At 40.5% G+C, this 144,179-nt stretch overlaps 8 protein-coding genes across 10 annotated transcripts; 4 read left to right on the top strand and 4 right to left on the bottom strand.

Annotated features, from left to right (window-relative positions):
- Positions 1 to 2,631: 2,631 nt before the first annotated feature.
- On the bottom strand, positions 2,632 to 23,391 carry smad10a (SMAD family member 10a). Its single transcript, XM_034301766.2, has 12 exons — positions 23,228 to 23,391; positions 17,109 to 17,349; positions 13,103 to 13,277; positions 12,103 to 12,126; positions 11,702 to 11,920; positions 11,354 to 11,530; positions 10,165 to 10,260; positions 9,964 to 10,017; positions 9,672 to 9,855; positions 9,194 to 9,362; positions 8,134 to 8,272; positions 2,632 to 7,066 (listed from the first exon to the last, which is right to left on the bottom strand). The coding sequence occupies exons 2-12, from the start codon at positions 17,343 to 17,345 to the stop codon at positions 6,855 to 6,857; spliced, it is 1,686 nt and encodes a 561-aa protein (XP_034157657.1). The 5' UTR covers positions 17,346 to 17,349; positions 23,228 to 23,391; the 3' UTR covers positions 2,632 to 6,854.
- A 3,132-nt stretch (positions 23,392 to 26,523) lies between these two features.
- Positions 26,524 to 29,004, bottom strand: snapin (SNAP associated protein). Its single transcript, XM_026942109.3, has 4 exons — positions 28,837 to 29,004; positions 28,325 to 28,371; positions 28,102 to 28,220; positions 26,524 to 27,648 (listed from the first exon to the last, which is right to left on the bottom strand). The coding sequence occupies exons 1-4, from the start codon at positions 28,950 to 28,952 to the stop codon at positions 27,541 to 27,543; spliced, it is 390 nt and encodes a 129-aa protein (XP_026797910.1). The 5' UTR covers positions 28,953 to 29,004; the 3' UTR covers positions 26,524 to 27,540.
- Positions 29,005 to 29,357: 353 nt separating this feature from the next.
- Positions 29,358 to 36,878, top strand: chtopa (chromatin target of PRMT1a). The gene is made up of 6 exons (XM_026942234.3): positions 29,358 to 29,658; positions 30,551 to 30,642; positions 31,689 to 31,839; positions 34,023 to 34,203; positions 34,514 to 34,624; positions 35,644 to 36,878. Exons 2-6 carry the CDS (start codon positions 30,578 to 30,580, stop codon positions 35,841 to 35,843), a joined length of 708 nt encoding a protein of 235 aa, XP_026798035.1. The 5' UTR covers positions 29,358 to 29,658; positions 30,551 to 30,577; the 3' UTR covers positions 35,844 to 36,878.
- Positions 36,879 to 37,033: 155 nt separating this feature from the next.
- On the top strand, positions 37,034 to 43,628 carry matcap2 (microtubule associated tyrosine carboxypeptidase 2). Of its 2 annotated transcripts, none has more exons than XM_053231276.1 (7): positions 37,034 to 37,593; positions 40,085 to 40,716; positions 41,158 to 41,301; positions 41,447 to 41,579; positions 41,737 to 42,042; positions 42,144 to 42,241; positions 43,323 to 43,628. In XM_053231276.1, the coding sequence occupies exons 1-7, from the start codon at positions 37,569 to 37,571 to the stop codon at positions 43,479 to 43,481; spliced, it is 1,497 nt and encodes a 498-aa protein (XP_053087251.1). In that variant the 5' UTR covers positions 37,034 to 37,568; the 3' UTR covers positions 43,482 to 43,628. The 2 variants fall into 2 exon arrangements, with proteins under 2 accessions (XP_053087251.1, XP_053087250.1); XM_053231275.1 differs by lacking the exon at positions 37,034 to 37,593 and adding an exon at positions 37,649 to 38,569.
- Positions 43,629 to 48,163: 4,535 nt separating this feature from the next.
- On the bottom strand, positions 48,164 to 71,749 carry eepd1 (endonuclease/exonuclease/phosphatase family domain containing 1). Its single transcript, XM_026942235.3, has 7 exons — positions 70,942 to 71,749; positions 58,752 to 58,803; positions 51,971 to 52,081; positions 51,687 to 51,821; positions 49,881 to 50,019; positions 48,944 to 49,138; positions 48,164 to 48,609 (listed from the first exon to the last, which is right to left on the bottom strand). The coding sequence occupies exons 1-7, from the start codon at positions 71,553 to 71,555 to the stop codon at positions 48,401 to 48,403; spliced, it is 1,455 nt and encodes a 484-aa protein (XP_026798036.3). The 5' UTR covers positions 71,556 to 71,749; the 3' UTR covers positions 48,164 to 48,400.
- Positions 71,750 to 78,684: 6,935 nt separating this feature from the next.
- On the bottom strand, positions 78,685 to 117,178 carry septin7a (septin 7a). Of its 2 annotated transcripts, XM_034301534.2 has the most exons (13): positions 117,031 to 117,178; positions 107,253 to 107,359; positions 94,975 to 95,075; positions 94,666 to 94,800; positions 91,391 to 91,508; positions 90,204 to 90,296; positions 90,001 to 90,097; positions 86,322 to 86,373; positions 85,854 to 85,979; positions 85,306 to 85,326; positions 83,761 to 83,896; positions 82,940 to 83,085; positions 78,685 to 80,881 (listed from the first exon to the last, which is right to left on the bottom strand). In XM_034301534.2, exons 1-13 carry the CDS (start codon positions 117,161 to 117,163, stop codon positions 80,845 to 80,847), a joined length of 1,302 nt encoding a protein of 433 aa, XP_034157425.2. In that variant the 5' UTR covers positions 117,164 to 117,178; the 3' UTR covers positions 78,685 to 80,844. The 2 variants fall into 2 exon arrangements, with proteins under 2 accessions (XP_034157425.2, XP_034157426.2); XM_034301535.2 differs by lacking the exon at positions 85,306 to 85,326.
- A 12,937-nt stretch (positions 117,179 to 130,115) lies between these two features.
- xkr8.3 (XK related 8, tandem duplicate 3) lies at positions 130,116 to 135,622 on the top strand. The gene is made up of 3 exons (XM_026942298.3): positions 130,116 to 130,526; positions 131,555 to 131,742; positions 132,602 to 135,622. The coding sequence occupies exons 1-3, from the start codon at positions 130,195 to 130,197 to the stop codon at positions 133,327 to 133,329; spliced, it is 1,248 nt and encodes a 415-aa protein (XP_026798099.3). The 5' UTR covers positions 130,116 to 130,194; the 3' UTR covers positions 133,330 to 135,622.
- A 2,178-nt stretch (positions 135,623 to 137,800) lies between these two features.
- On the top strand, positions 137,801 to 141,436 carry LOC113543726 (XK-related protein 8-like). Its single transcript, XM_026942138.3, has 3 exons — positions 137,801 to 138,145; positions 138,767 to 138,954; positions 139,046 to 141,436. The coding sequence occupies exons 1-3, from the start codon at positions 137,847 to 137,849 to the stop codon at positions 140,092 to 140,094; spliced, it is 1,536 nt and encodes a 511-aa protein (XP_026797939.3). The 5' UTR covers positions 137,801 to 137,846; the 3' UTR covers positions 140,095 to 141,436.
- The last annotated feature ends 2,743 nt before the right edge of the window (positions 141,437 to 144,179 follow it).

Raw genomic sequence — 144,179 nt, forward strand, 5'->3', positions numbered from 1 at the left:
AAGGAAACTTTCTATTCTCAGATAAGCTACAACAGAACACCAAATATATCGTAGGATAAGTGGGCAAGGTGACACAAGGTGTTAGAAATAAACCTACTTTCACATGATGGCGACAGCTGCAGCAGATGCTGACCTTCACTTCACCTTGTTCTAAGGCAAAACGAAGACGTTGTCCAAAATGGTCGCCGCTTAACGGGTTTGGACCCAACGCTTATTTCTGCGCTACAGTAATTAGCAAGCTATGCAGTAGCAAAACTAAACTCTAGTTCTATTTCATAACAGATGCTTAAAATCACTATGTTAATTCACCAACAGCTCGTGGATTAAATGTTATGTACAAGTTCAAGCAGAGACGAATGGACTTGTGGTGCCAGGATCGGGGGGGGGGTCCAATTCTCTGTGATCTGATCTAAAGTCAAAGTTCAGGTTGAAGTTCAGGTGTGAATCCCACTAGCAGACATCTAAAGGCATGTATGAAATAACGCTGAATGATTTTTGTTTTTTTTTTTTAAAAAAAGGCAGAATAAATAGTGTAGCTGTATTTAAGTTCACAGAGGCTGGGAGTTCTCTGTGTGACCTGAGCCTGCATCATACACACCCCGGACTCTTGCATCCATCATGAAACCTGAAAGCTCTCAGTAACTGCTAAAGTGAAGTAGATACATTCCAGACATAGTGAGGGTTTCATCATCACTGTAAATAAAACCATACAAAACCCCAAAAATGACGTAAAATGCTTTTGAAAGGTCACACAACTGATATTAGACATGTGCCGATATTACATCATTATAACGTGAATAGATAAATGACTTTATATAACATCTCATCATGGTTTATAATGTTAAACAATGTTATAGACTAAATGAAAAACGTTAACGTGTAGCAGTTCTCACTGAGTGGCATTTTAACCGCAAACAAGCATCAGCTGCGTCTCATCGTACGTATTGTTTGTTTACTCACTAATAATCCCTTGCAAACTTTGTAGCTTGAACAAAAAAAAATGAACGGAGCAAGTTTTTGAGCTAGCTAGCTAATGCATTTTAACTGTGAACAAACATAAAAAGTGCCTCCTCATGCGTAATATGCAATTATTCACTAATAATTCCTAGCTAACTTTGTAAATGTAAGAAAGACTCAGGTTATCAGAGACCAAACTAACTCAGAAAGTTACTTTATAAACTAGCTTTAATAAAAACCCTGAAAAAATAACTTTTTGAGTAGCGTTAACCAAGTTAACACAGAGAAACCTAACTAACAAACCACTCTACCAGCTAGCTAAGATATTTTAACGAACCTCAGAAGCAGCCTCATCGTACGTAATATGGAGTATTGTCCATTGTAACTTTGTAGTTTTAATAAAAACTCAAAATTAAAGAAATAATTTTGAACGGGGTTATCCAAGTTACCGGCAAGCAAGCTCTAAAATAACAAAGGGTAGTTTATAAGCTAGCTAACGCATTTTAACCATGAACAAACATCAGAAGCATCTCATTGTACGTAGTATTCAATTATTCATTAATAATTCCCTGTTAACCTTGTAGCTTTACTAAAAACTAAAAAAAAACTTATTGAAGAGGGTTAGGTTTACAGAGAGCAACATAATTAACAAAGTTACTTTATACTTTAACCAACTTTAATGTATTCTGGCTATGTGTTCATCATTATGATAGCTGGTTAACTTAATCATAAAAACAACTTTGGTGAACTACAAACACAAATATGTCTGTTATAGTTAAGAAAACAGTAACAAAATTATTAACAATGAGCAAAAACAATCAGGTAAAGGTATAGTCAGTGATTTTAGTGAGTTAGCTAAAGCTAGGTATTTAAAAAAATAAAATAAAATAAAATAAAAAACAGGGTTAGGGTTAGGGTTAGGGTTAACCCTTCCTAAAGAGTTGGTTCTCAGTCAGCTTACCTCATTACCTCATTCAGCTAGCTTAGTTAGCAAGCTAGCTAGTGGCATGGCCAGGTAGTTAGAATGCTAGCTATTTAGAAAGCCATCTCACACTTAACATCAAACGCATTTGTAGCACAATTTTTATTTTTAATAATAATAATAATAATAATAATAATTATTATTATTATTATTATTATTATTATTATTATACAAAAAATAAACACACAAAACAGTAAGAAAAAGACTAGTAGTAGGATCGTAATCCTGGTGCAGTTTTGAAATTGTTTTTTTTTTCCACAGGTTTCCAGAATCTTCTGGATCTCTGTAGAGATTCTCTCTGTAGAGATTCTCCTCGAAATCATTTTATTAAAGCTATTAAAGGATGTTAGGTGAACTTTTTCAAATATTCCTAAAGGCTTTTGAAAATCACTGACTGCACCTTTAACTGCCTTGTGAATAGGACAGAGGGCCGAGTATAACATTCAAGTGTCCACAATAACAATGTTGTTTTGAACATTTTGGTACTTCAACAAATTATCGGCACATGCCTAACTCACAGAACTAACAAATTCTCCAACATAAAGGAAACACAAGAGAGAAAGGCACAAATATTACAAGGCCAAAAAAAGAAAATATAGTAGTAGTGGTTTGTGTATGCATATGATCTCACCTCATCCATCTACGTCTTAAGTGCATAAACGTCAACACTTCCGTTAATGAGTGCATATATGTAAGCACATACAATACTGTTTTACTGAATACTCACTGTGATGTATTTACAATAGTGTATTTTTGTTTAAAACATTCCTGGACATTCCTCCAGTTTATTCTCCTTCCTGCACAAATCCTACACTCATGGTCCGGCTGTTGAAAATCTTAGTTAGATGAATCATGTACAATAAAGTTAGAATGAATGATCTTCCCTAAAAAGGTAGCTTTTCAGATGGTAGATCTGGAGTTGGAAGCCATAATCTAGGCTTTAATCTAAAGGTAACTAAGCATTCTAGACAAAAAAAAGACATTTGGTACGATATACAGGTACAACAGTATACCATGAAATAGCTCTACCATTAATTGTTACACTTTACCGGGATTATAGCTGGGTGATATCGTAATATATGAACATAACGATACATAGCGATCGGTGCTTAAATAGCTCTGTTGCTGTTGATGGTAATAAGTAATTTATTTGACATGAATTTTACTTGTATTTTTTTATAAGCAAAAATCTCTGAACATACAAATTTTCAGATTATGGCTTCACATTTTTTGGTGGTGATTGATATCATGTATTATGATGTGACATTTGCCCCTTATTATTCTTGCTAGCGTTTAGGATACTCCTGTAATCCAGTGCAGGCTCATGGACTTCAGTCAGGAAACACTGACGCAAATAAGTGTAAATAAATGTCTCAAGCAAAATAAATGCTTTAAGTCAGTTACTGGGTTTGTTATGGTCCTATTTTCCCTTTTCGTTAAATGATACTGTGTGAGGTGAGGTGAAGACTGCAAATAATGTCCCATTTTTGGCTTATAACATAAATCCACCGGGTCCGTGCTTGATTACGATGAGGTATTCTGAGGCTTTGGTGTACACCACATGGCAGATGATTTGCTTACAAACACCATACTGCGGCACCACAAATACCAACACCACCATTTTAAAGCTGAACAATGTTTCGGCATCTTTTCTTTTTTTTTTTCGTATGAAAATAAATGAGCTCGAAGGCTGCGCTCGTATGGATCGTCGGACACACTCAGGACGAGCACAGGAAGTGGAGGTGGCTTCCACACACACAGAGGAACACAGAGCACGGATATAGCGAGAGTTCTGGTTTCGAGGTCTGTTCTGTTTTCCATCTGAAGAGAGTTCCTGAACAGTTTGGCCTCAAGGAGCCGGCTTCTGAGGTGTGGGCATTATCACACACTTAACAAACCTGCAGAAGTCATGTGTGTGTGTATGTGTGTGTGTGTGTGTGTGTGTGTGTTTGTGAGAGAGTAGAATTATTCTGTATTAGTGAATATTATTTTGTATTATTATTATTATTATTATTATTATTATTATTACTATAATTCAACCATGTGCAAATCTGGACCTGTGCGCACTCTCAAAAAAGAAGGTATGAAACCGTACCTTTCCTTCTTCCTGGGGTGGATGCTTATGGCTACATCGATTTTTACCTTTAGTGCAACGGTAAAAGTGCGTCCAGAGATCACGAGTCTGAATCCAGACGATGCCACAGCGATCCCTGGCCGGGAGTCTAAGAGATAAAAGTGGCCGTGCTATCTGGGTGGGAGGGGCAAACTCTGTCTTACTTGTCAATCACAGCGACACCAACCAATCATGGGCGTCTGTGAGCTCCTGTATGTGGAAGAGGGTAGATAGCGCTTTCCTCCGAGCGTGTTACACGGCTTTGTGATGCAGTAGGAGCAGCAGTTCAAAAAAACTTGCTGGAAGCTGTCGTATTTGGCCAAGCCCAAATTAGGGAGAAAATGGGGGAAAGAGTATTCACCTAAAATTTGTGAAGATCCATTTACATAAAATCTCTTTCAACATGAATTACGACAAGAAATGTGCAGCTCATTCATGGCTATAAATAAGACAATTGGATGTGGTTATGTTTTGCTCCATAGCAGCACTTCATGTTCATGTTCCACTTTCAACTAGAGCCACAGACTCCGAACAGAGGACATACATCAGTTTTGAACAGAGTGCAGGGAGACAATCGCATACTTTTCTGTCCATTTGTCTTTAAACATTCCGTTTTTGTTGTCAACCTTCTTTTTAAACAAGTTATGCTGTAAGTAAAATGAAAAATCTATCCTTTCTAAGCTAATTTCTCTAGCTAGTGTGTGGTCCGATGAGCTACCATCAGCTAAATAATTTCCATAAATGCACGTGATTGGATTAGCCGTAACAGAGAACATCACAGAGCTACACATTTTTCAGATTCTGCTACAGTATTTTTTCATTTACGTGGTTCAGTCTGCTGAAATACTCTGCTAGTATCCACCAGTCCATGAACCCTGGTTTAGAGCTTAAGGACCACTATTTTATCTTTAATTAATATAGTAAAGCTTTAAAGGTACACTATATGCACCTTCCCAGGGAAAAGATACTAAAGGTATACCAGTGACAAGGAAAGGTACGGTTTATTAGCTTTTGATTTCTGAGAGTGTACGGGCAGTAAAGCTATTTCCCTGAACTCAACCCTGTGAAAACTAGGCATGTGCCGATATCAAATTCTCGTATCACAATAACTGACTAATCATTTATTGCAGATTAGGACATTATCACATTTATCCATTAAAATGAAATGACTCTTTAAAAAAAAAAAAAAAAACTCGTTTGGTAAACAGAATGCTGCCTGGTAAATGGGACAGGTTTTACCTTACAAGGTGCCCATAATACGGCCTACCTAGGCAGCCTCCTCCTGAGTGGAGCACAGGGGTAGTCTTCTATAACAGTATACAATCCTGTGATATATAACTGATTATCGGCACGTGCCTAGAGAAAACTTGCATTAATCAGAAGATAGGCAGTGCTAAATTAAATACATACATCTATTCTGCAAAAAAGTACATTCCATCCCTATGGAACAACTCCATAGATTGCATTTGGATGAATCCGATGAAGGATAAACAGTAAAGCTGCGTTACAGTACTGTCCTTAACACTCCTTTAGCGCCTTGTCCTCCTACCACTTCCCTAGACTGAATCCCTGACTGCCATCTTAAGAGATTTTTATACGCAAAATAGGATTGAGTCAATAAAAAGCGTTCCTCATCTATTTCTAGCTTCCTAAAGAGTTGATTCGAGTTGGCCCTCTTTCTGAGAAAGAAACACGTCTCTCCATAGAACCATTACGGGTTCCCCTAAGAGAAACAAAACTGAAGAATCCTTTATGGTTTTGGATTTAACCTGAGCGTAGATGTCAGGTGACGGACTCACGCAGAAGGTCTTCCAACATGATGCGGTTTCTTTTTGCAGCTAAAATGGTCGATGAAGTTGTGTATAAAATTAGATAGGAACAATAAGATGTATAGTTGTTTGTTTTTTTTAATTATTCAAATATGTTGTTCAGATTGGGTTTCCTGTAGCCAGTTCACGAGGGTCTAAATTCATTACCTCATTCAGCTAGCTAAGTTAGCAAGCTAGCTAGTGGCATGCTAACTTGCAGGTACCAGGTAGTTAGAATGCTAGCTATTTAGAAAGCCATCTCACACTTAACATCAAACGCATTTGATAATTTTAGTTGTAAATTGTCTGTGTTTAGTAATTTATCATCACATCTGAGGTAAATGTTGGTATTCCTGATGGATTTGTCTTCTCATCTTGCGTAATGTATGCTAAGTATAAGTGGGTCGTGTTTTCTGTGCTTACAAGATGATTCACTCTAAACAGCCACGTCTGTGATATTCACTACTTTAAAAGTTTCTGATGGCTCTGAGTTTATGAAGTTGTGACACAATGTTGACATGTTTCAGTAAAAGTTCTATTTGTTGTTTATGCGAAGTGTGATTAAAGTGTAATTTTAGCCATACACAGTCTTTTTTTAGTAATTAACCAGCACATCTGAGGTAAATGTTGGTGTTCCCGATGAGATTGTCCCGTTTTCATTGTCATTTCACCTTTACATCATCTGTATTTAAGACTTAGTGATGCTAGCTAGCTATATTGTTAGCCTTACAGTCGCGATTTCCTTGTTGCCTAGCAACATCATCATGTGTTTGACTTTCTCAAATGTTAAAAGTACAAATTCACAAATACCCAATAGATTATTATCATTTTCGGGGTATGAGGGAAAGTCAACCAGGACGCCTTATACACAGTACTGTAACACAGACTTATACCGTGCCTGCTCAGTGCGTGTGATATATGATCACTGTGTGTGTCTGTGTGTATGTATGTGAGTGTGTGTCATGTTTGTGTGTGTAGTTATCTCTCCCTGCTCTCAGTTAGAAGGTCCAGGGTCTGCCAGAGGCATGGTGTGTAGCACCTCGTCCAGCAGCTGCAGGGCGCGGTGGAGATGCACCTCCACCCAGCAGGGAGTGTGTGTGATGCTGTGGCGCGGGTAGTCGGGTCCCCAGCCCTTCACGAAGCTCAGACGCAGGATACACAACCTGCGCAGGTCGTCCACGCCGATCCCTGCGGCTGCTGACAGACCTACAAATCAGAGCTTTGAATCAATATTTTGATTTTCACAAATAAGATCCCTTAATTCCGTACCAATAAAAGGCTAAAAACTCAACTGTCTCAAACTGCCTAATTCGCATACCATTTGTCCAAGTTCACTTTGACACTGTGAGACTCAATGTAGTGTATTATTAATGTCTGGATACTGTATGTGCTTGAACTCTGTTCTACGTAGCAGAAGGGGCGGGGCTATTAAATGCTTCTGAGGGTTAGCAATGATCAAAATGGCAGATGCTGTAAACAAGAACACCATGGATATAAATTCCAAGCAAAATGTATATTTTGACTGTTATTTTGTGTCATTCCTGTGCAGGCTCAGTGTACAGATAAGAGTTAGAACCAGTAGCAATATTATTTGTGAAGTGAGATTTCACTTTCACGGAATTTGATGTGGCAATTGCTCCATTAACACAGACTAAAAAAAAAAAAAGCAGGTAGACAGGCACCCTGTAGTATGTAAGCATATCTCCTGATTTTACTGAGTGCCTGTATATAAATGCGAAATGTACACTACCTGTCAAAAGTTTGGACCCGTGCTCATAGAAAGTCTCCATTTTCACTATTTTCTACTATTTCAGAATAATAATGAAGACACTATGAAATAACAATAACAACATATGGAATTATGCAGTGACCAAGAAAAAGGTGCAATCAAAACGGTATTCATGGAGCTTTGAACACTCTCGGCTTCTTCTCAACCAGCTTCACCCAGGAGGCTTTTCTTAAACTTTCCCAAACAAGCTGAACTAAAGCGCTTAACAAAAACTTGTCTGGGGAAACACTTTGATTTCAGGGACTTTTTTTAAGTAAAAACTACATATAAAAAATAGAGTTTGCTTCAGAAATAAATGTATACACAGGCATTAAGTTCGCTATTTACATTTGTCTTAGAACTAAATTTCAAAATGTCTTTGAAACAATATATATTTAATCCAGTGTGTCCAACCCTTTGACTGGTGGTGTATATAAAGCCCATGTGAAGTCCATGTAAAGTGTTTTGTGACTGTCCCCTGTCCATTCTGAGTGTTTGTACTCACTGATTGCAGGAGCGATGCCCCCGACGCTCCCTGGACCCGGAATGTTCCCTGCCACGGCGGCTGCCTGAGCCGCTGCCGCTGCCTGAGCCGTGGCCGCCTGCTGCTGCATCTGCCGATGGCACTGACGCAGATCAAACACCTACACGCACACAAACAACACACCATCACACAGCCTGCGAACATCTGCTTCTAGTCCTACACAGCGAAACCAACCATAATATTCTGTTCACTGTAGGCAGTTTTCTGTTCCACTGATTTTACTGTAATACCGTTCTAATGTCTATTTTAAAATCCCCAATGTAGCCTAGACTAACTTTACTACTGATTAAAAATATATCGAAAATAATGGAATGATGGAAAAAGCTCTTCCTGAGCTACGTGCCTTCCTGATGATTTTATTCCTTCCTGATCTTTTTTCCTTTTTTCCTTTTTATAAGCACAAAATCCTCTGAACTGAAACCTTTCCCCACAGTGGAAAACTTAAAGTTACAACTTTACCTTAAAACACTGACATTGACTGAAACCTTCTTTCATAAATGTTAAAGGTTCTACATTATTATGTTATTTTCATTGTTAAATGTTTAAATCCTCTTATAGTTAGGTTTAAATTATGTGGAGCGTCCACTATACAAGCCCCTGTGTACATTGCTACTACAGAATGAGCACATTAATATAAACCTGTTCTTTGCAGCTGCTGTTAAAGGAAATTAATCAACATCTTCTGACCAGATTAGAATCAAGAATTCAACAGCGCTGTGGTACAAAGTTATTTATAAATGGTTTGTTTAATATGTATTTTGTTTGGGCGATTTTTTTTTCAGTTTGAAAAATTGACATTCGTATCAGTAAAGATATTGTTTAACAAAATCTAATTGTGCAATTTTTACAAATATCAAATGACATTGTTAAATATCATCATTCAGCAGACTTTCTGGCTCCTTAACACTTAACACAGGCTCCAAGCAAAGTGGCTGAATCTGATATTTATCTACTGAATCGTATCTTGTCTAAGAATGAACAGGTATTTCCTACAGGTACGCACGTAATAAACACTCCTCACCTTGATGTAGGCTCCTGGGTAGATTTTGTGGACAGCGTCCCCTGGCGCTCGTCCTGCCTCTCTGTCCAGGTAGTAGCTCTGAACGAAGACGGCGTGATCACTCAGACATCGCATCCACACATCGCCCTCACCTCGACACTCCAGCTGCACGCCTTTACCTATGTGTAACCTGCCAGAGGACGGCCAAACAAACAAGTGTGAAAAACCAAACGTGATACAATATACACCTGCTCCAAGTGAAGGAGGCGTGGCCTCTGTGTCTGTCAGTCCCAATAAAGGAGGCGTGGCCTCTGTGTCTGTGAGTCCCAGTGAAGGAGGTGTGGCCTCTGTGTCTGTGAGTCCCAGTGAAGGAGGCGTGGCCTCTGTGTCTGCCATTCCCCTCTCAGACACATACATAAAGTAGGGTTGTGTGCGTGTGTGTGTGTGTGTGTGTGTGTGTGTGTGTGTGTGCGAGTGTGTGTGTGTGTGAGTTACAGACCTGGCCCTTTCACTGGCCTCAGTACGGTGAACGTTACTGAGCTGCCCGAGGCAGAAGCGATCTCCTCCGGATGGATCCACGTAGCCATCCACCGTCACCACGGGACAACTGGACAACACCTTAAACATTTCACCAACCTGAACATCCATCTCAAAATACGAAATGGAGCACCAGAACTCTGGCCCTGTGAAGACATATCATTTATAGAGAGAAATAGTAAAGGATGAATACTTATGTTTATTATTATGGATTAAATATATAGTTGTTATAAACAGAGGTGTATAAAAAGTACCTGGATGGTTAGAGACTGGCGGAGGGAATGATGACGAGCTGTGATGCTGAGACCCTGATGATCAACACAACACACAAGACTATACTGTTAGTTACCTCAACTACAGTTAAGATTGGGATCAGTCCAAGCTCTGATACCTGACCTCTGCACCATTAACATTAATATAGCACTGTTGCAATCTTTTTACTTTTTATTACTTACAGTAGTGGGGGTGGTGGAGAGGAGGCTGGTGGGCGCGGCTGCTCTGCTGGCGTCCTATAGGAGTGTAAGAGGCCGTGCTGCTGCCCGTCCAAGTAGCTGAAACATTTTAGACAGAACACTAGTAGTGAACACAACAGGATAGTTAACATTCGCACCCAAGTGTGGGCCAAGCAGCTGTTAACGACCCTGAACACTTTGTTAATCAACACGCACACTCAGAACGCATATGGGCCGCATCTGTAAAACAACGCACCAAACTGTGTTTGAATAAAAGACGTTTTGACGGCTGATATCTGATTACAAACTGAATTGCTTAGGATAATTTTCGTTTCTTTTACAGTAAGTAGCTATCCAACAAATCACAAAGTGTCACTGTGTGAGAAAATCACTCTTAACTAGTAAGGTTTTAGTAATCCTTAAGCAGACTGAGTGTGCAGTGTAACCCTCCATCAGACTGAGTGTGCAGTGTAACACTGCATTTCCTGAACTGCCTCCTTATGTACATATTTTTGGTCAACAAGCATTTTTTCATCTGGTTTACCAGAAATTCAGCCACAGTGACAGCCGATGGTTTTTCCCAGACCACCACACATATAAGCTTCCCAGAAACTGTCCATGCTACAAATGAAGACTCTAGTAAACATGCAATCAGATGATCTAACGAGGAATCGGATGGCGGAGGTGGCTGTAAATAGCGTTTACCGCCACCAAGGTCATGAACATTACAGTCCAGCTTGTGACTCTTCAGCTAACCACCACAGCAGTAGTTTGTTCCTAAATGCTGTACTGAAAGCATAATTCCACATTATACATTGTAATTAAAACATTTTAATTAAAAAATGTATACTTTTTGCAGAAAAATCTATATCAACAACAGTCATAATATTGTTTAATAAACCATCATTGTTAATATTTGACTTCACTGACTTGTGTTGGATCTGTGCCAGATTTGGGTCAGATATTAAAAACTAAAAAGCTTAGGCCCAGAAATAACACTATTCTTTGTTAACCTTAGCTATAAACCTGTTTTGGCACAGATCTATGAAACAGATCAGCTTCGGTACTGGGCTGTTTTGTGAACAGATACCAGGCCAGATCTGTTATGCGGATTCGGAGCTGATACACTGCTGTGTTTGGCTCTAATCTGGTGCAATGGACACCGTTATCTGGGTTGATAACTAATACTTACTGTGAAAGGATCCCTGTGCCTGTGTGTGTTTGGAGCCGTTGTAGCCGTTCTGAGTGGGCGGGGCCTGAGGGGGCGTGGAGGGAGGAGGGGTTGGGGCCATGACCTGAGCCTGAGGGGATGCGATCTGCAGGAGACCCTCACTGTGACCACCCTGCATGGACATCATCGAGCCAGATGCTAGAGAGAGACAGAGAGAGAGAGAGGGAGAGGATACAACTTTATCGACTGCATAAAGCACCAGAACTTTTAGAACCTATAGGATCTATAGTATGCTTTTATTCCATTAGCCACTGATCCAGTATTAAAGATTTCAGTTGTATACATTTTGTTACATGCTCAAGATCTTACCAGTTGGGGAGAGGGGCATGTTGGGGTAGAGGGTGGCAGGCGGAGGGCATCGGGCTGCTTCAGGGGGCATCTGTAAAGGTGGCAGCGGTGGGGGGTAATGCTCCGGTGCAGGGAGCTTCATCGCCCCCTGGTGGTCTGACTGTGGAGGCAAACCAGGAGGAACGTCCATCTGAACGCAGTCATGGGTGTATTCCTCTTTAATCAGCCTGCCGGAGGGAGCTGCGGTGCCGGGCAGCCATGATGGCGAGAAAAAGAGAAAAGTAATCATCTGTTAAATACAGTGTGAAAGTCCCTCTGACAAATAAATAAATATAAACATGAAATAATGCACTATGTGTGAAATATGTTAAATAAGCACTAGTATACTAATATTAGCACAAATATTAATGACACTGACTCACCTGTGTTCTGTAGGCTGAGGCCAACTAGTGATAGAGATAAAGAGAGAGGGAAAGAGAGAGGGAGAGGGAAAGAGAAGAAATAACATTAGAAATCTACATCCTAAATCATAAATCAGACCATCGGAGTGGAGCTTAACATAAAGTTGAAGCCCACAATTTTTGTTTTTGACAGTTCTAGAGAAAATCAGTCAGAATTGTTCACATTCAGTGTTTAAATCCTCTGAAAGCTACTTTATTTAATGTATATAACACTGGGTGTTTGATTTACATGTTATGTGCCAAGCTTTGAATTATATTGCACTGTTGCTTTCTCGCTTGCTGTGTCACGCACTTACCGAGAACATGAACGGTCACCTGTCACCATCACTCACTAGTGTGAACACGGAGTTACTGTTAATACCCCCAAGTTGAATCTTCTACTATAAGAGCACACCCCAAAGTGTTTTATTCCTCTAATACCACAGCAATTTGCCAATGATTACATTTTTTATTTATTAAAGAACACCACCATACTTTTGATCTGTTTATAGTTAAATTGAATGTTGTGCACAATCCATGAAACAAGTTCCTTCCTGTTATCAGTTACGGTATAAATCGGCGACAAGCAGCTGTTCCCTCACCAGAATCTTCAGTTCATTCTCATGTTACTGGAATACGCAAAGTCCTGAAGACTGACACTGGAGACGCTTTCCAAAAATGCTAAATAAATATCTCGTTAGAGAAAACTTCACCATGTCAGCAATTACACACCTGGAGCGTCCGTCACACAAGTGCCTGTGTAAGTTGTTTCTATAGAAACGTATTATGATTATGATGAGTGCATTGATATAAACCTGTGATTTGCGTTGAAGCCTGAACAACTGTCTGTTCTACAAGCTGCTGTTATAGAATACTTCTGACCAATCAGAATTAAGAATTCAACCAAACTGCGGTGTATAAAAAAGTTCGTCTTGGTATATGGGACAAAATGTTGGTAAGTAGTGAAAAGACAAAAACTCACCGATGCCAGGAGAAACGACTCTCTCGTAGTGATACGGATTCACACACACGTTGTCGTACTTTAGGTCGAAGGCATACTGGCAGAACTTGACGTGCTTCAGCTCATTTTTGTGAAGGTCCGGCCAGCGCCATAGACGAGCGTAGATCACATGGGGGAAACCTTTACGCCCGGCCACCTAGACACACACACACACACACACACACACTCTTCATCACTGATGCATCACTAATGTCTCAAATTCAAGATGCATGAAAAATGTATTATTAGGGTTCCCAGGATCAGCCACAACCCTGACCAGGATAAAGCAGTCACTGAACATGAAGAAAAATATATATTTTATAATATATTATATTTACACTGTACTTATTGCCTTCATACAGTGTATGTAACTGTATTACATAACTATAAAGTATATGTTCAATATTGTTATGATATACTGCCAGTCTTTTGTTTAATTATTTTATACTTTATATTATATTACTTTATATGTTCATGAAAATTCTCAACTGGGTGCCAATACTTCCGGAGTTTACTTTACATGTGAAGAAGTGAATGCCAGTGACTTCCTCCTTCTTATATAAGAACTTGCATTTTTGGCCTTGAGGATACTAATGGCCTTTAAGACACGCCCACATCCATATATGGACTCAGTGACATGCCTTATATGGATTATAAAGCATCCAGAATGTTCTCTCAATCCCTGTTCTCTTTCTGTTTGCTTTTATTTCTTGTCTCTCACTTCAAACCCTCTCTCCGTCTTTCTCTCTCTCCATTCATTTCCTTTCTCACACTTTGTGAAAAAAGGTCGCCCAAGGTGAGACACGACGTCTTCAGTCAGCAGTTCGGCTCTGCTCCATCAGGAAGGATTGAATTCTGGATGCAGAGCGAACGCGGACGCCCACACACCCATATGCACGCGCCACATTGCTTTTGTGTCGCCTGAATAGCATCACACCTTCTTCACATGGCAAAATAATAGACGGCATTAAGTTAACCCCACCTCCATCTGAGTTCCAGACAAAACATCTCTCATGGCCTCGGCATTTCTCTAGCTCTCTCCTTCTCCCTCTCTCTCCTTCTCTCTCCTTCTCTTTGTCTCTCAAGCATAAGATAATCTTCCACTCTATCTCTCTCTATCTCTCTGATATTATCCCTCATACCATAATCAAGCTGGACATCGAACTTCTTAATCAAATGTAATCACAAGACAGTTCTGCTCTTAATCACCTGGTTGCCATGGCTACTGTTGGCAAGGGATACCAGGGAGTTAATAAGCACCGGCTAGTTCTTTAAACGTATCTCTGAAATGGACGGGCTTTCAGCTTTACCCATGATTACTGGCTGCTACAAGACATGACAGTAAGCAGCACACACACACACTCTCTCTCTCTCTCTCTCTCTCTCTCTCTCACACACACACACAAACACACACACATATGAATATGATGACTGATCTGTGACAGCTGAACAAAAGCCTTTGGAACCAATGCTGTCATTCAGCAAGCCTCAAAGAACCCACATATCTATACATAGCTATACAGAACAGGACATAAAGTATCTTAAAGAGATAATCAGTCCATAGCAACTCATAGCAACACTGTGATTCTTACAGAGGGATGTGAAGATTAAAAAAGCACAATCCACACCAATATTAGGTTACACTGCTCCAGTCACATTATATCACTGCACCAAATCAAACCTCAAGATCAGGCTACGAGATCAAATCCAACAAAATACAGTGACTATTTGATCAAACTGCCAACTAACGTCCCTTAAAGAAGGATTGAGGTCGTAATCCAGTCCACCAAATGAATTTAGAATCTGAGCTCTAATTTCTTCATGACTGTATCCGAACTGAAAGATTGAAAAATGAGCTGGTCTTTGGTTTTCCACTAGAGAGCAATACAGAGTGATATTACGATATTAACATCATAACCTTAGCTACTGACATAATGTACTAATGATACAATTCTTCTTTAGCAAGCGAAAACATTTGATTATATAATCCCAATCATATGGTCCAGAAAGAGTTTTTTTTTTAATAACAAAACTTGTTTTCTTGAGATAACAACTTATTTTTCTCATGATGTCAAAATGCATGATTAGGTACACATGCTGTACATCATGGATGAGTTTATCCATTTTCATTTAATCAGGGACTGACACAAGAGGAAATAGCTAGCGCAGTGGTCACTTTGCAGGGTCCTGGGTTCGATCCTGCTCAGGTGGCTGCGGGGTGACTGCGTGGAGTTCGACTTTATTTGGGGATCAATAAACTACATCCATCCATCCATCCTTCCATCTAGCTAGCTATATGTCTATATGTACAGATGGATGGATGAATGGAAGATTGGATGGATGCTAGCTATATATCTATCTGTATATATGGATGAATGGCAGGACGGATGGATGCTAGCTATATATCTCTCTGTCTAGCTGGATGCTAGATAGATAGATAGAGCAAATCAAATTACCAGATCAAACCACAACAAATGAGCGAATCAAACAACTAAAAAGTCTCAATCAAATTTCCAGCTCAAATGATCACGAACACCACCAAACTACCAGATCAAACCAGCGTCAAACTACAGTAAAGCACACAATAAAAACAGGAAATTTGATCTGTTTAAAAAAAAACAAAAAACAGATAAAATCCCCAGGCAATAATCCCCAGTCATAATTCCAGCAGATTGAACAAATGTGTAAACCAAATATCATGTTCAGCAGGTTTGTGTCAAGGTTCAATACAGGTAACAATTTAAAGCAACAAAACAAAACGAGCTATCACACAGCAGTCTACTTTAGGAGTGCACAAGTGCAGGGTTGGAGGACCGGAGCCTGGTACAGTTTGGTGATTGTCCCACTTTAACACAATTACTAAACCTGGTAATGAACTGCTAAGTTGAATGAGGTGTCTGTTAGCAGAGAAACTGCTGAATAGCGCTGGACTCCGGCCCTCCAGGACTGCAGATGTGCACCTCTAACCTACGCAGTCTGAGTCATCCTAAAACAAATCACATCCTCTGCTGCTACACACACTTCATCATGTATTACACATTTTATTGCAAAGTCTGTCCTATGCAACATGATGTACTGGATTGGGTTATGCGTATATTTTTTTTCTTCTCAGGATCTGTACCCAGTGAGCCGACACACATACAAACAGGCATGCAACTCTACAAAGTGGCCAAAAAAAAGTCGCAGAATCCTGAATGAAATTTCAGTTTTAAGTTGTACTTATTTGCCAAAGACTATTATTTTTGCGTGAACTAGATTTAAGATTTGTAACAGCAATTTGGGAGATTCAAACTGATTTATTTGCAATTTAACTACAGCAATAGTTAAGGTACAAAGGAAACCAGTGGTTGCTGCTGTAATAGTAAATAAAAATCATTTCATGAAAAAAAAATACCTAAGTGTTTATTACAACCTCATAAAACCACAAGGCACCTCATAAAACAGCTTATATTCTTAGACATTGTTATGCTGCCTTCTGAACACGTTTTTTAAATCTTAGGAGCACAAGTACTGTCGAAAAATGTAAAAAAAATAAAATAAATAAATAAAATAAAAAATTCTACCCAGGCAGCCTTGTTAGACCATTCCTTCACCACCACTGTTTTTTCTCACTCTTGAAGTAAATAAGGAAAAAACCTGGTTTCTTGGTAACATGACAACCGGGATACTCCTCTATCCTGAAGACTTTCCCGTGTCGGAAAGCACTGACACTGGAGACTCATTCCAAAACAGCTAAACATCTCCTCACAAAACACGTCACCATATCAACAATTACACACGCTTTTTAATCCGTTTATGTGGAGCGTCTGTCATGCAAGTGCCTGTGTAAGTTCTTACTACAGAAACAAAAACATTATATATAAGAACGAGTGCATTAATATAAACCTTGCAGACGACACTACTGCCTGAGCTGCTGTTACAGTATTAATCTACACTTCCTGATCAATCCGAAGAGAGAACTCTGTCAGCCTACACATGTTCTCCTCACCTGCAGTCTTCCGTCTAGCGTCCTCTGGATGGTGACACACTTGCTGGGATGGACCCCGTTGGTGGTGATGGCCGTGATGAGCGAGTCCAGCTCATCCTTCTTCTCCTTCAGTTTCTTGACGAGGCTCTCGATGGCCCTCTTGGCGAAGCCCTCGTTCTCGCCGCCTTGTCTGTGGCACATGAGACTGTGCACGATGCTGAGGCAGGCATCGTTACTGCTGGGGGGGTTCACCGACATTCTGCTGCTCACACACACACACACACACAGATATACAAGAATATACAAGAACATAGGGGTTAAAACACACATACACGTGTACACCCGCACTAGATCTGTGGAGATATTTTTGTAATTATGATCTAAACATTGATTATCGTCTACATTATTTTGACCTATTTATATAATTTTAATCTTAAATTCCTTTATACTATAGTGCTCTTGAATTCTCAAATCTGATTGGTCAGAAGGTGTCGCTCCGTTTTCTATAACAGCAGCTGTGACAATGATATTAACGTGCTCATTCTAATACATTATTGTTTTGTAAGGGACGTGTATGCTGGACGCTCCACATAATCTAATGCTAATAATTAATGTAATTTTTTAAAAAAACATGTTGTTGCTACCAGATGAAATGATTTGTTTTGTGAAAGCCAATAAGGAGTAGAGTTTATTTTCTTTCTCTGGTTGTTAAACTGACATGTCTGCCAGGCAACTACTAATAAAGCCCTAATAGCCCAGATGTGAAATCTGCATTTCCAGGCTGTTTATCTGAACGATTTCTGACTGTAGTACATCTGTCTCTATGTATAGTTTATCAGTTTTCCTCTACCGTGTCCATTAACAGAAAGCGACCACTATAGGACCACCACTTAGCAGAAATGATTTGAGCTTTAGACCATTCTCAGGAAATAATAGTTTCCTTGTTTAATGCCTACAGCGTATACACTGAAATAACAAGACAACAAAACTACAATGGACAGATGCATACAATACTCAGGAGGTGTGGTCAGGCCAGAGATGGAGTGGAAAATAAAACAGGACGCAGAAACTGGGGAATCTGTGACATGCAGATTTTCTAAATACAGCACCTCTTTTTCCATGACATTTTATAAATGTCACATTTGGATGATAATAAAAAACTGTCTGAGTGCCACACTGAAGACATTACAGACCTCCAGCATGATTTTTACAAAACTAAAGAAATGGGCTGTTATACAGTATTAGCTGATATTTTAAACACTTTTGTCCCCTCGACTTAATAAGGAAGTGAGAAATCCACACTCTGCACATCAAACTTCAACATCTCATCCATCATGAGCAATCACTGTAAAAAAATTCACAGTAAAAAAAAACAAAAACACATGTAATAGTATATTACACTACAACTTTGTATTTATATGGTAGAAGACATGTTACTGAAAAATGTCGAGAAACAAATAAAGATGTAATCATACACAGTAACTGAACGCTGGCCTTGGGCGTGATCTGTGTATGCTGCAGAAGTGGTGTTTGTGCAGATTGCCTCTTTCATGGCTGAACAGAGATAAACACTCAGGTATTACTGTGTTATTGCATCATGTCCATTGCAGTGAACCAAGCAGCCGCCTGGAATAAGAGAAGAGTCTGTATCCAGGACTGTGGGTGTAAAGACTGACCAATAAAATCACTGCATCAATCTCAATCTTCACCAAACCCCATCAACTCAAAATAGTGTGTATCATGTAACAATTAGGACGCGGTCATGGCTGAGCAGATTTGTGCGTTTCGGTATCAGTAAAGTCTGATGTGCACTATTGTGCTTAATTTGTGTCGTGGCCTCAGTGTGTGTCCTGTAAAAGTGAAGAAGGCGTGGCCTCAGTGTCTGTCCTGTAAAAGTGAAGGAGGCGTGACCTCTGTGTGTGTCCTGTAAAAGTGAAGGAGGCGTGGCCTCTGTGTGTGTCCTGTAAAAGTGAAGGAGGCGTGGCCTCTGTGTGTGTCCCGTAAAAGTGAAGGAAGCGTGACCTCTGTGTCTGTCCTGTTAAAGTGAAGGAGGCGTGGCCTCTGTGTCTGTCCCGTAAAAGTTAAGGAGGCGTGGCCTCTGTGTCTGTCCTGTTAAAGTGAAGGAGGCGTGGCCTCTGTGTCTGTCCCGTAAAAGTTAAGGAGGCGTGGCCTCTGTGTCTGTCCTGTAAAAGTGAAGGAGGCGTGGCCTCTGTATCTGTCCCGTTAAAGTGAAGGAGGCGTGGCCTCTGTGTCTGTCCCGTTAAAGTTAAGGAGGCGTGGCCTCTGTGTCTGTCCTGTAAAAGTGAAGGAGGCGTGGCCTCTGTGTGTCCTGTATAAGTGAAGGAGGTTTGGCCTCTGTGGCTGTCAGTCACAGTGAATGAGGCGTGGCCTATGTAACTAAGAAAACTAAGGAGTTGAAAGAGGTGTGGGCTTCCACTTCTTACAGCTAGCGCACTATTTTCTATTGAAAATCAAACATATGTTTTATATTTAAATGTAAATGCTTTATACATTCGATTGTCAATCAGATAAGGAGATGCATATCGGATCGTCCTGGATGGAGAAAGACATCTATCCAGAGGCACATACTGTATATGCACATTTAACCTCTGGCCACACTGTCCCTCTTCATTAAGTCATCAGTTCATGAAGGGATGTGCTAAAGCAGCCACACACACACACACACACACACACACACACACACACACCTGATCAAACCAATCAGATATAGACATTGTTTCTCCAACAAGTGCTGCTTTTCACTTAATTTCTTCTTTTAAAACAAATCTATGAATATATTGCATTAAAAGTTGCATCGTGCTGAGTCTTTGAAAAGGACACAAGTTAAAGCCACTGGGGTGGAAAAAAGCTGTAAATAGCGACCATACGGAACAGCCTACGCAGTCTGGCACAGCATCCTGCATCACATCACATTCTTTGCTGCTACACACACCTTATCATGTCGACTGCCGTATGGAACTGAATAACATCCAGTGTCTCGGACCAGATGCAGTAAGGCTTCTCATCTCAGATGGTTTTGAACACACTGATCCTTCTGGAGTAGTACTGCCACGTTCCTTCAAACGACCGCAATATTCCTACATCATTTCACTCTAAACCACTGTTTATGATATATTTATTTGGTATTTTATTCCTCATAGAATTATCATCCATTTTAATCTTCAGATTGTCTTACCTTACACAGTTACAGTTACCCTCATCACCCTTTTTGCACATTCCTGTACATTTATTTCATAGTTCTCCTGTACACATATTTCATATATTTCTTATTTCTTATTCATTTCTGATTTTTTTATGCACAGTCTAAAGAGCAGTAGACCAGGTTCTCATTTCACTGCAGGTTATACACTGTATATAACTATGTATATATACAAAATAAAATAAAAAATCTTTAATCTAGAATCATCGGATAGAACTGTATTAAACTTAGTCATATCAGAAAACGTGAATTAAGCTCATAACACTCACACGCTATTAGCAGTGTTTGCCATACAGCAACATCAGTGAGGCTTCATCCATGAACAAAGTCTGATTTGGTATGTCTGGGGGTCTTAAAGGAAAACTCCACCTTGAAACACATTAAATATTGAAATATTTGTGATGTGTTTAGTGATTCTGGTGCTAATTTGTTAGCTGGTGCCGTTGTGTGGCGCGCTGACCTCACAGGGGGACACTGTTGTTGCGAGCGCAGGACCAATGGCATTTAATTTTCAACAGAAGAAAATTTTCTCTTAGCTCCTGAATACAGCAGAGACTCATCTCGGCTGGTTAGCGAGTCACAAGATGATGAGCGTGAAGGTGTTGATGATGGTATTAGCATGAAAGTCGAAGCTTTGGAAGTTGATCTGTTTGAGCAGAGTGTACAGATGAGGAGGTGAGAGAGCTGGACAAGACAGATTAATTACAATTTACAGCGCTTCTACACACTTCTTCTCTCCTCCGCTGACATCATAAGCCGTGACTCCTTCGTGATGAATCATTAAAGTGTACCAGGACATTAATGAGACTCCATGTTCCTGCCAATGCCACATAAAGCCATTCAGATTGAGGGCAGATGTTCTCAATCTTTGTTGGCCAGTGACTCCATTTTAAGGGCCCAAAATTCTCATGACCCTTCACCCCTACTCCTACCACCACCACCAGGGCCCCAATAATTCCTATAGTGGCATATAGTAGAAATTAGTATAGTAGAATAGAATAGTATAGTAGAAATTATCACTGTGTGTAAGAGCCCACAGCTGCAGACACACTGCACGGACTGTGTCTAATGAGAGGACTGGGCTTGTGCGTCGCACTGCAGCTTATCAAAGTTAGTATCTTTTATCTCAGCTGTTACATCTATCCTTGATCCCAACTGAACCCTGCGTCACGTAAATCCATTCTGGCAAATATCACCAACAGTTGCGTTCTGTGGTTTAGTCAGGTTCACGTATCGCATTTTGTAATATTTTCACAAGTTTAAAGCTCATTTCTCATTGAGAATTCAGCTCTGTACTTTCTTGCACTGGTTTAAATTATAATGTAAATATCGGTAATTATTATAAACATGTATTCGTTTGTTAATCCAGCAGGAGTTTCACTACTCTGCTTTGAGGCAGGTGGAAATTTCACAAAGTTTGGATTTTAACCAACACCAGAGCAGCAATGCTGCAGTAGGCTAGACTATGGGCTTACACTGCAAAATATAGCATTATTATTGTATTTTGTACTTTTTGTATCTGGAAATCATGACCATGCCATGCAAAAATACTGTTATTTTATTTTAAATAGTCCCTTTGCATGCTGCTAATGTTAGGTGTAAAAGTCATTTTGTTTATGGCAGACATTCTTATACAGAGGAACTTACATTTTCTCAGTTATACATCTGAGCAGTTGAGGCTTAAGAGCCTTGCTCAAGGGCCCAACAGTGGCAGCTTGTGGGATTTGTGCTGGGATTTGAGCTCACACACTTCCCATCAGTAGTCCAACATCTTAACCACTGAGCTACCCCTGCATGCCCCATGTGGCAGTGTGTTGGTTTAAGAGGACCTCTAGAGTGAATCAGGTCTAATGAAAATGTAATAATATTCTGACAGCTACATTATAAATGAACTGGGAGTTACATTATAAATAAAAATCTCTTGCAACCCCATTCACATTTCAGACGACCCCAAAGATGAGAATCTATGATCTACAGTCCAGGTGGCGATGAACCGATGGCTCGTAATGTCAGCTGTCACCAGATCCGCTGGTGTTTTAGATCATTTTATCATTGTGGGAGGGGCAGGCTGGGGCTGATCATTCTGTTAGAGGGGGCAGTTGTTCTCCAATGAATGCCGTATTTTGGATAACATTCAGGATTGTGATAGAACGTGTAAAACTAAAGTAGTACACTAACTTTAAAACATTTTGCTCATGATCTTTATTACTTCTTGCTTGTGTTAATCGCATCTTGTTGGACTTCCTTTTAACTTAACTAAGTGGGAAAGAAAACGCTTCTGATCCACATGGGAGACTTAACCACCGCCTTAAGGGGAGTGACTAGAGAATGAGTGCTGCAAAAAGTAATCATGCTACATACACTAGAATTATTTCAGAGCCTGCACTTAGGGGTGGCTAAGCTTGTTGTCACAGGGGCACTACTACTACTACTACTACTACTATTAAACCACCCCCCCCATCCCCAAACCCCACCCCCCCCTTCTGGCCCCTCCCTCTAATCAGAACCTTTCGGAATGTCTAAGGTTGTGACGTCACGTCCCACGCCTTCATAAGATGAGCTCCAAAGGGAAGCACCGATTAGGAGCGAGACAACCGCGCGCCGGCCGCGCCTTTTATGGTGTTATGACGTCATCGAGGCCGACCACCCGTCCAAACATTTGGAGGCGAGAGGAGGTGAAACTCACAGTTACAGCATGCAAAACAACAACAACAACAACAACAAACAACAAAAGAGTTAAACATCAGAAGGAATGAGAAATCAGGTGCATGGTGCATAAGGTGAGGATCGGGTAGCTGTGAACGTGCACGCGCCCCGATGTGATTTAATGGAGAGGAGACAGGTTGGAGATGTGGAGTGTAGAGATCTCCAGCACGTCCTTGCTGCTAAAGGAAATGTGAATGAAAGAGTCTGTACTCACACATCAGCCCGGGATCAACATGAACACAAGCAGGACAGTGAGGTAGAAATCCAAGTTTCGGCTTCCCCCCCTCCCTGCTGTCACATCAGCTCTCTGTCCACGCCGATATGAATCTCCCAGCCTCCTCCAGCATCTCCCTCCCTCCCTCTCTCTCTCTCTCTCTCTCTCGCTCTCCCTCTCTCTCTCCCTCCTCCGGTACGATAACAACAAAAAAAATAAATAAAGCGAGTCGACACGGTGCGCGTGAGCGTCTCGCCAGGCGCCAGCCAATGAGGAAGCTGCAGTCTCCGGAGGGACGGCGGCCGCTCAGCCAATCAGAGAGCCGCATTTCAGGGTCTTGTGCGGCGCGTCTTCATTTTTATTGACACTCCGGCGCGACTGCGTGTTTTATTAAGGTGGCGCCACTGAGATTACCTCCCCCCCACCCCCAACACACACACACACACACACACACACACACACACACACACACACACACAAAACCACATGGCCCCGCCCACTCATCATCATCATCATCATCATCCCTGTCTCACTAATCTCTCTTCACTATTTGAAAGGAATTTCAGCTCTTTTCTGCTCACCAAATAAGAACCGACTCTTTCGGATCCCAAACGGCTCCTTAAAAGATTCCAAAAACAACCCAAAAGTTGTTAAACAGTTCAAACGATCAACAGGCAAAAACCAACAATTCTGGCTGGTTTGAGAAGAAAAGTTCATGGTTCACAATTTAAACATAAATTATTCAGTGTTTGCAGTGAGTCGTTTGGAAATTAAAAGAGCTGACTCTTTTTATTGATCAATGATGATTGAGATTCTTTCAAAAATAACCAAATGTGTTGAACAATTTACATAATCGATAAACAAACACCAGCAACCTGGGCTCGATTTGGGGAAAAAATCTGGCAATGAGTCGTCTGAGAGCCGAAAGAGTCGGTTCCAGTGCACTGGACTCGGCTCAGAACCGACTCTTTTGACTCCCAAAGGACTCGTTGGCAAATTTTTTAAAATATTTTGCAAAACAAGCCGAAGATGCTGGTATTTGCCTAACGATTATGTAAATTGTTCAACACATTTACAATTGAAACTGAGTTTTGAAACAAACTCAATCATCACAGATCACTGAAAAGAGTCAACTCTTTTAATTCCCAAACAGCTCACTGCCAGTCTTTTCCCAAAAACAACACAGTCGTTGAACGATTTAAATGATCGATAGACAAAGGTCAACTAATTTGGCTGGTTTTTGGGAAAAAAAACAGAAAGATCTTGCAGTGAGCCTTTTGGGACTCAGAAGTGTCAGCTCTTTTCAGTGATTCAGTTTTTATTGGCGAGCTGAACCAAGTTTTCAAAAAAACAAACAAAAAAAAAAAAGCAGCCAGAATGTTTGGTATGTGCCGATTGATTGTTTAAATTGTTTGGCATCTTTGGCTGGTTTTGGGGAAGAAACAGGCCATAAGACATTTAGGACCCAAAGAGTCGACTCACAGCTTTCAGAGATCCAGAGCACTCTCTGAATGGAAAAACCTGAAAATGTTGCTCTGTCTTATACAGTTTTAGGAGGGAAAATATATGACACAATTAGACAAAAAATAGAATTTCTTGAAAATGAAATATGGGTGACAACAGAAAAAGAAATTTAGTCCAGATCCGATTTTACAAAAGCAGCCCATGACATTTAGCAGATACAACAGAGATGTCAGGAAAAGTGTGTGTGTGTGTGTGTGTGTGTTTCAGAAAAGGAAACACTGATATAGTTCAATCTGTCTCCTTCATTTTGTCCTGGGGGTATGAAAACTTTTCCACTTCACTGGATTATAGCTACAGTGTACATTTTTTTTCTGAGACTGTTATATATAATAGCAGCATAGTGCATTATGGGTATTCTATAACAGCTATAGAGTGCACCATTTAGACACTAACACTAATGCATGTGGACATTCTGCACTACGCTTTCAAACACTACTAATAATACTAGAATATAAGAGTTTGAATATAAGATTTTGGACATAATATCAGAAAACACTGCTCTTGATTTGATGTAACGTACAATAAATGTGTGTGTGTGTGTGTGGCATCAATGTGATAAACAGCTACTCGAGTCCTTGTTTTTCAGCCGTCTTCAATCTGTCAGCATTAGAGTCACATTCAGGATGAGCACCACATGACCACCTTCATCCCTTAATGACCTCCTCCTCTTGATCTTTAACCTGGTTTATAAATCCACTTCTAACCTGCAGCCTCTAAAGCGAGAGTCGAGGTCAGCTAAAGCCACCTTCCCGCCTCTCCAATTACAAAACATTCATTATTTACACAGGAGAAGCACATAGCTGACATTTCACTGCTGATTTAATTATACAGCAGCCGGCCATTCAGATACGACTCGGCTTCATTCCTTCATTCTCCACTTCCCCACTTTTTGATGGTTTAAGCTCTAATTAATCATCGAGCTCTCGATTATTAAACATGAGCAAGCCAGGGGATTTAGGCTTGTGATTCTAGCTCTCAGGGACAGTATTGCATTTTTATCTTTTTTCTTTTACCTTATTTTGTAAAACATTTCCATAATAATATATGTATTACTGCTCTTTTACACTGCACCTTATCCTACCTTTTATTCTACGTATTTTATTTGTTTTTGTTTGTTTGTTTCTCAATTATCTTTTCAAATATCTTTATATATATTGTTTCCATTTTATCTGTAAAGCACCACGAACTACAATGAATGTCTTCAGTAAATTTAGAGAAATGTCACATCATCATGTAAGGATTCAATGCAGTAAAGTGTGTTTACATAAACCTTACATAACATTCCCTGAATCTATTATCTTCCCAACACTGAAACACATGACGAGAATCGCCCATTTACTGTAGGAGGTGGTACAGGGTCCAGAGTTGTTGATTAACTTTCTGTCACAGAAGCTCTGCACAGCACAGGTTTACATTAATGTGCTGATTCTAAATCATTCTGGTTTCTATGGCAACGGGTTCCACAAAAAAAATTATATGGAAGACGTACCACATAATCTATAACTAATAATAACGGGATTAAAAAACAAACAATAAACATATTTCTGTTGATACTGTTAAGTTTCCTGAGAGATGATGTTTATTTAACTTTTATGGAAGGAGTCTCCAGTGTCAGCGCTTTGTAAAGGTCAGAGGTAAAGCTGTAGCTTTTCTGACATCTGTACGTTTTCCACTATAAGTCTTCAGGAGGGAGCACTTTACAGTTTCACGTGTGTTTTTTTGGTTTATTAACATAACTTAAGAGAAAATAAAGAGAGGCTGCTGAGGGAAAGACTGCTTATAGCTGCTTTACAGAAACTAATCAGAGCTACAAAAGGACAAATAGTAAGACATCTCATTCTTTAATAAATAAAAAATAATAATTGTTGGCAAATTTCTGTGGTCTAAGAGGAAAAAAACACTTCAGGATGTGCCATTATATGAAAAATCAGCAGGGTAACAGTAACAGCACGACCCTGAGTGTTTTATTCCTTACGTATTGTTTGTAACAGTGTACAGATCCACATTTCTTAAAATGGCTGCTGTTTTAGTAACACCATTAATGAACACATGAAGTGTAGGCTTTGCAAGCTTCATTACACCTGGACAAAGTTTCACACAGCTCCTAAAACTCAGCATGCTGATGTCTGCACTCTATCTAAACAATATAAACAGGAATGTACTCTATTTCCACTCAATGCAGTCTTTGCAAAGTAGCTCGCTCTCTCTAGCAAACACGACAACTGGATTACGCAATAGCACAATAGTAGTTAGCCTAATGTAAGCTAGCTTGCCAGCATATCTGCATAATTGTTTGATTATATAAAAAACAGCCTAATGTAAGCTAGCTTGCTAGTAACCTTGGCTATTGGTTTACAAAATGATTACTTGAGGTTAGGAAGCTTTCTACTGCTTAGTTGATGAATAATGGCGTACCAATTCTGTTACATACGAGCATGCTTTTTGGCATCTGAAAGTACAAACAGCTGTACTATGTGACATACATGTATCAAGAAAGTTAAAGCCAGGTGCATATCAAAGGCAATCATTATTAATCACTAATCACAATCACTGATATTAATCATTACGCATATTAACTTGTGATTTTCTTGTGCAAACGCATTAAAAAAAAAACAGCTCTTGGTACACAGCAGGCTCTTTGGCTGCCTTGAAGTGAATACAAGCCTCAGGGCTGTGCATCAGCCAATCCTGTGCATAGTCCACTGCGTCTCTGATTATACACAGGAACATTTCCTGGAATGGTGCACAGTTTCTTCATTGTGCAGTGTCCTTTCTTGAGCTGCCACTCATCACGGCTTGCTAGGAGATCGAGTGGAAAACGCTCCGGAGGTTTCAAGCATGGTTTTCCGGCGCGCCGTCTCCTTCGCCACGTTATGGTTCAACCTCCGTAAGCGTTCCTGTAATGAGAAGAGGAAATACGAATGGTAGAATGGTGGACAAGTCATCTGGGAAGCCCAAGATCTGCAAATGATTGGGTTTTCTTTACAATCTCACACACCTTCAGCCAATCACCTAATTTTTTCTAAATACGGACACAGAAGCATATTATGAAATAACACAACAGCAATGATTATTCTGTCTGCTTCAGATAGCTGCGTGATCAGGCTGCACATTTGGTTGAACCAGCTAAACAACTACACAAATCATTTAAACGAACTGACTTAAATGATTCGACTCACTGAAAAGACTTAAAAATATTCGTCTCTTATAGTGATCTATTGCAATTTCCTTTACTAGTTCTCACAGTGGGCTCAGGGTCACTTCTCACTGCCGAGTCACCAGAGGAAGTTTAAAGTGCTTTATAATTAAAGAAGGAGCTGAGGTGTATATAAATCTACTGACTGCCTTACTTGTGCATTCTGTAGGATGTTATTGACCAGAACCACTCTGCGCCTGGCATTGAGCAGTTTCTTCACATAAGGATCCAAGTCCAGGGCGACTTTCTGGTGTTCATTAATTCTACACAGCTCTGAAATGAAATGCATCAGAGAATAATTAAATAAATGTATCATTACAGAGGCATTCAGTAATTCAAACAACATAGTCATCAGTGTTCGTATGAATAAAGTTCACCAGTTGCCAAGTTGTCAATGTGCTCTCGGAGCTCCACTTGACTCTCCCTGTGCGCAGAATAAAAACATTAAGGAGGATTTAAAAGATTTAAACAACTCTTCAGTACACTGTTAGTGACCTCATGCATAAGGTGAAGTTAAAAAGTTATCAAAAGCAAAGAGCCGATAAACAGCCTGCTGAAAAAAACAAAAAAACAATAGAAACCATCACAGAAATTCTAACGGTTTCCACTACAAATACCATGACAAACCATTAGATAACCATTAAAACTATAACTGGTCCTTAATGGTATCCACTAGACATGACATGTCACCAGTAGAAGGCAACAAATTACCAGTATGACCATTACAGTATCCATTAAAACCAATCCAATTCCCATTCTAACCATTAAAACCATTACAAATTATATAAGTGTTTCTATTGTTTTTTCAGCAGGAGAATGTAAACAATAAACAAGTAAACAACACATCAAAGTCCTGATGTAACACTGTATTCGTGAGCATTTTATTTACCTCACTGCATGCACATGTAGATCAAGCTGCTGTACTGCTGGTTTTAACAAATCCATCAGCCCTTCTGCAATGGCATCTTTTCCTGACGGAGTTTCTACAACTGCAAGCGCCGCCATCTTGCCTGCGTCTTGTGGCTTGTCTATGAAATCTCGCGATATCTCGCGAGATTGTACTGAAAATTCCGACAAACCCCGCCTCTTTGGCTCGCTAAATTCACAGCTCTGTATATATATATATATATATATATATATATATATATATATATATATATATATATATATATATATATATATATATATATATATATATATATATAAGATTGCTTGTACATTTATCATAATGTAAATTCCGAACGACACGCTGAATATATGCTACAACGCATTAAAATATTATTTTTGCTGTTCAGTGGTTGCTAAAGAATAACGTGATCGACTGCTCGACTGTCCAATCAGAACTAGTTGTGAGTTAACCCACTAGCCAATCACAGTATAGAAGACCCTACAGTGGGTGGGGTCTAGCCTCCATTTTCCCCATTTCGCAGCTGTTAGCACCATTTTGTGATGAACGAGAAGAGAGAAGACTGATAGGGCAGTGTAGATAGCTGTATAGGTAGATAATCGCCAGTTTTCTCGAAAATATAAATTACTAAGGGTCTTATTTAATACAAAAAGAGGGGATTATTTTATAAACACGACTTTACCGGAAGTTTGTTTGATCTAGCGTTTAGATATCAGCTGAGTCAGTTAGCTAGCTAGCGCGTGAGCCAAGCAGCTAATAAAGCTGCGACAGATTAAATATTAACTCCACAGATACTCGAACAAAGTAAGTAAACCTTCAAATAATTCCGTTTAAAAGTGTTACTGTTGATGTACCTAATGTTTGAATTAAATAAATATAACATAACACTAGCTGTGAAACTAGTTAGCTAGTTTTAGCTAACAGTTGTTTCAGTAAAATGGCCGACTAGCTCAGTTTTAACCCATTTAAAGGATTATAAAAGGAAATTGTTGGACATTTGTAACTCGAGGCGGCTTGAATTTAATAAAATGTAGGGTGTCGACGCCTTTTATCACACCCTGTGTAGTGCACTTACCTAGGGAGTGATGGATGATTTATTTATAGGGCACTACATGGGGTGTATAAGTCACTATTCTATCTCTTGAGCTTGTATAGAGGCTTGAATTTCAGATTACTATGTAATGCACTTATCCATAGCATGGGAAGTGATTCACAAGGGGTTAACTTCTGGACAGAACATAGCCACAAGCTTATTTCCCACACATGTATAGAGGGCTAAATCCCAAACTAATCCCAGATTGCTCCCTAGAGAACTATATAGGTTATAGAACTTAATTCAGTATTAATCTGGTTATATGTAGAAGAGGACTATTTGTAGTGGAGAAGTCCTTCTTTCATATCATCTCGAGTGCGGTTGTATCAGTGTGATGGCTGGGCTCTAAACCCTAAATGGCCTCCTGTTTGATATATAGTGCGCTTCATACCCGTGAACATGTAGTGCCCTATATAGGGTGTAGAAGCCTGTTATTTTATACCTTGTGTAGTGCGTTTGATTATTTTCCTATGAAGGCACACCCCTAGGTAATATCTTAGATATTAATTATAATATGTGTAATATGTTTACTAGACATTTTTCCCCTTGGAAAAACTCTCTCTCTAATTTTTATCCTTTCGTATTTAAAATGTCTCCCTGCAGGAGCGAGCCGGCAAGTGTGAGAAGAAAATGAGCTCCCCCTCTACTCAAAAAGTCGTGCTGAAAAGCACCACCAAGGTGTCGCTGAACGAGCGGTGAGGCTCCACGCATCCTGACAGCACTATCTCAAGCCCAGGGGGAGAAAAACAAAACAAAAATCATGCAGAGATACTTAAAGCAGGAAGCCATGCTCTGTGGAGGTCAATGAGGGGAGATACCAGAGCAGAGCAGAACAGGCACGGACGCCAGGCTGCTCGCGGAGTGTGCACTGCTCACTCAACATGGCGGACGAGCGGACACTCCGCACAGGAGACGTGACCATGGGCTTTCCATCACGTCGGCCATCTTGTGTAAGCAGTGCACACCCTGAGGTGAGAGGGGGTGTGTAATCACGGTGAGGTAAGCTTCCTGCAGAAGAGCCTCCTCAAACATGGCAGAGATGAGATTTAACAAAAACGTGCCATTTTTCTTGCCCTCTCTCACACAAACTCTCTCACTTAGACCACTTCTGATGTCCTTCCTCTTCTTCCTCCTTCTCCTCCTCTTCTTCTTCAACTTCATTTCCATCTTCTCTCACTCTCTCACACAAGGCGCTCAGCCCGTGCCCGGACGTGACCTGCTCCCATCATCCCTTTCCCCTGTTTCCCTCACGAGCCTCTCCGGGCAAAAAAGGTCAGAGGTCACGGTCCGGGCTGTAAGTGGCCGAGTTGCCAGACACCCCTCTTAGGTCCTGGGCCGCCTTCCGTCTCGTGTCGTCCGAGGCTGATGACATGGAGACAGCGGTCTGTAAGTGGCAGAGATTCTGAAAATCCTCTTCTTTCACTCTTTCCTCCTGTCTTCTGTCTCTGTCTGCTCTTCCCCCACTCCAGTTTTAGAAGTTCACAGGCTTTTTGTTTGGTTAAAATGTCGGGGTGTCACCAGACTTTACAAAGAGAGAGTGTAATGAAGGAAAAAAAAAGAGAGTGCCTGATAACAGGCCTTCAGTGAATTGCTACAGGTTCCCCTGTGGCTGCGTCCATGGTGTGTGAAGTGATTTGATTTGGAAACCTCCTTTCCTCGTATCCCCCTCTCCTCTTTCTTTCTTTCTCTCTCTATCTCTCCCTCTCTTTGCTCTCCGCTCCTTTCGGTTGTGTCCCACAAGCTTCACAAACATGATGAAGAACAAGCAGCCGACCGCCGTTAGCATCCGGGCGACCATGCAGCAGCAGCACATGGCCAGCGCGAGGAACCGCCGTCTCGCCCAGCAGATGGAGAACAGGCCTTCAGTGCAGGCAGCACTGCAGCACAAACAGGTAGGGGAGCGAGCGAGTGAAAAGGAGAACGACGCCCTACACGCGCTAGAAAGTAATTCATTTCAGAGGAATTCTTCGTCAAACATCGGGTGCAAAACTTCACATCAAGTTCGACGTCACTTTTTCATTGCAGCAAAATAAATACAGCAAGCTGGTTAAGAATCAGCTGAAGCTGCAATTCTTTTATTTATTTTTATTTTATTTTTTTAAATTAATTACCCCTTAACAAGGTCAGGAATGCTGCAAACCTAAAGTCAGGATTGTAAATAAATAACAAGTTAGTAGCTGTATATAAATGATATAAACTACAGGTGCATGTGCTCTGTGGTGAACAGCACCTGAGATACTTATTGAATTCTTCTATAGTGAAGTCGCCCTCATAAACAGCACGCTGTTTTATTTTCTTAATTTAAACCTCCGTTTATACTTTGAGAGTGAAAACGTTCACGATTTCACTTTTTCGCCGCACGGAAAGGGGAAGATGAGATGCAGATTATTAAATTTCGTATAGGAGAAAAGGAAACGCATATCACGAGATACAACACTATTTTTTTGTCGATCTTAAAGCTGCAGACACGATGGTTTACCACCGACATTTAAAGCGTCCAACTGGATAGACATTGTAATCGTTGGGTTCAGTCTGTGGTTCCAGACACTATCGTCAGTCATTAGGTTACGTTTAAAAGATTAAATATTCTAGCGTCTATCTGTGCTACTTGTCAGTGAATGAATGATCCTCCCATCTTGCTATGGGAACTGTTAGGAAATGAATTGCTGCTTGTCATTGCTGTGTGACGAGAGAACCACGATGGAGGAGAGGTTACTCCTGCCTGTTTCTTCTCTCAAATCATTCACGTGACACAGATTCAGCAAAGCATGCACACACGCACACACACGAGAGGCCCATATCGATTCCGGAAGTGTGTTTAACACAGATTAAATATTTTCACAAAAGCTGCGTGAAAAAATAGGGTGTAAATGTTCCGATATATGGCAAGTGCTATGCCAGGGGGAAATAGTCTAATCATCTGTGCTGCAAAAACACTCTGAACACATATCCAGCAGGGTTGTGCTGCGTTCATGATGCCTTGTAAGCAATAATTTGCGAGTTATAATAACATCGTTTCCCACTTCGGCACACTTGCCTTGAACGCAGCATTAGTCTTAGCAGAGGTGGAACAAATCCAACAGTGGCTGCTTACTGTAAAAGCTTGGAGTAAAAATAATACTCATACTCTTAGAACAGTCTGTGTGTAATTTGCAGCCGTTAAAACCTCCAAGTAAACACGTGCCCAAGATTTACACGAGTCATGCATTAAGAAAATAATCCCAACTGTTGCCTGACTCATCAGACCTGGAGCTCTTCCAGTCTCACAATCCTGAAGTCTTTCAAATGTCCTGGATGAGTTATGAGATTTTCCTTCAGTTATAATTTTGTACAGTGTGTAAACACACTCGGCGTCGTTACACGGCCTTGTCTCCAAGATCCTAAAGACCACAGTCTGTAAGTAGTTGGACGGTGCTGAAATTTGTTTTGGCTTGATCACATTAGATTGTCGGCTTTAATTTCAGTGTTTATGTCTAAAGAGTGAAGCATACAGGAATCAAGGCCCCAGAGACAATCACTCAACACACACACACACACACAGCCACGTAACATTTATAGTATGGGCGCTAATATGTCTCAGCAACCAGGATGCAGTGACCAAAAACCTTTCTCGAGTGTTTATTTAAAAAAAAAAAAAGTAATAATAATAACTAATTTAAGTGAAAGTTATCAAAAGTGTTTAAACTGAAAGGTGTCCATTGACGGTTGTTTAAAAAAAAAAAAAGAAAGAAAAGAAAACACTAATTGAGCAGTGTTATTTGATGCACAGGATTGTGTATGTTCTTCTGTGCATTCACATAAACCCGGAAAGATGCCGATTTCTTAATAAAAGACAATCAGAAGGAGGAAGTATCATGGTTTAATCATAATTTAGCATTTCATTTTTAATTACATACCTAAGCTTTATTTTCTGTACATAAGCTCACAATATAGAGTGTAAACTTACGAAGGTCTAGACCTAGTTGAAGCCACTGGAGACGTATTCAAGACTCGCGAGAATGATTTGGTTCCTTTCGCCTGACTGGTTTGTAATCCTTTCTTCATGCTGCTATGGTTCCTCGTCTCCTCTCTGCAGAGCCTGAAGCAGCGGCTTGGGAAGAGCAACATCCAGGCACGGCTGGGCCGGCCCATTGGCCCGCTGATGCGGGGAGGTGCCGGGGGTCGTGGCTTCGGCGTGGCAGGAATGCGAGGAGCCACACGAGGCCTCAGAGGACGAGGAAGAGGAGGTGCCATGAGAGGAGCGCTGGCTCTTAGAGGTGTGATGAATTCTCATCACAGCATGCATAAGCCTAAAATATATACTGCAGTAATGCTGTCAGGCGTGCTGATTTTACAGAGCTTCAAGTTAACTGTACCGAACTATACAGTTATTATCGTTAAACTGGGGTGTAATGATTTAATTGCCAGCTGTCAAACTCAAACATCAGAAAATATGAAGCTGCTGCATTGTTACAGACCTGTCATTGACTGCTGCGGACATACGGCACATTAATGCTGTGTGTGTGTGTGTGTGTGTGTGTGTGTGTGTGTGTGTGTGTGTGTGTGTGTGTGTGTGTGTGTGGACAGGTCAGCTGAAGGGCCGAGGTGGCCCGGGGCGTCTGGGTATTCGGAGGGGAATGCGTCAGCGTGGCGGAGCCACGGGTCGTGGAGCGGCACGTGGAGGAGCCGGACCCCGAGGTGAGGAGTTATAGGACATTTTATTTATTTGGATATGAATTTGTATAATAATGATTTTTTTTTTCTGTGCAGCATTTACACAAAATGTGTTCTTCAGTAAAATCCAGTGATCCAAAAAAAAAAATCCAAAAATGTTTATATCCTACCACAGCCGAGATTGTGTAAATGTACACAAAAGGAGTGGCATTGTTCACATACTCACTTGTGTATCTTATGTACGTCTGGAGGAATAAAAGCAGAACATCTCCGTCCTAAAGGTTTCCAAGTTGAACTGTAACGTTTAGTGATTTCATGCACAGTAACGTTAAACAGACGGCGCTCCAGTTCTCTGTAAAACGTTCTGCCGTGGGTGTGATTGTCCTGCTCTGTGTTTCAAATCAAAACCTCTCACCATGCATTCAAAAATAATTACTAATCTGTAAAAATCCGGAAGACTGGTACTCGAAACAGTTCGTTCAGTAGGTTTAAGAGATGTGTTTTTTTTAAATTCAAACACTTAACTGTAATAGGAAAGCAGTTAGTGTTTGTACTCAATAAGGGTATATATTAGTAAGCAAGTGTTTGATTTGAGACACAGTGCTAGTTTCTTTATTCAGTTGCGGACGCAGTGTCACTTGGTTCTATACTGTTTCACATATTTCTGTTGGTATTGCACTATACGGAAGCAAATTACTGATGTACATAAGCGACGCACCAATCGACCACAGGATACTCGCGGCAGCCATCTTGCACACGCGTAGTTAACAGCAAGTATAAATCAGGCTTTAGTGTTTGTCTCTGGTAACTGATGCGCTGCAGTGGCTGAACTGCATTACTGGAAGATAATTAGAAGGGTCTTTTCAGTTTCATCGTGTTCTAGTTTTCAACTCTCTGAGCTTTCCCTTTTATGGAGTTTTGTGGACGTGGCTAAGTGTTAATCAGCTGTAGCATGAAATATACTGAAAGATTGATATATAAGGCACAATGTCCATGTTGTTGATATTGAACAAGATGTACTGTATCTTGTGCCTTTCTTCCAGGTCGCGGAGGTCTGCGCGGTCGTGGCGGTTTCCTCGGCAGAGGCCGTGGGCGAGGTAGAGGCAGAGGAGCAGGACGTCCCGCTGTCACCAGGGAACAGCTGGACAATCAGCTGGATGCCTACATGTCCAAAACCAAGGGACATCTGGACGCAGAGCTGGATGCGTACATGGCCCAAGCTGACCCGGAGAGCATGGAGTGATCTGCAGATGTACACGCTGATATCTTGCCAGCCAGGCATATAGTTACAGGCATTTTTTTCCCTGAACGTCCAATTTAATCAAAATGCTATTTACACTGAACTTTCTACAAAGTGATGAGATATACAGTGAGAGCTGGATGTACCGTCAGATGTTAAGCTCCTCAAGCTTATTTACTGATTAGAGGGAAAAAGGAGCATCTTTTATACAGCATAGGCTCATTTAGTGTTCACTCAATGCCAGTAGAAATGCTGATTGAAGGGAAGTGGACATGGATATGTCTGTCCACCCTGTAACACCTTGTTCTGTAACTAGGAGCTTTGCCCCTGACATGGACCCTCAGAAAACAGACTTTTTGCCCTCTGAGTTTTATTGAGCTGGACTTTGGGGAAAATATTATTATTATTGTTATTGGTCTACTTTAAAACCTAATCAGATTTGTTCTGGCACATGCTGAATACACTGTGCTACAAACATGCTTCCCCTCCATCTTATGATATTTTATTGTGATTTTAATGGTTATGTTGTGCTCAGTCATGTGATGACTGCCATTGTTTGTGTAAAAAAAAAAAAAAAAAAATCCATTACTTGGTTTATTGTAATTCAACAACCATTTTTACTTTGTCTTTTAATAAATATTGGCCTTGATGGACAAAAAGCTTTGTGTTTGATCTTAAGATGTGAAGCATCTGTCCTCATTGATGGAAGTGCAATTTTTTAAATTACTGTTTTACAAAAATCAAAGCAAATCTCAGTTATTCTGTAATGTATGTAGTGTAATCACATTCATGGAGTCCAAATCATTTAAATATTTCAGCCTTTGTTTATCTTGTGGTGTCTCAGGTGTTTGATAGGTCTCTTCAAATGTTACTAAGAGGTGACTGAGCATTGTAGATATTTTATTTTGATAATATTTTGTGTGAGATATTTGAGGTTGTAGTGGTGTAGACCTTCCACTAGAAGAATACTTGTAAGAATATCAGCAGCAAAGATTGTGAGATATTGTAGTTTTATTAAAATAACCCTCTTCATCTTTAGTGTGCTGTCTTAACTGCTTATTAATATTAAATAGCAGACGGCTCATATTTCACTGTTGCTAGGCAACTGAGAAACATGGCTGCCGAACACGGAAGTTAATTAGTGACTGGGGCTAATTGGAGCTAGCAGTGCAAAACAAAGGCAGAGGGAAAACAAAATAAACCTACAAAGAATATCATATGAGAGATTTTCCCCAGATGTGGTGCTGAATTACAAAGAAAAGGCTCCGTGCGACTGAAATTACACTGTAATTCGCTACAATGAGCATTAGCTGCTAACCGCCATGTTGAGTACGTCACTGTTGCGTCACGACTGAGCTATTGGTGAATACCAAGAAAAAAGGTGTGAAGTCTTGCAAATAATTAATATAAATAAATTATATAATATTAATGTAATATTAATATAGTATCATTATCGTAATACTGTTGTAGAAAATATTAGAATATATACTAGTCGTATGGTCGTGCGGAAATGACGTAAGGTTTCCATGACAACAAGACGCAGCTCAGCTCCAGAGGGAAAGCACAGAGCTGCAGAGAGACAGTGGGAATGTGAGGAGAGCGTTCATAAGATTATCCTTCTGATATTTCCTTTACTTACATGAAATATTAATATTAATATATTATTTTAATATCCTGTGAGTCATATTGTCAGCTGCACCTCATCTTTATCAGAGAAGGAGCTCAGCAATGCTGGAAGCCATTAAAGTTACTGGTGAGTTTGCTGCATTATCTGATAAACCTAATGTTATAATTCAAATAAACAAACAGATAGATAGATAGATAGATAGATAGATAGATAGATAAGCATCTTTACCACAACAATTTTAAGTTTTAAGGAAAACCAAATGTCTTCCAAGACTTTCTAGTTATGATCATTGTTCTTCATCACTGACTGTAACATGAAAAGGAAAAACATTAAATGTGATGTGCATTCAGGAAGCTGCACTAGTGTAGAAAATAAGGTCTACAGATTCACAAGCTTTTCTTACATAATATTTATAGTAAAATATGTCATTGTTGATATGATGAAGTAGTGTGTTGAGGAGATGTCTAACATCCGTGGAAGGAGTCTCCAGTGTCAGCACTTTGTAACAGTCAGAAGTAAAGCGGTAACTTTTCTGACACGGGAAAGACTTCGGGCAGAGGAGTTTACGCTTTGCTGCCTTATTACACCATGCTGTTTGTTTGTTTGTTTGTTTCCTATAACAACACGCCCCCAAGTATTTTATTTTTTAAGCTATTCTCTATAATATTATTCATTTTTCATTATTCATTATCTGCCCCTCGCCTATGCAAATAATCATGCTCAGACAGAAAGGCAACCCTTTTAAAAATGTTTTTTTTTTTTTTACAATATAAACAACATAAAAATAACACGACAGTATAATACCCTGATCATATTACTTAAATTGTGCATTGAATTCGATTTTAAATAGTCGTGATCATTTCACATCATGGAGTTTTGTTACAGTAATCGGCTGTGATGATGAAGCTGTGCCCTTCCAGCTCATTGCTCTCATTAGAAGCTCGCTGCTGTTGTGATTCGATGCCTCGGGTGTTTTTTTTTTTTTTTTTTTTTGCAGAGTCCTCTCACTGCCTGTGTACTCCCACTGTCCAAAATAATCAGGATCATTTTAATGAAGCGTGGCACAGTGCATCCTCAGAGCTCGCACACTCCAGCCACCGAGGTCAGTTTAACGTGACTTGATTGTAAAAGACAAATAAATATATTCATGCACAAATCATCCCAAGGTTTGTGTCTAATGCAGCAGGACAGGTCAGATAAGATGTCAAAAACCGGCTGCAGTTTTGTCTTGCTGTAACTGAATCTCTCAGGGATTTATCAGTGAGGATATTTTCCTGACACGCTCCTTAAAAGGATTCATTAGGACTGTGGAAAAGTAAATAAATCTTTACAATAGGCTTTGTGTTGTTCTTTCATATCGATTTAATTTGTTGTAGCTACGAGGAGAACACAGAGGTTAGGTTTCCAGGAAAATGGGACACAAAGAGCAGAAGGAGAGCGACACCTTGACCCTTTAAATGTCTGAGGCTGTTTTAAATGTCATGTTAATTTACATCAGCTATTTTTTAAATTGTTCTTTAGTAGGCATGGGTGTGTCGCTTCCTTGTTATGGGATTAATGATCTGGTGTGTGAAAGATCTGGTGTATTTAAAGCAGCCTCTGATCCAGTCTGATTTTAGAGCATGACTTCTTTCTGATCCACACTATTATCACTGGGACTGACACCACAGAGGCCACGCCTCTTTTATTAGGCCTTTCTTTTATTGGGCCACGCCTTTATCACTGGGACTGACACCACAGAGGCCACGCCTCCTTCACTGAGCCACAGCTTCATCACTGGGACTGACACCACAGAGGCCACGCCTGCTTCACTGAGCCACAGCTTTATCACTGGGACTGACACTACAGAGGCCACGCCTCCTTTACTGAGCCACAGCTTTATCACTGGGACTGACACTACAGAGGCCACGCCTCCTTTACTGAGCCACAGCTTTATCACTGGGACTGACGCCACAGAGGCCACGCCTCCTTTACTGAGCCACAGCTTTATCACTGGGACTGACACTACAGAGGCCACGCCTCCTTTACTGAGCCACGCCTTTATCACTGGGACTGACGCCACAGAGGCCACGCCTCCTTCACTGAGCCACAGCTTTATCACTGGGACTGACGCCACAGAGGCCACGCCGCTTTACTGAGCCATGCCTTTATCACTGAGACTGACACCACAGAGGCCACGCCTCCTTTACTGAGCCACGCCTTTATCACTGGGACTGACACTACAGAGGCCACGCCTCCTTTACTGAGCCACGCCTTTATCACTGGGACTGACACTACAGAGGCCACGCCTCCTTTACTGAGCCACAGCTTTATCACTGGGACTGACACCACAGAGGCCACGCCTCCTTTACTGAGCCACGCCTTTATCACTGGGACTGACACTACAGAGGCCACGCCTCCTTCACTGAGCCACAGCTTTATCACTGGGACTGACGCCACAGAGGCCACGCCTCCTTTACTGAGCCACGCCTTTATCACTGGGACTGACACCACAGAGGCCACGCCTCCTTTACTGAGCCACGCCTTTATCACTGGGACTGACACTACAGAGGCCACGCCTTCTTTATTGAGCCACAGTTTTATCGAGCTTACGTCATGTTCTTATGTTTCTCTCTAGAGCACCTCCACTGGGCTGAGAAGGACATGGCTAAGAAGTGTGTACTGAGTGTCATGCAGAAGCCTGTGAGCTCAAGCCAGGTGTATGTGGATCACTGGTCTTCCAGTGTCCTAAAGAGCCCGTACTCCAGCAGTTTAGTCTTCCCCCAGAAAGAGGAGGAGAAAGAAGGGAAGATGCTCAAGCACTCCCCCTACAGACAGTTTAAAAGAGCACAGCGCATCGTCTCCACATCTACCCACCGAGACGTGAAGTCTCTCGCGCTAATCGGATCGGGAAACCAGGGCTATGGAGAAATCAGCCAATCCCAGCTCTTCCATTATTCCTGGCCAGGGAACAGTATAACCATACATGGCAGTCCTGTTGGTCTGTCTCCTCGTCCTGGTAGCCAGCTGAATAGAGCTTCTCAACCTCGAGTCAGACTCCCGCAGCTGGCTAAAGGCAGTAGAGATGGAGAGAACTCCTTGAAGAAGCTGTGCATCCTCACTGCCATTAAACCATCCAATGTGGAAAGTGAGAAGGCCAAGTTCTTCAAGTCAGACTTCAGGTATAACCCGCAGTTTGAGTACAGCAACCCAGCGTCCCCACAGGTCCTGGAAAAACACAGCAAAGCCTCTGACCGCTTCCTCACACAGGTAACAGTCCATCTCTGATGCTAGGCAAAACACACAAAACATAGTTTAAACCCTGACAAATATTTCTCCTTCTGTCTTCTTTCTTTGTCTCTCAATCTCTTCTACCTTCAACTCCATTCCACATTTTGAGAAAAAAAACAATTTTTTACTTCTCATAAACATCATGAACACGACCAAATGTAGTATGAGCTAATGAGATTACACAAAAGTTCAATATGAAGGTTCCCTTAGGCTCAATAATATTATTTTCTTATGGATCTGTTCTTCTCTCCCTCCATTCTTTGTCTCTTTTTATGTCTCTTTCCATTTGAGTTTTGTGTCAGTGTTTAACAGACAGCACTCGTCTTACTGGCCTTGTAGACCTGAGATTCTTGCCTTTCTTCCACTTGTGTCAGATTCATTCTTTCACCTCTGTATGATGCGTTAATGTCATTCTTCCAGGCAGTGCGCATCATGGAGCTGGCTCTGCACAAGTACGGAAATTACGAGAAGTTTGAGCAGGCCACCGGAGGAAGCTTGCTGACCAAGGGCCGAATCTGGGCCCACGTCAAGAAGTACATGGAGAAGGAAGGCTGTGTGGGAGAGGTAAGTGAGGCCCAGTGAGGCTGCGGATCTGAACATCAGAGCATGTATCATAAAATAGATGCAGATTAGATGAGTTTAATGTGCAGTACAGCGCAGTACAGTAAAGCATGTGAATGTGTGTGTGTGTGTGTGTGTGTGTGTGTAGATAGTGGTGCACCTGACCGATGACCTGCTCTCCAGAGCCTCCATGACTGTAGTGAATGGCAGACCAACTCTCACCATCAACATCTCCATGGCCAGGGAGCAGTGGCTCGAAGGCATGCTGAGACATGAGATCGGTGTGTGTGAAAAGCATACATTCTATAGATCCATAACATTGCCACTACTTGTGTGTTTTGTGTGCTTGATATTTACATTTATGCTAAATATCCCACAGAAGTACAAGATTGAACTCTTTATTGAAAGTGTGCTTATCTCTCTCCCTCTATCACTCAGGTACGCACTATTTCCGCAGCATCAATAACAGCCAGCAGCCGTGGAGCAGCGGAGCCGGGAGGAAGAAGCTCGGCCTGAAGCCGGTCAACCCCACCGAGGAGGGTCTGGCCAGCATCCACAGCGTGCTATTCCGCAGAGACCCTAGGCTGTGGCGTGCTGCCCTGCTCTACTACACCGTCCACCAGGCGGCGCACATGTCCTTCTCTCAGCTCTTCCACGAGCTCGCACGCTTCGTCCACGATCCCGGCACCCGCTGGGACTACTGCGTACGGGCTAAACGCGGCCAGACCGACACCTCACAGCCTGGTAACACACTCCGCCTTACTGCTACATGGCATTTAACAGACGCAGTATAATAAATAAAAACGATATGAGGCTATATCTAATTTTTTGTCCAATCTGCTCAGGCTGTTTCAATAAGGACCAGGTTTATCTGGACGGCATCCTGAAGATCCTCAGGCACAGAGAGAAGATCGACTTCCAGCTCCTCACTGCACTTGGGAAGGTCAGATTAACCAACCTAGTGTTTTACTGCATTTTCTTTTGCTCCTCAGCACCGTTTGTTTACAGTTTAATGATTTAATATAAATGTTTATTGATTTACATTTTGCTCGAAGCACAGGTGAGCTTTTACTGCTTTTGTAAGCAGCCAGGAAATCTCCTTGAGATGTTTATCTTGTTTACGACTAACAGACAAGAAACAGATGAATATCTTGATTTTGTCTAGGTTAAGAAAATTAAGTACAGCCTTTACCGGTGCAACTCTGTTCTTTAAGTATGTAGTAAAACACCTGGGGGTGTGTTGTTAGAGGAAAACATAACATGACATACAGTATAGACATGCTTTCTATAACAGCATGTGTTTTATTCCTCTTATACCACAGCAAGTTTTAGCAACTTAAATAATGTCATATGGTATTTTTGATCCATTTGTAAGTACATGTTGCGAAACAAGTTATTTCCAGTTGTCATGTACATTAAAGCAGCTATAAACAGCTGTTCCCTCACCAGCCTCTCTGTTTTTCTTTCTCTTGTAAATAAGACAGAAATTGCAGCTTGTCATGTAAACGACACATTTTTTAAATCCATTTTTGTGGAACATCCACCGTACAAGTCCATGTGTCAGTTGTCACTATAGAAATGATATTAATATAAACCTGTCATTTGCAGCTGTATTATTGTCAGAGCTGCAGTTCATCAAATTAATCAACACCTTCTGACCAATCAGAATCGAGAATGATAAGAACTAATTATAAGGCACGACCTTGCAATTAGAAAATGGAGTTAGTTGAACTAGCTTGCTAATACCTTAGATAGCAGCACAACTGTCCTGTACGTAGTTATGCTAATAACAAGGATTCAGTTAAACTCTTTACGAAGTCAGCACTGTACAGCTTTTAACACTGACAGTGAGATTCACGCGCCAACTTTTCACAGTCACAACAATTCTAGCTAAAAGCTAAATCTTGATTAATGAGCATGACTCTTTATTGTGTATATATACTTTAAAGCAGTTTTTATGTGTATAGGTGTAAGGTGTAAAGATGTCGTATAAGGATATTACTCATTTAACGCACATTCTGCAGGTGTCCTACGAGGATGTGGAGCGTCTGAAGGGCCTGGCTGTGATGGAGAACGTGCGAATCCCTCACTTCCTGCAGGACCAGGCGCGGTACGCCGAGCAGCTCCAGAAGATCATGGCGGTCAACCAGCTGACTGATGAAGAGCTCCAAGCGCTCATCTGAGCACGCTAGGAGACCCCTGTGACCTCTGATTCCCACACCGACCTGGCCTGATAATTCTGATAAAAAAAATCTGTGTTAGTGTGACCAACCTTGCATCTCTGAACCAGCCTAGGAGTGATGCTCATTAAACCCAAGTGTCCTTTTCAATCCATTCAAAGATAGTGTATATTTTTCTAAAGGTAGTTTCTAAGGATAGTTTCCATCATCACTGGTAAGGGAAACAGGCGTACCAGGATGAATATAAACACAACCTCAGTGCCACCTACCTGCTGTGATCACAAATTACCTTTTTTTTTTTTTTTTAATTACGTTCCAAACTTACGAGGAGAATTATATACCTGCCAGATCGCCGCTCTGCTCATGCCAGTTTGTGGGTGTGTCCCAAACGCTAGGATTCGTTTTGCATTCCTACTACACTGTCAGCCATTTTAGAAACATCCCAAAATGTGGTCTAGTCAGACCTCGTTTTCCAGATTTTGGTTCTAAAACGTGTTCTCATCAGACCGCTCGGTAGTCTCTGTATTATTTGAACGGTTCATACGGTTTTTCGTGCACACGGAGTGGATGAGAGATTCTCGTAACACACTGCGAGTGTATGTCAGCTGTGACACTCAGAAATGGCTGGCGGTTTACAGAAGTTATATTCAAATGACTGTGTGAAAGAAGTGTAAAGTTATGTTAGTTATCTGTAACATATAGCTACAGGTCGCATGTGATCGGCGTATAGACCTGTGTGCTCTGGCAGACTTTAGGTAAGTGTGTAGAGTTATGAAAAGAGCTCATACATTCATACACTAGCATAGCTACTAGGTTATAATGGTGCAGTCATGTTTTCTAGAGAATTAAACCATACGAGAGTATATGAATATGTGCTTTTGAGACGAGCAGCTAACACACAAGTCATGATGCTACCACCACCATGATTCACTGTGGCTATATACGTCAAGTTGCAGTTCTTTGCAGTTTGCAGTTTGTGCTTTTGACATGAGAAGTTCATGGGAAGGTCATGAGAAATCTGTGCTTAGGTGCCTGGACAATATATGTAGATGCTAAGCATAAGCTAGTTAATGACTGAGGCTAACAGTATAGCTAGCCAGCACAATGTAAAGGTATACTAACAATGAAAATAAGACAAAACTACTGGCAAGATCAGCATTTTCTTTAGATGTGTTGGTGATTTATGAAGAAAAGGCTCTGTATGACTGAAATTACACTGTAGTTTGACTTAGCATCAATTGCTAACCATTGGACTTCCACGGGTTCTACTGTATGGAGAAGCATAAATAATTAAACTCATGAACACCATCCAAAAATTTAAACTTCCAAAGTTGTGAAAGCTGTTCACTTATAATAGTAAACATGGCAATCATAAATGTAGCATTTGTACACTGTATTGTAACATGCATTAGATTGTTTTCTTTACTAGATATAATGAAATCGAATAAGATCTCTTCTTTCCAACACTAGTGTTGGTGATACACCCTGTATTCCACACATACGGTATTTATCTTTTATATTATAGATTTTTTGTTGTGGATGGACATTTCTTTGACTTCTTAAGTATTAGATATGATGATTGATAAATTAGCAGGTTTTCAGTTTTGTGTTGTGGTATATTGCATGAAAACACATAGGTTTTTGTCCAGAAGTTTCCTTCATCATGATTATGGCCTTATAGGAACACCAGGAGTTTAAAATAAGTTCCTCACACATGTGGTGTTCTGATGTTCATGGACGTGTCAAATCCTAATAAATTTACCCCCTTAGTTCTCTACAATGTCAGCTTTCTTCCACTATGCCTGACAAACTGGGTCGATGACAAGGTCTTAACGTTTGCTCTGAGTGTTGATGACATGGTGTGGGCAGAGAACCAGGGCTGGACTTGAGAGGGAACGCAAGAGAATGTATTTGTACAACCCCAGGGTGTGAGAGTGAGGAGGAAGACTCGGGAAACGGTTCCAGACTCATGTTTTTTTTCAGTCCACGCTTTTCAGCACACTTTTAAAACTCACTAACTAACTAACTCTCTCTCTCTCAGTTTCAGTTTTCATGTGCTTTATTGGCATGACAAATAATTGTACATTTGTGTTGCCAAAGCAAGTGCAAAGGAAGGGTAGTGTAAAAAACAGGAGAAATAAAAAAGATAAAATAAAATACTAATAGATTAAAATCGTGCAAACAATGTACATAAATTAAGGACAATGTAAAGGCACAATATACAGAATAATTAAAAAAAAAAAAAAAAGGATAAAATGAGTATCTATCTATCTTTCTTTCTCTCTCTCTCTCTCTCTCTCTCTCTCTCACTCGCTCTCACTCGCTCTCTCCTGAAAGCATAAAGGGACACAAATAAGTAGACTGCAGGTAATGAGACACAGGTGACAATCATCACGTGTTACCTGCCGGTTTGACCCACCTCCTCCCTGTCCACAAATGACTCTCAGCCACGCCCCCACCACCACAGTGTTTTTTTTTTGTTTTTTTTTTAAATTGCAAAAATAATCTTTGTAAATCACCCTTTTCTGAACTCATTCATGTCATTATATCATTGTACATAAGATGTCTGTGACTGAAAACCTTCAGAAATGTCAACATCTCTCCTAAGGCTATAACAGTTGTGGCTAGCTTGCTGGTTCATGTGGGGTTTCAGTTGAGGTTTGAAGCCTGTCAGTATACGGTTGTGAAAGAGACATTTAGGGCTTTTCCAGACCAATTTAATGGGATGTGAAAAAGAAAAAAAGTTAATGATGAAACACAGCAACAAACAGCTAACAAGGCTTTTTCCCTGAGGTATTTTGCTCACTGGTGTTATTAGCATTAGAAATGCCATTAGTGTGAGAGAAAAAAGCACAAAAAGCAATACCACCTGTCCATAAAGTGTCAGTTTGCCCCAAATTATTACATACACACACACACCCACACACACTTTACATACATCCACATAACTGTAGGTGAATCTGTCATTTAAAATTCATGTTTAATAATTACTAAGGTGTGTTATCCTTCTTGGGGCTGGGAATTCTAATATTTTCCTCCTTTTGGCACTAATGTTAATTTCAGAGCTCAGTAAACTGCAGGCATCTGATGACCAGCTCACTGCTTCCCTGCAGTCCTGCTGCCACTGGATGGCGTTCTCACTCCACACACACCAGTTCAGTTCAGTAGATGCATAAATTCACCCATTGAACTTTTCCACATTTTGTAGTTTTACAACCTGGAACTGAAATGGATTTAATGGAGATAACGTCACGAATCTACACAAAATAACCCATAATGCTGAAGTGGAGAAAAAGTTGTTATTGCATAAGTTGTTATTGCATCAAAGTCGTTATTGCATAAGTATTCAACCCTGTTGATGTGAAACCCCTAAATTAGAAGTTGTGTAATTAGTCCATCTGTGTACAATTATATTGTCCCCTGATGTCAATATAAATGCAATATAAAAGCCTCAGAGTTTGTGAGAGAACATTCCTAAACAAACAGCATCGTGAAGACCAGCAAAGCTACCAAAACAAGTCCAGGAGTCCAACGTTCTGGGAAAGTGTCAGGGTTTGGTTATGAAATGCTATGGCTCATCATTAAATCCATTATTTGAAAATTGTCATAACCGTGACGCCGCCTAGAGGAGTCCGTTCACTGAAAGAGTGGAAAGAGAATAGAGTCCCTAAAGAGGGGATTAGTCAGCAAGCGTCCAAGGGTAAAGCTCAAGATGATGATACCACCACCATGCTTCACTGAGAGGGATATGTGTCATTGTGCAGTTTTACATTTACTGTAAAAAGACAAACTGAGTATAAAATCTAGATTCTTAAACTCAGACACATGTGGGCGCTGCTACTCCACTCCTGTTATTTATTTATTAATTTATATAGACCAAATTTAGCATTGGCTCTTCACGTGCACAGGTTATTCACATCATCAGCAACAGTGACCTGAACTAAACTCTGTCTGTACACTCAAGTGCTATAAAATTTTGTATGAGAAGGCATTTGCATTTTTGACTCTCATCAGCGTGTCTGTAATTTCCCAACCTTGGCTTTGCTGTTTGACCTTTAATTGTCCATTCCCTGCATTTTTTGTGGATGGAGATTTTCTACAGATGGCAAAATGTTTCCTAAATGATTTGATGTTACATGTTTGATGGTATAAATGTAAAAACTCATGCTAATGATGAATTCATTAGTTGACGCTAGACTTTAAGTGACAAAGTTGACTTTCGTCACTTAAGCTGACTTTGTTTCTGTAATTGCAAATGTTTAGCAGTGCTGATTGAGTGGGACTTAAAATATGAGGCTGCAATGATATGTTACATATTAATGTTATGGAATGAGGAAAAGTTACACAGAAAATTTACACAAATGTTTATCTGTTGACTGAACATTTATCTCCGCATTGTGTACCCATGGGTGCACATAACACACACACACACACACACACACACACACACACACACACACACACACACACAGTGGAAGGATGTAACTATAGAGAAGTCCTACTATAGAGAAGTCAGAGGAAACCATTTCCTTAAAAACAAAACAGTCTTAGTAAAATGGGTGTGGCCTCTGTGGGTCAGTCATAGAGAAGGAGGTGTGGCCTCTGTGCTGTCAGGTTTGGTGAAAGAACATCATATCACACACAGCTCTATCTATAACACATACAATTTGTATTACGTTGAGCAGTTAAATTCTCAGTATTGCTTTATTCCACGTACTTCATTAAAAAGTTTTTAGCACTTGTGTAATTTGAAAAATTTAATACATACATATATCTCATTTCCTTAAATATCTGATTATTTCTCTACATTCAAAATTATTTCTACTGTACAATAGCTGGAAGAGACACAGTCTCAGTCCATCTCAGTCTCTCTGTAGTGATGTCATACCACCATGACAGTCTCCACAGCCCGAGGTTAAAGGTCACCGCTCATGTTTGGGTGTGATGTCATCCCTCTCCACCACTGCCACGCTGCTTCCGTTGTGCAGCGGCTCCTTCACCATCTTCTCATTTGTGCAATCTGTGTAAAACTCAGCCACGATGGGGCAATGCTCCGAGGCCACTCCGCCCCACGACCAGTTATCAGGGATCCAGGGGTTGGTCAGGCCCTCCCTCGTGACAGAGCAATGACCTACACACACGTACACAAGCACACGTGCACACACACAACAAAAACACTAAGCATGAATGTTTCAACACCTTCTGACCAATCAGAAAGGAGCATTCATCAGCACTGCAGTATAAACGGAATATTTAAAAGCAGAAGTTCACGTTCTTGTAGGCTTGTAGGAACCAGTAATTAAGTGATTAAGTCATTAAATCAGCTGTTAATTACTGAAAGTTATGATGTATGATAGCGAGTACCTATACTTTCAGAAGTCTTCCTGATGGCTGTGATTTGTTAGAGTGAATTCTAATATGATGGCTTCCTCCTCACACACTCACACACTCACACATCTACAAACCTGTGTAGAGCTTCTTGATGCTACGGCTGGCCCAGATGTTGTCCAGGCAGCTGGATCCCTGCGGTGCTTTGGTGCTGATGTTGGTGTTGACGGACGAAGGCACGAGGGCGCTCAGCTTCTCCTTCTTCAGAGGCTCAAACTGAGCACTGTCTGGAGGAAGACCAAAGCCCCCGACAACCAACACGTTCTTCACCCCTACAGAGAGAACCCACACTCTGAGCACAGATTTCAGGCCGAGTGCATGATCGCATACTTAGATTTACACTGTGGTTTAGAGTTTCAGATAAAGTTTCAGAGGAAGTTTCAGATTAAAAAGCTTGGTTTCGGCATTTAAAGGTGCAGTTTGTCAGTTTTAAGAGTGTTCCTAGAACTTTAATGAGCATATAATTTCAAAATTACTGATTCCTAATAATGACAGCCAACTGATCTGAGGTTTCTTCATTTCAGGCTTCAGTTTCCTCTGTTGTTTTTACAATTAAGCAATATAATAATGCTTTTAATTAAAAAAAAAAAAAAAAGAATTTTTTTAAAACCACAAAAACCATAGTGTATGTTGGGAAACATACAAGTGTAGTTCTCACGTGACAAATATTGTAAATGTAGCGTCTAAACCATAGATCTATGATCTGCAAAAAAAGCATCTTATAATGAAGAAACTATGTTAATGAGACCATGTTAACTATATCACTAATAAGTATTATATAATAAACAGAAAGCACAATGAGGTTCTGACCAAAACACACTGGGTGCGTGAAGATAAATCCTGTCAGTGTGCTTACGCTGCACTGCGCTCTAGCTTAGCTCATCACTGCTGCTCCATCAGCACAAACAGCACAAACAGCGTCCAGACAGCCAGCCGTGCAGCTAAACCCACTGACACACTGCCAATAAGTCTCACCCATAAAGCGCAGTGCATTCTGGGAGATTAAGAACCAACCTCTCAGAGTCTCCTGTACTCCAGGGCTCAGCCTGTGGGCTTTCAGCTCGTCAGATTTGTGGTGTCGCCCATTCTGCTGCTTCGGCGCCGATGGAGGTTTGAGGTGCACGTTCACTACGGTGAGCTCGGACGATCCGATCTGGTTACAGAAACAGAGATCAGACACAGGAGATGTGTGAACTGCCAGGATCAGAGATGCTAATGATGTATCAGGTATCAGAAAGACAAAACAGTTGAATTTATTCATATAAGCATCACAGCAGTATGATAAACAGGTCATAATGGATCATAGGAACTTCATAAAGCATTTATTAATGAGGTGATGAATTGAGCTGATTCGGTTTGATTGGGTTTGTTTAAAAAAATAACACAAAATGGGCTGTATTTATGCATCATATATTTTAAATTCTATTTAAATATTCAGTGTATTTATGCGCTCTAGGGGTGTAACACAATGACACTACCGGTATCTGTTTAGTGCTCCAAACGTCCAGATTTGTATTTGTATTTAAATCCAAAGTGGGCGTGGCCTAAACCAGAAGAGTTTTTAAAAAATTCTTTTCTGTTATTTTGAAATAGAGATGAGCGCTGAATTGTTTTTAATCCTTCTGGCACAGTTATTTTTGTTCGCACTTGCCTGTGATATTTTCTAACAAATTTAGTTGGGTTTATTTCCCAGAATATAAACATACTTGTAGTCTAATATAAACCACTGCAATCCTGATCAGGCAGTTACTAAAGATGAATGAATGAATAAAAAGTAAAAAAAAGGAAGTAAATCCCGCCCACTCATCCAGTGGCATAGTTAGGTGTGTGTATGGAAATATTTTCCAGCTCCAAATACTTATTGGTGGTTAATATAACAGACATACGGCACATTTCATTATATATACTGTTTATGAACATCACTATAGGATACTTACTATGCAATTATTCAATGTCAAATGCATTAACTGTAATGATGTCCATAAATAGTCATCATTGTGATTCTGCATTTAACCGCCCCAGATGTCAAATGAACATGTCCGTTAGCTTGTTTAATCATATTTTGTTGGCTACTCTGGTGAGAAACAGGATTAACCAATCAGAAACCATGCATTTCTGTTTGAAAACTCTGAGCATAGCGATATCGAGATGACGGGCTGTGAAGTACGGTAGGTTTACTGCAGGAGGAGCTCAGATCCAGAGCAGGGTTTATAAAACAAAACATAATTTCCCCCAATAACTAGCCTCTTACTTTAATCTTTTTCAATGGAGCTGTCATAAAAGTATTTCATGGCAACGCTATTAATATGGCAAGATTGCCTGGTGATCTAAAATGCTGTGTAGTTATAATGATGATGATGAAATGACTGTCTGGCATCCACCCAGAAAAGCATGAGTGCAGCAGGCTTATCAGTTTAATTGTACAGATCCTGCCATTTCCTTATCCAGCCCTGAAATTAATTCCTGGCTACATCACTAGTGAGATGCCAGTCCTGATGCACACATCCAGTCTCAACCAGATGGCACGTGAACCTTCCTGACAAGCTATTGTAAATAAAAACCACAGAAAAAATAAACAAAACAAAGGGCACCTCGTCTATTTGTATCTATATTTGTATCTGTTTATGCATTATCTTTTCTAACTGTATCATGTATAAGTATTCGGTTACATCTCTAACGCACACAAAGCTACATTTAAATGTCTAAGAATGCAAATTTACACGAAATCAGTTACCAAATAAACTCACACAAACACAACACACTCATTATGAGCTGCACTGATTCCCTGTTTGCCCTTTAGCCAGAGCTGCTGTTACTTACATAAAAGTGTCCAAGGTACGCTTTCGGCTGGGCGTCGTTCCCGTTGCCGTTAGCAGCAGCGCTCTCCAAAACCACGGCCTCTTTCAGCTGGATGCCAGCCGAGGAGTCCCAGAGGAAACCAGAATATTCTGAGCCCTTCACGTAAAACACAACAAACAGTGAGCAGCAGTTACACAACAAACCTCCACACACTGTGATGGTAGCAGTTCCATACATACATGTGTGTGTGTGTGTGTGTGTGTTTGTGTGTGTGTGTGTGTGTGTGTGTGTGTGTGTGCACTTACTATAGATGACTCTCCAGTGGGTTTCCCAGAAGCAGCACATTTCCACACACCACGAGGGCCTTTCCAATTACACACGCTGGAGAGAGTCGGCTGATTGAGCTCTGTGCAAAACTGAAACACACACACACACACACACACACACACACACACACACACACAGAGGTTATTTAAAGGATTTAAAAGAAATGTAATAATACCAGTAACTCCACTGTGCACTGGATAAGGAATAATCAGTGACATGTAAGTTGATTATTTTCCACTAACAGCACATCCCAAAGTGTTTTTTATTTGTTTTACGTTGACCACAGCAAGTTACCAACGCTGACAATTTGTTTTTGCAATTTATTAAGGAACAACGTGTCATACTTTTGATCACTTTATAATTACTTTTTTTTTTGTGGAATGTCCTTAAAAAAACAAGTTAGTTCCTGTTATCACTTACATTATAAACCTTGTTCCCTTTCTCACTCTCGAAGATAACAACACACAAAGCCAAACAAACAAACTTGTTGTGTTACTAAGAAACCCCAAAGTGCAAACCTGCCATGTTGAAGACTTTCCCATGGTGGAAAACTGTACAGATACACTGTAACTGGAGACTCCTTCCATAAATGTTAAAAGTTAAAATTTCCTCACAGAAACCTTCACCATATGTTTTCCTTGATAAATAACACATGTTTTTAAATTTATTTGTTTATTATCAGACTGAGATTATGTTGAGCGTCCAAAGTACACATCCCTGCCTAAGTTGTTACTAAATGATGATAATGATGATGACTAAATGATAACTTGTTACCTAGACCACATTATCAAGAGCATAATAAAGAAGCTGAACATAGTCCTTTGTCTGTTTTGTATGTTTTTTTGTTTGTTTATCATACAGTTGTACAGCTCGATGCAAAACTTTGCCTCACATATGGGTTTTGAAAGGAAAAGGTTGGTTTTGATATTAACTGGTATTAATGTCTCACCATTACCATTTCTGTTACCTGTAATAATGAAGGAATATCAGAAAAACACAACATACTAATATTGTTGTGGCTATAGAATGAACTGCTGTGGCTATAGAATTGTTGGTCTTCTTCATTTTGTCCTGGGGTATGCAAACTTTTGTACTCAATTGTTTCAGCCACTGCACAGACTTTGTAAAAAAACAAAAACAAACAAAAAAAAAGTCTCAGTCAGCGTAACAATTATGAAAATGAACAATAACAATGAACGCCTGAGCGATCAGCTATTCAGACTAATGGCCAGAACAGCGATGAAATGCAGCTTAGATCTGCCCTAAATACTCAAACCAAACCTGCAACACTGCACTACAGCGACGCAGATCTGCATGCAATCTGATAAGCACACTTGACATTTACCGTCAACTCTTCCCATATCATGTCTATAATTAGTGAGATTCCCACTCAGGACGAGACTGGCCTGGTGATCTTTGAGGGAAGAGGGGTTAGGGATTAAAGAGAAGGAGGCAGAACAGTGCTTTAGGATGGAACTGCTGCTCTAAAAGCATCACACTTCACTCTCAGTTGTAAAGAGACACAGAAATCAACAACAACCTGAAAAAAAGGACAAGCTGAAAAGTTTCCCATCTTTAAAACTCAAGGCCTGGAGATCTGTAAATCTGCTAATGCTAAAAGTTGTGGATCGCTGCCCAGAAATCTGCACTACACAGAGCTCGAGTTACTGTAAGTGAATATATCGGTGATGACTGTGGGAAGAAGGTTTGGCAGAGACTTTGTTGGCAAACACACGTTCGCTCGCAATAAGAGCCAACACACAGGTGGAGGCAGACAGCCGGCAGATTCCTCACACACTTACAGACGAAAAACAAGTGTGTCCAACCACGCTGAAGCACTTTCACATATAAACATAAACAATCTGTGTCAGGAGGTGAATAACTTGTTTCTGGCCATTCCACAACAATAAAATGTAACTATAAATGGATAAAAAGTACAATGTGACATTCTATAATTTGGTGGTTTTTAAAGTGGGGGTCTGTGAACCATAGCCAGAGGGGTCTGTGGTGGAAATCATAACCCACATTATCAAAGTTATTATATTTAGGGGTCCAAGCACCAAAGTCAACTCAGACCTAATGTGTTCTGAGTGGAAAGTTCAGGAATAGAAAGTTCAGTTAAAGATTTAAATACTGTTCAGAAAATAAATCCATACTCGGGGGTCTGTGGAGTTTATTTAAAGTTAAATGGGTCCCTGGCTATAAAACATTTGAGAACCACTGCTGGAATTATTTTAAAAAATGTAATACTTGGTAAAGTGCTGTGGTATAAGAGGAATAAAACATTTCGTCAAGCCATATCACACCGACCTGTCACTGATTATTCTCCTATAACTGCACACTCCAAGCGTTTTATTCCTTAAACAGTATATACCAGTTCTTAAAGGAGCAGTTTGTCATTTTTAGAGCCCTCTGCTGCCTGTGAAGCAAACCAAACATGAAAACATTGAAAACTCACCACCCCTCTATTATAACCACGTTCACCTCCTGAGTGCTGAGTTTATACAGCAGTCGAGCTGAGCAGCTATGGGCAGGATGGGCAAGGAATTCATTTCAGGGTCAGAAATATTTTACCAAAAGTATGAAACAAACAAAGAAACAAAAGCTAGAAACCGCTGCTGTGAATCCGAGTTTTTCTTTAAGGAATAATTCAAATTGTATACTTTTATCTGGGAACATTTTTGTTAGGAATGACATTTCACAGCACTGTTATGAAGCAAATCGTCCAGTCCAGACCACTTCAGTACAGGGCTATTCAATTCCTCCATTTATTTAATAAAATATTGTAAGTAATCCTGGCCATGCGGACATGAGCTGCTCATGAATTCTTAAGCAACGCTTATGAGTGGGTTATGAAGTCGCTAATTTCCCTAATGTCAACACGAGCCAGACTTATGATGACCTTGGTCACATGCAGTTTGCACAATCAACATTATGCCTTTATTTTGTGCTAAAGCTGCTCCTGTTCCGTGTAGCCGGTGTCTACTTTACTCTGCTGTTCTCCATAAAGTCCTGTGTGTTTATCGTCCTGTTCTACAAGCTCTTGTCTTACACCATCTCAGAATTTACACTCTGTGTAACTGTGCGTACATAAACCTCTGGACTGTCTTATGTTGCACTCTTTGTGCAGTGAATATTAATATACAAATAAATCATGAGAAAAGAGAATACTAAATGATCTCACCACCAAACCTACACAATTTCTCCAATCATGAGCAAGGGAACATACTTTCTTTTATTTATTTTTTGAGTGTCTGGTTAAAACCACAATATCTGGTACACTGTGATTCAGGCTTATACACAGAGGCCACACCTCCTTCACTGAGACTGACAGGTATAGAGACCACGCCTCCTTCACCAAGACTGACAGGTACAGAGGCCACGCCTCTTTCAATGAGTCTGACAGGTACAGAGGCTATGCCTATTTCATGGGGATTGACAAACACAGAGGCCACACCTCCTTCACTGAGACTGACAGGTACAGAGGCCACGCCTCCTTCACTGTGAGCACAGAATGCAGTACTACATGAAGACAAACTGTACAGCACTCACTGCTGCAGAACAGAAGGACAACAAGAAACATGCAGCGTGAAATCTCACACACACACGCGCACACACACACACACACCATGTGACTCAGTCAGACTGCAGTGCAGTGGGGAAAAAAGAGAGAGGAGAGCAAGACAGAAAAATCAGGAATGTGGAAGGAGGGGTGAAAAGTCGGGAAAAGAAAAAAATAAAATGAGGAAAGTGAAAGAGGGAGACAGGAGTGCAGAGAGAAGAAGAAAAAGGAGGACTTTAAAGTGTGGCACAACAAACAGGGTATGAGGAAAGAAAGGGAAAATTGGGAGCGGGGAAAAAGGCCAGCAAAGGTGAAAAGAAAGACAGACATAAGGAAAGAGGGATAAAAGGAAGAAAGAGGAAGCAGTGAAGGAAAAAAGAGAGAAAAGAATGAAAGAAAGAATAAAAAAAGGTACAGGTAGGAAAGAAGAGTCTGATATTGAAAAAAGGAAAGAGACTGAGATGGCGAGAAAGATAGTGAAAGTGTGTGGGGGGTTCAAGAAAAACAGAGACAGATAGAGAAAGAGAAAGAAAAAGAGAGAGGAGTGAAGTAAAGAGCATGAAAGAAGAAATAAAAATAAATAAAACTGGGAGAGAGAGAAGAGTGAAAGGAGGAAAGAGACAGAAGAGATGTTAAGAACAAGAAAGAGAAAAAAAGAAAAGAGAACCAAATAGGGGGCAAAATAAGGAATGATTAAGGATGAGAGAAGACAGATTGAGACAGAAAGACAGACAGAGAAAGAAAGGAGATCGGTATAGAGGACAAAGCGAGTCAAAAGCAGTAGCTAAGAAAGAGAAATAAAAGAGTGAAAGAGGGTAAAAAGAGAAGAGTGAGAGAGAGATTGTAAAAGAGGAACGAGGGATGACTAAGATAGAAGAGAAAGATGGTGAAAGGCAGAAAGAAGAGGAGAAAGAAAGAGAGAAGAGAATAGCATAAAAGGAGAAATAAAAGAAGAACAAAAATGGGAGGCAAAGTAGGGAATGAGGAAAGACGTAAAAATAGGGGAATGGGATAATGAGAGAGAGAGAGAGAGAGAGAGAAGAGAAAAGGGGTGAGGGGAGGAAAGAAGACCAAGGAAGAAAATGAAAGAGGATGAAAGGGAGAAATGGGGAGAGTGAGAGAGAGAGAGGGAGAGAGAGAGGGAGGTTTAATGAGAGAAAGAGAGAAAGGAGCCAAAAGGGAAAAGAGAGAAAGTAGAAAGTAAGTAAGGAAAGAAAGAGGTGTGTAAAAAGAGTGTACAGATGCGGCTGAGTTAATTATACAAGGGGACCTGAAAGGGAAGCGAGAAAGAAAATGAATAAAGGGAGGATGGAGAAATTTGGGACATGTCCATTAGGAGCAGCCCCCTCTCTCTCTCTCTCTCTCTCTCTCTCTCTCTCTCTCTCTCATACACATACACACACACACACATATACATACAGATACACACACACAGAGCTCTGTTGACCTACTTTAGCACCATGCAGGCTTCATGCAGACAGCAGATTGAACAGGCCACACGTGCACGCACACACACACACACACACACACGCGCGCACGCACACGCACGCACGCGCACGCCCATGCGCGCACATACACGCGCACACGCACACACAAACACAAACACACACATACACACGCAGCATTAGTGGTGATAGTTCATTATTAATTGCCCTTTCTAATCTTTATGGCTCTTATCTAACCCACAATGCTGCGTTTATCTCCCACAATGCACCTGTCTATCAGGACTGAGCGCTGTTGTTGTCCCCTTTATGTCACTTCCTGTTAACTCTCTAAACTCTATTATCTTCAACAATAGTATGACTTTATATTTTTATTATTTTATTTATATATAGACACACACACACAATAAACAGGTGACTTGTTAAAGTTCTTCACCTGTGCTAAAAAGTTTTATCCTGATGGGCGTGGTCTACTCCAGGATTACTCCGCCCCCATCCGCAGGGCATGAGGGCTCACTGAATGGTTTGATGAGGATGAAAATGATGTAAAATCATATGCTCTGGCATTCACATGCAATTTAACAATCAACAATGTGCAGTAAAAGCTCATCTTTTCTGTCATCTAAGAAATGTTGTGGTGCATTTTATTTTACACACACACACACACACACACACACACACACAGTAACAGCCATGATATTAATAGATGACCGGCTTCCAGTGGACATGCATGGCTCAAGCACAAATATCACCTCAAAAATAGCAACAAGCCACACTTCTCTTGGACCAGGGTGAGAAGAGACGAAGAAAGAGAGAGAAAGAGAGAGAGAGAGTGTGTGAGAGAGAGAGAGAGAGAGAGAGAGAGGGAGAGAGATCTTTTAAATAATATAAGAAAACGAAGAATGCACCCTCTAGCAGCACACGAACAGTGACGCAGAAACACGCTCGTCTAGTGTTCTCACTTTTTCTTGTGTTCCTCGCAGATACAGATCTTTCTCAGTTATTATAATGACAGTGCTGCTGAATTCTCGATTCTGATTGGTCAGCAGCGCTGACAGTAGTTCCAGCTGTAAGTCACAGGTTTATATTAATGCACTTTGCTCTATTACCTTATGGTTTCTATAGTAACAGCTCATTCACAGAGACCTGAATGAAGGACGTACCACATAATCATATTAAAAATATGTGTAATTATATATATATATATGGTGAAGTTTTTTGTGAGGAAATGTTTATTTTTATAATTTTTGGAAGGAGTCTCCAGTGTTAGCACTTTGTAGCAGTCAGAGGTAAAGGTGTAACTCAGTTTTCCAAAATGGAAAACATGACAAGGTGCAGTTTTTTTTTTTGTCTTCTGGTTTAGGCTATGTGCACTTTGAGGTTTAAATCCGGATACAGATACAGGTACTAGTACTTGTGTATTTTAGATGTTTACTGATGTATTTCCGTGTAAAGATCTAACTGAAGTCTAAGGGCAGGTTTTCTGTTCTCTTCTCAATACAGAGTCAGGTTGAAATTCCTGACACTACAGATTAAGCAGAAAAACAATGGAGTATCCCTTTAAATGAGGATTAAAAGGCATCATTGTCACAGCTCCTTTAAAAGCGTTATGCTTGCAGTGTAAATACAATGGCTGCTCTTCTAGGCCTTGTCTTTCTAGGTCACATCAATTGTCTAGATATCGCTTTCCTCTGGTAACTCTCAGGTGGGAATAAGGACATAAGAAAGAGAAATGTTTGTAATATGTAGGAGTACCTTATCCAGCGCTTGCTGATCGGCCAGGTCCTGAACTGCTAGCAACTTGATGCTAAAAAGAGAGAGAAAGAGATAGAGAGCTTATTTACTGCTCTGTAAGGACATTAAAGCCATTTCACTTTATTTCATCTACTGTGTTCTCAGTGAGAAATAACCTTATAGTCAATTGCACAAAGAAAAAGACCCATCAAGCAAACAGAGCAGCACAAAGTCAATATTTATGATCACAATAAAGATCTGTTTGTTTTCGATGTTGTGCCGCAGACCAGAGCTCAGCACTCTTACAGGGAGCAAAGTGCAGCTCAGTGAAGTCGGCATAATCATCCGCTTTCACACTGACCCGCTTTCACATCCACACACCACTATGGTCATCTTCCTAAAGAAACCAGATCAGCTGAGTTCACAAAAACAAATCCTACATCTAGTTTGACTTGAAGTAAAACTGATCAAAACGAAGAGGCGTGTTGCAGTGTACAGTGTGTTTGTCATGTCGGAAACATAATTACGACTGTGATAATTATGAAATTCTGATGTGTAAAACAAGCACAAAAAATGGCAGCGGATTCCACGGTTAAACCAGTTAAGAGTATAAAGTCAGGATTAAACTCTGTATCAAACATTCCTTATTACTTACCTACACCACAGAGCTGTTGATTTCTCAATTGTGATTGTTGATTAATGTTCTATAAAAGCAGCTCTGACAGTTATTACTTATACTGTATACTGTATACTTGTCTGGCAGGCAGGTTGTGCAACCTGTTGGTTTAAGCTTTTTTTTTTTTTAATCAAGATGTGGTTGTATTATTGCATGTTGTTGTCCAAAGGCATGATGCATCTAAGACAAATTTTCCTGAGAGAACAATAAAGTACATCTTATCTTATCTTAGTTCTCACATGTTGTCATTAGCTTAAAGAGATGACTGGTGAGGTAACAACTGTTCATAGCTGCTATAACACAAAAGAAAACAGGAACTAACATGTCTTATGGATCTTCCAAAGAATTAAATGTAGCTATAAACAGATAAAACACACGTGGCATATAAAAAATGTAATCTCTGATTTTCTGGTTACCAATTGCTGTGGTAAACACTTCTGCACATGCTGTTTTTTGGAAAATAATCAAGTTCAGGGCTGGAACAGTTACTCGCTTCATGTCCGTCCTGTCATTGATCATCATAATTGTTTTATTTCTTACATGTTGGCCACATAAATAATATAGTTTAGCTTATTGTTTTGAATAATGTTAATGTGATAATGATAATAATTCATTTCTAAAGAAACCGCTTTGTGAGCGGAGTGGCAGCATTACAAGATAGACTTTTCTGAAAAAGGAAAAGGACACGTGATGGAAGAAACCCAAGACGCCAGCTGTCCTTGTGCTGCTTTCTGAAATGGAAAAACTTTATCTAAAGCGCAGAAACGCTGCCCTGCCTAAACAACCTCCTGTCTAATTTAATGACGGAGTAAAGAAAGTATACTGTATGAAGTATATTGTATAGTGGCCACATAATCGCCACATGCTGTGAAGAGTCTCGTTCTAATAGATGCACATTTAAAAGTAATGAGAACCTGACTAATAGCAGCAGTATTTCAGTCTGGAAGCATGGACACCCACAGCAATGTAGAGATAGTGAACTGAAAAAGACATGAAGCCGAAGTGAAAATTTATCATGTAGACTTTCTACTTTCTCATTTAGATTTATTCATGAGCTTTAAATGAAATCCATTATTTTTCTCTCAGCAGCTCCAGCGCCTGGAGTCACATGCAGGTCATGTTGCTGCATGAGTTCACCCCGATGGCACAAAAGGATAACAGGACAGAGGTCTGGTGAAGTGTCGTTTTAGAAGCAAGCAGCTTGTTTGCTTTGGAAGCGGCCGCTGCGTCACGCTAAACTCTGTTCCACTTACGCCAGCATGTCTGTCAGGAGAGACTCTGCTACGCTCTGACCGAACAGCTGGACCATGTCACACCTTTAGCAGCAAGAGAAGGCATTACATCTGTGAGAAATGTGGCAGACCTGTGAGCTTAAACAGAACCAAAAGCCTTGCTCCTCAAAAGCCCTAAAATGTGTGTGGGGGGAAAAAATCGAGTAATATACCCATGACAGGAACAAAGATGATTTTTATCAAAAGCAAAAAACAAGCCATAAAATAATAAGTGAACAAAAGTAACCTGACAAACTAGCGAGTGAAAAACTAGCAAACAATGGAAACAGTTTCAGAATTACTGCTAACAATGATTCATTATAAACAAGGTGTTTTTTTTTTAATAACACATTAGTAAGGTGATTAGAAAATCTCAAACAACGTTTGATTATTTTAATGGTGTAATGCGGATGCTGGAAAATTACTTAGCACCTGGCAGGATTACCAGTCTGACTAGCTTAGTCTGTGTTTCATTAGCTGGCAGCTGGACAGACTAATCTGGATTTCTCAGCAAGGACATTAGCAAGGAAAAACAAACTAGCAAAGGAAACCTAACTAATTGACAACAAGCTACAACTAACTAGCAAGTGAAAAACAAACTAGTTAGCAAGTGCTAACTGGCAAACAAAAACAAACTAACAAGTGAACATTAACTAGCAAACAAAAAAGTAGCAAGTGAAAAACAAACTAGCAAGTGAAAAACTAGCATGCATCTGCTTTGTTGTTTCTTTCGAAGAACAGAAAACACTTTTTGTATTTTAAAGTAATAATACTCAAGAAAAAAGGTGGTAAAATGCACACTGTGGAAACCTAATGAGGTCTGCTCTTATTTAAACACAAGTTATTTATTAATTAGTAGTTTAGTAGCATAGTAACCTCACAGTCACTGTTATAATGTTATTCATGTCCCAGATGGCTAAAACGCTATGAAACGCAACAAAAGCGCAAGAGAAGATGACCAGTCTGACTCCATGAGGTGGAAGAGAGAAAAAGAAGAGAGAGCGAGAGAGAGAGAGAGAGAGAGAGAGAGAGAAGGGAATTGAGACTGTATGTTTGTCCTGCAGATGATCAATGAGGAACATTAAACACTAACTAGTGTAGGAATGGGGTTAATATATTTCACAGACAAGCAAAGAAAAAAAACAAAACAAACCTAGATCAGCATCTTGCTTAGTTAAAGACGTGCATCATTACGAGATGGCTTTTCCAAAAAAGGAGAAGTGAGAAAGACTTGCGTCGGGGGAATGTGAGGAACGCAACTCAGTACGAATCACTACCACCACCACAGAGCTGGTCTCTTAGGAAACAATGTTGTGTTCAGAAAGCGAGGGGGAAACTGCATCATCACTTCTATTTCCTCAGTGTTGTTAACGATTACATCCAGATCCTGTTTCTAGAACAAACAGGAAGCTCAGTATCACATTTAAAATATGCGTGTGTGCGTGCGTGCGTGTAAGTCTTAGGAAGTCTTATTTTGGGAATGAACTTGGGTTACCCCTCACCTACACATAACAAACCCAATACACACACTTTCTCAGTTACTAACTGCACAGAGTTGGGCAAGAGAAGCTCCGTGGTTGACATTCTGTGTTAGTAACTAGCTGCACTGTTTGACCTGGAAGAATCCAATGTTTTGGTTCTCACACCATCCTGTCTTCTATAATTCAACACTGCACGAATACAGACTCACACTTCAAGAAGAGAGGCAGCTTGATTTACAGTATCATGGGAAACTGGAATAGATATTAAAAATATTACAAAATAACATTGTTATATTATTAATGCTAAGTACAGATCATGACTAGTATGTCAGCCATTTTAAGAAATGTCCTGAACATCAGAATGCATAGTCTCTAACAACTTTGTAGTTGGTATTTTTTCGATCTTCATGCGGCAACAGAAGAGAATGTTACAAAATAATATGGAACAGAAAGGAATGGAACACAAATAATAGATTAGACTGGAATTAGATTAGATTAGATTAGATTACAACTGAATAAAATAGAACAGACAGCTACAAAAAAATTCTAACAGAAGAAGACAGAATTAAGTCAAATTGTTTAGAAAACAACCAAATAGAATTGAGCTGAAGCAATTAAAATATAATAGAAAAATATAATATAATATTGTTTTTGTTTTGGAACAAAACAATACAGACAATACAGAAATGAATAGTACAGAATAGAACTAAATGGAATAGATGAGAACAGAATAGAAATAGAATATTACAGAACTGAACACAATACAACAAAATAGAAAGTTACAAAAGAAAAACAGAACAGAATATAATAAAATATCACTGAACAGAACTGAATGCAACCAAGTAGAAGAGAGGAAATTAAAACTGAATAAAATAAAATTGAATAGAAATTTACAAAAATTAAAATGGAGCAGAAAAGCACAATACAGAAACAGAACTAAACAGAAACGAAATGAATAGAGTGTAATAAAATTTGATAGAATGTTACAAAATAAAGCAGAACAAAACAGGATATAAAAAAAAAAAATAGATTAAAATAGAAACTCAACTGAATAGAACTTTGAAGACTATCTTGGATATTAGTGAGTTTAAGGGACAGTTACTATACTGTATAAAGTTTTTGGTCAGCCAAAACATGTTTAAAAATATTGATTTGACTAATAACATTTTAATAATACACATTTTACGATTCCCAAACAGCCTCAAATCCAGGAAAAGTGCAAGTGTGAAAACGCCTTGAGACTGGAGGCGGGGCTTTGTTACCCAGGGCAGCGGTGCTGGCAGCCCACCAGAGACCGTTTTACATCTGCTCGCTCTACACTGGAGAACATAAAGCTGCTACGCTGTGCGCTGGGTGGATAAATGCATACTTTAAAGATTGTTGTGGATAGTCCCCCATTATTCCCACGTCTCACTCTTGCTCCAGGGAATAATCGCACCTGGATACTGTAGAGATGAATACTCATACTCAACATCCTTTCAACACACTTAGTCCTGTTTGCTTTCATACAACAGTTAGTTCCAGGCCACTAATATGATTGCACTAATTTTTCATCACCTGAAAATCACTTGCTGCTGCTGAGGATGGCCCCACATGTATATAGCCTAAAGACGACCATGACATCACTGTGGATGGTACCACAAAGAATGGAAACCATAAAGATGGCTATGGATGTTCTTCCTTGGATAGCCTTAGGACTGCAATCACTACGAACAGTTTTGCACTCAAGTCTCCATCACTGAATAGTTAATAACTTCAGTCTGATACAACAGACTTTAAGTTAAGAGTATAAGAAATTCAGAAAAAACTGAATACTCATAAGCTCATACTCATAAGCTGTAAGCTCATAAGTTCCTGGTTACCCAATTGCACTTTTTGACTATATAGTACACAGTTATAGAAGGGAAATTATTTACAAATCACTCAATCTGGTGTTACCCAAGTGAGAATGAGTTCCCTTTTGAGTCTGGTTCCTCTCAAGGTTTCTTCCGCATGTCATCTCAGGGAGTTTTTCCTCGCCACCGTCACTAACGGCTTGCTCATTAGGGATACATTCATAAATTTAAGATGTACATCAGGAATTTATATATTTCTGGAAAGCTGCTTTGTGACGACATCCAGTGACCCAAAAGTGCTATACGAATAAACCTGAACTGAACTGAATTGAACAAGTGGCGTTCTAAGAGTGCTGATATTTAGTATAACAGCACTGGGACATTTCATTGTGTGTATCACTCCGCTTGTGTGTGTTCATTACATAAAATTTCAATTCTAACAATAGTTTATTAAGTTGAAACCGTTACTACACTTACTAGGGCTGTCACTCGGCCTGTGCGTAACCATGGCAACATGCAACGCTCTCTCCAGCTGTGGCTTCTTTGGGAATTATTTTTGATGACGGACCAAAAATAAACAAAATGTTTTGCCATATTGTGTGTGAAATGTCAGTTACTTGATATTAATTATTATTAATAGAACTGTTGTATAAAAGCAATATCGCACTCACAATCGTGCTGTTGAACTGAATATCAGCATGGCTGTGATTACCTGTGATTATGCCTCATGCCTCCGGGTTTGTGCCTACAGCCAAATCACAGCTGTGCTGATGTTCAGTATAACAGCACTCTTGCTCATGTGATATTTCTTAATTATACTGTGCAATAATGGAAGAGTAATGATTCATAATCTCACTATCCAGCGTCGCCCAGAAGAGGACGGGTTCCCTTTAGAGTCTGGTTCCTCCCATGGCTCCTCCCTCACGTCACCTCAGGGAGTTTTTCCTCCAGCTTTCTCATCAGGGACCTAATTATAAATATATTGTTAAGCGCTATATAAATAAAAACTGAATAAAGAGGTCCTGATATGCCTGGGTGTGTAGTGACTTCTAACTGCAGACTGGCACGTGAACACGCTGACATGCTGTAATAACACTCAGGGTGTTTCACACTTGGCTTGCATATTCAGGTCAAAACATATGATTCATTCCAAGCTCCTCTGTGTGAGTGCATCATCATCATCATCATCATCATCATCATCATCATGGGTTTGCTTTCACACTGATGCATTCCTTCCATACTACAGATTGTTACCTCTAGTCCTGGGTCTGAAGTTTTCCCTACTATCAACACACCTGGCCCGACTCATTAAGAGCTTAAGAATGAAGCTGATCAGGCAGAAAAACCTTAAACTGTGTAGAGCAGGAAGTCCCCAGGACTGGAGTTAAAACTCCTGAGTTTACAAATTTACACATCACTTCTTCTCTGGAGCATTACGGAGGTGGAACAGGTAGTGTTACCCACTCTCAGGTCCAAAGTCCCATCCTGTGCTCAGGTTTGTGTCTTAGCAAAGTTTCACATGTTCTCCCCATGTCCATGTGGGTTTCCTCAGTGTCCTCTGGTTTCCTCCCAAAAACGTTCCAGTAGATGGAGTGACTTCATTAAATAGTACCTGTGTGGGAGTGTGTATGTGGTGCCCTATGATTGACTGGCATCCCATTCAGGGTGTATTCCTGCCTCACACCCAGTGTTCCCAGGACTAGCTCCGGATCCCCCTTAACCCTGACTGGGATAAAACGTTTACTGTAGATGAATGAATGAATTTCACTTACTTTCTCTCAAATGCATTCTGTTTATCTGCAGAACACAACACTGTAACGGCGTCAACAAACACAACAACAAAACCAAAAACACAACAAAAAGGGGACGTTCATATCCTCATATTAATGTGGAGCAAATGAATGTCCTTGATAAAAAATAACCACAGATTTCATTTGGGCTCATAACTTCTGAGTTATTTACTGTTGCGTTTTCTGATTTGCAGTTTTACAATTTTTGATTTGCTGTTATGTTTCGCACTTATGGGCTTCCATAGATTCCACTCAACCTTTTCTTACAAATGTCCTGGGGTCTGAAAATTAATCACAAAATGCTTGTTTACACCCCTCCCCCCACACACTGCTAACACAATCACACTGATTTCATCATTAAGCTGATTGGACTGATTTAATCAGAGTGCTGATGGATGTTAGACAGGTCCAGACGGCCATCAGCTTGATGGCTGATGAGCTTGGGTTATATATATATATGCTCAAAAACAGCTAGTCCATGTGATATAATCAGACTGGCCTTAGGTTACCTCTGGGCTTCCTTATTTCAACAGAAGTTTAAGCAAACAGACGAGACTAAAATAAAGAAGCGGCAACTTGCGTGTGTTCAGTTGACTTAAGTTTCTCCAAATGTTTTTGGCAAGAGAGTAAAACCACTTGGATGATGCCCTGACATGTTTTGTAAATCGCTCAGCACATTTCCCTTCCTTTTGCATTTATTTGGGTGAAAGGTTCTTGGAGTTCAGCAGTTCAGTTTCATTGCAAGTGACCAGAGCATTTAGGTCATGTTCACTAAAACCACATAAAGTGCACAAACCAACTAGCATCATTCTCCTAAATCCAACGCCTCGCATCTATAAGCCTGACACATCCATTTTTTGGCTGGAGTGAGAATTCTTTTATGCTTTTCAAACTTTATTAACAAAATTCTGCAATCTCTGAGATCATCATATGTGATACTTCTATAGATTTTACCAAAATGAGGACCTTTAGAAGACAGCTGTCCTTATGCTGCCTCTCAAATGGTACTGCTTCCATCACAAGAGCACATCAGTTCTACAATATGGCAGAAAACACTCAGGGGCATGTTGTTACAGGAAAATAATCAACAGTGAGGTGGTGTAATGCGGCCCGACATGGAAGAGTTATTTACCACACCAAAGTTGAGCATTTTTCTATAACAGCACGTCCTGACGTGTTTTATTCCTCTTGTATCACAGCAATTTGCCAGCAATTACAATTTTTATCTAAAAGAACAACACATCATACTTTTTTATCCATTTATAGTTACAGTTAATGTATTGGAACGCCCAAGAAACAAGTCAGTTCCTATTACCACTTACACTACAGCAGCTATAAACAGTCATTCCCACACCGGCCTCTCTTTTTCACTCTCTCTTGAAGTCAATATTTAAAAAACAAACAAACAAACAAACAAACAAACAAATAAATAAATAAAGCTTGTCACATGACTCAGAAACCGGAACGTGCATACTCCTCCTCTCTGTGTGACAGAAAACTTCAAGTTTACTTCTGTCTGTTACAAAGTGCCGACACTGGAGACTCCTTACGTAAATGCTACGTAAACATAAACATCACCAAACAAACAGAAACATCACTAAAGGAAGGATGTTCTGCTTTTTGTTGGTTTTGTGGAATGTTTTCAAGTGCAGTATCCACCATACAAGTTCCTGTGTATGTTGTTACTATAGAAACGACTGTCAGAGTTGCTGTTATAGATAATGAATTGACCTTCAGACCATTCAGAATCGGGATTTCAACAATGCTGTATTATAAGCCATGCTATCTAACACAAATATCATCTAATCGATTATCAGAACATGCCTAGTGGAGCTTACTGGAAGATTCAGTCCTCGTTACTGTTCAAATATCACTGCATTGTGGACAGATACACAAGTCATGTGGGTAAACAGAGTCAAAGCTAACAGCGTTATGGAAATGAATCAGGCTGTTTGTCTTTCAGGGTGTGCGCATGCGTGTGTGTGTGTGTGTGTGTGTGTGTGTGTGTGTGTGTGTGTGTGTGTGCTTGAGCGTGTGCGGGGTTACTGTAGGACATTTATGAGTAAGCGTCTCCAGTGCTTTCTAAGCTATGAACTCATGTAACCTCAAAACAGACTGTTTGTTACCCGGCTTCCCTTTGGCCTATATGAATCAGGAGATCGAGGGAGTGGTGTGTTCTGCCATGGAATAAATGGCCTGGAGACTGAGGCTACTATGGGTCATAATGGACCTGCCCTTTATCTGGGATCCACAGACCAAACCTTAAGACAACCTGAAACCCAAACTGACCAAAAAAAAAAAAACTGACCAATAAGATCATGTCATGCTGCATTCATGGTTCAGTGACCACAGAATCAAACTATTGACATGACCGCCCCAGGTTCCTGACCTAACCCACACTAAGAACCTGAGGACTGACCTGAAGAGGAGAGTCCACAAGAGAGAAGCTCAGGCCCTGGAGGATGAGGAGAGATTCTGAGATGATCTCTGACTCCTCGCTCTGCATTCTCCAATCTCACTGTTCGCAAAGAGAAGTGCTAAATGCAGGGGTGCCAATAATTATAATTTCCAGTGTGAGATTAGTGAAGCATAAACCACTTCAGGATGTGCTGTTATAGGAAACAAATCAACGACGGGATGCTGTGAAGTTACTGTTACCACCCCGAAGTTGACTATTTTCCAACAATCTCATGTCCTGATGTGTTTTATTCCTACAAAGCTCTGACAGTGGAGACTCCTTCTATAAAATAAACTCCTTCTGTTAAATAAATAATCATCTCTAATCCTCGGCACATCAACAATTATACATTTTAATTTGTTAAATAACAATTCATTACTATACGCAGATTATGTGAGGTGTCTGCCATACTGAGCCCCTGTTACTATAACCCTGTGATTTGCAGCTGGACTACTGTCAGGGCTGCTGTTATAGAAAATTAATCAGCACCTTCTGACCAATCAGAATCCAGAATTCAACAGTGCTGTGGTATGAAGCTGATTAATATCTGTGCGTGTCAGTCTCAGTGAAGAACACATGGCACTTTTTGGATCGTTCACAAAATACCAAACCACACTGTATCACGTTAAGTCCAATCGTATTACATTTTTGTGGCTTCTACACATCATACAGTCTCAGGAGGAGAGATACACAGCCCTAGTGAGAGGTCAAGGCTTATTCCTGTTCTGTTTTTTTAAAGTCTTACTGGGGTTAATCACCATCAGCGTCACAGATCAAGTGTGACAGCGTGTAGTATGATACAGTGTGTCGACATGCTTTACAGAAACACAGGGAAACCTCCGTCACTGTAATGCTAACCAGGAAACCTTTGACTACGTATAGAGACACACTCCTACACACACACCCACACACAACACACACAACACACACTGGTAAGCAGTAAAATCCTGCTAAGTAATGAAAAGCACAAGGTTGCTGCTCAGTGACATTCTGTGTATCATTGTGTAGTGTAAATGAGCAATGAATGCAAGACAAAACACATGGGAAAAAAAAAAGAAAAAAAAAATTACACTTGGATAAGTGCCTGCTTATCTTCCTGTTTGCACCGGACGAGTTTATTTGAGTGCATTATAAAAAGCAAAAGGACAATGTGAACTTCAAACTGAACCCTGGCTTTCCTGGACAGATGACCCTGGTCGAGTTTCCCATAAGCATCGGAGCACAAAGGTCGTCGTTAAATGGTAGAGCGAGCATCACATTGAACACTCTCTCTCCCTGTTAAGATGATCTTAACTTTTGTGTGATGCTTTTGGTAAAATCAGTCTGGAGCAGTAACACAAACAAACACACTGCTTATTCTGCTAACATGCTGTTTCATGAAATTAGCCACAGAGAAACAGGAAACTGAATGCGCTCATGAGGATTTTGAAACGTTTAACAGCTCAAACCATGTTAGCTGCGTTTTAGCCACGATACACAAGTAAATGTCTCTCCAAGCCACATTTGATAACCAAAAATCCTTCACAATAGGTGACGCACGTGCACGTGAATGCCGAAGTGGATGCATTTAGAAATATTAGCGAGATTACTACACAACACTTGAGCCCTTGGGGATTTAGGCACACTGTGTAGTGCATTTCATGTTCAATAGGGAGCCTTTTGGGATTCAGTTCCCCATTTCCTCTGTGCACTATAATAAAGTATTATACTTCACGTAGTGCACTATATGTCCAGTAGAGTTCCTATAACCTATATGTGCACTACTAAGGGTATAAAATAACAGGCTAGTGTACCCTATGTAGTAGGAGGCCATTTAGGATATGACTATATACAGATGTGTAGTACAGAGGGTATGAAATAATGGGCTGTTGTACCTTTTATAGTGCATGTAATGGGCACAGGGACCCTATGTAGTGCACTATACGCTCAACAGGGATTGTGGGATTCAGCTGTGTTTGTTAGATATGTGCACTACAGGGAAACTTTTGAGGTTTAGCTGCTGTGCATATATGTACGCGCGTATACACACGCATGTGCACTATGCAGGGGTTGGAAATAAAGGGCTTCTCTAATGTAGTGCGCTGTATGTCCAATAGGGACAGAGGATTTCGCTCCCAATATCCTCTGTGCATCACACTTTATATAGTGCACTACATGTCCAGTAGAGTTTTCGTCAGGGCTCGGCGATATGATAGAATACTGATACTGTGATAACTTTGATACACTTATCAGTATTGGGAAATCTTTTCAGAAATTTTAAAATATTTTTACAAACTAAATGGAACTGAATGGAAGCAGCTGATCTGATGTAAAAAGAAATACTTTCTTAAAATCATTTTTACAGATTCCCTTCTTTTCAGTGTTAGAATTTAGTTTTTGTAGACATTAAATAAAAGTCTCATCACTCTCAGGTCATCAGCACTTGATTTTTAGGCTCAGTGCAGAACTCACACACTGTAAATTACAGGCTGTATTGTGATGCATATCGTGTATGGTATAAATGTTTTCAGTATTATGACAGTTTTGTCATATCGCCCAGCTTTAGCTCTTATAACGCGTGTGTGGACTACAGGGGTGTTTAATAATGAGCAAAAAGCCAGCACGTTACTCTGAATGTGCGCCCTACAGAGTGTATGACTTGTACCCTGTGTGTATTTGGAGGCTGCATGTGTAGTGGAGATGTCAGTGCAGCTCACTCACTCGCGCTCCAGCAGGGTCCTGCACACGACCTCTTTGACCCCGGGGTTGTTGGCTTTGTCGCTGGAGCAGCGCTGCAGATCCCACGTGGCCACGCGCACCACCGGCTTTCCGTGGCGCGCGCACGGCGGAGGCTGCACGTCGGGCCGCTCGGACGCCATGTGCGCGGGTCCTCCGGGGGGGAGGCGCAGCTCGCTGCACGCGGCCGGGGAGTTGGGATGCGAGGACGGCGTCCACGAGTGCGCCACGGACGCGCGGTGCTCCTGCTCGCGCTCCTTGCGCGGGTCGTTGTTGTTGTTCCTGCGGCTCGACACGCATATTTCCGGCTTGATGAGCTGCAGCTTGGCGGCGCCGATGCCGCTCACCAGGGCCACGTCCTCCACTTTCCTGAAGCCGCCGATGCGCGCGCGGTGCTCCACGATGGCGCGCGCGATGGCCCTGGTGACCCCCGGCAGGGTCATGAGCTCCTCCTCGCTGGCCGCGTTCACGTTCAGGCGCTCGGGGTTGTGCGCGGAGACGTGCGCAAAGCTGCAGGTCGCGCTGAACTTGCGCCCGCGCTGCCGCACGTCCGCGGGGTCCGCCGGGAGCGAGCGGTGGCACCCCAGGTTTCCCCCCATGACCCGTGACCCGTGACCGACACCGCGAGCCCTGAACCACTACAGCCTCTCTACAGCTCGCATGAGCCGCGCTCGAGTGATGAAGAGGATGCGGGAAAGCGCGCGCTCGCTTTCTATCCTGCACTTTTTATCTCCACTGCAGAGTGTGTGTGTTCTTGAGTGGACTCGAGCTTACACACTCAAACCAAACAAGCTCAGGCACTCTCTAGCCGGGACGAGGGGGCGTGGCTCGCATGCCGCTAATGGGGCGTGGTTCGTGATGACGTAAAGCGCACTGTGGAAAGCCAAACGGGGCAAAACGTGTTGTCTCAAATCTCACGTGCCACATTTTCCCAGAATGCACTGCACTATTTAGAGAATACCATTTATAACTCTTAGTGTTCAAGACAGTGACTGCTTCCCAAAACTATAACTGATGTCTCCTTGATTTCTTGATTCCTGATGTCTCCTTGATTCCTCGATCCTACTTCCCATGACTCCTACCTCCCATGCCTCCTACCTCCCATGACTCCTACTTCCCATGCCTCCTACCGCCCATGACTCCGAAACCGGTCGACATCCGGCATCTTCACGGCTGCACCACAGGGCCACTTGCACAAACACTTCTGCATAATAACCGAAACACCACTTCTGCTGCCGGCTCGTCCGCTATAATGGCAAGGGCGCTATCTTACACCCGGCGTCTGCAGGAGCTCTCGAGAAATCAACATCAGCTACGTTCATCATATATGTACGAAGACTTGCAAAGCTCCTTTCAGTAAGCTGGAGAAAGGCGTCAGACTGGATGCTTCATCGTACATAAACTAGTATGAAGATAAGAAAAAAACAGCCAAGCTAATGTTAAACCAACACTATGACTTTACTGTAAGTGCCGCCGCTTTTCAAAACAGAAACACGCCATAGCCCTGGGTGCTACTAACCCACTGTAGAAGATATCAGAGTCTTCAGCGTTTCCTATGCAGGAGTACTCTTTCTTATAGCATATGATGTAAGCTTATGATATAACTACCCCGAAAAAAAAGAAATGATACAATAATAAGAACCACAAACACAAAATTAAGCATGTTAATTAAATAAACAGTGGGTGGAAACCAAATCTTCGCATCAGAGTGAGTGAATATGCCTTACTTTAAAACCTAGACGTGCAGTAATGTTTTCATTAAGAATAAATTAGTGTGCATGCAGATCACGTATGCGCTTCCCTGAGTGACGTGAAATACGCTTGTTCTTGATTTCTCCTGTCCTCGTTTCACTTTTCTTTTTTGCATCCTTTCTCCACGTCGTCAGTGGGAGGAGCCTAGAAGTGAGGATGCGATAAAAGGAAAGGAAACGAGGAGGAGCAATTACAGAAATGCAACCCGTAATAGACTTTGTAGGGAATAAGGAGCCACTCCAGACACTTTTGATGCCATTTTTTCTCAAAAGTGGCTGCTGTGCCAGAGCCAACGCACAGGATTATGGGATACATATGGGATGTATAGGACAATGAAGTACACTTTTAAGAAGAAAATGCCAGATGGAGGATCTTAGCCGGCAGATTTCTGCATTCGATCTGGACATGACGTGACGCAGCATTTGTTACATTTTGTGTGATCAGTCGCTGGCTAAAACAGGCAAGACACCAGAAATCACCAGGTTTCCTGCTCGGAGCGCACCATCAGTGGCATGAATTATGGAGCAAGGGAACAGCCTTGACAACAAATCAGCCTTGAGAATAACTTTTGTATACATCCATGTGTATCCATTGTGCACTGAAAAGCCTTGAGGGTTGACGAGGACCATGAGACGAACATGGAAGGACAGTGATGTGAGAGCGATGAGCTGGCCGAGCCACTTTGCCAAGGCTAATACTCTACAGAGACGTGTGCCAGTTGGCCATCGCTCACTGACTCAATCCCAGCTACCGGTGGTCATGACTACAGAGCCCTGGTTTACAAAGAAGGTGCAGCTCATGATGTGTGTGTGTGTGTGTGTGTAATAATAGTTGCACTGATGATATCCTTTCAACATCAATTTACACAATACACACTATTCAGGAAGAGTCATTTTCCAATGACTCACTGACATTTTAAAATAACTCTCTCTCTCTCACACACACACACACGCACACACACATGCACACACAGGCCATGGAAGAGCAGAGGAGTACAACAAAAGTAACCAGGTGATGTAATGGGGTGTCTCTGCTTACAAAAACACACCAAGACTGAGAGAATTTGTGCCCTAGTTTCTTTGTACCCCTTGCTGGTAAGTTATAATTGCATGGATCTCTTTTTGGCAGGAACTGTATTGTTGCCAAAAGCCCCACTGAGGGGAGAGAAGGATATTAAACGTATACTCCAGTGTTTTTCATCCAAATCTCTATCTAGTGCATCTGTAGTGTGTGTTAATTATTTTGTACTGAGAAAAGAACAAAAAACCTCATTACCTCATAAGAATAAAAAACCTCAAATCTGACTCAGAAACCCAAATACAGTTGTTTATTGTTTATACAAATTTTTAACTAATTCTTCAGTAAACAGCATTAGGAAATTAACCACTACAATCTACTTAATTTAATTAGAGGGCTTAAATTCTTTAGAGAGAAGAATTTTGGTTGTGCGTCACCACTGTACTTGTATCTTTTTTGTTTTTTTTTTTACTCCCCACAACAGCAGTGGTTAGCATGACTAAAACAAATAGAATCAGACTTTTATTGTCTTTTCCATACTCTGAAAATTTTTACAGTTATGCTTAGCTACTCTCTGATTGGACAGATGTAAAGATCCCGGTCACAAAACTTCGTACTGTTGTTTCAGAGTGTGTAGTGCTCATGCATTCTCAGAAATGCCAGGAAAATGTCACACAAACTTGTAAAGTACATGCAAGATTTGGCCTGAAGGCAAAGACACAACTCCTCTTTTATTCAAAGCTGAATAAAACTCCATAAGATCAGACTTTCTCTCAGGTCTGAGCCATCAAACACATTTCTGCCTAAACTAATAACACGTTATTAGAGTAGAACCTTCTTTAGCAGCAAGAACCTCCAACAGATGTTTCTTTGCACAAATGGGAGGAAACGTTTTAGACCGTTCCTCCCTGCAACACCATTTCAGCTCAATATTTGTGAGATTTCTTGCATGAACAGCTATCTTCAGGTCGTGCCACAGCGTCTAAAGTGGATTAAGGTCCGGACACGGTGATTATAAAATGTTAACACTTACATGGCACAACTGCCATGGCTACCTTTACCTTAATTACAGACTTTTCTTCTTTGCTCCAAACTCAGTCTGGTTGCCATTTCGCTAAAAAAAATCACAAATGCAAAGAAAGGAAAATTGTAAAGAAAAATGTTACCACTAAGTGTTAATTTTTTTTTTCTTTTTTAAAACCATTCTACTTGTGCATCATTCTGTAAAATTTCTTCATACAATTTTGGATTCAGTGTTCCCTCAGTGATTGCATGCGATGCACCCACCACCGTGCTTCACAGCTGGAATGAGGCTTTGGTGTTGGTGTTCAGCGCCCCTTTTCCCTCGAAACAATGTCTTGTCCTTTTCCTTTTTTGATCACATCTGTTCACAGAAACTTGCACCAGAAGCAGGGTTTACAAACTTTTTCTTGCAACTGTAAGGTGCAGCTAATTATCTATTTTCTGCACATAAATAAAGCCTTGATTGTGCTAACAGTTTTATTATTTCTCACAATCTGGTAAAGATTTCGTAAGTTAAGAGTTGAACAAAGTCTGAAAACACCATAAACCTGCAATAACAGGTCAGATAACCCAATAATCTTATTTATCAACATGAATAAGTATGGACCACATACAGGGCAATATTCAGAGTTGGTATCTTAAGCAGGTCATTTAATTTTAAAAGAGAAATCAATAGTCAGTCCAACACTAGCTTACGATTTGACCTCACAATCTCTCGGTCACTAAAGCAAACCTTAACCACTGAGCTGCCAACACTCACTAGAAATCTATCGCAAAATAGATCTGAAAGAGCAAGAGCTTGTCAGTTCATTCCAAGGGTAAGACAACATGCCCTGAGTGCTGTTGACCCAGAATATCTAGAAATTGTATGCTCCTGCCAAATACGGGGACAACATTCAGCTCCGATTGGTCATGCTGATATCCTGGGAAATCAACAGGCCAATCAGAGAGCAGAACGAAAAGTCATATCACCTGCCGACTCTGAAAGTGCGGTCAGAGAAAAGAAAACAAATAATGGACATTAACTTTTACTTGTTTTCCTGGTAAATTACACTATAAGGCCAAAAGTATGTGGACACCTGACCTTCACACCCATATGTGATTCTTCTCCAACTGTAGCCCCAAAGTTGGAAGCACACAATTGTACAGGATGTCTATGTATGCTGTAACAGTACAATTTCTGTTCACTGGAGCTAAGAGGCCCAAACCTGTTCCAGCATGACAATGCCCCTGTGCACAAAGCGAGCTCCATGAAGACATGGTGTGTGAAGGTTGGAGTGGAAGAACTCGAGTGTCCTGCACAGAGCCCTGACCTCAACCCCACTGAACACCTTTGGGATGAACTGGAACACCGACTGAACCCCAGACCTCCTCACCAACATCAGCGCCTGATCTCACTAATGCTCTTGTAGCTGAATGAACACAAATCCCCACAGCCACGCTCCAACATCTAGTGGAAAGCTTCCCAGAAGAGTGGAGCTTATTATAACAGTGAAGGGGTACCAACAATCTATTAACGCCCATGGTTTTGTAAAGAATGAAAACAAGGACATATGGGTGTGATGGTCAGGTGTCATGTAATTTTTTTGTAAATATTTGAAAAAACACTGATCTGGCACATAATACACATTGTGTATTATGAAAATGTCTTCATGTATTGTTCTTATACAGTGTATTTATACAGTGGAACATTTCTTGACAGAATTCTCAGCACAGTGAAACATGTCGATGTGAGACATGCATCACCTGCAAGCTGATTTGGATGAAAGCATCAGGCAATTGAGTAAATGTAACTGTTCTCAGTAGAAAGTAGAGACACACACGGAGGGAGAGAGAGACTATGAGTGCTTTCAGATCTGGAGCATTTTGACCACTTTTTTGTCTCATGGGTTTGGTATGTTTGCGTGAACATGTCAGTCGAACTCTGGTAAAATTAACTAACACCCAAATCAAGACATGCCCTTGGCACTTGTGTGGTTTGGTTTAAGTGATGAGTATTATGAGGCTATCTGTTCACACTGTGGCTAATCTAGGCTAATTGTAATGCACGAGCTATATTTTATGATATTATAACCAGGGGGCATCCTTTACGTCTGTAAAGTCAGCTAATTATCTGAATCAGTAGCTTAGTCACAGATCAAAATCTTGCTAAGTGCTTACCATGAATCCTCTCTATCATAGGAAGTCCAAAGGAATATAATAAACATAAAGGAGTATTAAAAACATCTTCCTGTAGCTGCTGATCACTTGGACCGTGATGAGGAGGAATTTTAAAGGAGTGTTCCTTTCCTACATTTTCAGCTCATTAGTAGAGATTTGGGAAAACATTTTTTTTTTTTTTTTCCTGAAAACCCTGAATTTGGGTCACTGTCTTGTTGCATAGTCCAACTTCTATTACATTTTAGGTGACCCAGACATTCTCCTGTAAAATTTCTTGCTACAATTTTTTTAGATGAAAGTTTGTGTTTCCTCAGTGGGAAACAAGCGATACACCCACCACCATGCTTTACAGCAGGAACCAGGCTTTGCTGTTGGTGTGCAGAGCCTAATATAGAGTTGTCCATTTCTATTTTTGACCTCATCTGTCCCCAGGACCTTGCACCAGAAGCACTGTGGAACATCCAGATAGTCTTTTACAAACCTGAGAGTAATGAAATCAGGGTTTTTAAAGGGTTTACAAACTACTTCTTGCAACTGCAGGGTGCAGATAATTATCCATTTGGTGTATCTAAATAAATTTCTCATTGGTCTCTTTAAAATCTGATAAAACTACGGCAATGTAACAAATGAAAACCACCATACGACCTCGACTACATGAGGCCAGACAGTAGACAGACGGACAACATGCCCAACATGCCCTGTATGCTGTTGACCCAGAATATCTAGAAAGCTCTGATCTGTAACTTGCACTCCTGCCAGATACTGTGACAGCATTACTGGGAGAGCAGCAGGCCAATCAGAGAGCAGAACGAAAAGTCATGTCACCTGCTGACTTTGAATGTGTGTGTGTGTGTGTGTGTGTGTGTTGGTGGGTCTCAAACTCCACAGATTTCCAACCTGATGGAACCACAATGAGTTTAAAGAAACATTTTGAGGAAAAAAAATGTCCAGGTTAATCAGCCAGGACGTGTTCGGTGTCTGAATTTCTGCACGAGTTTAATGTAGTTATATATAAAGACAGTCTGAAGTTTAACACTGTGTAAGCTGCATGTCAAAATAAAAGCACATAGTCCCCATACTACACTTAGGTTTTAGTAGATGTTTTTCTCATGACTGTTTGTTCTGTACTGTTAATTCTTATAAAAAGTGAACTATTCAACACAACACTGCGATCATTGTAACATCCACCAGAATGACGGCATTTGGGTTGGAGCATAAATGCCGCCCCCTGCAGGTCAGTAATGATACTGTATGTTGGTTAAGAGGCAGACTTGACCTTCAGTTTGCACGTAAAACACACACTGGATGTTCAAAACTAAAAAAAAGGGCAACAGAAAAAAGAAAATGATCTTTTTTAATCACTTTTTAATTTAGTCTTTTATGTAATACATTAAATTTTAGTTTGAAATGATATATAAACATTTTCACAAATGATAAAATCATAATTAAATTTATATACATTTATATAAATTGTTTTAATATTTAAAAATATTAAAATTATAAAACACACCTTTACCACTTTTAATCCGTATGGCTGTTTCATATTTCTCCTCTTGTGAGTGTTTTATATGTTCTGTTTTTGTTTTTTTTTTTTATACTTATAATTTCTGTGCTCTTTACTACATACAGTACTTTGGTCGATTTTTGTTGTTTTAAATGTACTTTATAAATAAATTTTCTTACTTAGTTATTATTACCAATGGCACTGCTGTAATAATATTGTAGAAAGGAAGTGAAGAAAAACATGATAAAAATGTACGACTACACGGTGCACTGTTAAGTTCATCATCACAGTTTTATTATGTGACTTTGTACAATAAAAATGGAAAAAAAGAGAACAAATTTTTAAAAAATATATAGGTGCATTACATAAAGGAAAGCTAATAATTCTGGGTGAGAGAACGGCCAGCTGTGGGTGGGAGCTCACACTCATTGCTCCAATCAGCCAATAAGCAGCGAGCGCCAATCTGGATCATACCAAAGAGATATTTTGGGGGGGGGGGGGGGGGGGGGGGGGGGGGTGCGCTGTTAAATTGGCTTGCAGGGTTGTAGCTGTTCTACAAAAGCCTTCAGAGTAACCGTGCTTTGTGACTGAGGCCTTGCACTAACAGCTCACTACCAGATAACTCACTAGAGAAAAGGAGAAGCTGTGGGGAATAAAATCGTCATACGGCTGCAGCGTGCTCATTAATGTTATCCAAAAGTGACGCACAACTGTATTCAGATGTATGAGCAGTTCTGCTTAATTCCACTTAAACCTAACTTTTCAAGAACAGGTCTTATACAGCATCACACCAGCACAGGCACATTTACACCATGCGTTAACGTGTTTCAATGATTCGGTTATCATCAGACAGCATTTAACCACTTTAAAAACAAACAAACAAACAAACAAACAGGGTCAGCATGTATTGCGACCGGGATGAGATCAGATCTGAGGCAGGTGTGAGCACAGGAGAAAGTTCTCCTCTACAAGATCCATCATCATCATTATTTTTATTATGCTAACAAAGCTAATTTTGAAAAGGTGAAGCAATGTGAAGCAAGTGATACACCCACCACCATGCTTCACAGCTGGAATGATGCGTTGGTGTGCAGTGCCTATTTTGCCTCCAAATATAGTGTTGTCCATTACCATTGTTGATCTCATCTGTCCACAGAACCTCTTTGAAGTTTTTAAAAGGTCACCAGTGAGGTACCGGTCCGATCATACACCATGACCCTGAACCGACCCTAACGGATACGCGATGTACGTTAATGCAGGGTGTAAATGTGTCCATGAGGATTCAAACGCAAGCTCCAGGTCCAGATTATGAGATGCTGATCAAGGTAAATTAACGCAGCATCTCCGTAAAGCACTGTAGCAGGGTGAATATATAAGAACACGTAATAAACAGACCAAAACAAAAGTAAATGAAATGTTACACAAACAACAACAACAACAAAAAAAAAGTTATACAATGCGGTCCGAGGCTAGATAACTTAAATTACACAAAATGGAAGAGCTTAACATTTCTTAGAGAGAAAGAAGAAAAAAAAAAATTAAAGCCACATTTTTTTAAATTGTTTTTTATTTTTAAAAAAATTAACAAAATGAATAAATGGCCTGAGGTGTACTGCAGCCTTTCGGTCATTTCGAATTTGAGTCTGTCGGCGTGTCTGAGGGAAAAGAGGGCGGCTCTCTGGACTGCACATCGGTACAGAGAGGAAAGAAAAACGAGGGGATGGAGGAATAGGACGTGGAGAAGGGCTGGGCAATATGACGATATAATGACGATGACGTCATGTAATCCCTCACGATACGCTTTTCTGAGAGTATCGAGGGTATCACTGTTTTTATAACACTGACTTACAACAAACACAACAAACAAAACTATTATTTGACCAGTTGCTTTATTTTTCTTTCTTTTCCTTGTAATTTTTCTAACTATCACTGTAAGTGTAGTTTTATTTTTAAGAATAGGATTTAAATGTGAACTTTTTCTGCACTTTGTTCATAAACCTGCTGTATATACTGTGTGTTATAAAAAAAGCCTTCATGTCTTGTGATTTATAGACGTCATACTGCTCAGCCCTGACACAGAGATTTCTTCACTAATTATCATGGCGGCTGTGTGTATCCGCTGCTGGACGGTGACCGTGTGAGATCACACACACACACACACACTTTGCGGCAATTCTTATGCAGATGGAGGTCAAGAGGATCAAAATAAGGTAAGGGCGAGTAAAACTGAGGAAAAGTGCAGGACTTGAAGAGGATGCCCTCCTCCTCTCTTGCTTCTGTAAACTTGAAGCTGTCCTTTCACCACACACACACACACACACACACACACACACACACACACACAGAGGGTGGGGATATTTCGTTATGCTTGACCGACAGACAGTTCAGGCTGGCATTGTTGGCAATTGGTACATCGTGGTGGTTGAAACACTTTAAAAGATCTTCTTCTTCTTGTTTTTCTCCAAAGTCCTGAGAAGAACAAAAATCGACATGGAACAATGTGATAAATCCACGGCATGATTATTGAAATTAACCCAGTATCCCAGCTTGCAGCAAAACAGTGGTTTGATCTTATCGTGTCACACACGACCTCTCACTAAAATAAAGCTTGGAAGAAAATAGCAAGTTAAAGTGTGTTAATCGTCTCGGTGTTAATTATTTTGTTTGGGTAAGCAGTGTGTTAGGAATAAAACACTTGGGGGCATGCTGTCAGAGGAAAATAATCAACAATGGAGTGGTGTGATGGAGCAAAGTTACAGTTACATCCCTGACGTTGATTATTTTCCAATAATAGCACATCCCAAAGTGTTTTTTCCTCTTTTATACCACAGCAATTTGCCAACATTAAGTGTTTTTTATTGAAAACTTAAGAATGACACCATATTTTTTTTAGCTGTTTATAATTACACTGAATGCTGTGGAATGTCTGTGTTAGTTCCCGTTATCATTTATGTTATAGCAGCTGTAAACAAATTTCCTCAGTTTGCTCAAACCTCTCAGTCATGAAGTGTTTCAAAAAAAAAAAAAAAAAAGTACCGTTACAAAGTGCTGACACTGGAGACTCCTTCCATTAACGTTAAATAAACATTTCTGCAGGTTTTCTTATTTGTTTGTTATTAGTCTTAGTTTATGTGGATGATCTGCCATTATTGTTACTGCAGAAAAGATATTGTGTTAGAACCTTGCAGTCAGGACTACCATCCCAGCCGTGCTGTTAGAAAATTAATCAACTCTTTCTGACCAATCAGAATCGAGAAGAGTAACACGTTTTTATCTAAAATGAAAAACATGGGAATTGAAATTGGACTAGTGTTTGAGTTTCACACCAATTACAACATGAGACTGAGCTAATAATCTGTTAATAATCTGACTGACAGCCAATCCAAAAGAAATTCATTTACTATACTACAGCTCTTAAAAATACTCATTTCTGATTGGCTAGCAGGTGTGTGTTGATTTCTTACATCAAGACACCTTAAAAAAAAATTCTGTTTAATGTAAGCATTTTGAAACACAACCTAAATGTTTGTGAAGCATCCTCTGAGCAGTCACTATAGAAACTATATAAATATAAACTGTATAAACTACACTATATAAATGACAATAAGAAAAAAACACCATGGATTGTGACTTCAGTTTTAATTTGTTAAAATTTAGGAGGAACGAGAGGCAGAAGCGTTAGAAGCGCTAGAGAATCCTGATGCTCATCCACACCACATCACTCTAGATCTGGCACTGAAAAGTCTTCTTTCTCACTCCTGATATCGACAGCATCAAGCCACTGGCAAAAACAACAACAACCAAGTTCTGTCCCTTTCACTGTCAAAGTTTAACATCAGTAGAAATGCATTAATGCATTTTTATTTGTATTAGCACTCTATCTAACCTGAGGTCTCTACATCTGTTTTTCTAAATATCTGGCTTTCTCATAGAGGACAATACTGCAATTAAATGATACGTTTTATTATAAAGAATGGAGTGCTAAGCAAAATAGACCAAGCTTTTGATTTTAAACTCAGCTGAGTTTTACGACAACAGAAACAGTTAGTGCTGAAAATAAGAGTTTTACAACCTTAGTGTCGTAAGACTACATTACTTTCACACAAGAACACTTATTCTTTTATTAAAAAACCTTTTCTATATTTCTACAGTGGAAATTCTGGAAACGAGTGCGCTTAATTTCTGTACTTTTCAAAACTTTCCAGTCTCTATTTGTTATACTCTAAAAGGTCTCTTACAAGCTTATTGCTATGGTAACAGTGAAATAATGGCGCTCTTCCCATGCACATAAAATGGACGTTTAGTGAATTTAGGTTAATTATAAAACAGTTCTTGGGACATCCACAATCCCAGTCACATGTCCTCACAAACACAGCAAGATACAGACAGAAATAAATAAAGCATGAGATCAGGTGAAAGGTTTAAGATGCTATAATTATGATGGTCAGTGCTTGCATGGTCCTCAGAAGGATAATACAAATTCTAGCGTGCGTGTGTGTGTGTGTGTGTGTGTGTGTGTGCGTGTACCTAGAGGCATCGAGCTTCTGCTGCTCCACCAGACGTTGCTGCACCTCCCAGCTGGCCTTCTCCTCCTCAAACTGCCTCCTCTTCTCCTCCAGCTCTTTATGCTGAGCCTCCAGGTTCTTCTTCATCTGCTCATGACGCCGCTGCAGCTGAGGGAGCAAACACACACACACACACACACACACACACACACACACACAGAGGTCATGCACACTGCAGCACATCAGCATTACGAACAGCAACATTACAAACCCGTAACAAATTCAACTTGAGGAAGCTGAAACCCGTGCTGGTCATGTGGAATGGAGGGAAAGAAAAGAGAAGGGGAGAGAAGGGAAGAAAAAAAAGGACAGGAAAGGAAAGAAGAAAATGAAGAAAGAAAAAAAAAAAAAAAAAAGGAAATGAAATGAAATGAAATAAAGAAAGCAATGGAAAGGAAAAAAGCAAAGGAAGAAAATAAATGGAAAGAAAAGGGTGAAAATGAAGAAAGCATAAGAAATGATCGAAAGAATTTAAAAAAGAAAATGAAATAAAGAAGGGAAAGGGAAGGAATGGAAATGAAATAAAGAAGGGAAAGGGAAGGAAAGGAAGAAAATGAATGGAAAGGAAATGAAAAAGAAAAGGAAGCAAATGGAGAGGGGAAAGTAAGAGAGGAAAGAAATGAAGAGCTAGTATGAAGCCTTGTGTGTAAGTTGTGACACTGATTAGTGTGGTAGTTATCAGTTTAACTAGTTAGCTGTAGAAACACAGACGTAGCGTCTACTCTGCTTCTCACTGGCGCAGTCACGGTGCTGCTGCGGATAAATAAATATCAGGCGTCTTACCTCCGTCTCAGAGTCTTTCAGCTTCTGGAGCTTCTCCTTCACCTTCATCTCAAACACCTGCTCCATCTCCATCTCCATCTTCTTCATCTTAGCCACGTGCTCTCTCCTCTCCTCCTCCATCTGCGCCAGTGGACTCCTGCTCTCTCACAAACACACACACACAAGTGCAAAACACACAGGCAGATGCACAGACACACACAATTAGCAGTTTGCATCATTAGAGAAATGAACAGAGAGCTTTAAAGCCCCAGAGAAAGCACCTGAGAGGAGCCAGACAGAGGCAGAGGACAGAGTGAGACCCGTCATTTTACCACCCAGAGCTAAACACCAGAGCTTCCTTCCAGCCTCAGTGTTAATTACGCAAGCTGCAGCAGGGTTAGCGGCATCAGCGGCAGAAATCCTACAGTTTCCAGAATGGTCTGAGTGCGCGATGATGGATTTAAACCCTCTGTCTGATTGTTCATCTCCAAAGCAGCTTAAGCAAGCTCAGAATTTCATATTAAGCTTCATTTATCAGGGAAGAGAAAAAAAAAAAAAAAAGCAGAAATGTTTGCTCAAGAGATACACAATGTGTTTAACACAACACAGAAAACTACTTATTCTCTAGCAGGTGCTTTGGCTTAAGCTTTAAGAGCTTTATTTTTCTAAGCAAAAGAGAAGCCACAATTTTGTCATTCTAACAAAAACAGCGGCAGAAATCAGCAAATTGTTGCCAAAAGAAAAACTTCTATTCGCCCTGAAGTCGATTCATTTCCAGCATATCCTGAAGTGTTTTATTTCTCTTACACCACAGCCATTTGCCAACAAATACAATTTTTAATTTAGTAAAAAAATGAGATCATACTTTTTATCCATTTGTAGTTATGGAACGTCCACAAAACATGTTCGTTCCTGTTATCGCTTAGCTATAAACAGTCATTGCCTCTCTTTTTTTCTCTCTCGAAGTTAATAAGACAAAAAAAATGCAGCTCCCGAGAAATCGCAAAGCTCATATTATGAAGATTTTCTCATGTCGCAAAACTTAAAAGACAGACCTTAACCTTGGTTACAAAGTGCTGACACTGGAGACTCCTTCCATAATGTTGTTAAAATGTTGTTTATGTGGGGCGTCCACCATAAGTCCCCGTGTAAGCTGTTACCATAGAAACACTAATATCGGCTCTGACACGGATACTCTGCTTTGGATTTGGTGCATCTTGAGAACGTCTCAAACTCCAGAGTGATTTATTGCTCCGAAAAATATACATGACGTATTCAAATCTCATGCTCCCATCTCACGGCCTGGATCATTTTACCTCTTAGTTCTTTATGTGTTAATTAAAAGTCTCCTTTATGCGTAACTCATTTCCACACCCGCTCATTAACCCGGAGCCCGAGCAGGCCCAACCCTCCACCCGCACCCCGTCACCGTCTGACAGACTCTGAGCTTGTGTCTGGTGCCACAACACTGAGCGGAGCGGAGAGAGAGGAAATAACACAAGTGCAGAAACAGGACAGGCAGAACAGGGTACAGTGCTGTGGGTGAAACTGGAGCGTGCCACTTACATGCCATCACCTGTCTCAAATCTAAAAACAAGAACAAAAACACACACTTTAGCATGCTGCTGAACGTCTCAGGTGTAGATGGAGGGCGGCTGGTGAATGTGGAGTTAGTGTTAGTGCGGTGTGTCAGTGATCTACGGGTAGCGGATGCTTGTGAGGAAGCCACACGCTACGCTTGTTAAGACGCCGCTGTAGGAGACTGACTTAACTAATAAACTAAACAGTTATTAACTAACTAAAAGACTGTAGAGAGGTTTCAATATGGCAAAACATCACATCAAGATATACAGTACGCCACAGTATCCTGGTTTGTGTATTTAAACAAAAAAAAAATGATAATAAAAAGAAAAAGAAAAAGAAATTTCATATATCAACACAGTCAAGTCACATGGGGAAAAAATAAATATTGCAACGTTATCATCATATCATCATATTGCCTGATAGCACTAAATGTTTGTTACACATTATTACACACACTCACACACACTCACACACACTCACACACACTCACACACACTCACACACACTCACACACACTCACACACACTCACTTTGTGAGCTGGCCTTTGCTCTTGTTGTTGTCCGCTCCGTTGTAGGTGACGGCAGCGAGCTTCCTGCTGCGGTAGTTCTCATAGTGAACGTTATTAGTCACGTCCTTCAGGTCCTGCATGTGGGTTCTGCAGAGCAAGAAACAGGATTTAATAGCCATTCTTAAAAAAAAAACATAAAAAATAAATAAAAAACCTGATGCTTTTTAACAGTTAGAGGTAAGCTTCATGGCTGGCGATTACAGTTTGTTGTAATAAGCAGTAAAAGAAAACGGCACATTGGTTGCTTGTGAACGAAAAAGCTTCATGATGTCATCTGCAACGCTTTCTACTGATCTACAGACTAAATCTAGACAATGTGCATTTTGTTATTGCCAGTGAGAGCTGTGGCTTCAGAGAAGTACGCAGGATTTCTCAAAATGAATGACGAAGCCACTCCAGATGTGAGCAGCTGGTTCAGTGGTAACGTACCTGATAAGCATGTTTCGTAAGATCGTGAAGTCACAGTGCTCTCCGTTCTCAACTGAAAAACACAAGCATCAGAATGGTATGGCTTTAAGTGCGGCTTTAAGTGGAGTTGCGTCTTTAATTATAGAAAACGTTATCAATGTAGCCTTGAATGTTTAAGCAAGAATATTGAATCAATAATACTGTTTGTAATGTGAGTAATGAGAACAGCTATGTGAACTGGCAGAACATGCTCCAGATGTGAACCCAGGGAAAGTGTTTCACAAAACCTAACCGAGTACTTGGGGGGTTAATCAATGTGAAAATCACTGGTTTGATTTAAATGTTATGTGCTTGGCTTCGTACTAGCTTCGAAGTTACCATCTCTGGTGAACTTACATCATTGACAACGAAAACAAAACGGACTGAGAAATGTGTGTTTGTTCTCCTCGTGTCAAAACACGTCTCTTTTGTTGAATCTATTCATCTAGTCAAAAACAGTAATGTGAAGCACCACTATGAAACATCACCACGTGAAACTGCCTTATTTATAGCTATAAACTAATCGCTACTACTTAAGGATTAAACTGTAACACATTTGTTGTCGCAATTCAGTCATGATCTTTAGAAGTAAGGAATTTCCTTTCATTTCTTCACAAATTTTAGCTGAATACCCCTGGTCTAAACGGTGGACTGCCTGTGAGTGGCAACTACTAGCCAATCATAGAGCAGGAGCTGGGATTCGTCAGTTAGAGGGAGCAAAAACAAACAAACAAACAAATAAAACATGCAAGACATGATGCAAATGTGGCGTACAATCTGGAGTGAGTTTAACTGACTGACTGTCAGATGTGATCACACAGTACAGCTTTCTTTTACGCCTTACACCTGACTTCACATCTCAGTTACAGGCATGTTAACATGAATGAAGGTGTAAATCAGGGCTTGAGAGGCAGTGGTGTGTTTCATTGCAGTACACTCCAGATCCAGAAGATGGCAGAAGAAATCACCAAAACTTCTGTCAGAGTGTGCCTGAATGCGTAGGATAGTTGACTAGTGGCCAAAACCACCTCGTCGTTTCCCCACCCACATGCCTCCTGTCAAAACCATCTCAGTCATTCAAGGCCAATTCCACACACACGCACACGCGCACACACACACACACACACGCACACACACACACACACACACACACGTCTGGTGTATCATTGCTGAAATGTTTATATAGACCTGAGGGAGTGATGAAAACATGCATAAGGATGCAGGCAGTAGTACCGATAAGCGATTCCTCAGAGATGGATTTGTAAGCCAGTGAGTGCTACAGTTAAGAACTGCATCAGCTAAAGTGTTTCGTCTCTCAGCTTGGCTCGGATACGGGAGGCACAATCAGCCATGACATGTATTCTGCCCCGGTACTAAGAGCGGTTACTGGAACAGAAACCTGGCAGCACAATCCCAACCCCAAAAGTATGAAAGCGCAGACAGATTGAAAAATTAAACACCACCTGTCTAAACCCGTAAATGTTCTGTCTGATCCCGACCCGACCCACAGCACCAGTTTCTGAATCCAAACCCAACTACAGCTCGATAAATTCGACCACCAACCGAATCAACCTTTCACCCTGTGCTGAAAATAACCGCCATGACCAGAAAATAATACAAAATTAATAATATGGAAATTAAATTCCACCTCATCCATCAATCAAAGTGTTCGAACCACATCCCAATCGTTATTAAAGACCTGAAATCAAAACTAAGAACGAGTCAAATATGTTTTTAAATATTTGATTATTAATTATGAATAGTAAGTTAGATATTTTAAAGGTGCATCAGGTAAGATTAGACTTTTTACCTCCCAAAGATTAGTTCTCTAACGGTTAGATGGATTTGACGTTTGAATGATTCCTGCCCATGTTCATGAAGCTGCGCCCCAATGGTTCTACGGTGGCCCGTAGAGTAGCGTGTCTATAAAATGACTGACAGGAGGCGCATCCCAACACAATCAAGCATTCTGGACCAAAAGTCTGTTTTCCAAACGGGTTTTCTTAACAAATTAATACACTTTTGTTTAATGCATTTTTTTGTCATGCTCTACATATCTTCCAGGTTATTTCTACAAATGAGGAATAAAAAAATTGACTAAATAGTAATCACAAGAGTGTCATTTTTGTTCTTTGGTCACCGCATTACATCAAGACATGCTCACTGTGGATTGGCTGCAACTCTAAAAACTGTTCCATGGATTCAGTTTTGCACAAACGTGTTGCAATTTAAGACAAAAAGATGTAGGACCATCCTCGTCAACGTATCACCGCCTCACAAACGATCAGTTTCACAGAGATCACGTCACGTGCACTATTTTAGCCCAGTATCATGGTAAATGTCTTGGTGCTGCAAAATGAAGATTTTTTTTTTTCCCCTGCATGCCTTTACAATCCGAGACGCTTCGCTCTTGAGTGGCGTTCCCACCATCATCCGGAGATCCCAAGTTTGAACCCCAATGCCACCACAGCCCTCCATGACCGGGAACCAAGAGAGTCAAACTGGGTGTGCTCTCTGGGTGGGAGGGGCGTACTCTCTCTCCCCTGTCAATCACAGCGACACTAGCCAATTGTAGTGTCTGTGAGCTCATGTATGAGGAAGAGGGCTGATAGCGCTTTACTCCGAGTGTGTTATGCTGCCCTGCAGTTTAAAAGATACGGTTGGCTGAAATGCTTCATACAACATCATGCAACAGTTCATCTCATTGGTTGAACTCTGAAAGGTAAAAGGCTAAACGGGATCTGATTGGGTGTTTGAATAAATAATAATCTTCTTATAATAATTAATAATTAAAAATAATTATTATAATAATACAAATAATTACATATAACAGTAATAATCATCCAACGCGTGACCATTTGCACTCTCTCTCTGAAAACCGTAGCTTAGCCAAAGTCAATGAGTTTCACCTCACATCATCATCATCATCATCATCATCCATCCAAAGTTTATTCTGAATTGGCTGCTTTTCAATATCAAATAAAATCCTAAATAAATAAAACCAGTCCAGTCTTTTAATTCATAAACAATAATTAATAAAGCATGGGTTTTTTTCACATTGTCTTTCTAACCACTGTGTTACTGTTTATTCTATAAACCTGTGGTGTAATTTAAAATCCTTGCAAACGTTTGAGAGCTCCAAAGACGAGTAAAACATCCACCAGGTGTCAGATGGTGTTACCACGAGCAGACTCGTTCGCTCGCTCCCTTTAACAGCGCAGCGTGTTGCATATAACGTCTTTATGAAGCGTCTGTGAGCAGGTCAAAGTGTTATAACGCTCGTTCACACAGCTGTACACGAGCTTCCTGTGTGTGTGAGGCACGCAAATCTTCTCACATCCTGCTGCTGTGGGATCTGTTAGCTTTCACTACCATCCTCCTACACTCGCACACACACTCTTCCAACACACACTCTCCGTCACACACACACACGCACACACGCTCTAACTGCTGCACACACCATCTTGAAAAACGGTGCATCATTAAATCATTCTCAGTTTATTTTTAATCAGATTGAGAGGGACCAGTGATCAGGAATGCAAGTGAATGTTTTTGTTTGATATGTATTTTATAGATAATGGTGTCACAGAGACAAACGGTGTGTGTGTGTGTGTGTGTGTGTGTGTGTGTGTGTGTAATTAAAATCCAGACTCTGTGGTACCTTCAGCCACACCCCACGGGTACTGCCTCCCTCTCACGCGCTTCCCGTTCACCTCGATGATGGTGTTACTGCCGACGACGGCCAGCGGCAGCCGATCCTGAGAGGAGATCGCATTACAGCACGCGCGTCATTTCCAACTCCGGTGTGTAAATAAAATTAAAACTCGAGTGCAAGATTGATCTGTGTGGTGAGCAAACACAAACCTTAATCTTCTTCACTAGCTTGTTCTCCTCTTCGTCGTCCGTTTCGGGAAACTCGTAGATTTTGATTTTGTGCTCCTGGATTTCTCGCATTATCTGTGCACAGTGTCAGGATGAGTGAACAGAGAGATAAGGCACTGCAGTAGGGTGAAATCTGTGCGTTTCTGCACGTTAGTCACCCGTTCTCTGCACGTCTGTGTATTAGTGCAAATACTGTGTGCAAACTGTGTGCAGACATAAGTCTAGTGAGGTATCTACTGTAATCCAGCAATGTGGCCTGTCCCGCTAATCACTGCGTAAACTCAGCTTAATCACCTCAAAGAAAGAGGCATAACAAGACATTAAATAATTTGTGTCAGCTAATAAAAACCTCAGTGACTCAAATACATTTTTTTCCAGTTGGACAAAATGTTTGGTGTCATTCCACTTCGTGCCACAGAACGAACGACTAACGCTGGTCGCTTTTTAACTAGATTTCTCCACAGCATGGGCCAAAGATGTAATGCAAATAGATAACATAAAATTGGTAATTTTTTTGGTAAACAACTTCTTGTTCCTGCCCTAATTCAGTCTTGGTGGTTTAGTATATTCTGAACAAAACAAACAAACAAACAAACAAACAAACAAATAAATAAAATCAAGTTGTCCAAGAAATTAAAATAGTGCATCACTGAAAAGGTGTGAAGATTCATTCTTTAAAAATGTTATTGGAAAATTCTGTATAAAAGTTTTTCATCGAATCAATCGGGGAAGAAAAAAAAAAAAAAAAAAAAAAAAAAAAAAAAAAAAAACACTCAAAACTGCACTGCTACATAATTTATCTCCATATCGTATCATAGTGTCCAATCATAGTCTAATCTAAGTGTGTGACCGTCGATCAGACGCTAAACTAGTCAGATTGTCGTGATCAGAACGTACAGAAGTGATGATTGATTTCATACAAAATGGATTTATCTTCCGTTTAAATGATGTTTTATTAAAATAAGAAGAGTATTGTTTTTATTATTTCATGTCAGCTGAAGAATTCAGATTAGACTATGATTGGACACTATGATACGATATGGAGATAAATTATGTAGCAGTACAATTTTGAGGGTTTTTTCTGAGTGAATCGATGGAAAACTTTTATACTGAATTTATGAAAAATATTACTTCTCTCACATCTGGCCACATGTGGTGCGCACACAAACCTGCTTCTTGAACTGCTGGCACTCCTCTGGAGTCAGTGTGTCGGCTTTGGCGATGAGCGGGATGATGTTCACTTTTTCATGTAACCGCTTCATGAACTCGATGTCCAGTGGCTTCAGTCTGAAACAGGAAGACAGGGCAAATACTTTCAGAGTGTGAGACACAGAGAGACGTATCGATTGCGTCAGTGGGTCACTTCACGGTTTTCGATTCTGGCTGAAGTCCCGCTGCGGTGCATGACGCAGGGGCGGGTCTGTAAAGATCTGATCCTCTGTGTAAATTGAGCCAGGAGCCTGTAACCAGCGGTGGACAGGTCATTAGCCGAGCCCCTCAGGACACACGGATGTAGGTGTGTGTCAGCTCTTTATTCACTGATACCCAGTGGACAAACGACTCGTTCGGCTGCTGCTGATGTTCGTCTCATTCATTAACCACTTCCTGTTTTTGTGTTTTAAATGTACATTTGAATATAATGAGCTCCAGTTGGTTCATGTATCCTGCGCAGTAATGCTGTAACTGTAAACTGCGACTCTTCCCTCTTTTAATCCCAACACCTCATTTACTACAGACTCTTTGTTCCCTTATCAAGAAATATTATATCGCTTATCTAGCCAACTAGCTGAATATACCAGTGTTTCTCCGTTCTAGCTTGCAAGATGTCCTTGGGTTCAAGACATTAGGTCTGATTTATAATCGTTCATACATGCGTTTACACAAGAAACTTGGTATTCATGAAAAGCCTGTAAATTCAGAAAAAAACGTTCGCATCCTACTCGTGCTCCTGAGTGTGTGTACATTTACGCTTATGAAGACTAATTAATGTAAACCTCGACCTTATCGACTTCAAATCATTTCACTAGCATGGATTACTGCACTTTTATATATGGATTATACTGTCGAAGTTAATTGACTTATTTTTATTATGTTTACAGTGTTTAACAGATGCCATTATTCAGAGAGACTTATAGAAGAGCTTTACAGTCTCTATCAAAAACACATCCTCATGCTAGTTCGCTAGGTCAGGGACGAAGAATACCATCGAGAACATTTTGTGAAAAACAGGTATTTTATATTATTGCCATTAATTAAACAATATAAAAAATAAAGAATGTGAGCCAACAAAAACCCATAACTTAAGACAACTAAAACTAATCATTCAGTTATAACAAAAGAATTGCTGCTGTATAAACGGAGGACAGGCCGATCCGTCTGCGCAGAGCCTGTGTCAGGAACGCGCTTTGCATGTTAGGGATGAACGCAAGCACTCGAGTACGAAGAAAATCTGTCTTTCTGGAACTTTTGTAAATCCAGCAGGAATTTAGAGTCCTGCAGATGTAGGCATGTAGATATAGACAATCAAAAGTTAGTAAAGCTAATTAAAAAATATAGCTACTCAAAAGTTAAAGATAAAGTGAAACTCATTTCTGATTACAATTTGGCACTAATGCCACCAGTTTTTCCATAAGGAGATTAGATTATAAATGTAGAGGCATTTTAATGGAACTATAATGTGATTTTCTCCTCTTTTTGGGGAATTAAAAATGGTAGAATCTGAGATGAGGAACTACATATATACATATACGCCCACACACAAACACTATATATGTGTATGTACATAGTTATTTGTACACATATATATATATATATATATATATATATATATATATATATATATATATATATATATATATATATAAATATAACTGTCATAATTTGCTCATGTTAGGAGTTGTCCCAGGCCACATACTTTCACTCCTCTGGGGAAGTGCACTGAAGCATTCACTGTGCTGAAGCACTACTTAATGAATTTACGATTGCACCACTCTTTTCTAACTAAATCTCTTTTCACCCCAAAGGATGGAGAAGAAAAAGCATCACAAAAACCAGTTCAATGCAAATATCATGTTAAGAGTGGTCAAAAGAGATCATTAAGAGTGGATGGCCATACAGAAAGCAAAAAGTACTGACTTTGTGCTGAAAGGCTCCTGGCATTTATTCATAGTCGCATGTTTAGAGTGGAAATTCTTCCTCAGGAAGTAGTAGGATTCCTTTCTCTAAGCAACACACACACAAACACACACACACACACACACACACACACACACACACACACTTCTAGCTCTCCCCGTGCTGCCGTGTGTTGTCCACGCTACAGAGGACGGTGCAGATGAGGACATAAGGAACCTGCTCACTGATCATCTGCGCCTTCAGTAATCAACAGTTTAAGGCACATGAGTGAATTCTTCCTTTGTTTCAGCTGGCACAGATGAGGCCTGTGTGTGTTCAGCTGTGTGTGTCCGGCTGAAATAAGACACACACTGAGCCAGCACTGAACACACGCCAAAATAGCACTCGGGTCACACATACACAAACAGAGGCCGGAACAATTACACATGTTTTTCCTTTTTCTCTGTGTTCCTGGACACACACTCACACACACAGGAACGATTACACTAACGCTTTTCCTGCCTCTTCCTGGATCTACAGAGCTCATTGAAGGTGGAATTGTCTTCCTTCCTTTAAGATTTTATCTGCACTGACCCTCAATATGTTCAGAACCACGACTGAACAATTCACAGATCATAAAAAGCATATAATAATAATAATAATAATAATAATTAAACACAATCTGAGGGGTCTAAGCACCCTTCACAAAAATATTGCCCCAGTACTCAGCTCTTGCTCCAAGCTCCGCCCCACTATCTGGCATGTGGCGGCCATGTTGTTTACAAATCTCAACATTTTTGATAATTACTGAGATTCAGATTGCGACGAGTACTTTGACACCTGTCCTGTGAAAATAGGGCAAAAATCCTAGGACTAGCTCACTTTGCATATTATGCAAATTATCATAAATTTGAGTGGGCGGGGCAAAATGGTCAGAGAAAAAAATAAATTCCTCTGTACATTCAAATTTCCTCAGGTCCTTGTGATCTCTATTAAAGATACTGTTTGAATGCTGTAACATCTTAAACCTAAAACTCATTTCAGTGTCAGTATCGTAATCGACAAGTATCAAAAAACATTTACTCGTTCTGAAAATATTGGTATTGATGCATTGTTACTAATAAGAACTGGACACTTAACACTGGGGCTCGCTCAGTCCTCTCAACTCTGCTCATCAGCTTTGGCAAAATGTTTTTCTGTCCAAATAAAAGGTTATGTATAGCTGCAAGCAGAGCAGCATTTATCTAAGGTGATGGAAACTCCAATCAGTAAAAATGTGTGTGTGTGTGTGTGTGTGTGTGTGCGTGTACGTGTATGATGCAGTACTCACCCGTGTCCAGAGGGGGCGATGAAGTACAAGCAGCAGTGCACTCTATTATCAGGCATCTGCCGTCTGTTGACACGCGACTCTGCGTTGAGGTAATCCTCAAACTTACTGTCGATGTGATCGGTCACCGGCTGCCAGCTGAAGCAAAAAAAAAAAAAAGAAAAGAAATAAACTTATATAAGCTGTAGCTAGTTGGTGTAGCTAGCTCTCCACTGTTAAATCAATTCAATTCAATTCATTTTTATTTGTATAGCGCTTTTTACAAAGGTCATTGTCTCAAATTGAAGACATTACGACATGCTGAGTGCTTACCAGTTGCTGTTGTCTACGGCATCTCCGAATCCCGGTGTGTCCACGATGGTGAGCAGCAGCTGCACTCCCCCCTCTTTTACCAGCACCTTGGACTGTTCCACCTGAACACAGACAGCAGGAGGCATCTTCGTTCAGAATAAAACCACCAGCATGACTTCAGACTAATAATAAACAGATTTCAAAAAACATGTTGTTTAAGTAAAACCTATAATCGCTGATATTATACCTTTCTTTTTAAGGAGACATTTATTTAATATTTAAGGAAGGGGTCTTGGCTGTAAGTGCTTTGAAACAGTCACAGGTTCCCAGCTCAGGAAAGTCAACAGAGGAGTTTACGCTTTCCGGTTTCTCAGGAATATGACAGGTTTTGTGTTTTGAGAGAGAGATTTATAGACAGAGAGGCTGGTGAGGGAATGACTGTTTATCGCTGCTATAATGTAAATGAGAACAGGAACTAACTTGTCTCTCTGACGTTCCATACCATTAAATGTAACTATAAACTGTTAAACTGTGCAATGTGACGATGTGTGTGGATGTGTGTGCATATGTACACAGTTAATGTTTTGGGCTTTATATATGAAAGCATAAAGTATAAAAAGAAAGTGAAGGGTAAAATGTGGAAGCTGTCTTGCTCCTATTCCTGTCTTCCACCTCACACAGAGAGAATGCAGTCGGCATGAGAGCCAAAACTTGTGATGAGAAAACAGACCCGAGTCTTGTTTGTGTCCTGGCATGAACGTCAGAGCCTGCAGGGTTGGGCGTTTGCTCTGCGTTTGCTCTGCGTGTGATTACAGTGTGTCTCTGGGGAAGTCATGCACATTTACTCAGATGCTCATCACACCTTCAGGCACACTGGATTTGGAGCGCTGCTGCTGTGTATGACCCAAATACAGCCACGGTGTGTACTACACGGAACATTGATCCGCTGTTGCCAACATTCACAACTAACCAGCATTAAATTTAACTGCAGCAACGAAGTAAAAACTACAGCTCCATCAATAAGCTCTCGAAACAGCTCTCTCTCCTACCGAGATTCTGGCATTTAGAAGTGCAACACAACCTTTAAAACGATGTAGGCTTAAAATGAAGCTTAACCCTGTCATATTGGTTTTAAAATCAGCAGCTGCTCCCAAAATGCTTCCAGGCCACACTCGAGTGAAACCTCAACTAAAACAAGAAAAACACTGACCAGCACCAGAGCAGCCTGCGGTCAGAACCCAAAACCGGAAATAAAATACGAGCCGTAATGACCGCTGTAGCAAAACAACCTGATTCTACACTGCGGTTAAAGCGGCCATATGTAATGTTTAAAAATGCTTCCAGACCTGCTGTAATAATCGGATCATTTCAAAGATGAAACTATGATATGCAGTATTTTCTGAAATAGACCCTTCCAGTATCATCATATGTAAAAAATTTTTCTGGCCCAGAAATTAGCTGAGGTTTGAGCCTGAATGAAGCTGCTTAGTTCTGTGCAGTTTCCATAAAAGGCAAAAACAGCAAAATGGTCATTTGTCAGCCTTTTCATTACAGCTGCAGTTCACCTCACAGGCAGCAGATGAAAAAAAGAAATGACAAACTGCTTCTTTAATGTTTATTAGTTCTGCTTTTTTAAAAGATTTTTAGAAGCAGCAATGTTAAAGCAGTAAAGTTGACTAATTGCACTGGACTCCACCACAGTTGAAATTTTTTAAACATGTATTTTTTTAGCCTTATTCACTGGCGGTAAACTTGCTGATAATCGCACTGATATATTTTGGCTCATTTCTTTAAACAAAACTGATATTTTTGGAATGTCTGGGTTGAGGAGACTGTTTAAGATCACACCACAGCACTGCACTGGGACTGAGGTCAGCACTCTCACTCGGTCATTCTGTGATAAGAAATAAACTATTCGAGCCACTGCGTTATGTATGCCTGTTTCAGATCAATGTCACGTATTACCCAATGTCTGCACTTGCGTTGTCCCAGTGTCGCAATTTCACGGTTAGTCACGGCGTATGTTCAGACGGATATGTTCAGACAGATTTATTTCTATCTATTACTGGCTACAAATTCATTATTTCACTCCAGGGTCCCTCAACCTTTCTGTGTCCACCTGCATTTTTTTAGACTAGGTTACCTTAACATAAAAAAAATTTAGATCACAGAGTCCTGAAATGGTTAAAGTTGGTTAAATCTTTAAGGAAACGTAACATCATCTAACCCTCATGCCTCCTGTGAAACACGGCCGTCCCACACCCTGACACTCCCTCCGTCATGTGTCACTATAGTTAACTAACTGCATGTTAGCCTTTGTGTGTTAAATTGTGCAGTTTGTAATGTTTACATCTTTCAAAAGCTATAATAATCATATAATTAAAAAAAAAAAAACATAACTCATCTTCCCATGCATTGGCTTGTTATTGGCTCGTTCGTTCTTTCTGTTGACATTTTTCCCACCAGGATATAAGCTCCGCCCCCCACTGTAAATTCACTTGCATCTAGCAGAGGGCTGTAAAATTTCAAACTGCTGCTTTAACATACATGCTTTAACATTGTGCTGTTGCATACTGTTGTTTTAAAATGATAATTTAATAAAGTCTAAGTTAGCTTAAAAATATTGGCAAATAATTGCAATTACACTAATTTACTGAAAAAAAGAAAAAAAAAAACCCTGTTACTGAGTAGAAAATATTTCAAGATGAATTTGCATAGAAAAGCAGATTATTCCTCTTTTTTCCCCTCACATTACCATTTTTGTATTTTTGGGTGATTTACATTCTGCTTGCTTTTTACCAGCAATTTCTGTTTGCAATATGTTGTAATGTGCCCGGGCCATTTGCTAGCTCACACTGATGACATCTGCAGGGTAAAATATCAATCTGGGAGCAGTTTACAATCTGGAGCTGTGCCTTTGGGGCGTTTGCAAAAACAACGCCATTCTCACTAAACGAGGGAGGTTGTAATCTGAGATAACAATAAGGATTGTTTTCCACACTTTCCTCGCTCACTAGGTGTCGTTTTCAAGCTGGCTGTTGTTGTTCCCAGAACTAACTCCAATAAAACACAAGCCACTGAGCGAGACAAAAAAACAGCAGCAGAGATCAGGGGAAAAAAAAACAACAGGCCAATGAATCTACATGGTCATTTGGTGAAAGTATTTAGAGCTAGGCGTGACGATGCATGTGCGCGCACACGTGCACACGTGCACACGCGCACACACACACACACACACACACACACACACACACACACACACACACACACACCTGGTGCTGACAGAAGGGTTCGGCACTTTGATTGGACAGAGTGTATGACCCTCGATCAATCAGAGCTCAACTTTACGACTCTTCTAGCATTCTTTCTGTGACCTTCTACAACACACAGCATGCAGTGTACATTAAACTGTGACAGTGCTGTAAACCTGTCACACCTGAAACCTCAACTCATCTCAGTCACTTTCTGTAAGAACTGTTTCATCAGATTAGTTACAAAGCAGTGACGAGTCAAATCCAAAAGGCTGGTGTGAGAACTTCCTGCATGATGCATGATGATGTCTCAGTCCATTTCATATGATAATATAATAACATTTCTGTGATAAATTATGCCACGATATCATTTTACAAGCTATTAGACATATCAGGATACGTTTCCTTGTCCCCTTGTTTAGTTCCCACAGAACTTCATTCAACTCAGATTACAGAAAATGTAAGAAAAGTTAGAACTGCTAGTAAGGCGGAGTTTCTAGTGGAGATAATAATGGGCAAGGAGACTAGTTAGCTTTACTGTTGCTTTGAAAAACAAAATATGCCTTGCGTACACAGTTTACATAAGCGACAGAACATTACTGCATAGGCAATATTTTTTTAAAATAATTCCATTTAAAGCTCAAGAAATAAAGTCATAATTAAAATATAGCTGTAAGCGCGATCTGCGGGGTCCAAGCACCTTTCGCAAATAGTCCATCTGGTGGGCAGTTCCTGCCAAATTACATAGAACAATAAAGATAAACATACTGTTCATGTTTTGTGAAGGTAGCCCGCTGTAAGCCGAGTGACTGATGGTGGCTGTATTTTTTATATAAACCAGGAATCCACTTACACAATGACACAGTACACCAAATATCAGCTTGATCATTCTACTGAACTTAACACTGTCATCATATACAAATAACCACGCCCCAACCTTTGCATGGATTCACACAAAAGTTGCAGTGAATGTTCAGGATAAAACTGTGAGGACATCTGCAATCCATTGTGTGTTATAGCTGTTTGAGTAAATTAAACTCCACCCACAAGGATTGAAGAACAATCGTAATGAAAACAACTTTGTGCTTGGACCCATAAATATTCCAGCCAAAGTAGCACAGTACTATTTATAAAGTATACAGTAACCATAACATTTCTTAGCAGAACCTCAGACAGGTAGTCAAGCCACGCCCCCAAAAGACCATGAAGAAAGGCATTAACTCTGTAACTCTGTAGTGACTCTCATATGTTTAATCTGCATTCCCAGGGTTCAGCTTTCACTCAGAGCACTAAAGGAGGTACAGCCACTCACTTGTACTTCACCAAACGGCTCACTCAAAGCACGTAGCTTTATTTTTGGTAGTGTGAAAACTGCGGGAGCTGTTCACGTGTCTTCAAACCTAACCAACAGCCAGACGCACCACCTGCCTCTAAAACACGCAGCAGGAGTAGTTGTAATTAATTCATCATGATGAAGGTGTGAAGCTGGCTGCTGTTCACTGCTGTTGTGCTTCGTCACGTTCTTCCTTCCTCGGAAAAATTAGCTTGTATGTTATGAGGTCTCTGTAGGTGCTGGCACCGATGCAGAGTCTTGAACCATTCTACGCTTTATCGCTGGCAGAATCTGAAACGTGTTGTATTGGCGCCGAAGTTCCTGTGATGACCGGGGTGAGGTCATTTCTTTAGCATGAAAACAACTCAAGCAAATGAAGCTGTTTGCATGACTGCCATTAAAAAACATCAACACTGATGAGCTGAACAAAAAGACGGCAATCAGTGTTGTATTTGGAAATCAGTGGTCTGTGGAAGTAGAGTTTGGAGCGTGGCTGTGGGGATTTGTGTTCATTCAGCTACAAGAGCATTAGTGAGATCAGGTGCTGATGTTGGTGAGGAGGTCTGGGGTTCAGTCGGTGTTCCAGTTCATCCCAAAGGTGTTCAGTGGGGTTGAGGTCAGGGCTCTGTGCAGGACACTCGAGTTCTTCCACTCCAACCTTCACACACCATGTCTTCATGGAGCTCGCTTTGTGCACAGGGGCATTGTCATGCTGGAACAGGTTTGGGCCTCTTAGTTCCAGTGAAGGGAAATTGTAATTCTACAGCATACAAAGACATTCTAGACAATTGTGCACTTCCAACTTTGTGACAACAGTTTGGGAAAAGAACACAAATGGGTGTGATGATCAGGTCTCCACATACTTTTGGCCATATAGTGTGTATTCCCAGGCAGCAAAAACTTTGCTGTACTACATGCGGCAAAGCAGCTAATATCCATCCTTTGTGCAGGAACACATTCAGGATTAAAATAATCAAATCAGGTATTGGACGATGTGCAGGCTGTTATTACGCTGTGTATAGACACTGAACAATGAACATTTGTATTGCAAAAATTTCGGTCATATCTGAATACATGATGGTGCGGCTAATGATCCAGTTTTTTTACACAGCAGACCGACGACAAAAAAAAAAAAAAAAAAAAACAAAAAAAAAAAAACAAAAAACAACCACGACACTTCCTCCTGAGCCTCATTTAACAGCTGTCTGAAGAAAGAGAAAGTGCCACACCTCTGTGCAGGTAAACACCTTCAAGGGTTTACTACAAAAAAAAAAAAAAAAAAAAAAAAAAAAAAAAAAAAAGCTGGCAACAAGGCTAGGTAACAAATTGGGGTGGATAACACAGATCCATCCTGGGTATTTAAAGGATTAGAGGGGATCTGTGAGTGTGTGTATGTGTATGTGTGTGTGTGTTGTGCGACTCCATCATGACACACTGCACACTGTCCTACAGCACAAAAGCATTATCACAATGCTATCTTGTACCTCAGCTAAATGATGTTATACAACATACCACTTTACACCACTGCGCTGTGATTGGTCAGAAGGTGTTGATTAGTTTTTCTTGCTGTAATTTAAATCACAGGTTTATTACTATAATATATTAATGCACTTGTTCTAATAAGTTACTAATGTAAAATTAACTATAAATGGATAAATGTGAAAAGAAAAGACAAACTCTCGGTCGTGACCAAGACAATATTTAGCGAGACCAATGCCCAAGACCAAGTCCTAGCTAACACAGGAAACACCTTGAGACCAGACCCTGGTCCTACAGACTGCTAACAGTTACTCCGCGTCATCGCACCTCCCCTTCGCTAATTATTTTCCTATAACACAATGCCCTTAAGTGTTTATTCCTTACATATACCACACCACAGACACGTCAAAAATGTCGCCACCTGCTTAAGTAGACAGCATTTGAGCTTCAACACGGTCTGAAGTCATAAGTGGAATGATCCCATAAATCTGTTCGCCGGAAAATATTTAAAAACACGATAAACAGTGCTGGTGATTCAGCTACAGTTAAGACGTGTAGTAATTTTACAAATCCAGTATTATGGGAAGTTTTAAGCAATTAACTGTGAGTCTACATTCCGAGATGTGTTATTACATCAATCTAAAGCCTGGGAGGAATTTCTTATAACCGCAGCTACAACATTAAACTGTGAACTGGAGACAGGACGAGATTTCCCCAGTCTGACTCAAGTGAAATATGACTGTGTGTGTGTGTGTGTGTGTGTGTGGCTTCATCACACTGAGGTGTGGAGGAAGAGCACGTGTGCAGACATGCAGCACATCAGGCTACACTATTAGCAAACTATGCTGGGAAACCAGAAGAACTGATTTTTATTCATGCCCAGCCTCTGGCTGTCTGTCGATAAACGTCCTAGGAAGGAGGACTGCGATACGAGAAACAGAAAATCACGTTTGACATATTTACTGTGTGGCATCAAAGCACGACAAACCGCAAGACTGACACAGCTAGTAGTGTTTCCTCCTAGGACTTCCTCTGTTCATCTGAAAAGCTTCAGTGGCCTGAGGGGGGAAACATTAGTCTAGAGTGCTGAGTTACTACATGTACATATAAGGAATAAAACACTCAGCGGTGTGCTGTTACAGGAAAATAATCAACGACAGTGCGGTGGAGTGAAGCAGAGTTACAGCTACCGCTCACAGTCGATTATTTTACAATAACAGCATCACAATTTTCTATTCATTAAAGAATGAAACAATGTACTTTTTATCCTTTTACAGCTACATTTCGGTACGGTCTGTTTGTTAATGTTTCGAGATGGAGTAAGACTAACATTCACCTGCTGTTTCATAATGCCACACCTGTCAGCAAGAAGAACTGAAATTCAGCCATAGCTGCACAGTGACTCAGACTGGAGTGTGTGTGTGTGTGTGTGTGTGTGTGTGTGTGTAGCCGAGCCCATAAACCGCCTACCTGGCTGTCTTACAGCCTGAAATTCATGCACAATGACATAATAACAATAATCATACTTGATTCCTCTTTCGTCACTGTGCGAGACAAACAAGTCTTTTGAAATGATAATGATATAGAACGTACGTGTGTGTGTGTGTGTGTGCGCGTGTGTGTGTGAGCTCAGGAAGCAGTGGTTTTTGGGCTCAGTACTCACCTGGCCTTTGACCACAAGTAGACACAAGTAGTTTAGGCTGCTACAGCAAGGGAGAATAAAAGCAGTGTCCAGTGTTATGTGAGGAATGAAACACTCTCTCTAAGCTTTAAAAAAAAAAAAAAAAAAAAAAAAAAAACCCGGTTCGTCACGTTTACTGAGAAACCGCAAAGCGCCACATCCTGAAGTCTTTCCTGTGGTGGAAAACTAAGTCAGAGCTTTACCTTTGACTGTTACAAAGCACTAACACTGGAGACTCCTTCCAAAAATGCTAAATTAACATTGCACAGAAAAGATCACCATATCAACGATTACACGTTTTCAAACTGCTTATGTGCAGCGTCTGCCGTTCGAGTCCCTGCGCAAGTCGTTACTATAGAAACGATAAGGGAGTAGCATTTATAGAAGTAACGGAGTAACAATTATAGAAAATTAATCAACACCTTCTGACCAACTTTAAGTGATGAGATAGAACAGATGCAGAATGAGAATTTTTCCAATCGCTGACTTTTTTTTCTCAAAAAAAAATCTCATCCTATTCAAAGCTTGGGAGCTCAGAAAGCTACAGAAACATTTTCCAACGTTTCCAGTTGTGTAATATTACTATTATATATACAAGAGGCATTTGAATATCCAGTGCACTGTACTGTACATCTCTCTGCTTCATGTGTACAGTGAGCGCTAATGACACAAAATTCACAAATACAATAATGAAAAGCGCATCAGAATGAAATCGTAAATGGATGTTATATAAGGATTATGAGAGAGCGAGAGAGAGAGAGAGAGAGAGAGAGGGAGAGAGGGAGAGAGGAACGACTCTCACTGATATAAGCAAGTCTGCGGTTGGGAAGCGTTGCTTGGCAACACTTTTGTTAGCTAAAGGCTTCATAACAAAACTATTTTTCTTGGCGCTGCTGAAAGATAATCAGCACTCAAACCAAACATAGCAGCACTTCCTCTCACGTTATTGTTCAAATACTGTCACTCCTGTCCGAATACTATTCTGCAACTTCCTCAGCATCAGTGAAGTTCTTACCTTGTCCTATAGATAGAATTCATATAAATCATTTCAGCTTTATTTCAGTTATTTGGAAGACCTCTAAGGATCATGCGAATTATTAATGTCATTGACATCCTCACTAATTTTCGCTAAATTGATTTCACTAAATTGAGTCTCAGTGTGTCGTTGGTGTGCAGCCTTAAAGAGAGAGGAGCTGAAGTGCTGAGGCATGTTCCCTGAGAATAAATAACGTGTTCAGGATGATTCAGTACGCCGCAATAGCACAGCACTAACCAATAAAAACAAAAACAAAAGCAAAAACCTGCCCACTTTGGTCTAACGAGCTTTACTACACAGTTTGTCTGAGATTTACTGAAGAGATACTACAAGAACAGCATTTATTACTAGTGTACTATTCTTTAGAAACGGTGCGGATCTCCTCCTCCCTCCATGCTATATTCTAGTAAAAGGGGCGTGGCTTTCCAACCCTCAAAGCTAGCATGTAGCGCATTATCCAACCATCGCCCGGTCTTTTTTCCAGTCTCCATCTGTCCAGTTTCTCGGTGCCTGTGCTCACTGTCGCTTCAGATTCCTGTTCTTGGCTGACTGGAGTGGAACCCGATGTGATCTGCCTCATAGTATGACGTGTTCTGAGATGCTTTTCAGCTCACCACGGTTGTAACGAGTGCTTATTTGAGGTACAGAAGCCTTCTCTTCAGAAGACCAGTCTGTCCCCTCTGTGCTGATCTCTCTCATGAACAGCTGCCGCTCAGTGGATGTGTTTTGTTTTTCACATCATTCTGTGTAAAGGTCATTCTGTTGTGTGTGAAACGCTCAGGAGGATTTTCTGAAACAGCCACCAACAACCATAATCATGTCAGAGATCACATTTGCCCCGTTCTGATGTTTGATGTGAAGATCTGAAGCTCTTGACCTGTATCTGCATGATTTCATGTATTGCGCTGCTGCCACGTGATTGGCTGATCGAATAATGATGCGTGAACGAGCAGTACAGGCGTTCCTAATGAAATGGTGGGTGAGTGTATGGCTACTATTACTTCTCATATGAATAAGAAAAAACTGCACAGCCACAAGCAACACTACACACCCATAAGAGACAAACTACAAGTGATATGAGCGGGTAGTGTGAATGTAGGTTCAGTCCCAATAACAGACACTGGAAGATCAGTGAGTTAAGGCATTGGGGTAGTGACCGGAAGGTCGTAAGTTCGAGTCCCAGCATCACCAAGCTGCTGCTGTAAGAGTAAGTCACTTTGGATAAAATCACCAGCCAAATGATGTAAATGTAGCATCGCTAGGTGCGTTTTTGTCCCATTAGTGTTGCTGTAGTTCAGTGTTGTGAGCTGAAGCTTTTACAGTGATTTGGATTCTACAAACAAGGCATCTGCGACTAATTCATGCCAGCTCTGTCAAAGTTATGTTAGCGCTTAGCTACAGGTGATGTCAATTCACGACATGGTGTTGCAAACTGCTGTAACTGCTGCAGTTGTACACCTACTAGAAAAGAAAAAAAAAATGAACAAATTACAATTAGTCTGATGCAAAAATGACCTCATATGTAGCTTCGCGGTCACAGAGCAAAATATAGCGTCTTATTTTCCAGGAAATCCGATACATTGGTCACATAGTGAAGCCGGGTTTTGAGTCTCTGAGGTTAGAGAGCGTTGCTAAACGAAGACAAGAAGGCTACTGCTGCCTCGGGGAGGTGTGTGTGTGTGTGCAGGGGAGTGTGTATGATTTGCAGGTTGCTGTGTTGAGATGCCGGTTTGCTGCAGTGCGTCTCTGCTGGAAGCGAATGCGTAAAGCAGGCTGTGTGGAGGCGGTGAAGTGTGGGAGAGAGGCGCGCTTTTGGGAATGGCATTCGCTAACCACCCACACTGCGGCCTGGCACTGACACACACTCCACAACGGCAGGCTATTTCAGGCTTCTGTGTGTGTGTGTGTATGTGTGTGTGTGGTTGTATTGCAAGAGCAGTAATTATGTTGTTAAAGGATTGGCACCTCTGTGATTGAAATTGTGGGCGAGCGAGAGGACGGTGAACGCTTTGACAAGCTAGACGACGTGTGTATCACTGTTTAGAGATTTATAAATATATATTTTCTTGAATTTCAGGAGAATTTTTAGCGCTTTCCTGGTCTTGTAAAATAATTCCTGTAAACGCACCATCACTGCTTCGCACAGTTAATCCCAGCGTGTTGAGTGACGACAAAAGTGGAAACGTCTTTTACATTTTTATTGCTCGGACAGAAACAATCCCACAGTTGTGTTCGTTTCCTTATAAACCTCATGATGAAATGTTAAGCAAATTAACATGATGTAAAAATTTACTATCAGCACATATCTCATTGAAAAACATTTATATTAAGGGAGTTTCCCCCCAAAAAAACATTAATAGATCAGGGTGCTTGCCAGATTTCCTGCACTGAAATCTCTGTGCATGATAGCTGTGCTTTTGCGTGCGTGCGTGTGTGTGTGTGTGTGTGTGTGTGTGTGCGCACATGTGTGTGTATGTGTTTGTGTGTGAGAGATCAGCAGCTTTACGGCTGTGTTGACAGCTGGATTTGTGATGGATTTGGATGTGAAACCTCATACTTTCATTCAGGTTATACACACACACACACACACACACACACACACACACACACACACACACACACACACACAGAGAGAGAGAGAGAGAGAGAGAGAGAGAGAGAGAGAGAGAGAGAGAGAGAGAGAAGGGGGGGGGGGGGGGGGGGGGCGGTATATACTATGTCTTGAATGAAAGAAAAAAAAAAAAGAAAAGAAGGATTGCTTCCAAAAAAAAAAAAAAAAAAAAAGGAGATTAGGGATGTGTCTCATCTCCTCTGACAAGACGATGTTACGGGAACATAATACATTATAGGTTAGGTAATAGGTGCAGTCTGAAAATCTTAAAAAGGCTGTGATTTTCATTCAGTGGATCTCTCTAGGTTATCTCCGGTGGGTGTGTAGCGACCAACAATCGCTTCTGGGTGTGCACTGTCCGTTTTTTTTTTTTAATAGTACGATATTTTCTAAAGCTAACTAGTTAACCACAGATCAGAGATCGGCTTTGTGCTAGCTTCGTTAGCAGACTAGCAAAGCAAGCTAGAACTAGCTACATACTCTCACCACATGCATCAACGATCTCTGCAACTTATAAACTATAAGTAGAGATGGCACAGACACCAGTAAACAATTGTGGATCAGATATCGGATCCTGTAATAAATAAAGATTCTGTTCTTCCATTTTTGTGCGTCAAACAGTAAACAGAAAATAACTGCAGGTAGGAACTGAACGTGTGAGTGGGGAAGTGAAGAAACGTCGGACCTGCACGTGCTCCATTTTACATGATCGTTTGGATTAGTCGCCTAAACACGTGGTACTTAATTTGCGTAGAATTGAGAAATTCTCAGTTCAAATGTTGCTGAAATGGCGGCTCTGCAGAATGCTTTGTTACGGTTAATGTGGGAAGTTTATAATATAGTTGTGTACGTGTGCCTGGCTGTAAGACAGCGTGACGGTGTGACCTGTGTACAGGACACGCCCTTACCTGTACAGTCTTCTTGATTCTGTGAGAAGGTCCAGGATACTCTGCAGAGTACAGATCTGTGAGGAACAGCGAGTTGATGAGCGTCGACTTCCCCAGGCCTGATTCTCCTGCAAGATAGAGACAGAGAAAGACAAACTTATCAGCTGGGTCTCGCTATTCTCGATGCCTGAATGAGATACAGTTGAATTGTGTGACGCAAACTGCTCTGCGCTCTCCCAGCGGCATGAGGCGTTTCCTTCTGCAAACCTGCGCTCGCGTTAGAAAGCAAAAGATTCATTTCCTGTAGATGTGAGACTCTGTAGCCATGAGATTTTTTTTGCGTAAATGAATTATGATGGGACGAATCCAGTAAATCAGAACTTGGCAGATAAAGCACAGAAACAGCTAGGACTGAAATTCAGAGCTTTGAGATATGTGCATGAGTTTATACGGAAAGTTTGCCTTTCGAACATATAGCTAACTAGCTTTTTAGCAAGTTTAGCAGTACTTATTTAAAACAGGAACATTTAAAAAAATAAATCACATTTACAGTGTTTAAGTGTTTAAAATATTCTTTTTCTAAATTATACAATAACCTAAACATTTACACTTCTACCGAAAAGAGGAATCGTATGTTTGGACATTAACATCAAATTAGAGATCGAGTGAACTTTACAGAAATTATGGTAATAAGAGAGAGAGAATATAGTTACAAGCCGTAAAACTCGAAATACACACCATAAACAACATTTCAACTCTAGTCTAGTTGTCTGTCTGGACTCTAAACTCTTCTGCCGTTTTTATATACTCTCGTCCTCTAACTCACGAAACATACTTAAACACAGACTTCAGCACTTCAGGATTTCAGTTTCAACTCAAACAATTTATACAGATGAGTGTATGGAGCATATGAATTTATTAATCAGTAATCTGACTTTATGGCAGGGACATTATCCCATGCACTGGTGTTTTCATAAGTTTCTACACTGAATTATAGAAGGTCATGAGAATTTATATGGCTGCTTTGGTCTATTTAGTGAGCTGAAGGAAAGGAGGATGTGGAAAAGAACAGAAAGAAAGACAACTCATTATAAAAGAAAGTATAACATAACATCGTGGACACACTGACCTCAGATAGATTTGTTTCCTTATCGACATGTCACACATTTTAAAGGTTTGTAGTTAGATTTAATGTTGTGGACCGTCCATGAGACAAGTTAGTACCTGTTATCACCCACATTATAGCTGCGATAAACACTCATTCTTCAACAACATCTCTCTCTCTCTCTCTCTCTCTCTCTCTCTCTCAAAAAAAATACAGCTTGTCATTTTACTGACAAACCAGAAAGCGAATACACTCCTCTGTCCTGAGCACTTTTTCCCGAGCTGTGAGACTTTGAAACTTTTAATACACAGCTTCTGACCAAACAGACTGGAGAACTCAACCGCGCTGTGGTACACAGACAATTAATCAACACCTCCTGACCAATCAGTATTGAGAATGTAACAGTGCTGTAGCATAAGATTTAAGATATTTTAAGATGATATTGCATGTTTAACTAGCTGAAAATGAATCAGACTGAATTTTAAACACGAATAGATCACCTACAATCACGATCTTGCCCGATAACGATAAAACTGTAGTAGCCACTCTTCAGACCTAATGGCGCTAATGTTTAATGTTTGAGCTCCTCGGCAACCTTGCGCACAATACGGCGTGGCATCCAGCAGCAGTGTGTCGTCTAAAGCTGCATCTGACTGAAACAAAGCAGGCAGTGTGAGGAGAGCAGGCGCACGCTGGCACAGAGCAAACCTTCCTCTCCTGACCTTTACCAAGTGCCTGACTGCTGCCAGCCGGCGCTGAGGACGGGCCGAGGAGTCGGGCAGAGAGAAGCCTGTACACAAAGAGCACTCACACGCTTTCACATCATAAATATTTTTCAGAAGGGCAGAGCAACATTGCACTCTCACACACACACACACACACACACACACACACACACACACACACACACACACACACACACACACACACACACACACACACACACACACACACACACACACACACACACACACACACACACACACGCTCTTCGGAAATCTGTTCAGTTGTCCGGAGATGAAATGTCGAACATCTTATTAGGGTTTCAGCAAACAGGGGCTGTGATCTTGTGAAAACACTGGGGTGAAATACGGGTGTCTTAAAAACGCCAGTCTGAATTAGGAATTAGCACTTTTTTCAGGCTGATCTGAGAGCGAGGAGCTGAAGAGTCAGTCGCACTGACTAAAGGAGCATTACACAAAAAGATAAAGCTATACTTTAATATCCGTCATATATAGAGAAAATGTCAGTGACTAAAATAAAGGACTGCGGGTGAAGCTTAAGAGGAGAAAAGCTGAGAAATGATGCTAGCAGATGTCCAAACACGCCTGTGGTGCTGAGCGACTCAACTCGTGGCGTTGCTGATGTACTGGAGAGTTTTACGTCACTGATTATGTCCACTCCGGGGTGTGTGCCAAACCTCTTAGTGACATGTTCATGTCCACTGCCCTAAAAGGCAAAACAACCACGCACCACCATGTTCTACAAAATACAGTCACCATGAGAGTTGGCTGTACATTTATTAAAAAAAAACAAACAAAAAAAAAACACCCAATCAGAGTCAATCTGCAGCTCTCATCTTGTTCATGTTCTCTGGAATGGTGCATGTGCAAACACTTATTTAAAAAAAAAAAAAAAAATTTTACATAAAACTAGAAGTCGTGTACATCACAAATTATGATTAGTAAAATATAGCTGATAATTATGATATGTATAATTGCAGTCCGTGTCTTCCGTGCCGTTGTAATGTTTGCACAGTTCGGGAACTTGTAATGAAGAATTTCACTGCAAGAATTATACACTGTATAACTCTCTGCACGTGACAAAGAAAAGACTTGAATTAATGCTCTTATAGCTCTATCTTACGCCAGCTGTTTTTTAAAAATATATTTCAAAGTACAGAAAAACTCAAGATAAAAAAAAAAAAAAAATCTTGTTTTTATTTAACAGTCGCACGTCTGAGACTCTCATCCTGCACTATCAAGCACAACTAAACACAACAGTGCATTGTGTGTTCAATCAGGACTGTTCAAGCCAACATGCACCACGATACTCCACACAGTCACTACAGTAGTGTACGCTATGTTAGCTGTTGCTTCACTAGAGGTCTTGGCGAATCAAGTCCAAAATTTACATCAGTATTTACTCTGGGAAAGTTACTCGTATTCAGAGTCGGGTTACGCTCGAACTCAGTTCAATCATACACCATCGTATTTACTTTGTTTTGTTTTTTTTTAACTGCCTCTTGCTTTTAGGTTACCATGACCATAAAGGGAAAAAAAAAAAAAAAACACTATTTCCTTCTTCAGTCTGCATTTTCTATCCCTGATTTTTTCAAGGTTTAAAGTCCAGAAATTCAATTCATCTCAAGTTTATTTATATCGCTCTTTTAACAATGGACATTTGTCACAAAGCAGCTTTACAGAAATCCGGTTATAAATTCATCCCTAATGAACAAGCCCGAGGAGATGGTGGTGAGGAAAAACTCCCTGAGAAGACATGAGGAAGAAACGTTGAGAGGAACCAGACACAAAAGGGAACCCGTCCTCTTCTGGTCGACACCAGATAGCGTGTTATAAAAAATAAAATACTAAAAAAAACATCTGTAAACATAGTAAAGTCTCTGTGTTGTTAAATACCAGTATTTAAATATTGAATTAAAAAATTATATATACACAACAGGCATTTAAAAAAAAAAAAAAAAAAGTAAGAATTTTGGGTGCATTATCTAATTTAGAATTTTGGACAGAAAAAAACTTATTTCCACATATTGCTGGAGATTTTAATATGTTGTTTAATTCTGTATTTTGGTCAGGTAAATAATGACTACAGCAACTACTGCATGGCAAACTCAGCATTTTAAACATGCAAATGACTGGATGTAAATGATCTCAGTACGAGATTCTCCACAGCTGCTGAACAAAGACTCTTCGTTCATGTTGAATTCTATCAGGCTTCAGAAAGCAACACGCTCTCGAACGATCATCATGATAAAGAAACGATCATCATGCCGAATAAAAAAAACGAATAAACCATGTACAATAGCAGGAGGATCTAGACAACCATGCTGTTTTTGTCCAGGCTTTGCTTCAACCGACCGGATGAAACTGCATCTAATACGCTTTTGTGTTAGTCAGCTGGCAGGAACGTAACATAATACCAATACGACTTATTATGTAAAAGGATTATGGTCAGATGATAGTGATATCAGATGGGTTTAAGTGAAAGGCTGAGAGGATTCAGGGCGCTGGCAGCTCGCGAGCGTCCAGCTCACTTCCTTTAAAGGAAATATCCCACAGCTGTGTAAATGCTGCCGAGGGAACTCCCCATCGCATGACAGAGGTGGAGGGGGCAGGAAGTGGGAAAAGTGTAGAACAGCCAGAGAGAGAGAGAGAGAGAGAAAGAGAGAGAGAAAGAGAAAAAGAGAGAGAGATATTGGAACGGCTAGTTTCTAATTTCCTGTATGCAAATCTATACTACACATGAACTAATAATAGGCTTTACAATATGCGTGGCATGCTGTTATAGGAAAATAATCAACAGGGTGGTGTAACTGATTATGTTCCTACAACAGCACATCCCGAAGTATTTTATTCTTCTTACATCACAGCACTGTGCAAACACTATCGTTCTATAATTCATTAGAATTTTTACATTGTACTTTTTATCCGTTTACAGTTACACTTCATGTTGTGGAGCGTAATGTTGTGGTCGTTCCCTCACCAGCCTCTCTCTGTTTCTCTCTCTTGAAGTTAATAAGAAGATGACAAAGTCCTCTATCCTGAAGATGTCAGAAAAATTAATGTTACAGCTTTACCTCTGACACTGGAGACTCCTTTCATAATTGTTAAATAAACGTCACACGTTTTTTTTAACCTGTTTATGTGGAGCGTCCCTGTGAACGAGCTGTTACTATAGAAACGATAACGTATTACAACAAGCGCATTAGTATGATCCTGTGATTTGAATTACAGCTGGAACTACTGTCAGAGGTGCTGTTATAGAAAATTAATCAACACCTTCTGACCAATCAGAATCGAGAATTTAACTTTGCTGTGGTATAAACGCCGCTATTACACACAACGTTACCGTAAACCTTTCTGAACTTCTTTCAGAAGGCAGTTGATTAGATACAATTTAAATTAATAAGGTCAGTTAGCTAGCATGTTTGCTCTAAGATGCAAGAAAATGCTGGCCAATGAGACAAGAACGTCATAAACTGTAATAAAATGTTACGATTATTGTTCTAATACAGTTTGGCAGCCAAGTCGATCCATCACTCTTCAGCAATCGAGGGAAACTGCTCCACCGTAGTCCCAGCCAACACAAACAAATCTGCTGCTAATCCTTCATGTGGCATGTTGTGCCAAAACCCGAGTGCACAAAAATCCCATCTACACAACATCAAGGTCAACTCACACGCTTTGGCAAGCCTGCTAATCAGTAGCAAATATTGACTCTTTTTTTTTCACCAGCAAAACATCTCCACTCCCCTTTACCTGTCAGTCAACACACTGACGACTTTATACCAACATCTGCTCCTCTAGTCAGGTCAAGTCAGGTTCATTGTCAGCCTGCTCATATCTGCACATCTGTATACAGTGAGATGAAGTATCACGGCTCCAGGATCACAGTGCAACACATGGCCTCCATACATCATGTGCAAACACTAACCGCTGTGAGACCAGAGCCGTGGACTCAAAATCAGTTAAGCTCTAACTGTCCAAGCTCTACTGTCAGAGAGAGGCAAGGGCCTGAGGGAGATCTGTGTGTTAAACAGGTTTATGACCTTTTAATCACACAGTTCATTATTAAATGTGTATTAGGTCAAGGCACCTGTGCGAGGATGTAATCTTAGTAATCTTAAACGGGTTTCTGCTCATTTGAATGGCTAAATTCAAACTGATACAGAACTGACAGACCCCTCAGATTTGAGCCAGTGAACAGGTATAACATTTACAATACAAACACTGTGAATCAAAACAGTGGGAATCCTTTTATGGGGGCGTGGCCTCTGTATCCTTCAGTCCTGATAAAGGAGACGTGGCCTCTGTATCCATCAGTCCTGATAAAGGAGGCGTGGCCTCTGTATCCGTCAGTCTTGATAAAGGAGGCGTGGCCTCTGTATCCGTCAGTCCTGATAAAGGAGGCGTGGCCTCTGAATCTGTCAGTCCTTATGGAGGCGTGGCCTCTGTATCCTTCAGTCCTGATAAAGGAGACGTGGCCTCTGTATCCATCAGTCCTGATAAAGGAGGCGTGGCCTCTGTATCCATCAGTCCTGATAAAGGAGGCGTGGCCTCTGTATCCGTCAGTCTTGATAAAGGAGGCGTGGCCTCTGTATCCGTCAGTCCTGATAAAGGAGGCGTGGCCTCTGAATCTGTCAGTCTTGATAAAGGAGGCGTGGCCTCTGTATCCGTCAGTCCTGATAAAGGAGGCGTGGCCTCTGAATCTGTCAGTCCTTATGGAGGCGTGGCCTCTGTATCCTTCAGTCCTGATAAAGGAGACGTGGCCTCTGTATCCGTCAGTCCTGATAAAGGAGGCGTGGCCTCTGTATCCGTCAGTCCTGATAAAGGAGGCGTGGCCTCTGTATCCGTCAGTCCTGATAAAGGAGGCGTGGCCTCTGTATCCGTCAGTCTTGATAAAGGAGGCGTGGCCTCTGTATCTGTCAGTCCTGACGAAGGAGGCGTGGCCTCTGTATCTGTCAGTCCTGATAAAGGAGGTGTGGCCTCTGAATCTGTCAGTCCTTATGGAGGCGTGGCCTCTGTATCCTTCAGTCCTGATAAAGGAGGCGTAGCCTCTGTATCTGTCAGTCCTGATAAAGGAGGTGTGGCCTCTGAATCTGTCAGTCCTTATGGAGGCGTGGCCTCTGTATCCTTCAGTCCTGATAAAGGAGGCGTAGCCTCTGTATCTGTCAGTCCTGATCAAGGAGGCGTGGCCTCTGAATCTGTCAGTCCTGATGATGGAGGCGTGGCCTCTGAATCTGTCAGTCCTGATGAAGGAGGCGTGGCCTCTGTATCCGTCAGTCTTGGTAAAGGAGGCGTGGCCTCTGAATCTGTCAGTCCTGATGATGGAGGCGTGGCCTCTGAATCTGTCAGTCCTGATGAAGGAGACATGGCCTCTGAATCTGTCAGTCCTGATGAAGGAGACGTGGCCTCTGAATCTGTCAGTCCTGATAAAGGAGGCGTGGCCTCTGAATCTGTCAGTCCTGATGAAGGAGACGTGGCCTCTGAATCTGTCAGTCTTGATGAAGGTCTGGTCTCTGTGTCCAAAAGTCACAGTAAAGGAGGCATGGTCTGTGTCCATGAGTCCTGATGAAGGCGGACTTTTTTCAAGTAAATTTTAATTGTTTGCACAATACTGAATTACACTGTGTCCATCAAAACGGCTCTAAATTGTGTCATGTTGAATCGCTGTCTGCTTTTCATGTCCCTGATCAGACAAGATGCTCCACCCCGTTGGTGAAAGATTACACCACAAGTCCACTTGGATAGACTTACTACCCATTCCCCTGTACTTTCCTCTACTTTACACTGTCATCTGTTTTATTTCCTGCAGAGAAAACCCCAGGACAATGCATGACCTCTCCTCTCTCTGCAATGGAAAATAAAACCCTGAAAGTCAAATCATTCTCGATCCCACCGTACCTCAACACGAGTGCTGGAGGGTTATGAGGTGATAAGGAGAGCCGGGTCTCTTGTTATATAAAGGCAACAGAACTGAGGGCAGCTGTAGATTTGAGCACGAGCTTTCAGCTGGTGCTGCTCTGTTGCTGGCTGTGACTGGATGAATGGAATTACAGGAAACTACCCACCCACGAGCCACTATACAACACACACACACACACACACACACACACAAACACACACACACATTCCAGCGGGGGGTGGGGGGTGGTCTGGTTCACATTTGTTTTAAGAACACATTCTCTGAGCCCCTGTCTCTGTGAAATCCATCACTCATGCGAGTTGCTGAGCGCTCCAGCATTGAGTTGCTGTATGAAACAGAGCCACGTCTGAAATACACACACACACACACACACACACACACAGGGTTCGCCTCTTTCTAGTCTATCAGCACAGTGAAGGACGACTCGTTCACCTCACTTCAATTTGCTAACGGTGGATTCCTGAGTCCCTGAGCTAGCCTTGGGTTACACTTAAAGTAGCGCTGAGCTGAACTAAGCTTTCATCACGCTGAGCAAAAAAAAAAAAAAAAAAAAAAAAACATCAGAGCCCTGTGTAGATTCTGATTTAATGGAGAGACGCAGAATTTTATGCATTCAAGCATTAAAAAAAGCAAACGAGGAACTGCATGGAATGACAAAATGCTATCAAATAAGCAGTCTTTAAATCTGGAAACAGGAAACAAAATGTGCTTTATCTCACCACTAGAAGTTTGTCTCCTAATAGAAGCTGGTTTGGAGTGAACGCACTCCTCGCCTCATGACAGCTACTGGCACGAAGCTTATAACTGACTCGACGTTATTATTATAATTAAGCTGCTTAGGATATTATTCATCTTAGTGCTGCCTCGCTCACACCCAGTGTGGCCACACCCACGCATGTTGTTTCAGTTAGAAAGCCTACAACATGTATACTGTAGGAATGCCTTTTTAGTTTTTAATCTGTAATCCGTTCTTCTTCAGAAGGCACTTTATCCTGGTCAGGGTCTTGGTGGATCTGAAGTCTATCCCATGAACAATGGGTAGGAAATGGGATTTCTGGGCATGAAGAGGAAATTCTGGGCACGAGGTGGAAATTCTGGGCATGAAGAAGAAATTCTATGCACGAGGTGGAAATTCTGGGCACAAAGAGGAAATTCAGGGTACAAGGTGGGAATTCTGGGCATGAAGAGGAAATTCTGGGCACGAGGTGGAAATTCTGGGCATGAAGAAGAAATTCTATGCACGAGGTGGAAATTCTGGGCACAAAGAGGAAATTCAGGGTACAAGGTGGGAATTCTGGGCAGAAAGAGGAAATTCAGGGTACAAGGTGGGAATTCTGGGCACCAGGTGGGAATCCACCCCAGAAGGAACACCAGTCCATCGCAGGGGATCATGCACACACGTTCACACAATCATTCACAAATGGGAGGCAAGTCATCCTAGAAAATCCACCTACCTGCATGTTTTTTTGCGAGGTGGGAGGAAACCAGAGAACCCAGAGGAAGACTATATGGACACATGGAGTAACCTGAGCTCAGGATCGACCCGGAGACCCTGGAACTGTGAGGTGGCAATGCTCCCTACCGAACATTTATTGGATTTTTTCCCCCTCTGATATATGATGTATCGTTTCTGGAAGTAAAGGATTTGACACTCCTCCTATTTAAATCATTCTGAAGGGATGCTGGAATTTTTTCCTAGACATATTCCAGCAAATCTCTTTTTTCCTGACTGTTGGCCTCCATGCTCCATAGTGCAGCTTCTTAAATGTCCAACTGGCAAGTACAAGTGCAGGAAGTGAATAATCAGTGTGCAGGATATGTGATTAGAGAGAATGTGCGAGAATAACGCTAATAATGTGAAAACGAAGCAATCTGGAGGGAAATTTGTGGGGGAAAAAATGGAATCTGCAGGGTCTCTAGCGTCTCCATCATGCTCCAGTGAGATTAATGAGCTGGTGGAGCTCTGTACAGTACGAGGCTGTCAGGTAAACGGAAGTAAAACATTTTTCCTGCTGAAAGTCTACTCACCCACGACCATTAGCGTGAACTCAAAGCCCCTCTTCACGGACTTTCTGTAGACTTGGTTGGGGAGGTTTGCGAAGCCCACATAGCCTTCCAGGTTCTTCTGTTGCTGCGGGACAAAACCGAACACACAGTGCATTTCAATATCTGTCTTATGAAGACAAAGTCAACGGAGTCGAGAACTCCAGCTAGATCAGCAGGTCAAAGCTCAACGGTTTTGTATAACACATGACATGATGTGAAGAATAAACACTTCAGGACATGCTGTTACAGGAAAGTGTTTTATTCCCCTTATACCACAGCAATTCCACAGCGATTACAATTTTACATTTATTAATGAAAGATATGTCGTACATTTTATCCATTTTTAGTTATGTTTAAAGAATGCAAAATTAAAAATTATTCGTAATGAAGCAATAATAAAAAGTTGTGCAAAACAGATAACAGTGTCATACTTACTGCTACTTTGGAGATCATTAAGATATCATTGTTCCACATGATGATGGAAGAAGAGCAGAGCAGGGGGCGATGAAGGACCGGTCCATCAGACAAAGCAGAGAGAGAGAGAGAGAGAGAGAGAGAGAGAGAGAGAGAGAGAGAGAGAGAGAGAGAGAGGGAGGGGAAAAAACATTAAACGTGTGTTTTAGTGACATTAAGTCATGGCTGTTTGTATGTTGATAATCAGTGGTCTTTATACGGGGAACAGCAGAACTGTTTTTCGTGCAGAAAAAGCAGATGTGTGTTTGAGAAAGCCGACACCTCCTGAATCCATCCCATAAAATAAACGGGGAGTTTCCCTGAACAGCGTCCACATCTGCTCAAACGCCATGTCAAGCAGCCATTTCTGAGAAGTGACCCTGGCTAATTTGACTGAGTAAAAAACCCAATAAAACTCACGGGGAAGTCAGAGACACAACTATAATAAAGATTGGTCTTCTCTTAAACATGAGCTACGTTCACCATGCAACTGCCAGAAATTGTGCACATTTCCTTAAAAAATAATTTATCAATAATCACCTCTGTATCGATGGTGAAGAATAAAACACTTTGCGGGAGTGCTGTTATAGGTAAATAATCAACGACGAGGTGGTGTGAGGCGGCCCAACATGTGGAGTTACTGTACGACACAGTAACTGATGTTGATTATTTTCCTGTAACAACATGCCCTGGTGTGTTTTATTCCTTATCTACCACAGAAATTTGCCTACCATAACATTTTATTTAAAAAAAAAAAAAAAAACACATCATTTGTTTTATCTGTTTACATTTACATGTTAGTTCTTGCTATCAGATACGTTATAGCTGTAACAGTCGTCCCCTCACCAGCTTCTTATTTGCTCTCTCTGGAGAAAAAAAATGCAGCTTGTCATGTTATTGAGACACTGTCTGAAAACTTCAAGACAGGTACAAAGCGCTGACACTGGAGACTCCTTCCAGAACTTCTCCTCACAGCAAGCGTCATCATATCTACACGTTTATTTAGATCTGTTTATCTGATCATGCACCATACAAGTCTCTGTGTAACGAGCGCATTAAAATAACCCTGTGGTTTGAATTTCAGCTGCACAACTGCCAGAGCTGCTGTTATAAAAGGTGAATCAACACCTTCTGGCCAATCAGAATCGAGAATTCGACAGTGCTACCATGTTCAACGCCTACAGTATTTTTATCATAGACGCTGGAAAATAGTATCACTGGCTCTTTTTTCAGTTTGGACAGACAGTGGTTAGCTAAGCAGCGTTTCCCCTCCAGAGATAAAGGCAGAAAAATATTGTTTAAAAAAAAATAAAATGAACATCAGCACATTTTTACTCACACAAGTTGAGTTTTTTTTTTTTAACCTGAAGTGTGTGCAGTCTGAGAGACTGACTTAATGAAGCACACTGAAGGAAAAGTGCAGACACTGCACCACTTCCTGTCGATGTTATCGGCCTGGTGGTTCCTCTACAGGACAGGTGTTTGTAAAAGAGTATGTGATCGCTCTCTCTCTCTCTCTCTCTCTCTCTCTCTCTCTCTCTCTCTCTCTCACACACACACACACACACACACACACACACACACACACACACACACAGGGGAAGTGATGTTTGCATGTGTGAACCTGATGTTCCCCCCGCAGAGTATACTCTCAGAAGGGGAACATCAGTATTAATATAGTCTACTTCTCAAAAACAAACATGTTCAGTCACAGGAGCATCATGGGTGTGTGTGTATATATATATAAACCACAGTATGTACAGATTGGGTGTGCTAATTCTGTCAGCTTAAAAAAAATCAGAGGAAATTACAGCCCAAATAAGTGCCGAGTTGAGCAGCCTGAAGCTTACAACAGAAAGAATGGCTTTGTGTGAAGGCATGTTCGTACTTCACAATAACTACACAACTATTTCTCACAAAATTTACACAATATGCACTCCTGAGAGAGAGAGAGAGAGAGAGAGAGAGAGACAGAGAGACACAGAGAGAGAGAGGCACAGAAAGAGATACAGAGAGACAGACAGAGAGAGAGATACAGAGACAGAGAGAGAGAGGCACAGAAAGAGATAGAGAGAGACAGACAGAGACAGAGAGAGAGAGAGAGAGAGTCAGTTAGAGAGAAACTATTTCTGCACAAAGAAAGGCCATGAATGAAGGATGGAGGAAAACATGGTAAGGAGTGAATGAGTGTGTGAAGACGCCTTGTACATATATTAGTAGAGAGAGACTGTAAAAAAAACTGAAAAAAGAGGGACATGATGGACAGACGTGACTGGCTCCTACAGTTACTGAAGCAGAATAAACGAATGAAGATCATTACAGTAATGTCTTAATCCACAAAGAGACGTTACAACATAAAGAGGAGTAACTTGTTGAGGAGTCATGGTGACACACCTCTCTCTTTCTCTCTTTCTCTCTCTCTCTCTCTCTCTCTCTCTCTCTCTCTCTCTCTCTCTCTCTCTCAGTGACATGCTGCTGGACGACATTTTAAAATGAAGACCTCTCCCATGACCCTCAGCTTGGAATCCTGCTACAAAACTCCTCTGGCAGAGAACACAGTCTAGTGAGACGCTCCAACATGGGACAGCCCTGAGAGACAAATGCGCTCTCTTTCCCTCACTAATCACTTCATCTTCACCAGCGACATGATGTTTATTTCAGTAAAACAGGGGTTCTGAACTCCAGACTTTCAGTAGCCAAACTACACAGTGAGCGTAACTACAGTGAAATGTGCAGGAACGGACTCACTGTGAAACAGCTTCTGCTGTGTTAATCTCTACTGATCAACCGATATCCAGTGAGAGCGTTGAGTCACTTTGAGTGCTTTCGGACTGCATGGGAAATGTTCGCTAGCAGCAGTAAAAAGAACAGCATGGAAAAAGTCCAGTGTGACAACATGTTGCCTTATGAAGTACATCGTATCAGATTCAATAGTATCGTCAAATATCAAGTCGCTGCCTTAAGTATCGAAATCATAAAGTATCAGATTCAGTAGTATCGTCAAATATTGAGTCGCTGCCTTAAGTATCGAAATCATAAAGTATCAGATTCAGTAGTATCGTCAAATATCGACTTCCTGCCTTAAGAATCGAAATCATAAAGTATCAGATTCAGTAGTATCGTCAAATATCGAGTCGCTGCCTTAAGAATCGATATCATATCAGATTCAGTAGTATCGTCGAATAGCGAATCATTACCATACAATTCGTATCAAATCACTGCCTTTACAACCAAAATCATTGTATTGTGTGGAAGCACGAGGTTTACACCACTACGAGTTAATAATCCGTTTTTTTTTTTTTTTTACTAACTAGAGAGACGACATCCTCTTGCATTCGGATCGCAACACTGAGGTTCACGACTTCACAGGTCAAAGTTCATGCAGATAAAGCGAAAGTACTTTCCACTGCCAGAAACAGAAGTGCCTTTCAGTGAATCTGCTTTTTTCTCCAGATGAATTATCTTCAATGAGAAAGCAGAAACGAGCCGTTTTTCCCGTGGTTCCCATATCGCAGTAGCATTCGTAACCGGACATGCTGGCTCCTCCGCATGCATTTTGGTGGCGGTGAAAAAGCGTGAAACAGTTTTGCTGCTACACTCATCATCACATGGTCAGGTTTTGTTAGCTCCCTGGAACTAGCTGGCCTTGTTTGATACCAAAGCAGAAACAATGCTGGTCAATAAACGCTCCGAGTTCCCAGTAACGATTTCTGAGAGCATGAGAGCATGACTGGCCCTGATCCCACTGGTGTGAAGGCCAGTCTACCACTCAGTCACTTAAGATGCTAGACTCAATCCATTACCACTGTAACTGAAATTTAAACACCGGGTATTAAATCAGGTTTCAACTCTAATACCTTGGGAGATGAGCAGCAGTAACACGGACGTATCTGTACCATCTCACAGCACTGCAACTTCCCCGAATGCTTTCAAGAGCATCAGGTTCATCAGTGTGTAGAGCAGATTGTGTATTTCATTAGCGGATCAGTTCCTTAGGGCATTTTTAGAGCATATCTGCAGAGAGCAGCTATCCACTTGGTGTGGTTTTTCAAGGGAAGGTGTATACACTGGCATGAAGTCCGAGACCACGTGTGGGAGAGAGAGGGACATCATCTGCTAACCGCTGCACAGTTCTTTCTCACCAAGTGCACAGTTTCATCCAGAATGTGGCCAAGGAATGACTTGCCAGTACATTTTCAGCACTGCCCGCTTCTACACACCCTTCATCAAAGGTTTTATGGCTTTCTCGTCTTCTTAACTACGAGCAGTGCAACACTGAACTGGTCCCAAATAAAACAAAACAAAAAAACATCAACGTCACTGTCAATCAGACTTGGCAATCTGTGCAATAGTGCAAATGCAGAGATGCCAACATGGCTGACTGGAAAAATCCTAGCATAGAAAGAAAAACAGAACTGCAGCACAAGGGATGCCCCAGTGTCTCATGTCATGCTTTTAGCTGAAGGGTTTTGTAATTATAGCTGGCAGATCTCTAGGTTTTAGTAATGAAGGCTAACAAGATTGTGGGCTCCGATTCTACTTCTGTTGGTTTCCGGGTGCCAGTCATTGGCAGCATCTTCGTGACAGTTTGTCCAAAACGTTTAAGTTATTAGTAAACAGGAGAATCTGACTGGCTTGGCTTATAAATAAAGCACTGTTAGGCTAAATACAAAACCATCCAACGCTGATTCAATTGTAGCAAGAAAGCAAATAGCATATTCAGGTCACTCTGTCTGCATGAATCACTGAAAAGCAGCCGTAATCTGCAGGGTGAATCTGCGCTCGTGAGGAAACAACCCATGTACTCATGCTAATCTAATCACATCGCACAGATTCCTGAGAAAAGAAGACATTCTGTGCCGCCTGGGGTCGCAGCGAAACACAAAACGCCGCTCCGTGAGGAAAAGTTCAGGGTCTAATTTTTAAACAGAACTCACTCACCATCAGAATGCAAATGACATCCAAATCATTTTAAAGAATGCTCGCCAAAGCGCGCTTTCAGTCCGGCTCGGGATTTGTTTACGGGGCCAGCAGTTTAACTCTCGCCGTGTCATCATTTGCCTGGTGCTGAATTCTGAACGGGAACGAGTACTCCCGATTCTGACCGCTGAACTCACACCATAGTTTACTGTGAAACAGCCAGGGTTTTTCATTTCCTTTTCATTTTGGCCCATCATGGCTCATTGCATATCTAACGTATAACAGATATTGTATTTAAGACTTACGGTTAGACACTTTATAAAGTCATGCATGAATTGCAAGGAAACTGTCGGACATCCAAAGCAATGAATGTTGTTATTTTTTTAGTTACTCGCGCATACTTTGTGCCTTGGCAGTGCTGTTTGTGAATTTTTTCATCTTTTTTTCCCCCAGAAACCGCTGGCATGATAGCAGGGACTTTCCTTTTTGCTTCTCTTGTTTTGCTGCGTTCTGCACACGCGTTTTCCAGCAGTGAATCAAACACACAGTGGAGACGTCCTTGGGTGTTGTAGGTCCTTTTGAGACCTGTCACGAACACTGATTACAAATCCCTCGTAGAAACAGTGTCATGCTTCCACACAGTCGACATTTTCACTGTTGCTCTGCTCCAACTGCTTAACGTGCCTGAGCAGAACGATGCAGGGGACGAACAGAAAGAGACAAGCGTTCGCCTCGTCGTCAGGAGATCGCAAGTTCGAACCCCGATCATGCCGCAGCTATCCGTGCCCGAGGCTGTGCCCTCTGAGTGGGCGGGATGATGTTACTCTCTCTCTCCTGTCAATCACAGCAACACTAGCCAATCAGGGCCATCTCTCAGCTCATGTATGTGGAAGAGGGCTGATAGTGCTTTCCTCTGAGCAGCAGTTTGAAAAGAAGTAATAGATTTACATGCCTCTGAGGAAGCACATGACAGCCTTCACAGTTGGTAGCTGTGGTATGATGGAGGAGAGGTGGCTGATAACTGGCAACTGACCAAATTGGGAGAAAAATTGCCCCCCCCCCCCCCCCCCCCCCCCTTTTTTTTTAACCAAAAACCTTATATGAGCCCAAATTTGGTGCATCCCTAATCAAAGGTATAGTGCAATATTTTACTCAAAGCTAGGTGTTTTGAAGCTCAAAATCCACCTACAGCCTCCAAAACTCTGAAAGCTCAGAGTTTTCTGAATTAAAAAAAATTACAGAAAGTAGAGATGTCTCCTTGCCCTCACTGGCTGGATGTTGGTGGTCCACATAAATTGCTTGTCCACGTTAAGTGCCACAAAGGCTATTTTTTGCCTTAAAGTTAAAAATTTGGTGGAGAGAGCTTCACCAGATCACTAACCGCACCTTTAATATCACCCCGAGCTGGAAGTGAGACAGCAGTGCACAGCCTGCTCTAACCAATCTGACTCGACTCCAGTGGTCAGTGAGGTGGTGGTCAGGCTACGTGGTATAGCAATAAAGCTGATAAAGGCGAGTGAATCTCATCACTGTAAAAGGTGAGAGTCAGGGTGGCAATTCGGGTGCCCAGGTCTCATTTCAATGGAGGTAGCTGCTATCCCGTGTCAATAAACCATCCCTAGTCTGCTTCTGCACATTCACACATACAGGGAGGATGGTTACATCTCTCTGCGTTCCTTATGTCATGACTGGAGCGGCTCCAAGCTTCTGAGCAAACACTCTGCAAATCCATAAAGTGCATAAACACAATGGCCTAAAAAAAAATACAATTTTATCCAGATACATGTCTGTTAATGTTGCCGGAGGACGTCTGTACTAATTAGGACAGAGTCACAGAGACAAGAGATCTCTGTTTCATCCACAGAGATGGGAGTGTCCTCGTCATGTATGCATGCTTGTCACACTACAGATACCACACATACTACATACACGTCATCTCTCTAATACAAACTGCATGCATGCTCATGCTTGGAACTTAATAACTCACCTAAAACTCGCACGTATTTTAATGTTCTGCGTTTCAGTCAGTACCTGGTTTCGTTTTGGTTTCAGAGAGCAACGAGAGAAATGAGTGAGCACTTCCTGGAGCGTCTTTATACTGAAGAGAAAGCGCAAAACCTCTAAAACAGGATATAATGAAATCTTTACCAACATGTCAACTCGCATGTGATTATATATTACATGGAGTTATTTCTAGCGGTCATTTTATTGAACGTAAAACAGGGCGTGAACTTCTCTACATTGCTTAAAGGTGCATTAGGTAACATTAGACTTTTTTTTTTTCCTCTAATGGCTAGGTGGGTTTGACATTTGAATGATTCACAAACGTGTTCACGAAGCTCCGCCCCCAGGCTCTACTGTGGCCTGTAGAGTGTCTATTAAAAAAAATTAGTTTTCCATACTGATTTATCAGCAACTTAAAGGTGCATTAGGTCAGATTTGTTAAAAAAAATCTCTAACGGTTAGATGGGTGGAGCGAAATAAGATTTGAATGATTTTTTTTTAAAACTTACTGATCCAGCCCACATTGCCACCCATGTACACAAAGCTCCGCCCCCAAAACTTACAGCAGTTCAACTGGAGTTAGCGTTAGGAAGAACTGCCAAGACATCACTGTCACGCGCATTCGTACTTTCAACCGCCTGAAAGCCAGGTTACAACTTTATAAACATATAAACATGCAAACTTCTCCTCACAATGATTGACGAGGATGTGACGTGGTGTTGGGGGCGTGTCTATACAATGACTGACAACAGGCTAATTTAAATACAAACAAACATCCCGGACCGGAAGTCGCATTTCCAGACTGTTTTTTTTCAAGCTATGTAATACACTTGTTCTGAGACAAAGGCTTAAGTATCATTTTTGATAATTTCTTCATAATTTTCCATGTTATTTGTAGTAGTAAGAAATGAAGAATGTTGAATAGTGCACCTTTAATGCACCTTTAGACCATGAGAGTGAGTGTGTGTGTGTGTGTGTGTGTGTGTGTGTGTGTGTCAGTCAGTCTGGGTTAACAGGTTAGGACACATGCCTTCAACAGTGTTAGAAAGTGCTGCAAGCAAACTAAAAAAAAAAAAAGCATCTTAAAAGAGAGAGAGAGAAAAAATGCAGTTTTCAATGCAAGGCTTTTTTATAAAGTCACATAAACACTATCTACATTAAACATTATAAACGCTTTGTTAATTAGTACTGAGTAAATATTGCACCTCAGTGAGTTCCCCAGTCCATAAGCTACTCCTGAAACACTTGTGTTGTTTTTTTGTTTTTTTTTTCACAAAACACAAGATGTGGAGCTGAAAATATCTACAGCTCTGAATGTTGTTTATTTGCGGTAATTCACAGCGCTAACTCTTAGCCTCACTTAGCTAGCGTGAAGAGAAGAAAAAAAAGGCAAAGCCCGCACAGGAAACCCGCAAACTGCGTCCGTGTTTGTTTTTAAAAAAAACCCCACTGTGTTTCTAAATAACGTTAAAACATCCTGACTGACATTTACCTGCAATATAAACGCTTTTATTTTTAAAGCGAGCTCCGACTCACCCATTATTATTTTGACGTCCCCGAGTCGCCTCAGTAACCGAGTCTCTCACACCGACATTCCAACTCACGGCAACTCCTCAATTCCCCACCGCGAACCTACGCAAACAGCGTGGCGTACAGTCGCTCTACGTCAACGCACGCCTACGCAAACGAGCTACGTAGATGAATTCGCGAATAGCCAGAGTGAACCAGAGAAAGTCTCGCGATACTTTATCAAAGTCACGCCAAATGAGTATGTGTGTGTGTGTGTGTGTGTGTGTGTGTATTTTTTTTCGCTGATGCACTCAGATATTAAAAACACATTTTATATATTATAACTAATTAAAATGAAAACAATTAATTATTTATTTTTTAAGAAAATTATTTTTAATCACGTGACGTTCAAGATCACTATCACCTACTATTAACTGGTATTTCTAACATTATAATTAAACATTAGTTTAATGGGCATAAAACAGTAAACTAATTCTTTTTTAAATAGAAAGTTGTGTATTAATTAAAAAAAAATCCTTAAACAATAATTTAAAACAAGTGGAAATTCATAGCAATGTTAATAAATCTGCTGTTAATATGATACAAAAATATTTTTATTATGTACAACAAAGTGCAACTGATACACTACAAGTATATAAAGCTAAAAAGCATTTATTATAAACTGATTAATATCAAAACAAGGGGGTTGGAGCAATCAAATAACTATTTAATATATATTTTTTGTTTTAAATAATGTGACACCATTGCATATCGCTATCAAATACAATCAAATCAGATTTTTTTATTTAGATATTATAATTGAAGTCTAATTTACTGGTCAACAAAATTTAATTAATTTATAATATAAGCCAAACTTTCTGTAAAAATAGAGATTTTTGAAGAAAGTTGTTTATTAATCCAAAGATAATCCAAATTTAATGACAAATATATGTTTAAAAACAACTGAATAATTTAAATTTCACTACAATTTAATAAAAGTGTTTATATAATACAAAATGGTAACCCAGTGGAATTAATTTGGGTTTTGTACATGGAAAGTTTAGCAACAGTTAAAGTTTAGTTATACTGAATGGGGTCTGTGGCTGCAAAGTAGTTAAATAGTATAGTAATACAACCTAACCATCTTAAAATTGTATATTACCATTTAATATCTTCAAATGTTTCTTAGAAAGTTAGGTACTTTAACAAAAAGATGACTCAATCATAATAATATGTACCATTATTCACCACAAAACCCTGTGCTTATAAGTTACAATGCTTCCATCTGTTGGTCAAATCTCAATGTTGCGTTGGAATGATCTTCTACAATAATAGAATTCAGGCTTCGGAATAATATAATACATACACATATATATTCAAATATAGGGAGAACGTCTGGGTTCTCCAGTCCCTGCCTTCTCCCAAAAACAAGTAGGTCTGGCTGAATTGCCCTGAGTGTGAATGTGTGTGTGCATAGTGCACTAGATGAACTGGCTTTTCATCCAGGGTGTGTTCCCACCACTTGCCCAGTGTTCCTGGGATAGGCTCTGCATCCACCTCAACCTGACCAGGATAAAGTGCTTGAAAATGATGAATGAATAAAGAAGAAGAAGAAGAAGAAGAAGAAAACATACAATAGACATACACTATAGATCTCCTGCACCTTCAGTGCTTGGCCCCCTAAAATACATATATTCATCAGCAAATACACATTCTGTCTAAGAATTATTTACTACTAATGCATTATTTTTCTGGATGTTATGAGAAAGTAATCTGAGCATTAAAGTGTCACCATGTCAAGTTTAACAGTCACCATGTCAAGTTTATTTCTAAACCTCACACTCTGCGTACACCGCAGGTTCCCTGCCCTGGTCCTGGAGTACCTGCTGTCCTTAGTTTAGTGTTTTTCCTGGTTTAACACACCCACTCCAACTCAGGAAGGACTGGTAATTAGCTGATGAGTTGGATCAGAAGTTTTAGAGAAGGGAAAACAATAACATGAGCATGACAGGGGGCAGTATTGCCAACTTAGTGTATTTGATGGTAGAACGGACAACGTTTTAGCAACCAAATCTAGTAACATTTTGAGCAGATTTTACACAATAAAGCTCTCCACTCACATCACAGCTGCTGGATATACGAGCTGTGGTTCACTTGTCTCACCACCAGTGTGAATGAGCTGTGCTTGCATGAGCCCATGTTTCCAACAACCAATCACTGAACACCATTGTTCTAAACAACCAATCACTGAACACCAGTGTTTCTAACAACCAATCACTGAACACCATTGTTCTAAACAACCAATTACTGAACACCATTGTTCTAAACAACCAATCACTGAACAGCAGTTTTTCTAACAACCAATCACTGAACACCATTCTTCCCAACAACCAATCACTGAACACCATTCTTCCCAACAACCAATCACTGAACACCATTGTTCTAAACAACCAATCACTGAACACCAGTGTTCTAAACAACCAATCACTGAACACCATTGTTCTAAACAACCAATCACTGAACACCAGTGTTTCTAACAACCAATTACTGAACACCATTCTTTCCAACACCCAATCACTGAACACCATTCTTTCCAACAACCAATCACTGAACACCATTCTTCCCAACAACCAATCACTGAACACCGTTCTTCCCAACAACCAATCACTGAACACCATTGTTCTAAACAACCAATCACTGAACACCATTGTTCTAAAAAACCAATCACTGAACACCAGTGTTTCTAACAACCAATCACTGAACACCGTTGTTCTAAACAACCAATCACTGAACACCATTGTTCTAAACAACCAATCACTGAACACCATTGTTCTAAACAACCAATCACTGAACAGCAGTTTTTCTAACAACCAATCACTGAACACCATTCTTCCCAACAACCAATCACTGAACACCGTTCTTTCCAACAACCACTGAACACCAATGGAGCCATGACCAAAGATTTCTTTCTATAATAAATAAGTTAGAATCTATCATTTTCAATTCTGATAAAACTCTGATTAAAACTTGTATGGAGTTTGGAAGCTTACAAAGTATCTGAATATGAATTTCATATATTTTTATATACATATGTATATATTTGTATATACATACAGTATATAATCAAATGAAATTATATATTTTTTTCCTGTGGTGAATTTAATACGTGTGTGTGTGTGTGTGTGTGTGTGTGTGTGTGTGTTCATACATATAACCCTAAATATAAATCTCAGTTTAATGTCAATTAGGCCAAAGGCGAAGGGTCCGGGATTCAGAAAGGAAAACGAGACGCAGTCAGAGTGGTGAACATTCAGCCGATCACAATCGTCTCGCTCACACTCGCCTCCATGAAGCGAAGTGAAAAAACATGGAGTCAGAATGGAAGATATGAACCGTAAAGCCATCTAAAGTTTCAGTTACGTTCTACTGAAATAGCTAAATTCCTCTTGAGAAGATAACATTGTTTGCTGGCTAGCGAACGACTGCAATCAAGCTAACTTTAGCATTGCCTAACCAGCTAGCACATTACCTAAATAGTTATACTGGGAATGCTGGGAATGTACTAAGCATTAAGTCACTGCAAAAAAATAAATAAATAAAATAAAATAAATAAATAAATAAAAGCTGTTTGAGTAGAATATAAAACTTTTTTATTTTTATTTTTTTTATTTGTTTGACTACTCTGAAAGCTTCACTGGGATGCTTCATTTTTGCATCAAATCATCATAATTTACCTTAAATCTGTATTTTAGAGATTTGTGATTTAGTATTTTATCAAAACGGTAACCGGTAATTTTGGAGTTATACTCTTTTTCAGCAAATCTTATCCCTAGCAAAAGTTTAAAACAAACAATAACCATTGATATGTATAAACGTACATTTATTATTAAATACACCTCGTGAAAAAAAGAATTTTATTTAAATGTGACGTGTGAAGGCTATAATTCAAATATATGAAATGTATATGCAAACTGCTTGCTGTGTAGGCGTGGCTTTATTCGCGGAGTGGGCGGGGCTTGTTGTGGGAGTAGGCCATTTCCTAGTTTGCGCGCAGTGGTTTAGCACGTAAACGGTTATAGTTAAGCGTTATTGAGGTGGTGAGTAATGTTGCTGCTAGCGGAATTAAGCAGTTTGGTTCTTCTTAGGCGTCTCCGAGCTCGTCTTGAGGCACTCAGGCTTGTGTTAGTGTAGTATCCTGTGGAGGAATGAAGGAAAGAATGCAGAGTTAGAGCCACAGTTTCTCTGATCGTCGTCTCGGCCATGGACACCTCGATGTTCCCCAGATACTCCTGGCTGGATTTCGTGTTCACTCTCATCGGTGTGTGTACATATGTGTTTGATGTGGGCTCGGACCTGTGGCTCGCGCAGGAGTTTTTCCGCCATGGGGATTTCTTCTGGTTCGGCTTGCTGATCGGGTTCATGCTCACGTCATCCGTCATAGTCCAGATGTTCAGCTGGTTCTGGCTTCAATATGACCTGGAGCTCAAGACCTTCCAGAAAACACACAAGCATTATTGTATCCTCTTCGGCAGTGACAGGCGCCTGAGGCTCACGTGTTTCCTGCACGTGTGTCAGCTCGGCGTTTTCTTCAGGTAATCACGCTCGCGCTCACGCTCGCGCTCGCAGCGCACCTGGGTCAGGCGGTGGCTTTGATGTGAAGGCTAGCGCGAGGGAGGATAAAGTCACGTGCTCTCCTGATGTGCTGCTTGAACTCTCTCGAGCTTGACTTTTGTTTACTTTCTGGACATTGAAAGTTAATGACTAAAAACTAATTGATTGTATCTCACCTACAGTGTTTAACTTCATCCAGTAATTTTCCTCTCTTTATTTATTTTTTTAAAATCAGAATCATTTTATTCACCATATACCCTACATTTACATGTATTAGGAATTTCTCTTGATGTTTGGTTCAACACACACATCTCAGACAACACAACACAACACAATTAGTATCCGAATATACATTAATATAATTAAGATGAGGAATAATACAAATGTACAGCTTGCCCTATCCAGGGTTTTAGATATGAGAGCCTGGGAAAACCCTTCCCTTTCACATGTTCTTACTCCACTTCTGAAAATGACGGACTTTCCAGAAGTTTCTCCGTTGCGTGTAGCAAAACCTGAAGGAAAGTCCTAGCATTTTAAAGTCTTGTTTATCCTCCCAAAAATCACATTTTTTGACATTCCAATTCCACTTCAGGAAGTGATGTTATAGGAAAATCAACAACTTTGTGGTGATAACAGTAACTCCGCTCCATGTTGAGCTGCAGCACACCACCCTGCGGTTGATTATTTTCCTGTTACAGCACACCTCAAGTGTTTTATTTCTAGCTTAAGCAATTCCGCAAAATGTATTTTTCCTACACTCCACCACTATTCTCCCTTAGGCTCTTTCTTTTATTACAGTTTCATTCAAGTTTGCTTGAGAGGTAGTAAACAGAGATGTAATCACTCATAAGATGGTCAAATTAAACCATCTTTTGATGAACATAGGTTTTTTTTTTAACCCATTGCCTCTGTGTCCTGTGTTTCTTTTTCTGTGTGCGTTTTAATCCTGTCTATTATTATTCAGGATTGGAAATAAAGTTTATGCCAATACTCTGATCTTGATCCTCAGGCACGTATCAGCAGTCTGGCAGGGCTTCTGCGTGTGGTGGCGAGGAGAACAGGGCTCAGAGTACGCCGTCTACCTGACCCACGACCTCAGCATGCTGCGACTGATCGAGACCTTCTGTGAGAGCACACCACAGCTGTCGTTTATGATCTACATGATGATCCACGAGAATCACGCCAAAACCATCCAGTGTGAGTAACCACTTCTGCTTTAATGTTCATGTGATTTCCATTCATAACAACGTGGCTGATTGAATGATAAATGCATGATGCAATTCAGGAACTTTCAGAGGAAGTGAAGTATGTATACTATATATTAGTGTAGAGTCCATTCAGAGTAGACATACTTATACTGTTATATCACAGCGCTGTTGAAGTCTCGAATCTGATTGGTCAGAAGGTGTTGATAAATTTTCTGTAAGATTTATATCAACATGCTATTTCTAATATGTAATTGTTTCTATAGTAACTGCGTAGGACTGCGTTCCAAATAGTCTAACACTAATAATCTAAATAATGCACAAATGTAAAAAAAAAATTGTTATTTAACAAGTATTAATGTATAATTGTTGCTGTGGTAAAGTTTTCTGTGAGGAGATGTTTATTATGCATTTATGCAAGGAGTCTCCAGTATCAGTGCTTTGTAAAAGTCTCAGGTAAAGCTGTAGCTTTAAGTTTTCCAAAATGGGAAAATTTTCTGGATAGAGGCATTTACACTCACGTTTAAGCTGAAATTTTTGTCCTATTAACTTCACAAGAGAGAAAAAAAGACAGTCTGATGAGGGGATGATGGTTTATAGCTGATATAACGTAAGTGATAACAGGAATTCCACAGCATTAAATGTAACAATAAACAGATAAAAAGTGCGATCTGTTGTTTATTGGAAAATAGTCAACTTCAGGGTAGTAATAGTAGGTTTGTTTCAGGCCATATCACACCACCTTGTCGTTTATTGTTTTCCTTTAACAGCACTCATTACAGTTTACAATGAATTATACAATATATAATGTGTGAGTGCAAAATAAAAAATGTGATGTTTTTCTCACGCAGATGTGAGCGTGATCGCTTCTACCATTTCAGTAGCTTGGATGGTGGTGGACTACCACCGCTCGCTGCGTTTCTTCCTCCCCGAGAAGACCAAACAGAAATGGCTGTCCTCTGCCGTCTACTTCCTGTGGAACCTGTTCCTGATTGGCCCACGTGTGGTGTGCGTGTCCCTCTTCACCTCCGTCCTGTCCTATTTCGTTTTTGCTCACTTCCTGTTACTCTGGTTTGTGTTTGTGTGTTGGGCCTTTCTTCAAGACACCAAATTCATGGACAGCAGAGCTGGAGAGTGGCTCTACCGGGCCACCGTAGGCCTCATCTGGTACTTCAGCTGGTTTAATGTAGGGGAAGGTAGGACCAGAGGCAGGAGCCTCATCTACCACTTGTTTATTGTGATAGACTGTGCAATCCTAATGGTCACATGGTGGTGCTTGAGAGATCCAGAAACGAGCCAAGCCTATTCCCTTATTCTCCTCATCCTCATCCCGCTGTCCTATCTGATAGGTCTTTTGGTTAAACTGCTCTATTACAGCTGCTTTCACCCCAAGCTGGGGCAGACCCAGACCTTGAAGACGGTTTCAGATGTGCCCGATGGTCTGGCGGCTCAGGGTATGGCTATTGACACGGACTCTTTCAAATCGGAGGTCTTAAACAAGAGAATGGCCAGACACGCTGCTAACTTTTATAGCACAGGGAAACACTCGAAGGGACAAGAGGACACTGGGGTTATCTGAGGATAAAAGAATGTGGAAGGTTGCATTTTCAGCAAGTTCCAAAAATTAAGCAGGTTGGTGTTAAGAAGAGGTGTAATTGAGATCTTTTTAAATGAAAGTGTCAGTGTCAGTCCAAGGTCAGCCTGGAAACCTTATTACACAGATTAGTTCTTGTCTTGTACAGGCATGTAATGATATAAAAAACTTTAATATCATGACAGTCATCTAACCATTTATCAGGTTATGATCATAAATTGGTTTCAAATATAGGCTTATAGGCTGTCAACAAGCATCGAGTTTGACACATTAAAATAATGTAAAATAAGTTGAATAAGGAACAAATGAATACCCTTGTTATTTAACAAATATAAACGTATCATCATTGATATGGTGCATCTTGGAGATGGAGATCTTGGAGATGTTTATATAACGTTTTTGGTCTCCAGGGTTAGCACTTTGTAACGGTCAGAAGTAAAGCTGTAACTAAACTCAAGTGTAAGATGGAGAACTTTGCGCTTTCTGGTTTCACAGTAACATGACAAGCTGCCTTTTTTTTTTTTTGAACTTCACGAGGGCTGGTGAAGGAGCTTTAACGTAAGCTTTAACCTCTGCTTTAACGTAAGTCACAATAGGAACTTGCGTGCATCTCAGACGTTCCACAACATTAAATGTAGCTGTAAATGGATAAAAAATATGACTAGTTGATTTAATAAATAAAAAACAATTGTAATCATTGGCAAATTGGTGTTGTATAAGAGGAATAAAAGACTTTAGGACATGCTGATTATTGATTATTTTCCTGTAACAGCATGCCCTCTATTGTTTTATTCCTTGCATATCGAATACCCAGTAATCAGCACATGCTTGGTCCTGTACCAGACCACTTTACAGATTCATTCTGTCAGATCTAGTCCAGAAAAAAGCACTACAGAAGTTCTGTGAATCCCTTTATTAGCTAATTATAGATCTTTTTCTCACTGTATTGATTCAGGTTACTGTACAGTGGTGTACTGTTACAACCAAACCTTCATTTCAAGACCCTATAATAAGACTGTTAGGAAAAGATTTCAGACTTTGGTATCTGATATTATGGTTAAAATGTTTACATGATGTTAGAAAATGTTTATTTTTGATATAAAACATTGGTGAAATTTTTAACGTAGCACTGCTTTTTGAATGAATGTTTTGAATTCCTAAAAGTTTATATTTCAGAATATGACGCACTATACCTCATTCTGTTTAGCGCATCCTCCTAGCTTCCAAACATAGCTTTATACAGCTTTAGAAAATGCACACGTGACAAGCCATACGAGCTCAGGAAGATCAGTTAGTTTCGTGATTAATAATGGTGCTATGATGTGTAAGGAAATGTAGACGATCAGTGGAGTTCATGTGATGTAATGGTTGTAATATGTACGTAAAGGTTAAAGAATATACATTTCAAAAATATGAATTTTTTAGTAATTTATTTAATATTTGTGTAATTCCTTGTTTCATTCCTCAAGCGCTTAAACAGAGAATGCCAATATCCTGTTCTATATGACGCAGTGAAATTGAACCACTCTGTAGGACGGTTGTTTGTTTAACTCGCCTGAAATGTTACCATTTATTACGAGTGGTTAATAAATTTATGCTGCTGTATGTTTCCTATTTTTTAAAAGTTACTTCTGGACAGTCTGATACATATTAAAGAGTCAATGAGTAAAGAGTTAAAAGAATAAAGTCAATGGATGAAGTTTTATATTGACAAATGACAGGAAATGAACTGTTACAGTAATTGCCAATAATGACATTTATTACCAATTGTATTATTTTTGATCGAAAAAAAAAGCTTTACCTATTTAATTGAATTCTATTTAGGTTTTATTTAACTTTTGAAATACAAACGTAATGCATTGCAAAGCATCTGTAATAGTGCAATAATTGCACTTATTGTTCAATAATTGCTTCAATAAGTTCCTTTTTTTTTTTTTTTTTGCCTTGTTTGCATTGTTTCATGCTGCCTGTTTAAATACCACCAAATGAATTGTTCATGTGTGTGTGTTCTAGGCTGCTTCCTCCTGAAATTTCACTCTAATGACATTAGGCATTTCAGTCCGCCGTGGTGTATTCATTAGGCTTCTTGTGAAGCTATTCTGTTGTGATGTCTGTTGTGGAAAAAGTTATATATACAAAATAAAGCAAATGAAACTTGATGCCGTTTGAAAAGTCCTTCAGCATAAAGTGTGTATGATTGTATTAAGCATTACTGCAACTCCAGTTTGAATTCAGTTCCATACAAACATGAAAAATACAATAAAAATACATTACACTACACCAGACTGCTGTTGGTTGCTTCTGATTGGTCTGAAGTTGTTGTTTTTATTTACTATAAGAGTAGTTCCAGCTACGAAACAAATCACAGGTTTATATAAATACCCACGGTCTAATATGTTATTGTTTCTATAGTAACAGCTCATTCACAGAGATTCGTATTGTTTACTCTCCACATAACCTAAGGCTAATAATAAACCATTGTTAGAAAAAGGGGCTAATAATAAACCATTGTTAGAAAAAGGGGCTAATAATAAACCATTGTTAGAAAAAGGGGCTAATAATAAACCATTGTTAGAAAAAGGGGCTAATAATAAACCATTGTTAGAAAAAGGGGCTAATAATAAACCATTGTTAGAAAAAGGGGCTAATAATAAACCATTGTTAGAAAAAGGGGTTGTTATCTAACAAAGAAAAATGTGTGAAAAATGATATGGTGAAGTTTTCCGTAAGGAGATGTTCGTTTAACATTTTTGGAAGGAGTCTCCAGTGTCAGTGCTTTGTAACAGACACTGGAAAGTCTTCAGGACAGAAGATGTGCATCGAGCTTTCGTGGTAACTTGACAAGCTGCACTGTTTTTATCTTATTAACTTATTATAAGAAGAATAAAACACATTGGGAAAGAATAAAATACTTAGGGTTGTGCTTTTATATGAAGATAAACAACTTCTCAGTGGTAAGAGTCACTTCCCTTCATCACACCACCTCACTGTTTATCTTCCTATAACAGCACAACCCTAAGTGTTTTATTCTTTACGTATATAGTTAATACATTAAATAGACTTATGAAAATGGGGTAATGGATTATACTGTTGCTTTAGTATTAAAAAAATAGAATAAATAATTCTCAAAAAGGTTTCTTTAAAGGTTTCTTCCCAGCTGTCACATCATTACTAAAATAAAAATGTTGTGATTTCTGAGGATAAAATTGCAGTTTGTAGGCTGTAGGAATGTTATTTTTGTAAAAGTGCTCATGCTTGTCTGCTGCCACATCGGGGCACTAGAATTTCAGCATTACTGAGGTGTAAATGAAGGTTGCAGTAGTTTAAAGTGAAATGAAGGGTAGGAATGACTGTACTGATGTGATACTGTATACGTTACTTCTTTATTGCTATAGTCCACTGTATTTTAACTAAGGTTTTGGTGATCTTCCAACCGGATGCAAAGGGGAAGAAATGCACTTCAAATATACGACCTCAACAGTCTGAAAAACATGGTGGTTGTCATGCGGTTTCCACGTGGATGTGGGTTTATGTGGAAATGGGTCGGGCCAAGACGGACCTTGCACAATCAGTTTGTCAGAACTCGTAGCTCTATATGCTTCTCTTCATTAGTTTAATTGAGATTGGCAATGGCTACATTTACATTGTGGACAATGTACATTGCACAATTCTAGTATATTCTCATAACACAAATTTGTCCCACATTACAAACACACAAGACCTGACCCTGATCCGATTCCTGTGTTTACACCGTTCCCTGGGCAAAATGTTCTCGGCTGATGAGCGGCAACTTTTTACCAGCAGAATTACCAGGACTACCATCTCAAAAAACACACACACAAAAGACCTGAAACTATCCCAAAGAATTCATTGCCTTTTTCTTCTTTTTCTCAGTCTTTGCACAGGAAAAAAGGTCACCGTGGTGCACACGCATTTCTGATACACAGACATTATCCACACTATAATCCTCCTTTCCTTGTTACAATCTTTTCAATATATCTTACAACAGAAATAGTTCTGTACATCATAGACACACTGTCAGCGCTTCCACTTTGCCTTTGTTTGTGGAAATTTATTAGATTTAATTTCAGTTATTTGCGATAAAACGAGATCTTGACAGCCGCAGAGTTTTTTTAAACTAGTTCAAGCTGCTGCTCCTCCAATGAAAATATTCATAGCACATTCACAGAACAGACGATCTCCACCAAAAATAGTCACACGAGGGTGAAAACTTGTGTAGAGTCATGCCATATAATCCCAGCAATGCCATCCTCCAATATATGGCATCTTCCTGAAAATTTGCTTTTGGGCAGGTTTGGACCTGTGCAGGAATTTCAGTGTGTAATGTATTAAGAATCAGTATTCAAGAATTGCGATTCTTGAAATCACTTCCCTGGAACAGGGGAAGGGGTGTTTGGGAGGCGTTTGGGCACGTATAAAAGTCTGTATAAAACAATCTGCTTTCACTTTGTCCAGCTAGGAAGACTGTGTGAGCTGAGCTCATGGAGGAAAGCAGTTGTTTGTGTTACCTGCCCTTCTTTTCTTTGCTGTCTCCACTCCTCTTCATCGTAGATGTGGTGCTGGACCTGTGGGCTGTAGTGTCCCTCTATGAAGAGCAGAAATACTCCTCCGTGGGATTGTTGGTATTTCTTCTGCTCACCTCCTCGGTTCTCCTGCAGATCTTCAGCTGGATGTGGTACTCTGATTCCAATAACATCCCTGAGACCAAAGTAGAGAGATTCATCATCAACCATGGTTTACTCACTCTGGTGCACATCTTGCAGCTTGGAGTCTTCCTCAGGTTTGTGTTTTTGTCTTAGATAGCCAAGATCCATCTGAAGGTATATTTAGGTAAAAAAAAAAAAAGATTCCTCTTTCATCTGAGCTCAGGTTAATGTCTGTTTAAAGTTTTACGTCCTGTTTTTGTGTGGGCTTCCTCCAGGTAGGTGAATTGGCTATGCTAAATTGCCCCTAGGTCTCAATGTGTGTGTGTGTGTGTGTGTGTGTGTGCATGGTGCCCTGCGATGGACAAGCATCCTATCTGGGGTGAGTTCTCCTGTATTGTACACAACATTCCCGGGATTGGCACCAGATCCACTGAATTTCAAACAACTTTCTCTACAAATGATGTTTGTTCAGGTGGGATGAGATGCTAGTCCATCGCAGGGGCAATTTAGGGGCAATTTTTCACATGCTCATTCACACTTAGGGACACATACTGCCATGGTTTTGGGAGGTGGTAGAAAACCAGAGAGCCCAGAGGAAACATGACAACTGGGAGAACATTTGAAATTCAGACGGTAACCTGAGCTCAGGAATGAGCTGTGAGGCGACAGCACTACCAACTGTGCAACAGTGCCACCACCACTGCTGCTGCTGCTGCTGCTGATTATTATTATTGACATCATTTTATTCCCTGTAGAATTTTAGCTGTGGTGGAGATCTCAATCCGCAGCTTTAAACAGAACACCCCTCCTCAGGAAGTCGCCGTGAACTCGACTCCTGACCTCATCGTGCTGCTTTTGTTCAAGGCGTTCTCTGAAAGTGCTCCACAGCTCATCCTGATGATGGTTCTCATCATGCAGATGCAGGAGCTGTATCTCTTCACAGGTTAGACCAAAAAAAAATAAATAAAAAAAACTGCCGTAAGGTCTCTCAGTCCAAAAATTTTACAAAGAAAAAACATTCTTTGTCTTTTCAGTCATTAAAATTGCCGGCTCTCTTAGCTGCATGGCCTTCTCCGTGTTGTCCTACCATCGCAGCATGCGTGCGTTCGTCCCTGAGAAGCTTAAGATGGGATGGTCTTCCTCTATAATCTACTTCCTGTGGAACCTTTTCCTGATTGGCACGCGTGTGGTGTGTATGTCCCTCTTTGCCTCCGTCCTGCCCTGCTACATCGCCGCTCACTTCCTGTCCCTGTGGACGCTGCTGGTCCTCTGGGCCTGGTGGCAGAAGACAGACTTCATGGACACTAAAGCTGGAGAATGGCTGTACCGGGCCACCGTAGGCCTCCTCTGGTACTTCAGCTGGTTTAGTGTAGCGAGTGGAAATAAGAAACTCAAAGGAATCATCTATCACATGGTTATGGGGGCGGATACAATGCTGCTGTTAGGATTATGGTGGTGGAAGAGATCTGTAGAATCAGCTCGTCTTAGTCCACTACCTATTAATCCCTACCTACTGATTGTTATGTTAATGATAATCTACATTATAGGACTTGCACTGAAACTGGTTTATTACTGGAAATTTCACCCAGATCAGAAATATATGCAGTTAGACAAGAAAAATGGCAAGCTCTTAATGTGCTTGCATAACGAATCACGTGTTGAAATTAGTGTTGAACGTACTGTGTTGCCAAATTATGAAGGTGAGACAGAAGCCAGGGAGACACTTGACCCTGAACGTGAAGGTGAGACAGAAGCCAGTGAGACACTTGACCCTGGACGTGAAGGTGAGACAGAAGCCAGGGAGACACTTGACCCTGAACATGAAGGTGAGACAGAAGCCAGGGAGACACTTGACCCTGGACGTGCAGGACGGTTCGATTATGAAGGTGAGACAGAAGCCAGTGAGACACTTGACCCTGGACGTGCGGGACGGTTCGATTCTGAAGGTGAGACAGAAGCCAGTGAGACACTTAAACCCAACACTGAACCCGAAGACAAACTCTCGGTTCTAGCTCCGCCCCAAAGAATTGAAACTGGTGTCCAAAAGAGAATGAGAAGAATGGCTATTAATTTCTATTGCTAGTCCACTACTAGTCTAGAACTAGACTTACACCAGATGTTTTTTTTTTTTTTTGGTTTTTCCTTTCTTTGCTTTTCCACGATATGGTCAAATGCCAGTTCGAACCCATCATCATTTAATTGAGCAATTCCCATCAAGAACTCATTTTTAAAAATAAACACATATTACACAAGCTAACCTACAGTATATGGCATAGTAATACCTGGAAGTGCTTGCATGTCTCACCCCAAACATTCTGAGCAATAAATGAACTATTTTAGTGTGTTGTTTTCCATTATCCATTACAAGAAAATAATACAATAATTAAAATACAGCACTCATCCAAAGATTAATCTTCTTTTGTACTCCTATAGTTTGTGTACATAATAAAAAGTAATCGTAATAAAACACAAACTCGTGGCAAACCAGTCAGAATAGCATCAGAAAATAATCCCTTCACAAGTGCCATCACTTTTATCAGTCATATTTTTTTTTATTGTATCCTAACCTCTCTACAAGCTGGCTACTTTTCTTGAATGCCAACATGAAAAATGTTCTATTTGTTTAGAAACATCTTCATAAATCAATAATTATTTTGGGGGAAAATCTCTTTTTGGGAAGCAAGGCTCAGTTTGACTGAATTTGTGAACATGCTTACCCACAGGGGAATTTTACAGTGTGAACTCCCTGAAAAAAAAAAAACAGCTAACACTCCTGTTTTAACACTTTCTGTGAAGTCTGTATTTACAAATCTGTGGAAGCCCAGAAAAAAAGACTGCATAATGAAATATTGTCAAAATTCTGAATTATTATCTCATAAACATGCATGATGTGGTTTCCAGTCTGTGTATTTTTCTTACAACTGTTAGTGGTGCCATTCCACTTGGTTTCACAAATATCCAAAAATAATCAGACATTTGTTTGATTTGTTTGAACAGCAAATAGTCTGATGTGGATGCCGAAAAAAGAAACCTTATATTGATGTTTGAAAGAGAGCAGGTCTGTCCCTCTGTATGAGATTTAGTATGTATAACATGTACAGCAAAGCAAGACAAAAATCTGCCCTCCATTAGTCATTTTAATTGTGGACCAGAATGAAGAAACAATACTGTTTTTTCCCTTAAATCAAGAGAATCTACTCTTAAAATTTGGTGTCATTTGATTAACAGCATCTTGAAATATGTATTAGGTTCAAGAACACTTTCCGTGTGCACAAAGGCTCGGACTTGCTTCTGCTGCTAACCACTGAGATATACTGCTACTTACACACTGTATATATGGCCACTTCTGTACATTACTATAAGATATTCTGTATATGGTCTATACTTTTAATGCTGAGTGAAAAATATGAATAAAAACTGGCCAACTCCGGCCTAGAATCGGTTTTATAACAAACATTTGCTAGATGCTGAGTTTCTATTTTTCTCTAAGAAATGAATGTCCCAAAAGATTAAAGTATATATCCTTACTTTTCAGAGGTGGGAGAACCAACTACAGTATGAATTGGCTATATTTTGAAAATTTCTGCTGTTACATCAGGACCTAAACTCTACATGGCTTTATATAATAAATATCACAATCAGTTACCCTAAAAAGTTAAATAAAATAGCTGGAAAACAGATAATAAGGAGATACTAATACATTTCAAATATTTTATTTCATATCAATCATATTCATACTGAGGCATCTTGGGATGTAATTGACATCGATTCATTCAGTCATTCATCTTCAGCAAGCACTTTTGTCAAGATTTCTGTAGATCCAGAGCTAATCCCAGGAACACTGGGTTTGTAGGAGGAATACAACATGGATGGGACACCAGTCTATTTCAAGGCACAATGCACACACACATTCACATTTCAGCAAATTAAGTTAGCAAACTGACTTACTGGGATGTTTGTGGGAGGTGACAGGAGACGAAAGAACCCACTAGAAACCCATATTAACACTGGAAGAATACACAAAATTTCCAGACAGCAGGTTGACGTACACATGACGCCTTCATTGCTGGAGTCTCATGTTAGCAAAGTGCTTGATCACGACAAACCATGGGAGCACCGATGAGTCAGCTGATCCTGCTAAACAGAGTTTCATACTGAAACTCCACTTCCTATTGTGCAGATAATGTGTGGCTTGAGAGCACTGCCTCTGATTAGTGAACCCGGGCTTTGTGATTCAGTTACATTTCCCCCCATTTGCAGGAGATTAGGGAGAAGTATCGAAATATACCTCCTTATTTCTCATAAAAAGTTACCCAGCCTTATTTAAATTTTAATTAGTCTGTTGTAAGTGGTGTCAAAATTGTAGCCCAATAAGGCTTTAGTCTACGACTCCAGACTGAGGTCAATTAAACACTTGCCTTTTTCCTTATGGTCAAGGGAGGGTCATATATAACACAGGCTTGAGACTGGAACCTTTGTTAAAAGATGGCCTCTTCTCCATGAGTCTCCCAAATTGCCACAGCATAATCAATTGCTGCAATGTACAGAACTCAGGAGAATCCATTTACAAAATCCAAAACAGAAACCAAGCCAGGGCAATGGTCACACACAGAAACTCGAAAACAGACCAGACAAAGGTCACATCCAAAGAACAGTCGATCAAGGCAAGGAACAAAAGACGGAAATAGTAGTTACAGAATACAAGGCTGAGAACCTTCATGTACGTTGGCAAGACTTCGCCGTGAGTGAATGTTTGAACTGACTTCTATAAATGGGAAGAAAGAGGTGCACCTCTGCTGTGGAGGTGTAATATTCAGGGTAGATGTGACAATTGCCTTTCTAGTCAAAAACAAAATGATTGTGCTGATTTTTGACAAGTGTGATTGAAGCTTTGACCTGGTGCATGAAATACAGTGAGTGTAGCAAAAAAACAAAACAGCCGAAACTGAATACAGAACATGAAGTTTAGTTGTGCAGGTGAGCCAGAAAGAGGACTTCTAAACTACTAGTAAAATACTGAAGCATCTTTCAACCAATTTATGCCTGGAAAAGGGAATAGTCTGCCGGAAGACACACAGACAAAGCTAGTGGGCATTTAACTGGATGATCACGAGACAAGTACAGGTATTACTCATCAAAAAAAATGTAATCAATTTCCCTATAAAACTATAGAATAAAAACGACAATGTCTCCAAAACATTTTTTTCTGGACATACTATCATATTGGTGTCCATAAAATTAAGGTACAGGTAAAAGTACTGAAATACCTATTTTGATTTCGGGGCACTTTAAGTGTGTGTAATAGTTCAACATCATTCTTATTAAGCCATCAATGAGACCTCATAATGCATTGTTATAATGCGCTATCAACATTAATAGTGTCACTGACAAGCTATTCATAAATATTAGATTTTAGTTATCCCATCACTGTTAACAAAGCCTCATGCTTGTAACTTCATAGCAATTCACACAAATTCATATTCATATGTTTGGACAGTTTAAGGTTATGATTAGGGTACCACATTTCCTTTGCATGTTACTTAGCAATTTAGTAAAAATCCTTCATGAGATCAGGTTGTATGTATGGCCAAAGGTTTGTGGACACCTGACCATCACACTCATATGTGGTTCTTCTTAAAACTGTTACCACAAAGTCGGAAGCGCACAATTGTATAGAATGTCTTTGTATACTGCAGCATTACAATTTCCCCTCATTGGAACTAAGAGGCCCAAACCTGTTCCAGCATGACAATGTCCCTGTGCACAAAGCGAGCTCCATGAAGACATGGTGTGTGAAGGTTGGAGTGGAAGAACTCGAGTGTCCTGCACAGAGCCCTGACCTCAACCCCACTGAACACCTTTGGGATGAACTGGAACACCGACTGCACCCCAGACCTCCTCACACAACATCAGCGCCTGATCTCACTAATGCTCTTGTAGCTGAATGAACACAAATCCCCACAGCCACGCTCCAACATCTAGTGGAAAGCCTTCCCAGAAGAGTGGAGCTTCTTATAACAGCAAACACAGGGGGAATAAATCTGGAATGGGATGTTCAACAAGCACATATGGGTGTGATGGTCAGGGTGCACAAACTTTTGGCCATATAGTGTACTTTGCTCATTTTCTCTAACGAACGTAAAGAATCTGTTTTTAAAATATGTTAAT

Source organism: Pangasianodon hypophthalmus, chromosome 29 (assembly GCF_027358585.1).
Source record: "Pangasianodon hypophthalmus isolate fPanHyp1 chromosome 29, fPanHyp1.pri, whole genome shotgun sequence".
Classification (NCBI taxonomy): domain Eukaryota; kingdom Metazoa; phylum Chordata; class Actinopteri; order Siluriformes; family Pangasiidae; genus Pangasianodon; species Pangasianodon hypophthalmus.

What these genes read in the sequence shown, in the direction of transcription:
- matcap2 (XM_053231275.1), top strand. Translation starts at nt 38,365, where the DNA reads ATGATGAAGCTGTGCCCTTCCAGCTCATTGCTCTCATTAGAAGCTCGC. An exon ending in AGGAAGGCTGTGTGGGAGAG is followed by an intron (nt 41,302 to 41,446) that starts GTAAGTGAGGCC and finishes GTGTGTGTGTAG; the next exon opens with ATAGTGGTGCACCTGACCGA. An exon ending in TCCTCACTGCACTTGGGAAG is followed by an intron (nt 42,242 to 43,322) that starts GTCAGATTAACC and finishes CACATTCTGCAG; the next exon opens with GTGTCCTACGAGGATGTGGA.
- chtopa (XM_026942234.3), top strand. Translation starts at nt 30,578, where the DNA reads ATGAGCTCCCCCTCTACTCAAAAAGTCGTGCTGAAAAGCACCACCAAG. An exon ending in CAGCACTGCAGCACAAACAG is followed by an intron (nt 31,840 to 34,022) that starts GTAGGGGAGCGA and finishes TCCTCTCTGCAG; the next exon opens with AGCCTGAAGCAGCGGCTTGG. An exon ending in AGGAGCGCTGGCTCTTAGAG is followed by an intron (nt 34,204 to 34,513) that starts GTGTGATGAATT and finishes GTGTGTGGACAG; the next exon opens with GTCAGCTGAAGGGCCGAGGT.
- xkr8.3 (XM_026942298.3), top strand. Translation starts at nt 130,195, where the DNA reads ATGGACACCTCGATGTTCCCCAGATACTCCTGGCTGGATTTCGTGTTC. An exon ending in CAGCTCGGCGTTTTCTTCAG is followed by an intron (nt 130,527 to 131,554) that starts GTAATCACGCTC and finishes CTTGATCCTCAG; the next exon opens with GCACGTATCAGCAGTCTGGC. An exon ending in TCACGCCAAAACCATCCAGT is followed by an intron (nt 131,743 to 132,601) that starts GTGAGTAACCAC and finishes TTTCTCACGCAG; the next exon opens with ATGTGAGCGTGATCGCTTCT.
- smad10a (XM_034301766.2), bottom strand. Translation starts at nt 17,345, where the DNA reads ATGTCGGTGAACCCCCCCAGCAGTAACGATGCCTGCCTCAGCATCGTG. An exon ending in AGTCGTTTCTCCTGGCATCG is followed by an intron (nt 12,127 to 13,102) that starts GTGAGTTTTTGT and finishes CTCTATCACTAG; the next exon opens with TTGGCCTCAGCCTACAGAAC. An exon ending in CATGCCCCTCTCCCCAACTG is followed by an intron (nt 11,531 to 11,701) that starts GTAAGATCTTGA and finishes GTCTCTCTCTAG; the next exon opens with CATCTGGCTCGATGATGTCC.
- LOC113543726 (XM_026942138.3), top strand. Translation starts at nt 137,847, where the DNA reads ATGGAGGAAAGCAGTTGTTTGTGTTACCTGCCCTTCTTTTCTTTGCTG. An exon ending in CAGCTTGGAGTCTTCCTCAG is followed by an intron (nt 138,146 to 138,766) that starts GTTTGTGTTTTT and finishes TATTCCCTGTAG; the next exon opens with AATTTTAGCTGTGGTGGAGA. An exon ending in GGAGCTGTATCTCTTCACAG is followed by an intron (nt 138,955 to 139,045) that starts GTTAGACCAAAA and finishes TTGTCTTTTCAG; the next exon opens with TCATTAAAATTGCCGGCTCT.
- snapin (XM_026942109.3), bottom strand. Translation starts at nt 28,952, where the DNA reads ATGGCGGCGCTTGCAGTTGTAGAAACTCCGTCAGGAAAAGATGCCATT. An exon ending in CATTGACAACTTGGCAACTG is followed by an intron (nt 28,221 to 28,324) that starts GTGAACTTTATT and finishes ATTTCATTTCAG; the next exon opens with AGCTGTGTAGAATTAATGAA. An exon ending in ACATCCTACAGAATGCACAA is followed by an intron (nt 27,649 to 28,101) that starts GTAAGGCAGTCA and finishes TTCTCATTACAG; the next exon opens with GAACGCTTACGGAGGTTGAA.
- septin7a (XM_034301534.2), bottom strand. Translation starts at nt 117,163, where the DNA reads ATGCACTGTGTGTTCGGTTTTGTCCCGCAGCAACAGAAGAACCTGGAA. An exon ending in GAATCAAGAAGACTGTACAG is followed by an intron (nt 95,076 to 107,252) that starts GTAAGGGCGTGT and finishes GTCTGTGTTCAG; the next exon opens with GTGGAACAGTCCAAGGTGCT. An exon ending in GCCGTAGACAACAGCAACTG is followed by an intron (nt 94,801 to 94,974) that starts GTAAGCACTCAG and finishes TTTTTGCTTCAG; the next exon opens with CTGGCAGCCGGTGACCGATC.
- eepd1 (XM_026942235.3), bottom strand. Translation starts at nt 71,555, where the DNA reads ATGGGGGGAAACCTGGGGTGCCACCGCTCGCTCCCGGCGGACCCCGCG. An exon ending in ATCAGCAAGCGCTGGATAAG is followed by an intron (nt 52,082 to 58,751) that starts GTACTCCTACAT and finishes TGTGTGTTTCAG; the next exon opens with TTTTGCACAGAGCTCAATCA. An exon ending in AGTACAGGAGACTCTGAGAG is followed by an intron (nt 49,139 to 49,880) that starts GTTGGTTCTTAA and finishes TTCTCTCTGTAG; the next exon opens with GGGTGAAGAACGTGTTGGTT.